Source organism: Callithrix jacchus, chromosome 8 (genome assembly GCF_049354715.1).
Source record: "Callithrix jacchus isolate 240 chromosome 8, calJac240_pri, whole genome shotgun sequence".
Taxonomy (NCBI): Eukaryota; Metazoa; Chordata; class Mammalia; order Primates; family Cebidae; genus Callithrix; species Callithrix jacchus.
This window is the reverse complement of record NC_133509.1, coordinates 119,492,196-119,636,374: the sequence shown is the minus strand read 5'-3', so window position 1 is coordinate 119,636,374 and position 144,179 is coordinate 119,492,196. Positions and strand designations below refer to the sequence as shown.

Sequence of the window (144,179 nt, the reverse complement as noted above, 5' to 3'; positions counted from 1 at the left end):
ATGACTCACCTTCAGATTTGCATCAAAACTTAAAACCATATGTCTTAAAGCTGAAAGGCTTTAGTGTTTTAAATAGTGTGACCACTGTGGGAACTAAATTTCTAATTGGTGACTGACTTACATTTGTGATTATAGGAATTTCCTCTATAGGTCATTTAGTAGTTGAGGTTCATGACATTTCTTTTGCTTTTCTTAGAACATTTTCTTAATAGGACATATTTATTACTAATTTATCCAAAGTAAAATTAAGTTTCAGAGTCCCACCATGTTATAGCCAAACACCCCTTAAGAATAAATAATGAATGAAGATTCAGAAGAACAAAACAAGCCATCATTATAAGTTCTGAAAGTTAATTAGAGCACAAATTAGCAATGGTTCCTGTAATGATGGCCAAATGTCTGATTGTTCCCAGCAGTCAGAGAAGCCAATTCTTATACAGGTTTTCAGATTCTTTGGAGTTAAATTGTCAGACTTAGCAAAATAGTATTCATGTGTAGGACAATATCCATCTACCAGATCAATGTCAGTGGCCTGCAGATTAAAGCATAAAAACATGGATAGTTCACTGGGGGCAACTGTGGACCAATAATGATTTTGGCGTATTGCAATGAGAGCTTTTGAATCATTTCCACTCAGTTTAAATGAAATGTGTAAGTTTAAATTGTTAATGATAGATGAAGGTATTAAAGTATTTCTCTAAGACTACCAGACTCACATACTTTTAAACCAATACCTTAAATTACATGAGATCTTTGATATCCTTTGTCAAAAAGTATCAATTTTATTATACATACTTCCTGGAATTCCTTTGCATGTTAAAACAGGAAGACATTTTCCAACCTACCTAAGTTGTCTTTTAGTCTAGTTTAATAAAAAAGCACATAATCTTTATCTGTGCAGAGAAGAAGTTTAAACTTCCCTCTGAAGGTTTGATTAATGAAGTTTGCTGAAATAAACTGATAATAAATAGATTAAAAAGAGAAAAGACATACAAATTTATTGATATGCACATGTGCATGGGAGACACATCAAACATAAGGCTGGAAGAAGGGCCAGATGGCTGAAGCTTAAACAGCACCCTCTTCATAAGGGAAAGGAAGATGGGAAAAGATAGGCAATTTTGAGGTAATACATTATTTTTAGGAGAGTTGATTGGGCCCAAACAATAGTTTGTAAAGGATTATTTATAAAGCTAAATTAGATCTGAGGAATAGACAATAACTTGTGACAAAATCTGTCCATGTGCAATGACATTTCTTAGCCTTCCTTCCTGAGATATGAGTTTAATCCTCTCTGGTTAATGAAATTTCAGGGTGGGGAACAAAGGTAATTGTTTGCTTCTGGAGGAACTTCAGAGAAGAAAACCTCAGAGATAGAGTTCCATCCTGTGTTTGTTGGGTAGGAGAGGAAGAAACAAAAGAAGGTCAGAAAGTTCTTGGTTCTAAGCTAGCTTTTAAGGCCTTTTAATTTCCTTTAGATCAAAGTGCTGAACAGATCAAGCTCCATACTTTGGGGGATTGTCTGAGCCCTAATATCATTTACATATTTGAATGCAAATCACTGTCACATAACTCCCTCAACCATTGGCAAAATACTATACAAACCTGCATTATATACCTTTGTCTCCACTGGTTCATTGAAGCAGAAGTTGTCCTTCTGATAAGAAGCTTTGGCTTTTTTCTCTACATTGTCTAGCAGGTTTTTTTTAAATTTTTAATTAATTTATTCAACGAATATATACTGAGGGTCAACTCTATGCCAGGCATTGTGTTAGATGGTAAGAGTCAAAAAAAAAAACAAAAAAAAAACAAGAGACACTTTTATAACTCTCATGATATTTATTAAGATTAAGATGTTTTTATTATGACATATACTAAAGTAAATGCTGAAAATTCCCATTCCAACCAGGATAGAGTTGTCAGGATCGAACAAACCCATGCACCATGAATAACTAGAAAACCAGAAAAGATTTTTAGACAAATGAACATCAAGTAGTTCAAAAATATGATACTTAGAGGGAGGAAAACAAAGATGGTAATCTCTACAATCACTCTGGTTTTCTGCCTAGAAGCTTTTTCCAGACCACACCAGAGAGAAGGATATCCCAAGGAAAGCATATTATATTAGTCATGCTGATAAAGACTGGAGGTCAAGAAGGTGGAAATGGCCAGAATTTGTAGACCTGAGTACTGTAAAAGAAGGAGCTACAAAGAAAAGGGGCTTCAAACATCTACGTAGGAGTTTCCTTAAGAATTTGGCTATACAAATATGTGTAGAGTGAAAAAACATTTAGCAAAAAACCTAAAGTTCAATAAATCTGGAATGAAAGGTAGGAGACGCAGGGCAGGGGAGTGAATCAGATAAGAGAGAAGGAAGAAAGGTCAGAGAGGTAGAGCCAGGTCATATATGTATTCATTTGCTTCCTTTCTGTACTATTCTGTGAGCGAGATAAGGTTGCCTAAATTCGATTTGATGTATTAGTCCACTCTCACACTACCATAAAGAAATACCTGTGACTGGGTAATTTAGAAAAGAAAGAGATTTAATTGACCTACAGTTCTGCATGGCTGGGGAGGCCTCAGGAAACTTACAATCATGGTGGAAGGCAAAAAAGAAGCAAAAACCTTCTTCACATGGTGGCAGGAGAAAGAAGAAAAAGAGGGAGAAAGTGCCAGAGACTTATCAAACAATCAGATCTCCTGAGAACTCATTCTCTTTATCTGCGAACAGCATCGGGGAGCTGCACTCATGATCCAGTCACCTCCCACCAGGTCCCTCCTTTGACATGTGGGGATTACCATTCAGAGGTTATTTGAATGGGGACACAGAAGCAAACCATATCAGATGTGCATTGAAAAAAAAATAAGAAATTTCAAGCAGTATTAGCCAAACAGAGGTTTCTGGACACCATTGATACCATGGAATATTAATATTTATGTTTTTAAAATCTGAACTCTTTGTTGAAGAAAGCTGTATATGACTGTATCACAACTTCACCTAAGAGCATAAAAGAGCATAGTACTCAATTTTTCCTGGATTAATTCGAGAAAGAAATCTTTTGTTTTAAATACCTTTGAACATTATCTTGGGCAATGTTGTTATCACAACTGGAATGAACTACAACAGTCTGGAGATAGGCATAACTTTTAGAAAACATTGAAATATTTCAAGCAATGTTGTTAGGGGTTATAAAGAGGAATAATAGCGTGCTTGAATAGGCTGAGATGTATCCAGAAGGGCAAAATAGACAAAACTTGATGTTGGATATGATTAGTTGGAAAATGGCAGAGTAAAATTATTCTTGACTTCTAGCTATGTTGTTTCTCTTTATCATTTATCATTGCGTAACAATCTACTATTAAAGTTATTGGCTTGAAACAACATGGATTTGTTATCTCACATCTTCTTTAAAATAGGAATCCATGAACAACTTAGATGGGTCCACTGGTTTCAGGTTTTCTCAAGCCTACTACCATCAAAGTGTTAGCTGAAGCTGCAATGTCGTCTGAAGGGTCAACAGAGGAAAGATCTGCTTTCAAGCCGACCTACATCTTTATTTTTGGAATTCAGTTCTTTGTAGGCTGCTGGAGTAAAGGTCTAATTACTCCCTGGCTATGCTACAGAGGCCACTCTCAGTTATTTTTTCACCTTGAGTTCTCCACAGGACAACTTGCTTCATCAGAACGATCAAGCAGAAAGAACAAGCAAAAGAAAGATTGCTAACAGGACAGAAGTCACCATCTGGTATTACTTAATTTTGGAAGTGATATCCAATCACATTTATTATATTCAATTTGTTGAAAGCAAGTCACTAGGTCCAGCCCACACTGAAGAGGGGGAATGCAAACTTTCTGTTAGACAGGAGGAAGAAATTCAAGAGATCCACTGTGCATCACAATGACTATTGTTAATAACAATACATTGTATACTTGACAAGGTATAAGACAGTAGATTTTAAGTGTTCTTGCCACAAAAAAAGTGATATGTATGCCAGGTGGTACATATTTTAAGTATCTTTAGCACTTCCACAATGTCTACATATATATCAAAACATCATGTCAAATGCCATAAATTCAAAAAAGTTTTACTTCTAAATTTAAAAGCAAATTTAACTTTTCAATTAAAAAATTAAAAAGTGAAAGGAATTACAGGGGCACAAATTATAGTAGATGTAAATTGTTACAGGCCATTTTAGAAGGCTGTCATATTATCTTATGGTAAGTATGAAAATAAATTTCTGAAACTTTTCTCTTAGACAGGGATGATGGTTAATTAAAAATAACAACAAATAAGAACCCCCACCCAACCAAAAAACCTCTCTATCTTTAAAGTGTATGAAACTTTACTTTATTTTATTTAAAAAAATCTAAAGATTATTAGGGGCTGGGCGCAGTGGCTCATACCTGTAATCCTAGCAGTTTGGAAGGCTGAAGCAGGCAGATTACTTGAGGTCAGCAGTTTGAGACCAGCCTGGCCAACATGGTGAAAGCCCGTCTCCACTAAAAATACAAAACTTAGCCAGGCATGGCGGTGGGCGCCTGTAATCATAGCTACTCAGGAGGCTGAGGCTCGAGAATGGCTTGAATCCAGGAGACAGAAGTCAGTGAGCCAAAATTGTGCCACTGCATTCCAGCCTGGGTGATAAAGCAGCTCAGTCTTGGGAAAAAAAAAAAAAAAAAGATTATTAGAGAGCGTCCTTGTTAAACTACATGATGCATCAAAGCATTTTTGTAACTTGAGGCATCTAGGAGCTAAACTGCAAAGTGATCTGTGCATTCAAATGTGAATGTTTTACAAAGTATTTAACTCACACAACGCAAAATACATCTAGAAATAAATACAATTAAAAATTAAACTGTTTATTCCAAAAACAGCTTTTATTTTTACTAAAAGTATTATTGAAGCATAACTTAGACTATTGTGTGTTTTTTTCCAGGATTGTAACACAATACCCAATATCATTCTTTTTGTCCTCTCTCCTTCTGATGTTTTACACATGGTGTGGGAAATCATGTGTTCCTGATTATGGACTTATTGTTTGCTAAATTGTTGTGGCCTTTCAAATTCTTCACACCCCTTTATCTTCTTATCCCCACCTCTTAATGTTACAAATACACACATAAACGCATTTTTCAGCTAGAAGATTACTCAGTCCCCTATGAGATCACACACAAAGCAGTTTAAAAATATGTAAACACACCTATGTGGAGTTTGGTCTACATTTCAACTTTATAACTCTATCCGCAGTAATATTAGGTGGGCTTAGTGATTTAACCTAAGAATTTGAGAGTTACCTAACTTAAGACTGAAAGACTGGTATATGGAAATCAGAATTATTGATTATATCTTGAACAAAGGTTGACTGATTCTCTTACTTACAAAAATATAAAGATGCATTACATGGAGCACTGTACTTCTTGAAATAAAACAGGCTTGGCTAGATCTAGTTGAGTGAAATAAAATAACTAATTTTCGGTGTGTTTGTGTGAGAGAAAGAGATAAAGAGAGAGAGGGAGAGAGAGAGAGAGAGAAACAGAAGAGGGACAGAGAGAGAGGAAGAGAGAGATACATAATTTGGGAGTCAAAGTAGCACATTGCAATAATAATAATTTGGAAAACCAAGAGCACTGCTGTTCAATATCAGTTTTAGATAATTTATTCAACAAACCTGAAGTACAATTTCAACATCTATATAAAGACAGTCATAATAATATTTATAATATTTATCTAATGAAGTTCTTGAGAGCTTTAAATGTGATGGTATCAGATAGTAGCGACTACTAGATTGAAAAAGCAGAGGGATATGATGGTCAGAACAAGGGAAGAGGCTTATTTACTCTGAAATGTCAGGGAAAAACTCTATGAGGCAGTAACATTACAGTTTAGACTTGAATTGGAAAGGAGACAGACTAGCAAAGATATGAAAAAGAATATTCTAAGAGAAAGTCATCAAGAAATTGCAAAGGACCTCAGGTAGGAACAAACTTCATGTGTTCAGCTAAAAGAAAAAGACCTGTGTGGCTGCAGCTTTCCAAAATGATGATTAGAAATATTAGGGGAGGATATCTAGTCAATCCAGGGAGTAGTCACATAAAGTCCTTATTGGTCATACAAGATGCTTAAATTTTATTCTATGGGTGACTGGAAGCAATTATGGGTTGTTAGTAGGGCAAGCATGTGGCATAACTTATGTTCTAAAAGAGAGAGAGAGCAAGCTTACTCTGGATACTCTACATAAAATAGATTATACAGGAGTTAAAAATAAATCAGGAAGTATTGAGATGATATAGGTAGTTCAGGCTAGAGATGATAAGTGTTTTATAACAGGGACAAAAAAGGCAATGGAATGATATGGAGAAATTCAGAATACATTTTTGAGATCAATCCAAGGAAACTCTTTATAGACTTATATTCACAGGAGAGAGAAAAAGAAATCAAATATGAATCTTAGTTCATTGGATTAAGCATCTGGATATATGAAAAAGAATGGCAAAGGGTATAATTGTGGATAGGGTCTTGGCAATGTCAAAATTTTAAGAAAGCGATTAAATATCCTATATAGATGGCAGTGTGAGTGGAATTTATTATACTGGACTTCAGTGAACCATGGCAAGAGATATCATGGGAATTACTGAAATATAGATTAAATGAGTGTGTTCCTATTTATAAAGGACTGACAATGTCTAACAAATAGGACACATTACCTAATTGTGGAAGTTGCTCTGCTGTTATTGATGACATATAAAATGTGGAAAGAAAGGAGGACTGAAGACCAGTTATAAATGATTCCAATTTTAATATGATATTGGTTAAAGTCCTGTATTCAGAATTGAAACAGAAAAGAAAGCACTAACTTTAAAAGGCTTACAAAGAAAACAAAGTAAATTAAGGGGAAAAATTAAAGCATACGCTGTCTTTAAATGTAAGAGGGATCATGGCCTAAGAAGCAGAAAGCAGGTCTCTATGTCGAATGCTGTGCATACAGAAAGCGTGATGATAAAAATTGGCTTTTAGATGTGGCAGCCTGAAGGTTGCTGAGAACCTCCACCAATAAGAATGTTTTAAATGGAAACTTGCTTGGATCAAGAGGAAGAGAAATGGGAAAGAAAAGCAGAATAGCAATAATAAACAATGGTCTGAAAGATTTTATTAGGAGAGAGATAAGAGATAATGGAATTGATGGGTATATACATAGACGTTTTGTCACTGTTTGTTTATTTATTCATTTATTTATTTATTTGAGATGGAGTTTTGCTCTTGTTACCCAGGCTGGAGTGCAATGGCGTGATTTCGGCTCACCACAACCTCCACCTCCTGGGTTCAGGCAATTCTTCTGCCTCAGCCTCCTGAGTAGCTGAGATTACAGGCATGCGCCACCATGCCCAGCTAATTTTTTGTATTTTTAGTAGAGACGGGGTTTCACCGTGTTGACCAGAATGGTCTCGATCTCTGGACCTCGTGATCCACCCGCCTCGGCCTCCCAAAGTGCTGGGATTACAGGCTTGAGCCACCGTACCCAGCCCTGTTTATTTTTAAAATGGTAAATTGTAAGCATATTTATGTACCACTGGGAATGAACCAAGGGAAATGGAGAAAATCATTATTTAGGTGAGAGGTGAAATAACAGTAATAAGACCTTGAGAAAACTAAAAGTAATGGAATCTAGAGTTCCAATGGAAAGTTTGGACATTGATCTAATTGTTGAAATATCATTTCCTGTAATAGAGAGAAATCATTTCTTCCCCATTTTCCCATTCTAGAAATGGGAGATGAATACAGGTAAGATTGTAGGGTAGAAAAAAGGTAAAAGTGATTTCTTCCAATTCCTTCTAATTGTGGGGAGGACAGATGGGTACTTCAGACTTTAGGAGAGATTGAAAGTTATAAAATATTATTTGGTATGAACCTGAGAAAGTAGTGGAATGAGATTGCCCAGCAATGTCGATTGCTCATTTGATATTTGAGGTGTTGAGTTTGAACTGTAATTGGTAAGCTCCATTTGATGGTCTCTTTAGTCCTTGGTAGTTGCTTGTGTACAGGTATGGAGAAGGTGATACTTAACTTGAAGTAGATTGTTTCTGGGTATGTGCAACAGAGGTAGAAAAAGATGAACCCAGTGGCTCACGTCTACAATCCCAGCACTTTGGGAGGCCAAAGAGGGAGGATTGCTTGAGGCCAGGAGTTTGAGACTAGCCTGGACAAAAAGTAAGATTGTGTTTCTACAAAAATAAAAAATAAAATTAGCTAAGCACAGTGGTATGAGGCTCTAGTCCTAGCTACTGGGAAGACTGAGGCAGGAGGATCCCTGGAGCCCAAGAGTTTAAGGTTACTGTAAGCTACAACTGCATTCCATCCACTGCACTCCAGCCTGGATGACAAAGTGAAACACACTGTCTGTGGGAAAAAGAAAAAAAGAAAAAGGAATTTAAGAATATTATAAAAGTCATTTTTACTGAACATAACACACCACAAAATCTAAAATGAGTACACAACAGATTAATGACTTTAAGATGAATCTGGAGAACGTCATCCTGAGCAAACTGACACAAGAACAGAAAATGAAACACCGCATATTCTCACTCATAGGCGGGTGATGAAAAATGAGAACACATGGACACAGAAAGGGGAGTACTAAACACTGGGGTCTATTGGGGGGAAAAGGGGAGGGCCAGTGGGAGAGGGAGGTGGGGAGGGATAGCCTGGGGAGAAATGCCAAATGTGGGTGAACGGGAGAAGGAAAGAAAAGCACACTGCCATGTGCGTACCTACGCAACTGTCTTGCATGCTCTGCTCATGTACCCCAAAACCTATAATCCAATAAAAAATTAAAAAAAAAAAAGATGATATTTTTTGAAAACACTAGCACAGACCAATGGAGAGAATTTCTCAATGAGACAGAAAGATTGTTGAAGCAGATAGCAAAGTGGAAGAAAAGAGTGTTGTCAGAAAGTTCAATATTTAGACCTGATATTTCAGAAGTAATATAGTGATGACAAGATCAGTGTTATGACCCTGAGAATGGTCACATTAAGGTGGAGTAACAGAACATTGGACATGATGAGGTTTAGAATATTTAGGAACTGGATGTTATGTGGATTATTCAGAGCATCCGATAATTTAAGTCACCAAGAATGGAGATGGTCATAAACATGGAGTGTAAATCATGTGCTCAGTGTTAAAATCCTCAACAAGTAACAAGCTGCATCAAGAATGATAATAAAATAGTAAATATAATATAAGTAAACATTTAGCACAATAGTTTAAGAAACAGCTGACATAAATAAATAATATTAAGAATAAAAAAAGGAACAGAAACTCTAAGGAGCTTCTTTCATCCACACACCTCTGTAAAGTATTGTCCATTAATTATTATTGGTGAATTGAATCTCTGTACTTCAGTGAAATTCTGCCTTTCATTTGATAACTAGGTTAGATATTCCTACTAGCTTATTTCCCAATCACTTTGTTATATTACATTATAATTTCCTACTTATCCCTATTTTAAACTAGACCATAAGAGGTAAAATCAAACTATTGTGGTTTTTTCTTTTTTTTTTGAGACGGAGTCTTGCTCTGTTGGCTTAACATTGGCAAACAGGGAGGATACTGAAATCTTTCTTCTCTGTGCAGCAATGCATTCTATTGCATCTATAAACACATCTACATTAACAGTCATCTGTTTAGTAAATGACACTTTATACAATGACATTTACTTGGTGAGCTGTATGATGCTACACAATTCTAAGCTTTTGAGACTTTGGAATCATCTGTTTTCAAATTGCCACAATTCTGTGATTCAAAACCATACAGAAGACTACCTTTTATTTTTTATTAAGAGAGTATATTTGAGCTTTACATATTGGAGAAAGAGAGTGGCTAATCTTCTATCCAGATAAACAGTGCAAAACAACTCTGGAGATTTTTCTGAAAAATCAAAAAAGCAATTATCTAATTTCCTGAAATATTATGAGCAGATTTGTCAGTAAAAACCTTTTAACCAGTCTCAAGAGTAGAACTCATGAAAGGCTATTCTTGTGCCCTGCATATGGTTGTAATATTGCAAGATGCACTAGTCATAGAGTGAACTTATTACTTTTGAAATTATTTTTGCTGTTTTGTAATTTTGCTAAATCCAAAGATGGCCAATTTTCATATTTGTTATATAATTTATAAATTTATTATAACAATTTTCTAGCAGATGGAGTTTTTAAAAGATAGATACATTAAGACTCTTCTCCACAAAACAGCAAATTGTATACTATTGAGATAGTATACAATTGTGTGTAGGTATTCCTTAGGGATTGGTTTCAGGAACCCCAATGGATACCAAAATGAACAGAAGCTCAAGTCCTCTTGTAAAATGCTGCACTATTTGCATATAGTCTACAATATCCTCCAATATACTTTAAATCATCTCTAGATTAATTACAATACCTAATTCAATGTAAATGCTATAAATAGTTATAACCATATTGTTTAAGGAATAGGGAAAAGACAAGAAGTCTGTCTATGTTTAGTATAGATACAACTATTCTTTTTTAAAAATATTTTTCACATATGGCTAGTTGAATCCACAGACTGAGAACACATACTACAAAGGGCCAATTGTATATTGTTTTGCCTCTATTTGTAAATGAGGAATGAGCTGAATAATAGAAATACCAGAAAATCTGCATTTTTAAACAATTATTTTAAATTACAAAAAAATGATTCTTTGATGTACCTATTAATGAGTATCTTTAAATTGTGTTTGTGCATTGGCCAAAAATTGATTCACATTGCAATCATATAGTCACATGCAGTCACATTTTTTAGTGTATAAGAATTATATTGACAAGCTCTTTATGTAAATCTACAATTTTTACTGTAATATTAATTACTGTGCTATAACTAATTCTCACTTAATAAATCATAAAGTATTATAAGTAATAAGTTCAAAATTAAACACACAACAATCCTCTAATTATATTATAGCAAGGTTTTTAGTGGATTAAATAGTTTCATTAGTATGTAATTACTATAATAATTTTTCATGAAAGCAGATATTATTTCAAATTTTTTTATATTTTATCTTAGTATAATAAACATTATTTCTGAAATAATCATCCAAGACAAAAAAATAGAAAGCTGTTAAAGATAAAAATAAAATGTTTTGAATTGGTGAATAAAGTTTTTGAGGAAACAGGCAAAATGCAAGAAAATAGAAAAGGACTTTAGGGCTACTAATTTGGACATTCTATAGAACAAGATACTTCACTGAGAAAGCAAAATAGAATATAAACATACTCTCTAAATTTTCATGTGAATCATAATAAAGGAAATTTTAAAACAAAGAAAAGAAAATATTGCAAAGAATTCATTAAATAAAAACTTTGTTTCTGATTCAGATAAATTCACATAATATTTGAAATATGAATATTTAATTATTGATCACTTTTATTGAAAATTATTCACATCAGCTAGGTGCAGTGGCTCACATTGTAATTCCAGCACTTTGGGAGGCCAAGACTGGCAGATCACTTGAGGCCAGGAGTTCAAGACCAGCCTGACCAACATGGCAAAACACTGTCTCTACTAAAAATATAAAAAATTAGCTGGGCATAGGGGCAGGCACCTGTAATCCCAGCTAACTTGGGAAGCTGAGGCACATGAGTGGCTTGAACTTGGGAGACAGGGGTTGGATTAAGCAAAGATCTGCCACTGCACTCCAGCCTGAGCAATAGAGCAAGACTCTGCTTTGAAAAAAGAAAAGAAGAAAAAGAAAAGAAAAAAGAAAATAATCTACCTCAATAATAATATTTTAATTGTCTGAAACTTGATGTACATAGACAACCCATATTTCTCACATATGTAAAAAAAAATCAAATCCTAGCTACTTTGTTCTATTTCAAATAATTTTTGTTAAAGTGAACATGTTTCAGGAATAGAGTGGAGTTAATGAAAAAAGTAGAATGGATGCAAAGTTTAGCCAATTTATCACATTTATTATAAATCAAATTAAATTAAGTATATATCAATACATGTAAGTAAATTAAAATGTATATCATAGATACATTTACATATTTGAAATTGAGTATTATCATTTTAAATACTAATTTAATACCTGTGCTTTAAAACAAAAAGTATATAAAAATAAGAAAAATTATTATTTTTTAAGCATAACACTTTGCTTGCATTTTAATTTTTTTCCCAGTTTTACAAATGAGAAACTGAAAGATCTAAGAAGTATAATGACTTGTCTAAAATTACCTGTATGTTTAAGGGGTCGATCCTTGATTAGAGCTCAAGTTTCTGAGACTTAGTTCGGTATTCTTTCTCTATTACATCACTCTTCTTGTTTGTAAGTACATACCTAAGGATAGTCATGAAGAAGAAGTAAGGTTTATTTTAAAATGAAATTTAAATGTCTATTAAAACATTAGTAAAGATATTTAAATGTTTTCATTGGTTGCTTAATAAATACAGAATGTTTTGGGGGAACATGTGAAAATAGTTATATTTTTATACTACTGATTTTTTTAACTTTTTTTTTTAAGTTCAGGCTGTTTTTAATGCATAATCTACATGATTCTGTTTTTCGCAGAGTCATGTCCAATATGAGACAATAATTCCAGAAAGAATATGAATACAATTTTTTCATTTGTAAGAAACCATAACATTATAATTTGATAATATTCTTACAGAATTTTATGCAGAAAATAAACATGATAATAGAAAGTACGTCTATTATTTAGGGCACTGACATACAACTCCTGACATACAAAATTAAATTATCAAAATAAGGACTGTTGCAATGAAATAAATCATATTGAATTAAATAAGAAATTCACAATATTAATCACAACAATCCTTGGTATGAATCATACAGAACAGATCATTAATTTGCACATTATATATGTGAACATATTGGGGAAATTTTTATTTAGCTTTCTTGAAGAAGACATAAACTGTTAGTATACTATTTACACAGACATAGAATACAAACCTAAATTCAAATAAGTTATCTTTCCCAAACTCATTTAGTAAATCAGTAAAATTTTGTTAACCAAACCTAACAAAACAAACTTTAACAGGAGAAAAAAAAAAAGGTAAACCAAGCACATTCATGAGATTAATACTAAAAAAAATTGGCAGAACAAATTCAGAAATGTATATATAATATGATATATTGTGAACAAGTTAGTTTTGTACAAGTACAATGGTTTCTGTAAGGTTTATTGCCGAGTTTAAAATGAGGAAACTGAGGCCAGTATAAGAAAATGAAAATTCAATTTATTCAGCTCCCAGGCGAGGTTCCATGGTCCCAGGGAAAAGGGCCAGGGAAGTCACGCCAGCTTCCTGGGGCATGGGGTTTTTATGGCTAGAAGGAACGAGCAACAGCTGGGTGCTCTGATTAACTCCAGGGGAGCAGGATTAAGACCGGCAGGCCACTATTGGTTAGTGGGTTGTTGGGTGGGTTTTCCAGTGGGAGAGCCAGGCAGGAGCCTTGCATCAGCTGCAGCCTTCCAGGGCTGAGCTAGGTGCCAAGTGCAAAGCCTGGTGCCGGGTGCAGAGGTGGGTGCGTCCAACCTCCTGGTGAGGCAACTGGCCTTACAGTTTCTCTCTGTTGTACTTATTACTCTGCAACATAATTCAATTTAAAATATGTATTTCTAGTCTTTTCCTACAGTTACATTATGAATTCTGTTAAAACATATCTGTCTTGTTTACAGCTTAAGTCCCATATCTACACAGGACTTTATATAGTAGTTTATCAGTACGTTGAATAAATTAATTCCATAAATGAATGTAAATTAACTTTAGAAAAGTCTACAAATAGAGTTGGCTAAATTGTGATTAAAGGGAAAAAAACACATAAGAATCTAAATACAGAAATAACCTCCAGATGGATTAAAGATTTAAACATAAGAAATAACACCATAAAAACTCTAGAAGAAAACCTAGGCAACATGATTCAGTACATAGGCATAGGCAGGGACGTCATGACTAAATCACCAAAAGCAACAGCAGCAATAGCCAAAATAGACAAATGGGATCTAATTAAACTTAAAAGCTTCTGCACAGCAAAAGAAACAATCACTAGAGTGAACTGGCAATCAACAGAATGGGAAAAATTTTTTGTAATCTTCCCATCTGACAAAGGGCTAATGTCCAGAATCTACAAAGAACTAAAGCAGATTTACGAGAAAAAAAACAAACAAATCCATTCAAAAGTGGACAAAGGATATGAACAAACACGTCTCAAAAGAAGACGTATATGAGGCCAACAAACATATGGAAAAGTGCTCATCACCACTGGTCATTAGAGAAATGCAAATCGAAACTACATTGAGATACCATCTCACGCCACTTAGAATGGCCATCATTAAAAAATCTAGAGACAACAGATGCTGGAGAGGATGTAGAAAAATAGCAACACTTTTACACTGTTAGTGGGAATATAAATTAGTTCAACCGTTGTGGAAAACAGTGTGGTAATTCCTCAAGGACCTAGAAATAGAAATTCCATTTGACCCAGCAATTCCATTACTGGGTATATATCCAAAGGATTATAAATCGTTCTATTATAAAGACACATGCACACATATGTTCACTGTGGCACTGTTTACAATAGCAAAGACCTGGAATCAACCCAAATGCCCATCAATCATAGACTGGACAAAGAAAATGTGGCACATATGCACCATGGAATACTATGCAGCATGATGAGTTCGTGTCCTTTGTAGAGACATGGATGAATCTAGAAACCATTATTCTCAGCAAACTGACGCAGGAACAGAAAACCAAACACCACATGTTCTCACTGATAGGTGGGTGATGAACAGTGAGAACACTTGGGCACAGGGAAGGGAACAACACTCACTGGGCTAGGTTAGGGAGTAGAGGAGAGGGGAGGGGAGGAGAGGGACAGAGAGGGGAGGGGGATGGGGAGGATGGGGAGGAATAACACCTGGTGAAATGCCTGATGTAGGCAACCTGGGGTGGGGGGGTGATGGAGACAGCAAACCACCATGGCATGTATGTACCTATGAAATAATCCTGCACAATGCAGGATGTGCACATGTACCCCAGAGCCCAAAGTACAATAAAAAATCAATTAATTAATTAATTGATTAAATTCATTGACATCATCAAAAATAATAAATGATCTAGTTTATAAAATTCTATACTTATTTGTGCTAAAAACAAACCAAAATAAAGATGGAGAATGTTTTTAAACAGATTAAGGGCATCTACCAAAAGACAAATATCGCACATAGTGGTAAAATAATAGACTTTTTCTTTAGAATAGGAAATTAGAAAAATGTGTTCACTACTTATGCCTATTCAGTATTTTATTCAACATTCTAAACATTGCAAGGGGTATTATTACTGTCTACACAAAACCAAAGAGGATATTCACATAATTTTATTGAGAATAACAGAGTTGATTAAACATCTATAGAGAAGCAACACAAGGAAAACCTAATTTCAGAAATTACCTTTTACATTTGCTGCCTATATTTTTAGGTTCTTCTCTAAAAAATTAATGCCCAGACCAATGTTGTGGGGAGCTTTTTCCCTATCTCTTCTTTTATTAGTTTTGTAGTTTCCAGTCCTATGTTTAAGTCTTTCATTCAGTTTGAATTGATTCTTGTATATGATGTGAGTAAAGGGTCCAATTTCATTCATTTTCATGTGAATATTCAGTTTTCTCAATGCCGTTTATTGAAGAGATTGTACTTTTCCCATTGTGTGTTCTTGGCACCTTCATTGAAAATAAATTGACTGCACATGCATGAATTCATTTTTGGGTCCTCCATTCTGATTCATTTGTCTACGTGTCTGTCTTTCTGTGAGTACTGTGTTCTTTTCATTACAATGGTTTTATAATGTATTTTGAGGTCAGGTATTGTGATGCCTCCAGCTTCATTCTTTTTGTTTTAAGACTGTCTTAGTTAATCAGTATCTTTTGTGGTTCCATAAGACTTTGAGAATTGTTTTCTCTATTTCTATACAAAAAATCAAATTTTAATAGTGATTTTATTGAATATGTAAATTGCTTTGACTATTATAAACATTTAACAGTATTAATGTTTCCAATACATAAACAAAAATTATTATATCTTTCCATTTTTTTTGTGTCTTCTTCAATTTCTGGAATTACATCTAACTAAAAGCTTCTACACAGCCAAGCAAACAAGCAACAGAGTGAAAAAGACAACTACAAAATGGGGAAAACTATTTGCTAACCATACATCTGATAAGGAGGTTAATATACAAAATATCAAAAATTTCAAGAAACAAAGAACTCAGTAGCAAGAAAACAAATAGCCCTATTCAAAACAGGCAGAGAATCTAAATAGACATTTCTCAAAAGAAGCAAGCAAATGGCTAACAGGTATATGATAGAATGTTCAACATCACTAATCATCAGAAAAAGGGAAATGAAATCCACAAATATCAACTCATACCTGTTAGAAAGTCTATTACCAAAAAGATGAAAGATAACATATGTTGGAAATAATGTGCAGAAAAGGGAATATTTGCACATCATTGCTGGGAATGTGAATTATTATGAGATACCATGGAAAACAGTATAAAAGTGTCTCAAAAAATTAAAAATAAAACTACAGTTTGAACATATCTAATATAAAAATTCAATATTTAAAATCTTTCAAAATTGAAAAGTTTTTGAGGATAGACATGACACCACAAGTGGAAAATTCCACTCCTGATCTCAGGTGACAGGTCACGATCAAAGAGAAAATGAACAACACACAGTTTATTCAGCATCCCCAAGAAGGAAAAAAAAACACCCTCACTTCCATTGACCTTCAGTATATATTTTTTTCCATGCATTTCCAGATTTCACACCATGAGCACACCCACAAACGGTAATAAAATGGCACATGTATGGCCCAAACAGGTCAACAGCAGGCTTCCATTGATGTCCCAAATGGAACCAAGACCTATCTGCATTACTCACTTTTTTTTTCCTCATTCTCTGCTTTGTGGTGTAAAGATAGTGTTGAAAAAATAAAGATGGCCTGTCACACTATGGATAACAGTGATAATAAAAAGAGGAACCATTTATGTTTACCTATAGAAAAGTCTGTTGAAGAAACTTGAGTGGTGTAAGAGTAAAATGTCTTCTAGATGGGGTATGGGGTTAAAAAAACCTGAAGAAACAAGATAAACTATAGAAGTTCTATGCTGAAAGTAATGAACAAAAATTGATGAAAAATAGGAAAACTCTACATAAGGCTAATAATGAAGATCTCAGTGATGTTTTGAAAAGATAGATCAGTCAGCATTGCAGTGAACATGTGTTACCTAATGGTAGGTGGATTGTGAAATAAGGAAATCTTCATTACAATGAACTGAAAATTGAAGGGAACTATGAATATTCAATAGGCTGGTTGCAGAAGTTTAAAAAAAATACATAGCATTAAATTTTTAGAAATTGGTGGTGATAAAGCATCTGCTGATCATGAAGCAGTGGATAAATTCATTCATAAGTTTACCAAGGTCATCACTGATGAAAATCTGATGTATATTAGCCCATTTTCATGCTACTGATAAAGATAAACCCAAGAGTGGGCCATTTACAAAAGAAAGAGGTTTAATTGAACTTACAGTTTCACAAGGCTGGGAAGACCTCAGAATCATGGCAGGAGGTGAAAGGCACATGTCAGTGGCAAGAGAAAATGAGCAAGATGCAAAAGCAGAAACCCCTGATAAGCCATCAGATCTTGTGTGAATTATTCACTACCATGAGAACAATGTGGTAAACTGCCCCCATGATTCAAATTATCTCCCACTGGGTTCTTCCACAACACATGGGAATTATGGGAGTATAATTCAAGATAAAATTTAGGTGGGGACACAGAGGCAAGCCATATCATGATGCCAAAACAAGTAAATAATGTCAGCAAAAAGTCACTATTTTGGTATTATTGTTCCAGAAGGACACTGGCTACAGGTGATGAGGCAGTCCCTACAGAAATTAGGATACACAGGACAGAATAACTGTGTTGAGATATGCTAATGTAGTAGGCATGTAAGTATAAAATCACTGTGATAGACAAAAGCTTGTATCCTCACTGTTTCCAAGGAGGGAATTTTGTATCAGTTCATTATTATGCAAACAAAAAGACGTGCATCATCAGAAACATTTTTTATGATTGATTTCACATTTTGCACTAGTGACTCAATTGATTTCACGAGTGCAAACGCTAGTGGCTCATGCTCACTGAAGGAAAGGAGGACTGGATGACGACTCCAAGATTTTATTATTCATTGACAACTGTTCTCAACTTCCAGCTGAAATCCTCCTTCAAAATAATGTTTATCATTGAATACACATAGACATAAAGGTGGAAAAAAGACACTGTGGACTACTAGACCAGGGAGGGAAGAAGGGAAATATGGGCTGAAAATCTACCTATTTGGTCTTATGCTCACTACTTGGAGGATAGGATCATTTGCAACCCAAACCTCACTATCACATTATATACCTGAGAAACAAAACGTCACATGTACCCCTTACTCCAAAATAAAAGTTGAAGTCATAAAAAAATTTATATTTATGCCACGTACTGTCCTCTAAATTTGACTTCATTGATTCAGCAATGTTACCAGGGTATCATTAGATTAATAAAGAGTAAATACAAAAGCACTTTCTGGAACAGCACACTAGCAACATTGAACAGAGGGATGAGTGTGAAAGATTTTCAAAAGATTTTAGTGTGAATATGTTGTTGCTGACACTTGGAACACAGTAACTAAAGACAAAATTGTGCATGCCTGACACAACCTCTAGCCTGTGACTATGTTCAGTAATCACGACAAAGAAGGTGGTAACTTTGAAAAACTCTGTTTGTCGAGTGAGAAAAATAATGATGTTTAATTTCCTTACACATGCAAAAAAAGAAAAAGTCTAACTTCGGAGCCTTTCAGTAAGTTAGAAGTGGCTATCAAAAGTGGCATTTACATTAATAATGAGGCTCCCATTGTTCATTCAGCGACAGTGGTGAAACAGTATATTAGTCGGTTTTCATACTATTATAAAGAAATAGCTGAGACTCAGTAATTTAGAGAGAAAAGAAGTTTGATTTACTCACAGTTTCACATGGCTGGGGAGGCCTCAGGAAATTTATAATCATGGCAGAAGGGGCAGCAAACATGTCCTTCTTCACAAGGCGGCAGAAAAGAGAAATGCAGAGTGAAAGGGAAAGAGCCCTTTACAAAATTATCAGATCCTGTGAGAACTCACTCACTATCATAAGAATAGCATGGGGGAACAACCCCATGATCCAATAACCTCCCATGAGGTCTCTCTCTTAACACATGGAGATTACAATTTGGATTACAATTCAAGATTTGAGTGTGGACACAGAGCCAGACCATGTCAAACAGCCAAAATGGCTCTGAAACTAGGTGATCATAAAGTGACTATAAAGGTGACATTAACATTGCAGAGCAATTGTGCCTAGACCACATGGTGAAAATGTTCTGTGGACTTATTGAAGAACCAGCACAGTGTACATTCATAACAAAACAACAAACTATCTGAGTTTATAATATCAAAGAGACTTCCAAGACAAGAAGTGTTGTTAAGGAGGCAGATGTCTCTGGAAGAAACATTTTTAAAAGCCATTCATCAGAATGTCTCCTTAATCCTAGAGGACCTACTTCTTGGTCTTTCAACTGCTTCTGATGTTTCTTCTTACCTATAATAGTAAATACAGTGTACATTAACTTTTTAAACAAAATGCAGCATCATAGGTGGAAACTGAAAATATATATTAATAGTTGTTTGTTGATGCTTTTGTTTAAAAATGGACACAGGTTTTCTAGTGATGCAACTGTGCTGCTTTGTTACCCTAAACACATTGTTTTTTTTTTTATTTTTTTATTTTTTGAGACAGGGTTTTGCTTTTGTTACCCAGGCTGGAGTGCAATGGCGCGATCTTGGCTCACCACAACCTCCGCCCCCTGGGTTCAGGCAATTCTCCTGCCTCAGCCTCCAGAGTAGCTGGGATTACAGGCACGCGCCACCGTGCCCAGCTAATTTTTTGTAATTTTAGTAGAGATGGGGTTTCACCATGTTGACCAGAGTGGTCTCGATCTCTTGACCTCGTGATCCACCCGCCTCAGCCTCCCAAAGTGCTGGGATTACAGGCTTGAGCCACCGCGCCTGGCCCAACACATTGTTTTTTAACTGTATTAATGCTATTCTATATATTTTACTGTTAAGTATTTACGTGTAAATAAGTGTAAGAAAATTATTGCATATCAGTAGTGCAGTCATCCCTTGATATACCTGAAGAACTGGTTTCAGGAGCCCCCATGTATATAAAAATTCACACAAACACCAGATCTGCTTTTGGTCTTGTGGAGCCTACAAATACAAGAAATTTGTCCTCATCCTCAGAAACACTATTTTCACATCCATCAAATACTCTATTTTCAATCTCCCATTGGTTGAAAAATATCTGACATACAAAATCATCTTTAGGCTATGCATACAAGATGTGTGTATATATATATGACATGTCATATATGACATATATTTATGTGACATGAATTTAGTGTCTAGACTTGTGTCCCACTCTGAAGATACATCATTATATATGAAAAAATATTCAAAAATCCAAAAAAATCTGAAGTCCACAATACTTCTGGTTTCAAGAAATTCAAATAAGGTATTCTCAACCTGTACCATATGATTCAGAAATTCCACTGTTGGGTATATCATCAAAGGAAATAATATATGTATGTTAAAGACATATCTGCACTCTCATATTCATCACAACATTATTCACAGTTGCCCAAATACAGAATCAACCTAAATATTCATCAGAAAATAAAAGAATAAACAAAATGTGGGGTATACACACACACCCCACACACACACACACATATATATATGCACACACAACACACACACACACACACACACACACACACACATATACACATAGCTGGGAAGACCTCAGAATCATGGCAGGAGGTGAAAGGCACATGTCAGTGGCAAGAGAAAATGAGCAAGATGCAAAATGCAAAAGCAGCATGATGCAGAAGCAGAAACCCCTGATAAGCCAGCCATATCATGATGGCTTATCACTGGGTCCCTCCACTACATATAGGAATTATGGGAGTAGAATTCAAGATGAAATTTGGTTGGGGACACAGAGCCAAGCCATATCATGAGGTATCACACACACATATATATATATATGTGTGTGTGTGTGTGTGTGTGTGTACGTGTGTATATATGTGAATGTATATATACACATACATATATGCATATGTGTGTATGCATGTATATGTATAAATAGCTGTATATATATGTGTGTGTAAGTATCTACTTATAGATCTATATAAAATGAAATACTAGTCAGCCTTAAAAAAAAGGGAAATCCATCATTTGCAACAACCTGGATAAACCTGAAGGATATTATTTATGGTAAGTAAAAGAAGCCAGAGACAGAAGGACCAATACTGCATAATTTCACTGATAAGTGGCATCAAAAAAAGTTGAATCCTAAAAGTAGAAACTAGACTAGTGTTTACCAAGGGCTGGTGGAATGAGAGGATTGTGAAGATGTTGATCAAAAGAAACAAAAAATGTAAGTAGGAGTAATAATTTTAAGAAATCTATTATATAAGGTGGTAACTACTGTTAATAACAATGTATTGTATCCTTAACAAGTGCTGAGAGAGAAGAGTCTGAGTGTTCTCCCTACAAAAAGTATGTGAGGTAATACATATGCTAATTAACTTGATTTAGCTAGTCTGCATTGTATACATGTTTTAAAACAATATTTTGTACATGATAAATATATACAATTTTCATTTGTTAATTTCAAGGAAATGGTGAAGGAAAAAGAGAAAACAAAATTAGGTTTCTGAGTACTATGGCTGAAGAACCAGGAATGTTCAACCTGTTCCTTGGTATAGTCACTGCTTCAATCTGTGAGTTTGTCCTGGCAGTCCGACACACCAAATATAAAACTCAGAAAGCACTACTAATTGTTGCTGTGATAATGCTCTATAACCAAGGCAACTGTATAATGTATTATCCAAAGTGGGACATCCAAACTGAGAGTAAAACAGAGTGCTAAAATAATAAAAACTATATACCTTGAAGTGTTTGAATTTTTAAAAAATATGTATCCATGTACCTTAGAGTAAATTTTAAAAAGTTTTCTTGGAGTAGTATATGAATATTAAACACGCAAGGGGAATTATTATTCTTGTTACATATCCATTTAATTAAACAATTCTTGACTCTTATCTACACTAATACTATTCATTTGTATTTTCATACAATATTATTTTTGAAACTCCCCCAAAAATTTACCTTTAGCAAAATAAATAAATGGATAGAATAAATCTAACATGTATAAAATGACTCATAAAAATATGCAAAAGTATTGTTGAAAGTGATACTAGAATATGTATATGCAAAATATATTTAACAAACAGAAAAAAATTATGCTTATGAGAAAGAGAGTATCAAAATTCAAAAGATGTTAATGCTTCCAAACTGATTTAAGACTCTAACATTCAATAGAAATTCCAAAAGGGAGCTTCACAGAACTTGACACAAGGAAATTCCACACCATGTATTTGTAAGAGTAAATGGACCATTAAGAACCACTAGGCTCTTTTTCTTTTCTTGTCTTGTCTTTTCTTTCTTTTCTCTTCTCTTCTCTTTTCCCTCCTTCCTTCCTTCTCTCCCTCCCTCCCTCCCTCCCTCCTTCCTTCCTTCCTTCTTTCCTTCCTTCCTTCCTCTCTCTCTCTCTCTCTCTCTCTCTCTCTCTCTGTTTCCTTCTTTTATTATTTTTGCTCTATTGCCCAGGCCAGAGTGCAGTGATACAATCTCTGCTCCCTGCAATCTCCACCTCCCCGGTCCAAGCAATTTACCAGCCTCAGCCTCCCAAGTAGCTGGGATTACAGGCTCCTGCCACCATGCCTGGCTAATTTTTTTGTTTGCATTTTTAATAAAGATGGGGTTTCACCTTGTTGGCCAGGCTGGTTTCGATCTCCTGACCTCAAGTGATCTGCCCACCTCAGCCTCCCAAAGTGCTCAGATCACAAATTTAAGCCATGGCACCTGACCCCAATACGCGCCTGGCCCCAAATAGCATTATGTTTGTTACAAACAAACAAAGATGAGAGGACTTCACAATTACCTGCAAAGCACCTTATAAAACCGTGATAATACAGTGTCTTTGTTTAATTACTTGCTCTCTTCAGGCCTGTGCCTATGCCTGAAAACAGCGGACAACTCACAGAAAAAGGAGTCTAGGGACAGAACCTAGATGGATGGAAATTCATAACAACTGCAGCAGCACAGCCAAATGATGGCGATGAACTCAATGATTCATAGTGATTGGATAACTAGTGTTTCATGAGAGAAAATGATGCTATATCCTATTTCAACAAAAAGATCACAAACTTAATGATTAAAGCCAAGTTTTACAGAGCACCTACCATGAGCCAGGAGTTGTGCTAATCCATTTCTCTATTTTAATTTTCAAGTTTATTCTTTGATTTAGCTACTATTTTAGCTTCCATTTAAAAAACTGTAACAGTACCCAAAGAAAGCTCAGGTGTGTCAGAACCAGGATCAAAACATTGTCTCCCTCTTTCAAACCCAATCGTTCAAACTCCTGACTGGTTTTAATATTTTTTTTCATCAGGTAATATTAATAAGAACCAGACCAAACCAACCAGATCAAAGCAATAAATACATTATAAGGATATTTCTAATTATATAAATTATTATAATTATATTTCAAAATAAATATAAACTTGAAAGTCAGCATGTCCAGAGTTTAAATTAAATGTGAACAATAGTGAATATTATAAGGTGAAGTAAATGGGAAACCAATAAGATAAGGAATATTTTATTATTTTAGATCTAATTTTTAAAAGATCTCATAAACACCTGAGTCACATTAAAAGGATATGTAATAATATATCATTAAATGTTTTCATTTTATTAAGAGCTATATAGCCTTTTATTAATAGATGGATAAAGTCTAAATGTACATATTTTAATACTGGGAAACTTGCAAAAAGAAACTAGCAATATACAAACAACCTAAAATTAAATACCATTTTATTATAATGGAAAATTGGCTAAATTTTGGCTTTTTATCTTATAAGCAAACTTTTCTCAGATAAATTTTATAAAGCTTGTTTGTTGTAAGAAACTATTAGCAAAACCTGGAAAATGTTACCTATTATTAGCTCAAACTGTTGTATTTACCTGTTATCCTTATATCACTGCCAGAATATTCTGTCAGTGTTTCCATTTTATTTAGAAACCCGCCACAGCACTTTGCTTTGGGCTAAAGCCTGGCATGTGAGTCTAAAGTCAATTTTCTTTTTCCTTAAATAAATTTTGAAATACTTTCAGCTAAGCCATTTTAGTTAGAATAGAACATAAATAAATGTAACTGACTCCAGATGCTTTTGGTGCCCACTAAGAAACAACAGAAAATATATATTTTCTGAAAAAGTAGAAAGTAAATCTGAAAGCCATAACCAATGTGTGCCCTTACTCCATATGAACCGAATGTCTTAATTTAAATTTGTGCTCTCCTTCAAATTATTCAGAAACTACATGAAATTCAGCTCTCTCTGTACATTTTTAGCAACCCAAAATTTTTGGATACTATATATAACATTTATTTAATTCACGATTTTGAATAAAATCTATATACCAATCATACTTGAATTTGAGTAATGCAGCATTATATATGCATAAAATTGGAAGACCCAAAAGCCATCCTTTGCCCAATAAATCTGGTAAAGATTAGTCCCATCCTCCGCACTTTCAAATCTATCATAGAACCATTGCTCTGCGTTGACTCAGCCTTGGAGAAAGGCGCCCAGCAGGTTGGCAGGATAAAAGCTTTCCTGTTAATTCAACAATGTGCCTCCGTAGGGTGTTTAGTGGTAATCAGACTGGCAGTCCTTAAATGGTGCATAAATATTTCATTTTCCAAATCCACCAAACACGGCTGGCAAAATGGAAAAAGTGAGACGGACCACCAGCAGATCTCAGGCTCACCCTGAAATATGTGAGCGGTAACTGAGACAGCCTGTTTAGGTGTCATCTGGAACATTTACTTGTATGTTTTCTTGGCACTGTGGCAGCCCTCAGTATTCTGGAAGCATTACTCTAATCAAAGCATTTAGTAGTTGCTAAATGGTTTAGTAGTGTCACAGCATTTAGTGGTTGGATATACACAGAGGAGCGCCCCAAGATTTCATCAGTGTAGAGGTTCTGGGATAGGAGGATCTCCAAGCCTTCTGGAAATACTTATCTTTAATGTCCTGTTCAGCATTCCATAGAAGTCACAGACAGAAGCAACACATTATTTGATACTCAAAGCATTGACCCAGCTTCCAAAACATTTTTTTGTTGTTGTTGTTCATTCCCAATCAGGTAGCTTTACCAGGGAAAGAAAGAAAATAAGTTTAATGTGGAACTAGACCTATAAGAACATTAAATTCAGAGTTAAATAACCTAAGCATGTTCTCCCTCCTTCCCTTTCTTGGGAAACCCAGCTTCTAAACTCAACTTCCACAGCTGTAAAATATAAATAACAACAATATCTTATTTCCTTTATAGAATTTTGAACTTCAAGTAAGAGATTGTAGCTAAAATACATGATAGAATTGTAAGACATCCCACAAGTAAAAAAGTTATTTTTAACAGCAAATAAAATTAGGTAATAGATATTAAGAAAACTACTAATATTACTCATATTAATTTGATAAGATGGTATAATGAAACAAGAAGATACAAATATCATCCCTACTATGAACTACCTATATGGTCCCAAGAAAGACACGAGCTCTGTGAGTCTGAAATTTCTTATCTGGAAAAGTGGATAACATCCCTCACCCCAACAGGGTTGTTGTGTGAAATAGTAAATGAGATGAGTGCTCAGAGAAGAATGGCAGTGAATGGTAGAATAATTTATTAGGACTAAAGCCAATATCCATGTATTAATTTTAAGAAGAAATTTTTCAGATAGGCTTGAATGCAGCTGTCTAAAGCTTAACCCAATGGACACACGTTTTGTCACGTAACAGGAAGTCCAAAAATAGGCAGACCAGAGGCGTGATGTGGCCGCTTGATGGTATTAGCATAATAGATTTTTCCATCGTTTCATCAGGCCTCGTTGTGGTGTGTGGCTTTTATTCTCCTAGTCATGTGACGATTTTCCCATTTTCAGGTGTTGCATCCACATTTTAGGCAGAAAGAAGATAAAGAGCAAATGGCAAAAAGCTGCTGCCAACTGAATCTGTTCCTGTTCATCATTGAAACAATGACATTTTCGAATATTCATGGGAGATGCTTTTGTTTGTACCCCAATGGCTAGAACTGAGCCAACTGGGTACTTTCAGTTTCTAGGTCATCTGAGAAGGTGAGTATTTCATCAGGGCACATTGTTACCAAGATAATATTAAGTTTTTTTAAAAAGGAAGTAGGAGAGATTGGTTATTGAATAGACTTTCATCAGAGTCAACCACATGCTCAAAAGTTAGAGAAATGCCTTTGTTATCTTGAATTTTTCAACTTTCCAAATGGCAGATTCCCTAAATAAGTGGTAGCCTCCCCAAAGACAGACACTATCTTTGTCACTGTTCTTCCCAGTACCAGAGCATACTACATAAGTTGGTATGTGCTATAGCAACAAAATAAACATTATTTTTTAAATAGTCTGAATTTAAAGGATAAAATATCTGTAAATTAAATTTTTAGTGAATTGCCCAAATTCAAAATAATTTCTTCTATCTCCCCAGCTCCATGAAAATCTCCATAAGTTGTTAAACTGTTCTCAGAGATATCACAGGTGAGGCAAGCCACTTGTATTTTATCAGAAACTTCTCTATGGAAAGGTCTTGTGACTGAGTAATTCTACAAACAGAAAATGATATTACAGAGGCACTTCTATAACTATAGACCTTATTAGGCATCAAAGTGTTTCTTTATAGCTCTCCAAAGTATAATTATTTGTGGATTTATTTTTGGCCTTTATAAATGTCTACGAGAACATAGCCCTATTAAACTTCTTTCTTTCCCTTACAACTTAGCCCAATGAACCAGAAAAATACTTCACCTAGAGGATTATTTATCAGAAATGCTCTTGCTTCTAGGCTGTTTCTATGACTGATGGCATTTGTGTGATATACAGTTAAGAGGATCATAAAGATGTTCATAATCAGACTTCTAATGGTTAGAAGCCCAGATAATAGGAAGGCATTGAAGAAAGGCTTATTAATTGGACTGTTTACAAAATGATGTCTTTAAGTAGGAATTTGAAAAGTGTATGCAGACATGCTTATATAATTTATCTCTAATGAATAATATAATTTTCCCTGCCTGTATCTAGTGACACTCATATAAACTCAGCCTTTTGGAAATGGGGTCACAAGATTTAAGTCTTTTTCTCCTTTTGAAGATTTTAGAAAATAATCTTATTTTATGACTTTGAATTTCTGTCAGTCTTTTTTTTTTTTTTGAGACAGAGTTTCACTCTTGTCACCCAGGCTGGAGTGCAATGGCACGATCTCAGCTCACCACAACTTCCGCCTCCTGGGTTCAGGCAATTCTCCTGCCTCAGCCTCCTGAGTAGCTGGCATTACAGGCACATGCCACCATGCCCAGCTAATTTTTTGTATTTTTAGTAGAGATGGGGTTTCACCATGCTGACCAGGATGGTCTCGATCTCTTGACCTCATGATCCACCCGCCTCGGCCTCCCAAAGTGCTGGGATTACAGGCATAATCTGTCAGTCTTTTGCTGTAAAACTTACTTCTAGGGAAATCATTCAAGTTAACATTCTTTAACATGTTGTTTTTTGAGTACGTATATGAGTATATGTATATGAGATTGTGTAACTTTGGCCCTGGTGATTCAATTCAGCTGAGGCCAACTTTACATCCTCAACATAATTCTTTTCAATTTAGGAATTTGCTACCCACTCCATCCATTAGCATCTCAGATTTTAGACACATTTCACACGATTTCTACCCTTGGTAAATTTATTCACGAGGCTTACAAGACATCTTGGCTTATTATACATCCAGACTGATTAAATAGGTTCACAAAAATGAGATGATTGAAGAAAAGGACCTTATAATTACAGAGCACTGTGCTTAAACCCAACTCAGAGGTTACTTTGCAGATTTATTCATTTAGCCTCTTATCATTCCCCCAAAGAGCATGTAGCATTTTTTCCCAATAATTTAACAATATAGTACCATGAAGATGTTATATAATCACATCCAATTCATGCATGTTTCATTTGTATGTAAGATGATTCCAAAATTTACATTTCTGTCTGTGACATCACATTTGAATTAACTTTGTAAGTTCTCTAAACCACTCTTTAACACCCATTAAATTCAACTCACTAAATGCCAGTGGCATACTGAGTGCAGAAAAAAAAAAACTAGCAGTTTATGTTTCATTTTTTTCCCTTATTGCCCCTATGTCCAATGCATTGGCCGGTTCTGTTCACCCTTCCCATAAAGCCTTTCTGAAGCCATTCACTGTTTACCATTTCACAGCCACTGTGATCATCTCCAAATGGGGCTTCCCACTTTTTTCTTGCTTTCCTTAATTTCATTTCCTACATAGACTCCAGGGTAATCTTTTAAATATACTAATCGAATAGAGTTCAAAAGTGTCCGTTGATTTTTGTGTTCTATTTTAATATTTTTTTTGTAAACAGTAGCAACCTATTTCAAAACTAATACAGAATGTCCAAAGTCATCTTTAAAAAGAACAAAGTTGAAGGATGTATATACTTATTATAAGTTCAAGACTTATTAGGAAGGTAGATTGATTAAGGCAATGTAGACAAACAGGTGGATTAATTCAACAGAAAAATAGTTCAAAGATAGATTTACTTAACTGTTTGGTTTTCTGACATTTTTTTCAAGAGAATTTTTCCTTCCTCTAGCTGTATTTGTAGACTTTGTTTATTCTCTGGTGTTTCCCAGTTTCATTATCTGCCTAGGTATTAATTCCTTTTTTTTTTTTTTTTTTTTGAGACGGAGTCTTGCTCTGTCGTTCAGGCTGGATTGCAGCAGCAGGATCTCAGCCTCCCTGCAACCTCCGCCTGAGTTCAAGCAATTCTCCTGTCTCCGCTTCACAAGTAGCTGGGACTACAGGCAAATGCCACCACACCTGGCTGATTTTTTTTCTATTTTTAGTAGACATGGGGTCTCACTGTGTTAGCCAGGATGGTCTCGAACTCCTGACCTTGTGACCTGCCTAGCTCAGCCTCCCAAAATGCTGGGATTACAGGCATTAGCCACCATGCCTGGCCCCATTTGTTTTTCTTTTTCATAATAGAGGCACTGTCTATAAAGTCTGCGTGAATCCTTCCATTAGCTATAAAGCGTTTTCTGCATTTTTATCTTTAAAAGTTACTTCTATTATTTTTATTTTCTCTTCTTAAAATTCCAATTAAATATACATGTGTGAGTGGTTAACATCAGGCTAATGGAGCCCTTTTGAAAATTTACTTCTGGTCCGACAGCACTGCTACTTTGCAAAGAGTTAAAACAGTGATGAATGTGGATCCTACACAAGGATTGTGGGAGTCCCCCAATTGGCATGCAGGCCGGGGACTGGGTAGCTAGAATAACATTCAAGGTTGATGGGAAATAGAGGCTGCAGCTACTATGTAGCTCCCATATACCTTAGGACTTGGATAGCTTTGGTGTCTTTTGATTAGCTGAAATTTTTCTACTTACTGCATCTTCTGTCTGTTATTCTTCTATAAAGTTAAGTAACCATAATACTAGATTACAGCCTATTTTATTTTCTTTGGTATAATTGCTACTTCCACCTGAAAGGTACATGGATGTGCTTTGGTTGAGAATGAGGCCAAGGCAGACATCCAGGCCTACACAACTCAGTGGGATAGGTGCACAGGGGCACGCCTCCACTTGTCATATAACCTGTTCGGGTAAGCTCATACTTGGCTCAATGCCACTATTGTTTGGAAAGGTATAACTGCCCTGCTGATGTTGTACAGGTGCTCTTGTGCAGATGCTTGTGCCCAGAAAGAGAGAGAGAAGAGAGAGCCAAAGCTACCCATCTTGCCAGTGGACAAGAGGGAGCCAGGACACAGCTCTGCTCGCTCGTGCCCAGAGTGAGAAAGAGGTAAGCTCAAGGATAGCTGACCCCACAGCTATGTGTTAGGGATCAGCCGGAGCAAGCAGCCCAGACAGAGCAGACAGTGTTGATGAGAGAGCTGCTGAATAAAGCTACATTTCACCTACCTATGGCCCCCCAGGTGTTCTTTTAGCTATTGGCCCATCCGCCCACTCCCCTCAAACCTCAGCATGGGCTGGAACCTAACTGTGAACCTGACAGTTGGCATAGTCATGAACCTAACACCAACCTGATAAAGCAACTGTATACTTAAAGTGTGTTTTACAACTTTTAGTTCTACTCTCTCTAATACTCCTTAACTCTTTAAAGTCTTTTTTTCAAACACACACACACACACACACACACACACACACACACACGTAGAGAGAGAGAGGTAGGAGGGTGGGGGATCTTTCTCTGTTCCCCAGGCTGGAGTACAGTGGCATGATCATGGAGAGGGAGAGAGAGAGAGAAAAAGAGAGAGAGAGAGAGGGGTGGGAGGGTAGGGGGTGGGGTCTTTCTCTGTTCCCCAGGCTGGACTACAGTGGTGTGATCATGGCTCACTGCAGCTTTGACCTCTCAGCTCAAGTGATCCTCCCATCCTGAGCCTCACAAGTAGCTGAGACCACAGGTCAACACCTCTACATCTGGGTAATTTTAAAATTTTTTTGTAGAGACAAGTTCTCTCTGAGTTGTCCAGGCTGGTATCAAACTCTTAGCTACAAGAAATCCTCTCACCCGTCTCCCAAAGTGCTAGGAGTACAGGAGTAAACCACTGCTCCCAGCCCATCTTTCTCATATTTTTATGTTCTGTATTCTTATCCCTCTCCTGCATTTTGAAGAGTTTCCTATCCAGAAATTTTCTCTTCAGCTGAATCTGATTTTAATGCATTTTTTAAAGGTTTTTGTCTTTACATTTATCATTTTCATTTCAAAATGTTGTTCGGTTCTTTTGCATAATTGCTTGGTCACTTGTACAGTTATATCTTCACTTCAATAAATAATTCATGTATAATTATGTTGTAGTTTGATCATTTCAATATTTGAAATCCCCGAATCTCAAATTGACTTTGTATTCTTGCTCCTGTTATGGCAGCGAAATCCCTGAGGGTTTGGTGATCTTCATTTATGAGCTCATATTTGTTAGATTTTAATCTTTGATACTCCTCAGGCCCTAGATTATGGAGATTTTCTTCAAGTTATGTTTTGCTTTTTTGTGGGGGAAGGTGGTAATGTTACTGAATCGGGATCACCTGATTATCATTAGAGGGTCCCCAGATAAATGCAGCAATCTCAGGTTCATCTCACAGACTTTGAGACTGATCCAAGGCTTAACTTCCAGGATTGAAATCTTCATCTTTTCTATTTGTTCATCACTCGTAGCTATTGCAGGTGAGGGGCAGCCGGGAAGACTGAGATTTATGTATTATGAGTCTAGCAATAAGGCTTTTAAAAATCTGAGATTTCATTTTTGGTAAGGGCACAGGCTTTCAGAGGATTTCTTCCATATACTAGTAAGAGCCGAGGACACTATCTACTATTCTCCTATTCACTGTAATTTATCCTCACCACTGAAATGTAAGTTATATAAAAGTAGGGGATCTTGTAGGGTGTTCTATTTTTGTTCTAATAATGTGTACCCAGCACCTAGTACACTCTGCCCAATTGCAAATGAAATGTTTTCTGAATTTCATCCTAATTGTTCCCCAAATTGAGCATTCGTCTCTTCCGATTTTCACACAACATTTTCTAATGTAACTTCAACTTTTATTTTAGATTCAGAGGGTACATAAGCAGGTTCATTACACGAGTATATCGTGTGATGCTAAGATTTGGGGTATAATTAATCTTGTAACCCAGGTGTTGAGCATAGTACTCAGTAGTTTTTCAACCTTTGTCCACCTTTTCCCTCCTCCTTCTAGTAGTTTCCAGTATCTATTGTTGCCATTTTTATGCCCATGAGTATTCAGTGTTTAGCTCCCACTTAGAAGTGAGAACATGCAGTTTTGATTTTTTGTTCCTGTGTAAGTTTGCTTAGGACAATGGCCTCCAGCTGCATCTATATTGCTGAGAAGTAAAACTTTTGTTCTTTTTTATGGCTATGTACTATATCATGGTGTATATTTATCATATTTTCTTTATAAAATCCACCACTGACGGGCAACTAGGTTGATTTCATTGCTCTGCTATTGCAAATAGGGCTGTAATAAACATACGAGTGCATGTTTCTTTTTAGTAAAATGATGTGTTTTCCTTTGGATATACATCCACTAATGGAATTGCTGGGTTCAATAGTAATTCTAAGTTATTTGAGAAATCTCCAAATTGCTTTCCACAGTGGCTAAACTAATTTACATTCTCATGAAAGTGTATAAAGTTTCCGTTTTCTTCACAACCTGACCAGAATGCTACATATTGACTTTTTAGCAACAGCCATCTGACTGGCATGAAATGGTATTTCATTGTAGTTTTGATTCATATTTCTCTGATGATTAGTGATGTTGTCCATTTTTTTCTATGTTTGTTAGCTGCATGTACGTCTTCTTTTGTGAAGTGTCTGTTTATTTATTTATTTTTTTGCCCACTTTGTAATGGGCTTATGTGTTTCTTACTTGTTCAATTATTTAAGTTCCTTATAGATTCTGCATATTAGACCATAGCTTGCAAATATTTTTTTCCCATTCTGTAGGTTGTCTGTTTACTCTGTTTACAGTTTCTTTTGTTATGCAGACGCTCTTTGGCTTAATTCAGTTCCACTTGTCAACTTTTGTTTTTGTTGTAATCACTATTGAGGACTCAGCCATAAATTATCTGCTGAGGCTAATGTCCACAATGGTGTTTTCTAGGTTTTCTTCTAGGATTCTTGTAGTTTGAGGTCTTATATTTAAATCTCTAGTCCATCTTGAGTTAATTTTTGCATATGGCAACAAGTACAGGTTCAGTTTCATTCTTCTCATGTGGCTAGCCAGGTATCTCAGTACCATTTACTGAATAGGAAGTCCTTTTCCCTTTGTGTATTTTTATCAACTTTCTCAAACAACAGATGGTTGCAGGTGTGTAGCTTTATTTCTGGGTTCTCTATTCTGTTCCATTTGTCTATCTGTCTGTTTTCGTACCGGTTCCACGCTGTTTTGGTTACTATAGCCTAATAGTAGAGTTTGAAGTCAGGTAACATGATACCTTCAGCTTTGTTTTTTGTTTTTGTTTTTTGATTAGGATAGATTTGGCTATTTAGACTCTTTTGATTCCATATGAATTTTGGAGTATTTTTTTCTAATTCTGTGAAAAATGATGTTGGTAGTTTGATAGGAATAGTACTGAATCTGTAGGTTGCTGTGAGTAGTGTGACGATTTAACAATATTTAACTAACTTTACTCTACTCTGCAGTAAAGATGGAAAATACCAGTTAAATTGGAGAATTTTATGCCCTTAATAGATTGAATTTCAAAGTCCCTTTGTTAGTTTTTCAGAATTGGGAATGCTTTATACCTAATATCAACATTATTAGTAGTGATAAAATGTCCAGAATATACTGTACAAATTCATTTAATATATTATGCTTTAGGGAGAGAGATCCAAGATGGCCGATTACTAGCAGCTCAGGATTGTAGCTCCCAGTGAAAGCTGAGAATGAGAGGACACCACACTTTCAGATGAATTTTTGTTGCTCATGGACCAGAAGATGCACAGCAGAGGAGCCCCACGGGTCGGTCGCCAGCGCTACTCTTGTGGCCCACACGGTGGTTCTTGGTGCAGAGTAAATGGGACTGGGTCCCCTCCTGGTCGACGTTTGGAGCTCTGGGAAGGCAGAGTCACCCATTCAGCTGATTGAAAAAGGGACTCAAGAGGGAAGCCAGACTGGAGATTCCTGGGCAGAAAAGGACCACGAATCTTAATGCTGCTGTTTCAGCCAGTGCAGTGGGTTGCTCAGATTCTGGCACTGGGAATCAACAGGTTTGACATCCACTCAGAGACCTAATTTGAAAGTCAGTAATTACAAAAACGACAGGTCAACAAATTTACAATGATGGGAAGAAACCAGAGTAAAAAGGCTGAGAATACCCAAAATCAGAATGCCTCTCCCTCTACGGGGGATCACAGTTCCTCATCAGCAGAGGAACAAGGCCTGATGGAGAATGAGTGCGTTCCATTAACAGAATTAGGCTTCAGAAGGTGGATAATAAGAAAATGCTGTGAGTTAAAAGAACATCTTCTAGCCCAATATAAAGAAACTAAGAACCTTGAAAAAAGGTTTGAAGAAATCCTAACAAGAATAGACAATTTAGAGAGGAATATAAGTGAATTAATGGAACTGAAGAATACAATACGAGAACACTGTGAAGTATGCACAGATTTTAACAGTTGAATTGACTGAGCAGAAGAAAGGATATCAGAAGTTGAAGACCAACTTAATGAAATGAAACGAGAAGACAAGATTAGAGAAGAAAGAGTAAAAAGGAATGAGCAAAGTCTCCAAGAAATATGGGACTATGTGAAAAGACCTAATAAATGTTTGATAGGTGTACCTGAATGTCATGAAGAGAATGAATCCAAGCTGGAAAATATTCTTTAGGATATTATTCAGGAAAACTTTCCTAACCTAGTAAAGCAGGACAATACTCAACTTCAGGTAATACAGAGAACACCACAAAGATATTCCTCAAGTAGAGCAACCCCAAGACACATAATCATTGGATTCACCAGGGTTGAAATAAAGGAGAAAATTCTAAGGGCAACTAGAGAGAAAGGTCAGGTTACCCATAAAGGGAAGCCTATCAGACTCACAGCAGATCTCTCAGCTGAAACCCTACAAACTAGAAGAGAGTGGGAGTCAATATTCAATATCCTCAAAGAAAATAATTTTGAACCCAGAATCTCATATCCAGCCAAATTAAGCTACATAAATGAAGAAAAAATAAATTTTTTTGTGAACAAGCAAGCACTCAGAGATTTCATCACCACCAGGCCTGCTTTACAAGAGCTTCTGAAAGAAGCATTCCACACAGAAAGGAACAACCAGTATCAGTCATCCCAAAAACTTACCAAAAGGTAAAGAGTATCTCCATAATGAAGAATCTATATCAACTAATGGGCAAAATAGCCAGATAGCATTAAATGACAATGTTATACTCACAAATATCAATATTAATCCTAAATTTAAATGGATTAAATGCCCTAATCAAAGACACAGACAGGCAAATTGAATAAAAAGTCAAAACCCATCAGTACGCTATATCCAGATCCATCTCATAAGCAAGGACACACAAAGACTCAAAGACTCAAACTAAAGTATTGGAGGGAGACTCACCAATCAAATGGAAAGCAAAAAAATAAAAAAGAGGAGTTGTAACTTTCATCTGTAACAAAATAGACTTTAATAGTAACAAAGACTAAAAGAAACAAGGACATTACATAATGGTAAAAGGATCAATGCAACAACAGGAGTCAATGATCATAAATATATATGCACCCAATATAGGAACACCCAGATACATAAGACAAGTTCTTAATGACTTATGAAGAGACTTGGACTTCTGCAGAATAATAGCAGGAGACTTTGATGCCACATTGTTAATATTCGACGTATCAATGAGATAGAAAATTAACAGGGACATCTATGATTAGAACTCAGACCTGGAACAAGTAAACTCAGTGAATATTTATAGAATATTTACCCCAGGTCCACAGAACATACATTTTTCTCAGTATCACATTATACCTATTTTGAAAGTGACCACATAATTGGAAGTAAATCACTCTTCAGCATTTGCATAGCATTTCACAGACTTAAATGAAATGTTGGTTGGCTGTTTGTTATTTTCTTCCCTTATTCCTTCCTGTCTCTGCTGTTAAGCAAAATTATCAGCATAAAAGAGGTTTTTGATACCTATTTTTAGATTGCATTCCAGCCTAGGCAATAGAGCAAGACTCCTGTTCTCTCTCCCCCTTTCTCTTTCTTTCTTTCATTAAAAAAAATTACTCTTTATAAATACAAATAATTTGTAGTCATATAAAATGTAGTAAAATAATTCTCTCACATGCACTAGCAAAGCAGAAATGTTTAAAACAATTATCATTTATTGAGCACCTACTCTATGCCAGGTGACGTATTAAGCAGTGGAGATTTTGTACTGAACATGAGCAGTTCTTCCATCACAGGGTTGATGGCTTATTTTTGGCAAATATGTTATATTTCATAGTCAGTGATGGGCCATGATGAAAAAGAAGGTTTAAGGAATAGAGTGCTAAAGTAGATAACAACTTGAGAAACAATCTGTGTTTTTAAAGAGGATACAGTATTTTGATACTTTATTTCTACATATTTCATTTTCAATCATTCTGATTTCCTTATTTTATGGAAATCAGTAGTAGAACTCTTATGATGATGAACTTTATTTCAAACACATATTGGCAGATACACATTATGGAACTGAATATTAGAGTTCAGTATTTTTGTCTTTATTACACTAATTTTATTCATACTTAGCCTCCCTGAGATCCTTTTAATTGTTTGGCAAGAAATTGTATTGGTCCTGATAAATAATAGTTGATCATGAATTATGTTATGATAAACATAAACGTACACAATGCACACCAATGTAACAAGCAGTAATATTTTTGCATATATTCCTAATGTGCTTCATTAATTGTCTCCAGTTAGTATTTTTAAGCATTGGGTTGCTCTGAATATTTAAACCACATTCTACATAGAAATGGTCTACTGCTGATATAAAGTGAGGTGGGCAATACATACTAAGTATCAGTCTTTTATTGAATTGTTAACCAAAGCCAGCTGGTTAGAATCTCAGAATTCTGTACCTTAGTTAAAATACTTTATATGTGACTTGAACTGGTTTGGGTATTTGTCAATATAGATACTACTTGGCTTTTTTTTTGTTCTGTTTTCTCTTTTCATTTCTTGCCTTCTGCCTCCCTCCCTTCCTTCTTGCTTTCCTTCCTTCCTTCCTTCCTTCCTTCCTTCCTTCCTTCCTTCCTCCCTCCCTCCCTTCCTTCCTTCCTTTCTCTCTTTTCTCTCTCATTATCTTCTTTTCTTCTCTATAGATTACAGTACTTGCCAATGGCTGGTTTCTGTTAGCTTTTTCTCACAACCTCACTACAGAAGAACCTGACCAAATTTTGCTTCACATGGCAATTTTTATTAGACAAACAGGCAAAGTAACCATGCAAGTATTCAGTAAGGTTAAATTATCTCTAGGGCTATGATATTCAGTTTGGGGCACCCATTTTGCATAAGAAGTTCTTTTGAGATATTTCTAGAGAGAGGACTTAGTCAACCCTACAGCATTCAAAGCTCTTCACTTTCTGACTGAATATGTGAACTCCTTAAGAGTTCGCCTCAGCCACCATACTGACAAGTGAAAAGTGAAGGGCTTAATCCATTTTAATTTTCTGTTCATGCAAGACTTTCCTAAAATATGCTATGCTTCCTAACATAGGCCAAAATATGCTGTACTCTCTAGTATCTCCAGTAAACAATGCATACAAATATAGAATATTGGGGCTGGGTGAAGTAACTCATGCCTGTAATCCCAGCACTTCGGGAGGCCAAGGCAGTCGCATCCTCTGAAGTCAGGAGTTCGTGACCAGCCTGGCCAACGTAGTGAAACATCATCTCTACTGAAAATACAAAAAGAAAAAATTAGTCAGACGTGGTGGTGGGCACCTGTAGTCCAGCTACTCAGGAGGCTGATGCTGGACAATCACTTGAACCCAGGAGAAAGAGGATTCAGTGAGCTGGGATTGTGCTATTGCACTCCAGCCTGGGCAATAAGAGCAAAACTCCATCAGAAAAAAAAAAGGACTACCTAAACATATTATCAAATACTAGGATTTCCATATCAACTTTAGTATTTTCTACATTAAATATATGCTAGAAATTCATTCTCTATTAGAAAAATCATATTAGACAATACATAAATGATATGACCAAAAATTAGACATCTAAAAACTACTTATTAGTCAGGATCTAGCAAGAAAATGGAAAATACTTGGATATCAGGACTAGAATAGAGAGAATCGGTTAGCCATGTGATAGAATTGCTGAAGTATCTACAGAAGATAGTGTGGCAACAGCAGGACACCATTCCTGGGCTGGGGAGATGAGAAAGCATTTCTGGAACCTGGACATGGAGACCACCTCTGGCCTTTTAAATGGAAGCTGGAACCATGGAGGAGATATAACCCTGGTGGAATAGCTACCTGAGGAGAACAGTAAAGGGAGAAATACTCTTTAATATCTAATTTCGAATCTGACTATTGCCCTGTCAATTTTAGCACTAGTGCTGTGAACACAGGTTCCTGTCCTTTCTGATTGGTAAAGTATTGTGTACAATGTCTATCACCACCCACCTTGTAACACTAATCAAACAGACTTGATCTTCCTTTGAAAAATGTCAAATCTCCTTTAAAAGTTTTCATATTTCTACTGCATTTTCTCTTAAAATTTAACTCACATTGGTTAAGAATCCAGAGTGATTCATCTCTCTCTTAATTAAAAATGAAGTATTTCAGTTGATAAAAATATGCAATTTTCTAAATTATAATTTGTATTTTTAAACCAGGGTGTTCAAGAGCAACACTTGGCACTTATGAAATGCTTAACTCTGTGCTGAAAAGAACTTGAAATAACACTTAAATATAGAAGAGACACATTTTCAGGGCTCTCAAGTCACTTTATTAACATTGACATCATGTACTTGTCATCACATAGATGTAAATGGAAATACACAAACAAGCTAAGAGTCTGAGACTCAGCTTTAAAGGATTGGTCTTCCAATAAAAAGATATAATTTTGGCTTAAAAAGTCAGATATTTAGAAAATAAATGGAAAAGAGAAGAAAATTGTTGATTGTTTCTATTATTAATCTCTAGATTTAAGATAATCCTGACAAGTATATATTACTAAACTCTGCTTCAATTAGTCATAGAAATGATTTTAAATATAAAAGGAAAAAAATTTATAACTGAGGACGCAATCATAATCCTTAGCCACGACAAAAGTTTCACATGCTGATTTATATAAATTGAGACAAATTCACATTCATAATACTGGAGTCTTAAAACACTTCTAAAAACACCACAATTTGATTTACTAGAAGTTTTGTATTAATGAAATCTTGTACCTTAGTGATATTTTTATTGCCAAGCAACTCACTAGGTTTTGAACAGTAAATAGGTCAGTTTAGAAAAATGCTATGGAGATTTTTCCTCTCATGATTGATCACTGTATAATACATTTATTTTGTGTTTGAAGACAGGAAGATGTGTTATTTTTAATTCTAAACACAGTAGAAATGCTACTGTGTCCTTATCATTTGTGGCTCCGTTGATCTTACCATTATTGGTTATAATTACTTTTAAATGCTTGAGCTTGAGAGTTTTTATGTTAGAGATGCAATAAATCTGGTTCAACCTTTCTGTAGATGTTACCCCTTGGATTCTTCAGTGCATGTAAAGGTTAGCTCTAGTAAAACTGGGTTTATTGTCTGTCTACACCTCTGCTGTATTATTCAGTGAGTCCCAATTTATGAGACGTTTAAGATACATAATGAATCCGGATTCAAATAAAGCAGGAAAAAAGTGAAGAATATCTAAACTTTATTATGGAAGCAGTCAGGAAAGTAAGAATTGAAACTCTGGGTGGTCTCTTAGAACACATCAAGTATTTTCAATACAGAGGACCACACAGAGGATGAGAAAATCTAAAGGATTTTATTATATTGTTAACAATTTTTTTCAACAAAATGTTTCCAATTGTTAAAATTTTATTACCGTGTGTGTGTGCGTGCATGTGTGTGTGTGTGTGTGTGTGTGTGTGTGTGTGTGTGTGTCTTAGAACTTCTGTGTTGGGAAGTCCCTGGGATTCTTATCAGCAGAAACAAATAAAATACAAAGGGAAAAAAAAGTTTAAACTTCTTGGAAAATTTGAGGTTAGGGAGGATAATTGCATCTGTAACAAATATTCTCCTAGCTTTCTATTTTCATTAGATACTCAAGTTTAAACAAATGCTTATTTTCTTCTTTTGATCTCCCTTTTCTTCACCCTCTACAGGAAGACACTACTGTCGGGGACCGTATCCTTTACAGTATGTGTTCCACCTACTGCTTCTGTGGATTCTCTCCAAAACCAGTTCACAGCCACTTGAAAGGTAATTTAATAAAGCCCATCTTGCCAATAATGTTCAGATTTTCTTCAACACAATTTAATAATCATCCAGAAATTTGCGTTCAATGCTCTCTATAATATTGACTCATGTACTTTACCACATGCTCTTCCACCATTTCCTCACCATCTTGTTGTGGCTTTTGTAGTTCAGTGAGTGGAAGGAAATGGAGCTCAGCAGCTTTTTCCTGTGACCTTTGCCAGAGCTTTGTTTGGGGCTGCCAGGCTCCCTCCTCACTCAGCCCAGCAGGCTGCACTTAACTCACACTACTGGTCTGAATCCCATGCCTGCCATGGCTCCATGTTAAGCCCGTGGCTGGACTGGGTATGCCACAAGTGACTCCCATGTTGGGCACCAGCAACCAGACAAAAGGGACATGGTGTTGCCCAAAAACTTGAAGATGCCAGAAACCACGAAGCCTGAAGGGATGTTACAGCTTTTGCTAGGGGAGACCCAAGGTGTGAAGCCCCAGGAAATGTTACAGCTCTCTCTTGTTCCTGCCACTGACATCTCAACAAATTGTGGCATGTTATAGCTCACTTGTTCCTGCCACCCACAGCTTAGTGAGTTCCAGGTTCTTGTCCTGCAACCCAGAGGAATAAGGTATGCGGATACTGGAGCTTGAATAGGGTGGGGAAGAATTTTATTGAGCAACAGAAGGAAACCTTTCAGCAGAGAGGGGACCTGAGAGTGGGTAGCCCTCTGTGTGGCTGAGGCTGGTGTTCTTATGGACTCAGAATGGGGGAGGGCATGCTGATTGGTCCATGGATGGGCTTTGGAAAAAGCACCATTCAGTTAGTTAAAAGGCATCATCCAGAAGGAACCAATCAAGAGAGAGAAGGTAAGATTGGGAAAGTTCTCACTCTGATCATGAGCTCTCTCCAGATCTAGCAGGTTGGTTTTCAGGCTTTACCATTCTTTGTCTTGAAGGTCAGGTTTCACTGAGGACCAGTCCCTGTCTGCCTAGGAATTTGTCTGTCTCCTGTCACTATCAATCTCAGGTACACTATCACTGCTCTCCATTCCCACAGGGTAATTTCTTTGATGAAAACAGTGTGGCTTCACATCAGGTTTATACAATGACACACAGTTTTACAGCTTAAAATGTGATTTTTCACATCACATATTTAATTCTCACAGTAAGTCTCCATACAATAATAATATGGCTGTAATTATTTTCCATTTTGAATACAAGAAATCTTGCACTCAATAAGACTAAGCAGTATGCCAAAAGTTTACCTATTAATAGAAAAATACATATTTGATTTTTTTCAGGGACCTGAAAGCTTTTTAATCCAATAAGATACAAAAATATTCAAGTGAAAGCATACAACAAATCCCTTCAACTTGCTAGAAGGACTCAAAGATTATGATCTTCTTTTAATTAACACCTCATCCCAAATATTTAAAGTAAGTACTTATATTTTATAGGCCCCTAAATAAGTGACGATAAAATGAAAGAAACAATAACAAAGATTTCGTAAGTAGAATTGTTCATTCTAGTTCACTCTAACCTAAAAACAAGCAAGTAAAAAGATAAATGGTTTGTTTATATATTAACTCATTATATATTATGTTGTAGTCTATTTCTGTTCCTTTCACTTAAGCTACAGGAGTCAGAAAACTGTGATGGAGGATTTTTTTTTTCTTCTTTTCTTTTTCTTTCTGACCACCTGTTTTGGTCCTCATTGCATTGTATGACACACATATTTTTCGTTAGCTATTACCCTGTGATCAGAAAGGTTGCTAATGAAATATGCCAGAAGCAGCCTAAGGCCTGTTTCTCATCTGAAATGTGCTGGATTGCAGACTCTTATTTATCCTGATGAATTGACAGCAGAACTCCAGAGAGGTAGTTCAGTTTTCTGCCCTAGACAGATACTGTGAATATTAACCCCTCAAAATTGTTTTCCTGAAGGATGGCACATATCATGGCTTTACAAGATAAACACACTCACCCTCCCCTCTCTTTTTTAGGCTTTTAATTTTGTTGTTGTTGTTGCTTTTTTCAATGAAAGAAAAATATTTTAAATCTGCCTTTCACTTTGCAATTATAAAGAGGTGATGCATTCAGAATGAAGTGCTGTATCAAGAATTAGTTCTTGTCATCTTGTCATTCAAATATGATAACACAATACCAGTCCATAAAGAACTGTAGAAGGACCTAGGTCGGGGAATGATTGTGGGCATTTGTTAATATTTTCTTTTTAAATTATCAGTAGGGAAAGTTCCTTGACTAAGCAGCTCCAAGTTACTCTTTTAATATGCTATGCTAGGGTCTCCCAGTGACCTCCAAGCACATGATGGTGCTGTGTTGACACCAAACGAGAAAGCACTGACTTAAGCCACAGGAGTGCCACATTCAGTGCTCTCAGATGGCCTATTGCCAACTGCCTTTCACAAAATTTGATCCCCGTCACAAAATGCCTACAGTAGAAACATTACGCACTGCAGAGTGAGATTATAACTAAGCAATAAATGCAGATAGTATTTTCTTTACAAGTCCCCAGACTTTAATCCTATTGAGTTAGAACAGCATCATGGAAAATGCCACAGGCCTAAAAAGTTAAAGAGGAAGAGCTGATTGTTCATAAAAATTATACAGAAGTAAGGATCTTCCTTTATCCAGCCCTTTTAAACTGTATATTATTCCTGTATTAAATGTTGCTTTACGGAGGGAAAGAAAAGCAGGAAGATGTTTATATACAAAGATTCATGGTAATTGGGGCTGAACTAAGACATAAGGACACATTGGGCATATGAATAATTTAGTATTATGGAAAAGCTACTGATGTATCTATGCTTTAAAATTATATTAACTATTTGGTTAACATTTATTTAAACAACTGAATGTTTGGGGAAGTTTTGCTGAAAGTGGTATGGCGAAACTCACTCTATTAGGTTAAATTCAGTTCTGGCCTGAAAATCATCTGCCCATTAGCCAGACCCTTCCACCCTCAGGTCTTCTCTGGCATAAATTTTGGGGATCTCATTTCCTTTTCAAAGGATCTGTCAGTATTTCATCCTTAAATGCATAAAATTTTCTCCATAGGATTTCTGGTAAATATAATTTTGCATTTGTATTTAGTATTTTTCCAATAATATTTTAGTATTGAAGTGATATACTTAGGTCCTCACCTAGTGGGACCTGGAAAGTAGCTTGATGCTTCTACCATCACTTCCACAACTACCACCCAAATCACCACAATTACCACAATACCATGAGGGCAACACAGTCACTGACATCCCCATCACCATCAGAAACACTGCCATGCTAGCACCATATGAATTGTTAATTTAAGTTCAGCCTAAAGCTGCCTCTTTACAATTTTTTTTTTAGTCTTGCTCTTTTGCCCAGGCTGGATTGCAGTGGTGCAATGTCAGCTCACTGCAACCTCCACCTCCTGGGTTCAAGCAATTCTCCTTTCTTAGCCTCCTGAATAGCTGGGATTACAGGTGCATACCACCACGCTGGATAATTTTTTGTGTATTTTTAGTAGAGACAGAGTCTTACCATGTTGGTCAAGCTGGTGTCGAACTCTTGACCTTGTGATCCACCTGCCTTGGCCTCCCAAAGTGCTGGGACTACATGCATGAGCCACTGTGCCTGGCCCTCTTTACGTATTTTAAGTTTAGGTTAAAGGTTTCTCTTGACACAGTGAACTGTAAGCTAACTGTATGTACAAACAGATTGCAGTGTAGTTTTCTGGCAGCCACCAAGTTTCAGTCAATCAAGGGTGGCCAACTGTTTAAACTATGTTCACATAGACAAACGCTGAGAAATAGCCAATCCAGCTGTTTTTGTGCCTTGCTTCCCTTTTTCTGTTCATAAACATTCTTCCACCAGACAGCTGTGCTAGAGTGTCTTTGAATCTATTCTGGTTCAGGGGCTGCCAGATTCATGAATCATTTTTGCTCAATTAAACTGTTAAATTTAATTTGTCTAAGGTGCTTTTTTTTTTTGAACAGTATCTATAAAACAAGTTACAAACAAAATTGTTTAGGTAAGTGCTTCTCGAATTTCAATGAGCAATGATTATCAGAGTATCTTATTAAGACACAAATTCTGATTTAATAGATTCAGATCAAGAGTCTGCATTTATAACATGCTTCCAGAGAATGCCAGTGCTGTTATACAGACCAATCTTTGAAGGGCAAGGCTTGTGACTGATTCAATACAAAGATAATCACAAAGACTGTGATTATCTAAGAGTAACCAACAACTGTATTAGAAATCTCTCTTAAACATACCTAGTGTGTATCAATGTTAACTTACACACAAGATCAATTAGAGGTAACAAATCCTATAAAAACTTTACTGTAATACTCCTTTAAATAGCAAATGAATTAATGTTTAAAATATGAGTCTCTTAAAAATATGTTAACCTAAAATCATTCATGGACACAGCTTTTTACTTAAGGTGGTATACTTAAATAAAACAAGAACACGTACCAATAAAGACAACCATGTATAAGGGGTATAGACATACGAATAACATAAAAATATTAAATTAATGTAGGAATCTATCATCAGACAAATATATTTCACAAATAAATAGAAATTATGCACATTACATTTGGAGAGGTCTCAGGAAGACTAGCTTGAGGTTTTACCGGTTCATTTAAGTTCTAGCGTCTTTGAATTTTGAGTCCCTAAACAGTGTTTCATAACTTCTCTTTGAGACAAGTAATTTTACATAGAAGTAAGTCTAGGAGAGAGCTTGACATAGATTTGAGATTTTGGCTGCTGTATGTCTGCGATGCATCATTCTATGTTTTTTGTTTTTTTTTTTTTTGAGATGGAGTCTTGCTCTGTTGCCCAGGCTGAAGTGCAATGCTCTTATACTCTACTTTTTCCCTCCTGCCCTGTCAGACATACAAAACTCAACAATATTCCTCAATGAATATGTGAGTTAGAACTAAAAGCTTCTAGCTATTTCATTGATCTAATTGTGATATAGACGAGGATGAGCAAATGTTTGTAATTCTTATAGTAGGACATCTTATTCTTATTAGACCCCTAAGGTTCCTATTCATTTTCATCCCCTACCATGGTGATCTATAATTTCCTTTTACCTAATTATTTCAATTTCTACACCTACTGGCAAAGTTCATTTATGCAATTATGAAGATATATTCTCTCCATCCTGTTTCTAGTTCTTATTTGTGAATGGACATCTCTCAGATGTAGTGACTAAGCCTTTAGACCTCTGTGTTTCACATATTGTTCACTATTTGCAGCATGAACCTGAATTACAATTTCTGAATGGTCGGTAGCCTTCACTTCCTAGCTGCAGGCAGAACAAATGTGCTTGTTCCCCAAAGAGGTAATCAGAAGTTATCCTCCTCCTGGGACAAAAGAAAATCAAGCAAGATTATTTAGTTCTGTTTTAAGTGCCAGTGAGCTGGTTCAGAAAAGAGAAGCATGCTGCGAGGTTCCCATCTAACTCTTCCAACAGATGTGTTCAATCCCAGTACATTTCAGTACATTTAGACGTAAAAATAGAGACTAATTTTTTTTACATAAACAGTACTTTGTATGCCATGAATAATCATTTGCATACAATTGTACATTTCAAGTGTATTGTGTGTTTTTAATAAAGAAAGAACACAAAGATCGCATGATTCAAATGGAAATTATTTTTCATCTAATCGTATCTAATGTGTTGCTGGCAATCTTATAGCAAATGAATACTTGTCAAATCTAAGCAAGGTTGCAAGAATTTCCCTGGCATCTTTGTAAATATGATAACTGCCTCAATTATTAAATGAGAGGATGCTCTGGCATTAGTGATTATAGCTGTGCATCAGGTGGAAGATTAATAAAAAGTGAGTTTATCATTATTGGGTAATAATAATAAGGTGGGCCTGTTTGTTTCATTTTCATATACATAATGATCTTATTATGAAGATTGTGTCTCTCATATCTACGTTTTATGAAAAAATCCTGTTCTTTATATCAGGTGTTATTTGCATTAAATTGCTATGTCGTATATGCAAGTAGTATTTGTAGTCAGTTTCTGTAGCTTGAATAAAAAGATAATTTCTAGCCCCTTGAATACTTTATAGATGACATAATTTTTAAATAATGTTTTGATCTTTTTTGTTAATTATAAAAAACACTGAGTTCCAGGGGCTCCTTAAGTAACAAGAGGAAAAGAAAGATTTGCACACTCAGAATACATGCTAAAACAAGCCAAGCCAACAATCAGACCGTTATTTCATTTCTACTCCACACTGTGCACTTAGCCCATGCTACTACAACCAGATGCTTCATAGTGTTTCTATGGCAAGGAATGTGTCAAGATTTGGGAATGAAAAAGTCACAATTCCAAATAAATAAAAATCACAGTTTTAATTTATTTACTGATTTATGGTTTTGTTTATTGTTGCAGTAAGGTTCAAGCATGAAACCTTTCCACTGATTTGCTGTCATGTTCTTCCCAACTCTGCTTAAGCCTGATTTAAGATGTCTACATACAGTGTTTGCTTATCTCTCTATGGTAAGATCGTGGTTATCTTTCAGTTGTTATTGAAAAGCATTATACAATTTTAATATTTACTTGACTGTCTCTATCCATACCCACATTGTATATCTATGTTTATCTACATATATGTCTATATAGTCAATGCATTGTTTACTTCTTATCTTTTTTTCATGATCACGAATTGCCTCTAAGAAATATAAATAAAACACTACTGTTGGTGAATGTATTTTCAGATAAAATTTGGTACTCACAGTATCTTTGACAAAAAAAAAATCTTTGCACTGTTCCCTATTTACTCATCTTCAATGTACTCCATTTGTTTTTATGAACAAATACGTGGCTTCTCTTGATTTAAAATTTGCCTGCTTTTTTGATTTTGTAATAGCCTATCCACATCTCAACCACTGTTTTCCCCTTTACAGAAAAAAAAAATTGTTATTATTAGCATTTACAAACAGCTGTCACAATATTACGTATTTATTTGTGAACTTGCTTTTCGTCCTTCTCACAACTGAGTTCTACAAGTCCAGAGACTTTGCCCAGCATGTTCACTACTTTTGAACCAGGGCATATATATCTATGGAATGATTTATTAACAGAATAAATACCTACATGCATCCATTCAACAAATATTTTTGAGCAATTGCTACCTAGCAGCTTTGTCTTAGACCCTACAGATAAAAAGGTAAGGGGAGAAAAGTCATGTTAGTCCCCTTCAACTCTAATGGGGGAAACAGATGACTGCACAGGCAGTTTGAAATGCAGTGTCATAAGTGGTTTAACGGAGGAAGAACAAAGTAAAAAAATTTATAGGAGGGACTCTTTACCTATTAAGGGTGGATTGATATTGATGCTCTGGTGGAAGATAGACCTTAAAGAGACCTGAAAAATAAGGAGGAAAGAGAGTGATGGAAATGGGATTTTCCAGACAGAGGAAACAAACTTTAAAGACTCATGAAGATGGGAGTTGCATGATGATAATATAAGCAAGTGCCCAGTGTATAAGGGAAGTGGAAATTTGTCCAGACTGATGGGACCATTGTGATGTCTGCAGCAGTTAAAAGCTCTTGAAGGGGCATTCAATGCTCTTCTTGGAGTTCAAGCCTTTTCATATGTCGTAAAAGGCCTCCAGGATGCTTTATGCAGATGTTTTCCAGATCATGGGAACAGGATGATTTTAGACAACTTGAAAGGCCATTAAATGTACAACAAACAGAAATAAACATTGTTTCAGAGTGAATTTAGCCTACCTCTTGAAATTTCCTACATTAGAAGGTCACAGAATCAAATTTGATGCCTGGACAATTTAAAGATCTGAGTAGTTTATTTCATTACTCATTAATAATGTTTGCATTTCTGTCTTAAGAGTAATCATTTATCATATTTCAGTGAAATAAACCAATTGCCACTAAAATGAAGAGTTCCCTGCCCTCGGCTCATGATGCAATTGATATTAAAGGTTAGAAAATAATTGAAGAAATGATGTTGGCAATAGAAAACCTAACAATCTGTGGCTTCTACTCTCAACTAAAACAAGTTCTGGTGAAGATGTTTCTGGGTTTTGTTGTTGTTGTTAATTTTGTTTTTCTTAGCAACAAGAAAATGTACCTTTTTCTGGTGCACAATAAGTAATTCTCTTAAGATGTGTTTGCTTATCTGAGTACTGTATCTGCCTTTCCTCCTGCTCAGATCTCACTCATCTTTTCAGATAACATTGACGTTGACTAAGGACCCATTAGATACCAGACAAAGAATGAAGCAGTGAAAGGGTAGCCAGTTAGTAAGACACAATTCCAAATAGAAAGATGTTTCAAAATTATATTATACTATGTTCCTTTTACAAAGATTTACAATGCACGTTATTTTAATAATAATTCTGAGTTTATAGTAATGTACTGTTTTTAACTGTGTTTAACCACCATACTTTATTAAATTGCAGAATTATTTCTCATGTGACACCTGTTTAATTTCTATGGAATGCTAGAATTTGGAAACCAAATTAAGAAAAAACCTATTTTGATGGGATAGTATACCAGCCTTCATTATTTTTTAGAGAATTTATCAGTGTCTTGAGGATAGAGATAGAGGACCTCTATCTGTATATTGTTGTTTCTCATTTGAAATGAAGAGAAACGTTCTTTACGTTATTCTTGATGGTATTTTCAATTGCATACGGCTTGTGCGTGACAGATTGAAGAAATAAAAAGAAGTTTATTTAAATACATTTAAATGAGGGTAGTGTGACAAATTACTGTTTTCTATTTTCATAGCAATGACATTAGTATAATTTCTTGAACTCATGTAGCCATTTACTTCTTAATATTTGTGAAACAACCTTTTTTTGCCATTCATAGACAAAATATTCTTAGTAAGATGCCATTCATAGACAAAATATTCTTAGTAAGATGCAGAATGATGATTCCCCTTAATGTAGCATCTTTTACTCCCTAACAAGCTAGTTATTCCAACCTTGGTAATCACCTTGGCTCTTGAACCATAACTTAGCGAGGCCACTTAGGTTTCAGTACTTTTATTTTTGCTTCTCTGTCATTAAAATGTAGGTCCTGTTTATTTTTTTTTTATTAAAAAAAACCTAATTTAAAACATGCAAAAGACTTGCAAAGACGTTTTTCTAAAGATGTACAAATGACCAATAAGCATATAAAAGGATCCTCAACATCATTAATCATTAGGGAAATGCAAATCAAAATCACAATGAGATACTACTTTACACCAATTAGGGTGGCTATTAGCAAACAAAAACAGAAAATCACATGTTGGTGGAGAAATTGCAACCAGTACTCATTACTGATAGAAATGTAAGATGATGCATCCGCTATGGAAAACAGTATTGTACATCCTTAAAAAGTAAATACAGAATTAGCATATAATCCAGCATATCCACTTCTAAGCATATGTCAAAAAATTTGAAAGTAAGAACATTCAAAACGTTACTTGAATACTCACATTTGTAGCACCATTATTCACACTAACCAAAAGGCAGGAGCAACATAAGTATCCATAGATGGTTGAATAGATAAATAAAATGTGTTATATACATGTCATAAAATGATATTCAGTCTTACAGAAAAGGAAGTTCTGACACATGCTATTATATGGATGAAACATGAAGGCATTATGCTAAGTGAAAAGGATTAAAAATTAACTTAAAAATGATTAAAATAGTAATTTTTATTTCACATTTTTTCCACAATAAAGAATGAATGAAGTAATGACCGAATTAATTAATTAATAATTTAGGCTTTGTGTTGCCCATTTCGCTTTTAAGGGACATGGAAATTATCTATAAAAGAAGAGGAAAAAAGAAACTGCAATGCTATTGTTGTCAGGCAGCAGGAAATAAAATAGCACGAAATATGCCCTCAGAAATTTTATTAAATGATAATGGATTATCTAAAACTAATGATAACTGGCTGGTCATGGTGGCTCACACCTGTGGTCCCAGCACTTTGGAAGACCAAGGTGGACAGATCACTTGACGTCAGGAGTTCAAGACCAGCCTGAGCCTGGCCAACATGGTGAAACCCCATCATTACTAAAAATAAAAAAATCAGACAGGCACGGTGGCAGACACCTGTAGCTCCAGCTACTGGGGAGACTGAGGCAGGAGAATCACTTGCATCCAGGAAGTGGAGGTTGCAGTGAGCCAAGATCGTGCCACTACACTCCAGCCCTGGAAACTTGGTGAGATACTGTCTCAAAAATAAAATAAAATAAAAATCATTAAAATAATTGCAACAACAAATAAAAAAGACAGTGTTGCTTAATTATATTTATATATTCTTCCTAAGAGAGCTCTGAACCTGAAATGTGCTTTCTCTTTTGGGGAATTTCCAATACCCAGCTGAGATATTTTGTGAGTGGTCATCAAAACATTAAGAGTCATCTTGATCATTTGATGATCCAGATTTTTTAGTGCAATTTGATGCTTGTTCATGCACCATTCCTCTCACTCCAGTGACAACTGGCTCACTTATACAAAAACTGATTTTGTCTAGCTTTCTCCTTTTATAAATATTGATTATATGCATTAATAAAACAGAAAACTGTAGCCGAGAAACTTTAGTAAATAAGTACCTTAAAGTTGTCTGGCCAGAAATGGCAAAACCTGAGATCACATTCTGGTTTTCCTGATTAATAATGTCATTTTTTGACCATATCAGTTGACTCGGGCCTTAAGTAAGCCATTGTTTTTGGCTATAAAGCTGTCCTGCTTGTCCTACAGTATCTGTGACTCAAAGTACAAATTGAAGCAGTTTAAATAAATTAACTGATGTTACTTTAGGGAGGTAGCATGTGTCTCAACTACTTGCTTTTAAATATTTTAAAAGAAGTCTTTGAAATCTTTCATATTGTGAGACAAAGAATACTGCCAACACCTTGTCTCTTTGTTCCTATAAAGAGATTTTCACAATGTGCCTATTCGTCTAGCTAAAATGAATCATTCAGTTCAGAGTAACTATACATATGAAGAAACTAAAAGACATTTAGTAGTGCTTTATTAAATCTACTGAAAACATTGTCATTTTTAATGACAAAGTTGAGAAGACAGTATTTAAAGTACAGTACCATTCTTTTACATGCTCGGGATTTCAAGAGAGTTGTAAAAGTCGTTGATAATGTATCTCAGGGGTGAATTACTAGTATCTCATGCCAGTTCAGCAGAGTAACACTTTGGAAATGTCCCATTCAGTTGGGTTTCTCTCTCTTCTGCGTTTTTAATAGCTTGCTTTGTCTGAGTCCCTTCTTTTTCCATAGGTTTCACCTAGTAGTCTGTGGGCTTGTCTGGGATTCATCAGAAGAACTCATCATTCTTCACTTTTCTTTCCGAGGCTTCTTGTCCTTAGATGTTTCTCTGAAGGCAGACAAAGAAGCGAACCTCTGATTAGCTAGTTAAGAGCAAACGGAGCAGATACAGAGAGCAGGGTGCTGGGGGGGGACCCTGCCACCCCCCCCCCCGTCCCCTGTGACTCTTGTGTGTAGGGAATCTTGGCTTTGTTTCTCTTCGTGGCATTCTAGCTGTTGGATGGGTTGGAATAAGGTTCCAGGGCAACTGAAGGCATCTGACCAAGGCCACACCTTAGCCTTGCCTGAAGGCTCCTTGACTGGTTCCAGTCCGTGACCACCCACTAGGGTTTCAGCCAAGACCCCTGGACTTTTCTATGCCATTTCCCTCCTTCTTTCATGGATTGTAGTGGCTCCTATCTCTTCTTTTATAATGTTAAGAGTGTTGCTGCAGACTACAAAGATATTACTGGGTAGGATGAGCACTTGGCCCAGTCATCACAAATGTAATTTATAACGATGTGGTTTTCATCTATTCTGAGAAACAGGGAGTATGCAGCAGTTAAAAGACTTTATTCCCCCTGTCGAAAAAACAATGTGCATAGAGCAAGAGTCTTTTTCCCCTAGGCACCATTCCCTCCCTACACTAAAGCAGTTTTTTTTTCTTTTTTCCACCATGTCAGGATTTCACATAGCCCTGCAAATACTGGGGGCTTTTCAATGTGAGAAGTGTTTTTTTTTCTTCTAGGAAGCATCTCACTAGGCTAGGTCTCCAATTCATGGGACTTCTTTTGCCTCCTTTGTTTGAGAAGGGCCTGGTTTCACAACTTCACTTTAGCACCCTGTAGGGAAGCAATGGAGGAGCAGCCCCATAAGCAGCTGGCTGTAAATTTGGCGAGGGCTCTCTGAGACTTAATTTAAATGAACTCATGAACAACCCTGACATACCATTTACCACAAACTCAATTTCAAGATTTGGTTGAAACCCTAGAAAGGAAAACTAGATCTGAGTTATCCAAAGGCAGGCAACAATGGAAGTCAAAAGGCACAGCATAGGTAGGCAGGACTAATCCTGCTTATTAGGCCCCTCTTCATGGAAGGAGGCCATATTTATATTCATGGCATAGGCAAGGTCTACAGACTTCAAAGGTTACTGACAGCAGAGGTAATAGGGAGCAGGTAGGGGAGTATGAATGAATCCTACCATCTAGGCCCCACTGCTTCATGGGTGAAGGTCACACTGGAATCCATGAGCAGTACCTGAGTAGTTGCTGGGACTTGGGGATAAAATGATGGAAGATGAAAAGGGGATTCCCTTTCTTTCTGTCCCTCATACATCCTGTGTTTTCACTGAAAGAGAGAAAGGAACTAAGAGACACATCTTTTCCTCACTTTCAGATGGGTAACCAACTATCCTCAGTCTAGATTCCTCTGGAGTGTTTACTGAATCATTGGGACTGCTTTGACCCTCAGACTCTGGAGAAAAAAACAACACCTCATAGCTCTTTGCACATGAGTTTGGCCAAATTGTAATTTGTGGAAATAACTGGCTTGGCCTCAGGAAGCCATCTGACACTATCCTGCAGCTGGACGTTTGCTGCAAATTGAAGAGCAGATGGTAGATCACATATGTTCAGGCTTTGTTTGCCTTGCAGAGTAACTCAGACCTTTGCCGACACTGTGGGATTAATCCAGCCCTCGCATTGGCCATCTCAGGAGAGGCTGCAAGGGGCAATGCCAGGGAACTAGAGAAACTCCAGAGCCACCTCCAGCAGGAGAGCCAACTCCCATTGCGTCTGCTACTCCAAGTCCACCCCATCCTTCCTATCCAGTTTCTCTCTCTCACTTTCCCTCTTCTAAAAGTCCTCATTTTAGACAGATCCCAGTCTCACTCCTGCCCCTAAAACAGATGTCTGGTGAATATGCCCCCAGTAAGGTGCAGGCCCCCTTCATTTACTGGACTTAAGCCAAATTATGGGCACCTTGGCAAATTTTCACATGACCCTGACAGGTATAGAGAGGCTTTCCAGAATTTATCTCAAGTATTTGAACTTTCCTGGAAAGACGTTATGTTACCTTTGAATCAAAGTCTGACTGACACTGATAATCAGGCTACTCTGCAAGTGGCAGAGAGATTTGGGGATGAGCTTTGTGTCTCATATAGCATCAGGGAAGAAGATGAGCCTTATCCGATTGGAAGAGTAGCAGTACCATTAGAAGACCCTAAATGGGATCCTAATGATGAAATGGAATGGAATAGGAAATACATTCAGCTGTGTATAATGGAACACTTACAAAGGCCTAGAAATAAGCATCTCAACTACTCCAAACTATGCATGATAGCCCTGGGATTTAATGAAAATCCCTCTGCCTTCCTGGAAAGACTAAGAGGGGCCTTGGTAAAGCACACTTCTCAATCTCCTGATCCAGTTGAGGGACAACTAATCCTAAAGGATAAATTTATTACTCAGGCAGCCCTTGATATCAGGAGGAAGATGCAGAAACAGGTCATGAGACAAGATAGTATGTATTAGTCTGTTCTAACTCTGCTATGAAGAAACAATCAAGACTGGGTAATTTATAAAGTAAAGAGTTTTCATTGACTCACAGCTCTGCATGGCCAGGGAGGCCTCAGAAAACGTACAATCATGGTGGAAGGCACATCTTCACAGAGTGCCAGGAGAGAGAATGAGTGCCCAGGGAAGAGAGAAGCCCCTTATAAAAACCATCAGATCTCATGAATACTCAGTCACTGTCACAAGTATGGGATGGGGGAAACTGCCTCATGATTCAATTATCTCCACCTGGTCCCTCCCATGATATTTGTATATTATGGATTCAAGAGGAGATTTGGGTGGGACCACAGCCAAATCATATTATTCTGCCCCTGGTCCCTCCCAGATCTCATGTTATTTCAATTCAAAACACAATCATGCCCTTCCAACAGTCCCCCAATGTCTTACCTCATTCTAGCATTAACTCAACATTCAAATCCAAAGATTATTCTAAGAAAAGGCAAGTCCCTTCTACCTGTGAGCCTATAAAATCAAAAGTAAAATAGCTACTTCTTAGATACAATGAAGACACAGGATTGGGTAAATATAGCCATTTAAAATGGGAGAAATTAGCCAAAACAAAGAGGCTACAGGTGCCATGCAAGTCTGAAATACAATAGGGCAGTCAATAAAACTTAAAGTTTCAAAATGATCTTCTTGGCCTCCATATCTCACATCCAGGGCATGCTGATGCAAGAGATAAGCCCCCATGGTCTTGGAAAGTTCTGGCCCTGTGACTTTGTGGGATACAGCCTTCTCCTGGTTGCTTTCATAAGCTGGCACTAAGTATCTGTAACTGTTCTAGGTCTACAGTGCAAGCTGTCAGTGGATCTATCATTCTGGGGTCTGGAGGATTGTGGCTCTCTTCTTACAGCCCCACTAAGCAGTGCCCCAGTGGGGACATTGTGTGGGGGCTCTAACCCCACATTTTCCTTCTGCACTGCCCTAGCAGAGGTCCTACATGAGGGCTCTGCCTCTGCAGCAAACTTATGTCTGTGCATCCAGGAATTTCCATAAATCCTCTGAAATCTGGGCAGAAGATCCCAAACCTCAATTCTTGACTTTTTTGCACTCGAAGGCCCAACACCACATGTAAGCACAAGGCTTAGGGCTTGCAGCTTGTGAAGCAACAGCCTGAGTTGACTGTTGACCCCTTTTAGCCACAGCTGGAGCTGAAGAAGCTGGGATGCAGGGCACCAGGTTTTGAGGCTACACTAGGCTGGCCCACAAAACCATTTTTGCCTCCTAGACCTCAAGACCTGTGATAGGAGGTGCTGCTGCAAAGGTCTCTGTCATGTCCTGGAGAAGTTTCCTCATTGTCTTGGTGATTAATATTTGGCTCATTGTTACTTTTGTGAATTTCTGTAGCAGGCTTGAATTTCTCCCTAGAAAATGGGTTTTTATTTTCTATCTCACTGTCAGGCTACATTATTTTCCAAGCTTTTATGCTATGCTTCCTCTTGAATGCTTTGAAACTTTGAAATTTCTTCCACCAGATATCCTAAGTCATCTCTCTCAAGTTCAAAGTTTCACAAATCTCTAGGGCAGGGGCAAAATATTGCAGTCTCCTTGCATAGCAAGAGTCACTTTTACTCCTGTTGCCAACAATGTCTCCATCTGAGACCACCTCAGCCTGAGCTTCATTGTTCAAACCATTCAATAAATATTCAGGGAGTTTCAAACTTTTCCACATGTTTCTGTCTTTTTCTGAGCCCTACAGACTATTCCAACCTCCACCTATTATTTAGTTCCAAAGTCGCTTTCACGTTTTTAGTATCTTTACAGCAATGCCCCACTCTTTGAGTTACCAATTTACTACTGTATTAATCTATTCTCATGCTGCTATGAAGAAATACCTGCGACTGGGTAATTTATAAAGGAAACAGGTTTAATTGACTCACAGTTTTACATGGCCAGGGAGGCCTCAGGAAACTTACAATCATGGTAGAAGGCATCTCTTCACAGGGTGGCAGGGGAAAGAATGAGTTCCTAGCAAAGGAAGAAGTCCCTTATAAAACCATCAGATTTTGTGGTATAGTTCTCACAAGAAGAGAATGGTGTAAACGACCCCCATGATTCAATTATTTTGACCTGGTCTCTTCCATGACGTGGGGATTATGGAAACTACAATTCAAGATGAAATTTGGGTGCGAACTCAACAAAACCATATCATAGTACTTTAGAGAGCCTCCTGAAAGTGGCCACTTTGGCATTTTACAACAGAGATAGGGAGGAGGCCCAGGAGAGAAAGAAGTACACTAGAAAAAGGTGGAGGCATTATGGTTACCTTTCAGGCCTACAAACCCCAGAATCTCCAGGATGTACATGTTAACTGCTATGAATGTGGCAAGTCAGGACATTTTACAAAGGACTGTCCAGACAGCATGAGGAAGCCACCTCTGCCCTGTCTAATCTGCAATGGGGGCCACCAGAGAGTGGACTGTCTGTGGAGCTGCAGGTCACAAATTCCATCTCCCAAATGGTCCAGCAGGACTGATGGGTCCCAGGCCCCTCTTCCCCGCTTTGGTGGTCCAGACCACCATTACCATACAGGAGCTCTGGGTGAGTCTGAATATCAGAGGTAGGAAAGTGAACCTCTTTCTGGACACTGAAGTAGGACTTTCAGTTATCCTCTCCTCGTCCTCTCTTATCATGACTGTGAGTGGTGTCTCAGGAAGGCCTTTAACCTGATATTTTCCCTAATTTCTTAGTTGTAACTCGGGAGACCTCTTGTTTACCCACAGCTTTATAATCATGCCTGAAAGCCCAAATTCTCTGCTGGGTAGGGATACTCTGGTCCATATGGGAACCACCAACCTGATGGCTCCAGGACGAATTCTTTGTCTCCCCCTAGTGGACACAAATATTAACCCAGTGGTTTGGAAAACTCAAGGGAAAATTGGCTGAACCACAACTGCCAAGCCAATCTGGATCCACCTTTACCAGAGACATAACCAGAGACAATATCCCCTGAAACCAGAAGTTAGGAAAGGACTAACTTCTTTTCATAACCAGAGACAATCTCCCTGAAACAAGAAGTTAGAAAAGGACTAGAAAGGACTAGAAGTTAGGAAAGGACTTGATAACTTGAGTATTCAAGGCCTCCTCAAACCCTGCAACAGCCCTTTTAATACCCCAGTATTGGGGGTATGAGAACCCGATGGGGAATAGAAACTGGTCCAGGATTTCTGCTTTGTTAATGCAGCTGTGGTTTCAATTCACCTGGTGATTTCCAATCTCTATAACCTGCTCTTATGGTTTGGCTGGGTCCCCATCCAAATCTCATCTTGAATTTGACCCCTCAATTCCCATGTGTCATGGGAGGAACCTGGTGGGAAGTGATTGAATTACAGCAGCAAGTCTTTCTTGCATGGTTCTCATGATAGCGAACAAGTCTCATGAGACCTGATACTTTTACAAAACAGGAGTTTGCCTACACAAGATCTCACTTTGCCTGCTGCCATCCATGTAAGATGTGACTTGCTCTTCCTTGCCTTCCACCATGATTGTGAGGCTTCCACAGCCATGTGGAACTGTAAGTCCAGTTAAACCTTTTTCTTTTGTAAATTGACCAGTATTGGGTATTTCTTTATCAGCAGTGTGAAAACAAATATACCTGCTAAGTCAAATTCCTGAGGAAACTAAATAGTGCATAGTCCTGGACCTAAAGAATGCGTTTTTCTACATACTGTTGCACCCTGAGTTCTAATATTCATTTGCATTTGAGGATCCATCCAAACATACCACCTAGCTAACCTGGAAGGTGTTACTGCAGAGATTCCGAAGTAGCCCCCGCCTGTTTGGGCAGACATTGTCCAAAGACCTCTCTGAGTTTCTTTATTCTCAGGTTAAAGTTTTACAATATGTAGATGACATTCTCCTCTGTGCCACAATTGAGGAAATATTTCAGGAAGGCAGTAAGGCTCTTCTTAATGTTCTGGCTAACAGAATATATAAGGTCTCAAAATCTAAGGCTCAGCTCTGTCAGACTTCGGTGAAATATCTAGATCTAGTCTTGTCAGACAGGACCAGGACTTTGGATAAATAAAAGATTAGACCAATTTTCTCCTTTCCCCTCCCCAAAGCCTTCAAGCAACTAAGGGGATTCTTGAGCATTAGAGGATTCTGCAGACTATGGATACCTGGGTATGGTAAAATAGCTCATCCCTTATATCACCTAATAAAGAAGACTCAGGCAGCTAAAACTCGCTTCCTTATTTCAGAACCAGAGGGTAAAAACACATTGGACCAAGTAAAACAAGCCTTGCTTGAGTCACCAGCCCTTAGTCTTCCCACAGGGAAAACGTTTAATCTTTATGTGTCAGAAAGGAAGGGAATGACCCTGGGAGTTCTAACCCAGGCCCAAGGTCCAGCCCTGCAACCTGTAGGCACCTAAGCAAGGAACTTGATTTAGTAGCTAAAGGATGGCTGGCCTGCCTCCAGGAAGTTGGAGCGGTAGCCTTGCTGGTACCAGAGGCTACTAAATTAATTGTGGGAAATAACCATTTATACCCCACATAATGTGTCAGGACTGCTGTGTTATAAGGGGAGCCTCTAGTTAATGAGCAACCACTTTCTCAAATATCAAGCTCTGCTATTAGAGGGATCTTCAGTCCAGTTAAGAACCTGTTCTTCAAATCCAGCCACCTTCCTCCCAGAGGAAGCTGGAGAGCTTGAACATGACTACAAACAGATAATAAGGTAAACCTATGTGGCCATAGATGACCTCAGGGAAACCGCCTAAGAGAACCTAGACTAGATTCTCTTTACAGATGGACATTTCTGTGTAGAACAAGGGATCTATAAAGCATGGTATGCAATAGTTACCCTAAATGATGTGGTTGAGAATGCATCTCTCTCCTTGGGGGCAAAGCCTCAACTAACTGAGCTAATTGCCCTTGTGAAGGCCCTTGAATTAAAAAGGTAAAGCAGTTAACATTTACACTTATTCAAAGTATGCTTTCCTGGTCCTCCATGCCCATGCCACTATCTGGAAAGAGAGGAGCTTCTTCAGAGCTAATTGGTCTCCCATTAAATACCATCAGGAAATTAATAGACTGTTAACCTCAGTTTTCCCCCCATGGGAAGTGGCAGTACTGCATTGTAAAGGCTACCAAAAGGAATGGATGAAATGGCTCAAGGAAATAGGTTGGCACACCAAGCAGCTAAGTCAGCAGTGAGAAGACCCCAGATTTCTGACCCACTTGATATCCCTCTACTCAGGGAGGGCTCCATAAGATAAATAAAACCTCAGTGGTCTCCTGCAGAAATAGAATAGGCCACTTCTTGGAGATACATCTTTCAGTCCTCAGGATGGTACCAGTTGGAGGATGGCAAGCTTCATTTACCAGCTGCCAGACAATGGAAAGTTCTTGAAATCTTTTACCATGCCTTCCACCTAAGTAAGGATAAAACCTATCAATTTGCCCAGAGGTTATTCTTAGGTAAAAATCCGCTACAGGTGATCAAACAGGTTGATAATGCTTGAAAGACTTGCATTAAGAGTAATCACCTCAATCAATGGCTTCTCCTCACTGGCATCCAATGAATGGGAGGCTACCTGGGGGAAAACTGGCTAACAGATTCCACCCATTTTCCAAAGACAGGGGACATCCAGTATCTACTGGTAGGGGCAGCTACGTTCACTAACTGGGCAGAAGCATTTCCATGTCCGACAGAGAAACCCCCTGAGGTGATAAAAGTACTAATTAAGAAGTTGATTCATCACTTTGGACTCTCAGTACCTGCAAAGGAATGATGGCCCCTTGTTCAAAGTGGCTGTCACCAAGGGGTTTCAAAGGCACTCGGCATACAGTACCATTTTCATTGTGCCTAGAGACCACAATCCTCAGGAAAGGTAGATAAGACAAATGATTATGTCAAAAACACCTGAGAAAACTGTCTCAAGGAACTCATTTCTCCTGAATTACTCTTCTTCCCTCAGCCCTACTACATTTTAGAAATACTCCTACAGAGCTGAGTTTAAGTCCCTCTGAAATGATGTAAGAATAACCCTTTCTCACCAATGATTTCTTGCTAAACCAAGAGACCTCGGACTTAATTAAACATATAACTTATTTGGTCTGCTTCCAACAGGAACTGAAACAACTGTCAGAGGCCCATTCCCATGAACCAGGGCCACCTCTATTCAACCCAGAGGATCTAGTTCTGATAAAAGCACTCTCTTCTTTCTCCCTCTCTAGGTCCAAATTGAGGGGGCCCTTACACTGTACTTCTTCCTACTTCTATAGCAGTAAAGGTTACTAGAATTGGTTATTAAATTCATTATTCTTGAGTAAAGGCCTGGGAAGCTGATATGGTTACCACCATCAACCTAGAAGAGCATCCGAAGTACCAATGTGAAGAAATTGGGGAACTCGAGCTACAAATCACAAAAGATAAGTGTTAATAATTAATCTTCCACAGATAGCCTCTTTATAGTCTTGCCTCTGCTTGCTGTTCTTACCTTCATTCTGTTTCTCACCATGAAGCATCTTTGCCAAGGACTGCTTAATCCTGTGTACCAATAGGAATATCTATTCCCCTAAACAGTTCTCTCTCCTAAAGTTTAATTGCTCCGATACAGGATTCAATTTCTTTCACCAGGGTGAAACAGCTGTGCCCACAATACTGTTTTCAAAATGATTAGTATATTTTACTTCTTATTTCTGTTATGTTCAGCACTAGATTATTTCCCTTGTAATTCCCTTTTGTCCACATAACATATATGTCCAGATAATTCCACACATTTGGTCCCTTTATACTTTACTTTGTAAATTTTTTTTTTTCTAACCTAGAGGTCATTAAACTTCAAACCGTCATGCAAGTGGAGCCTCAGAAGAGGACTCTGTTTCAATGGGGATCCTTAGATAGGTCTTAGAGGGAAATCTGACTGCCGTTTTCCCCAAAACTGCCGTTTTCCCTGTCAGCAGGAAGCAGTTAAGGTTGGATATCATTCCTATCCTAATGACAATTAGATGTATCTCTAGAGGGGGAATTGATAGCGGCAGGAGGCCGAGACATGCCTGGACAGATGGGGGCAGGTCCCCAGTAAAACCTCATCTTCAAGCCAAAGACAGTTTAAAGCCCAAAGGCCAAGCTACAAGTCAAATCCACAAATTGGATTGAGGATCCGTCTTCCAGTTTGGTGTGCTTTCCTTTGACTGATTCCCCACCTTCACCGATTTTATGTATACGTACTGATATGGTTTCACTCTGCCTCCACCCAAATATTATTTTGAATTGTAGCTCCCATAATTTCCCCATGATGCGAGAGACACCTGGGGGAGAAAATACAATCATGAGGGCAGTTTCCCCATACAGTTCTCTGGTAAGTGAATAAGTCTCATGAGATCTGATAGGTTTATGAGGGGTTTTACCTTTTGCTTGTTTCTCATTCTCTCTTGCCTGCTGCCATATAAGGTGTGCCTTTTACTTTCTGCCATGATTGTGAGGCCTCCCTAGTCACATGGAACTGTGAGTTCATTAAACCTCTTTTTTGTTATAAATTACCCAGTCTCAAGTATCCTTATCAGCAGTGTAAGAATGGACTGATATGCCTACATTTCCCTAACTGTCTTTACACCACCATGCCCACCTTTGACTGGTGCCTTTGTTTTAACCTTTTTTTCATATGCGCAAACCAATCAGCATGCACTCCCCCATCCTGTACCTATAAAAACCCCGGGCTCAGCCACACTGTGGGGAGATTAACTGACTTTGGGAGAGAGACAACCTGATATTCCCATCCCTTCTCTGCTGAGAGCTGTTTCATCACCCAATACTATTCTCCACCTTCATCACCCTTCAATTGTCAGTGTGACCTTATTTTTCTTGGACTTGGGACAGGAGCTCAGGACCCACCAAATGTGGGTACCTAGAAAGGCTGTAACCTTGCCCTCTGTTCTCACTGGGCCAGAGTGTAGTAAGGAGCTGATTGAGCTGTTAGCATGCCACCATTGATCCAGCTGTGGATGGTGAACTAAAAGAGCTAATTAGCACACTGTAACACCCACTGTGGGGCTTTGGGATCACGGGCATCCTTGCATGGGTGCTGCCACATTCTCCATGGGACATGTCTGGTCTGGCTGTGAGCCCCACCAGAACCTACTCCTTTGTCAGTACTTGGAGAGGCTGGCTGGAGCCTGCATTCACTTGTGAGCCCCATCAGAACCTACTCCTCTGTCAGTGCTTGGAGTGGCTGGCTGGAGCCTGCACTCACTTGCTCACTTGTTCCCTCCCACCAGGGGCTAAGCACACAGTTGTTGATGACCATGAAAGCCATGGGCCAGAGCACGAGCCAGACAAATGCTGAGTAGACTTGGTGTCCCCTGTTTTGAGCCAAGTAAAGTGGCTGAGAAAAATCCTGCATCAGTAGTTTAGTCTCATCAAGAGCTAATTTAGAATCTAATATAGTGCCTGGACCACCATAAGCATTCATTTCACATTGATTGAAAACAAATAATTTCCCTTTTTCCAGAGCAATATTTGGGCTACCCTTTCATGGTCAATGGGTTCTTTTGAAGGGCCAGTAGCATTATTATGCTGGCAAATGTTTAACAGGAACTCCAGGACTAAAAAATACTTACAATTTGTGGTGTTGGTTGTTCCCTTGATTGCAGTAAGTACTCCCACCCTGACAGATTACAAGCTACCAAAAGTCTGTCAATCAGCTCATAATACTGAAAATTTAACAGTTGGCAACCTGGTGTGTGCCAGCTCCATTACAAGCCAGCTCCAGCACAGTATGGGAAAAGGCACTGCTATTTTAAAACTCAGAAAGCTGGAAAAGGTGGATGGAAAATCACTTGTTTCTGACATTGAGACTCAAAGTTATGCTCATTTATCTTCTCTTCTGGAAATTTTAAATTCCCTGAATTCAAGAAGCTTTAATTTTTACTTAGTTCTGCCTCCTTTTTTGTTAGCTAGTACAGTCCCTAGGAAAACGCCACACTTAGAAATAAATATGCTTTGGTATTTTTCTGTTTTCTTTTCTCTTTATTATTAATTTTATGATCACTGACCGGATGTATGCCAGGAGTACAAAAAATAATCACTAGCATTTAGTGAGTACTTATCATATTCAAGGTGTTGTATGTGAGCTGTGTATACATTGTTTCATTCCATTCTGCCAATAATCTCATAAGGTTGGTACCTGCATCTCTCTTTTCCAAATTAGATACTGAGACTCAACGGTTTTGAGAAAATAAAGATTTAAACTGAGTTAGGCACTTGAGGCCACATATTTCAACCCCTACATTCCACTTCCTTATGGCAGTTTGTGTCTTGGACAGTAAAACTACGATTTTGCATTTGCAGTGTTTGTAGTCCACAGCATGCTTCTGCGTGCTATATTTTCACAGAAACTCATTAAGGTGTGGTAATGCAGACAGGGTATTGTTTTCATTGAGTGGCGAAAATAGAGCACACCACATTAAAAAATGGTTCTCCTAGCCTCCAAATAATATAATAAAAAAAAGAACAACACACCTAACAGTCATTGTAGGTCCCAAGAGCTACAAGAACATCCAGAAATCATCTAGTCCATTGCTCTTATTTCAGAGAGAAGTTCTTTACTCTCATGCAAAGAACAAACAGTATGCTTTACTTCTAAGACCCCACTTCCTCAGAATCTGTTTCTTTTAGCTATCTATAATTTATCAGTTCATCTCACTGGAGGTTTTATTACAAATAAAATTCTAAAGCAGACATTTTAAAATCTAAAGGCTGTGTTTTTGAAGATTATGTAAATAGAAATGAGAAAACATTGTCATGGCAGCATAAAGTAGGGCTTGATATTTGTAGATCTTATGATTACATTTTATTATTTTGCCTATATAGCTTTTAGATTTAGCTTTAGCTTTTGATAATGAAATGAATGCATTCTAGGACTATCAAATCAATCTTTGTGTATACTTGTTTATGAGAAATTGTGAAACAAACACATTTAAGTTGGTGTCAATACCCAGAAATTGAAAATAAATAAATAAAAACTATTTGGATGACAATAATCAAACAAACAGGAGGGACGGTTTGCAATTATCTATGGGATTTAGAGAATCAAAGTGTATTTGGATGAGGAGACCAGTAGCCTCATGAATATCCTTGCTGTAGAGACTTCAAATTTGACTTAACGCATTATATGAATGATTTTTAAAAACATACTCAGGCCTACTGGTTGACTGGAAAGTTACAGCACAATGTAAAAACTCAATTTTTTTGTTTGATTTTTTGAGAAATTCACTTGTTTTAGTTTGCTTGCTTTTTTGTTATATTGAGTCGCTTTTCGTGCTTGTGGCAATATTTCCCAGGATAAAATGTAATCACCTTCTCTATGCTCTTGGAAGGAGACACCAGCCTAGGTTATTTCCAAAGTCGGACTCTCAGCCTCCTTCTCCTGTGTAAAAGGGAACAGCAGTTTTATGTTTCTTTTGGCTCCATATAGTTTTGCTTTATTTTGTTGCTGTTATATGTGTTTTATTATGAGCGAACAGCCTCTTCCTCATGAGCATTCATGTGAATTGCAATAGTTACTGTTACCACTACTAAAAATAATAATTGTTGAGTAGAAAGGAAAAGAGAAAATATGAGAAGGAAGCTGAATGAGATTGGAAAAGGAAGAAAAGGTAGAGGATTCTATTTAAGTTAGTATTTAAAGGCCAAAGCTATTCCTCTTCTTATATCCATTTGTGGGGGGGAATCTTAGTTTTTAGACGTTGCCAGCTGGGTTGCAGGTACTTTCTTTTTTAGGCTAGCATGAGGACTTTCCACTAACCCTTTGGGGCATAATGCTGCCAGGCACTCAGAACCAAAACTATGACTTATTATGCTCAGTCTGCCCGTATGTCCCCAATGTCCTTCAGTGTCTTCCATAATCCTATACACCAAAGAAAAAAGAACTGGCAATTTTGACAGCTGTGTTATTTTTTAAAACCAAACATAATATTTTTAAGGATGAGGAATAATATATTTGGACAAATTATATGATTCAGTTCCACACCTTGAAATCTCCAAATTCCAAATAGGAGGAGAACCACCTTTCATGTTTCCAAAGACTAGTCTTAGATAAACCATGTTAAATAATAATGAATAATGCACATTTATTTGACAATGAAGACAAAATTAATCCAAGGGAGGTAAATAAGTAATTAGCAACAGCAACTATCAGGAACCCCAAAATATACTGAATTGCAAATCACAATAGAAGGAATTACCATAAAAATTGACTTCAAAGAATAGTAAGATTCCCCCACACACACACTAATGAATATTAGAGGAGTAGCTTTAGCCTTAAAATATTAACTTAATGGCTGACTGTTGATTCCTAAAGTGAATAGATAAGGAACTCCTTGGAAATTTGTCTAATAATATTCTTTGAAGTCAATTTTTAAGGCAATTCCTTCTACTGTGATTTGAAATTCAGTATATTTTGTCAAATAAATGTGCATTATCCATAATTATTTATTATGGTTTATCTAAGACTAACCTTTAGAAACTTGAAAGGTGATTCTCCTCCTATTTGGAACTTGGAGATTTCAAGGTGTGGAACTGAATCATATAATTGATCCAAGTATGTGTTATGAAAATTTCTGTATTCATCAAAAGTAATTAGTGTAACTATTGATACTGCATGCTATTTTGGGATGCTCTTTGTCAAAACTTTGTCCAGGAAGTGAATGTATTTCAGTGTTACAATATTGAGGGCATAAAATACAGACTATACTCACAAATTAAAGAAAGAGGATTTACTGTATCAACTACTCCTGAACACATCTTTCATACACATCTTACTTTTGACATGATCAAAGGAAAATTGCTATCATATGGTGGTATTGCTTTTATTTCTTACTCTTCTGTAAGTGAAAACTGCAAGCTTAAACGGCGCATGAAACTGTGTATGCATAACTTCAAAAAGTATATTGATCAAATTATTAAATTAAATCAGATGTTTGACATCATGTACAGAAATAATTTTTTGACTGACAGAATATTCTATTTTCAACTTGCTGTGGGGCATTATATGCTTTAAACTTGAAGAAAAAGTAAAAAGGATTTTTAAACGTTGATAACTCACTGTATTTTCACAGCATTCACCAAAAGACTTCTGAAAATTAGAATAAAAATTAGGTTTCGCTTTTTTAATTACCTTTAATAATAATGATGATGATGAAGATAATATCTTTTATTTTTTGAGTATCTACTATTTGTCTTATTCTACACAATTTATTTACATTTAAATAATTTGGGTGTAGTAAGTAGAAAAATTAGAATAAAGAACTATAGAGACAATAATCTTTTATAAAAAATAAAAAACTTTTAATAAAAGAATTGAATAAGCAAGCATTAAGCCAAATCTACAAATTCTCAAATCTCCACCCAAAGCAACTTCAGTAGAAAGAGAAAGAAAAAGGAGAGGAAAGAAGTGAAAGCAAACATTAGGTTGGTACTAGCTTTGATCTCTTTATGAGTAGTCAGAGTAGGAAGGCAAGACAGCCTCCGAATGGTAGACGAGGACCTACAGTACAAGCTGTAGATGACAGTAGGGACTTTTGCAGCAGGAGAGAGAGTTAAAAGGGGCAGACAATTATTTGGCTAATGTTAGAGTAATGTCTTCAAAAGGATAAGTACAGGGAAGCATAGTTATGGTGTCACCCTCTGCTGAGCCTGCATGTCTCCTGGGGTCTCTGGGAGATAGAGATAGAAAAAACAATCAGATGAAACACAGGGTGGCCAAGACAGAAGACATTTGGGAGTGTCTACAGGTAGTACTATTGGCAGAGGGCCTGCAATCAGCAGTGTAAGAAATCCTCAAGACACATAGAAATGATACAGGTAGACACCAATTTAAATAACCCTTGGAGAAGTGCAGAAATGAGTAGACAGCACTTCCTGAAATACAGAGGTCCTCCTTTTTTGTGCTATTGTTTTCACAGTTCTGTTGTGAACTGGGGAAAATAAATGCTATATTAATATATTTTTGTGTGTCCCTGTTATAATGCAGGCTGGTGACCTGGGTACACTTTTGATATTAGAATTTGAAGATAATTCATTAATTGGGTGCTGTTGATTGACTAGCTGATTTATTTTTGCATTCCTTTCTTTCAACAGCTGTTTATTGAGAAACCATTATGTACCAAACACTGACTTAGACCCTGGAGATAGAGATAAATAAGACAGATAGGGTCTTTCTGCTCTCATGAAACTTATATATTAGTGAGATGCAATAAAAAAGGCACAGACAAATGTGCTGATCATTGCACAAAGAATTCTAATTGGCTATAGTAGGAAGGCACTGAGTAATTTATGATAAGAATTTAAATGACAAGAATAAGTTACCAAACTGATGGGGTGAAGCAACATTTTATTCGGAGACTTCAAAGCCCATTGTGAAGGCTTTAAGGTAAAAGTGAGTTTGACTAACTAAAATCTAAAATAAAACCACAATATTGGATCATTTAATCAACGCCACAGAAAGTGGTGGGAATGACATCTGAGATACAGGCTCCATGAGACGAAATAAGAATTTGGGGTTTATTTGACCCCAAATTTGCAGTAGTAAGACACTGGCATATTTTTAGGTAGAAAACCTACTGGTTTCCTTTTCAAAAATTGTTTTTATTTTTTTATTTAAGAGACAAAATCTCTATGTTGCCCAGGCTTGAGTTTAGTGGCATGATTATAGCTCACTGTAACCTCAAGCTCCTGGGCTAAAGCAATCTTCCCACCTTGGCCTCCTGAGCAAATGGAACTACAGGTGCATGCTATCATTCCTGGCTCTAGTTTGTGGTTCTAAAAGAATACTCTAGAAAATAAATGCAGAAAAATTTATAGAGAGTAGAGGTAAGAGTGAGATCAAGGAAATTTATTAAGAGACCATTATAGTACTTAAGAGTATGAAAATAAGTAATAGCAGTGATGATGGAGAGAAGTAAATGAATATAAGATGTGATTCTCAGACAGGAACAAGAGGATTTGTTGAGGTCTGTTGGATATGGAGGGAGAAGAAAGAAAGATTTTTGGCTTGTACATTTGGTTAATAGAGTAACCTAGAGAGAAGCAGAAGTGTGGTCTCCAGAGAATACAACTGCAGAGAATGTATAAGGAGTGATGTTTCAATCATTTAAGTGTGAGGCATTGTTTTAAAATACAAGTACAGAAGTCAACTAGACATTTGGGATATTCAAATTTGAACTTTCAGGAAAAGCTTAAGTTCATATATATATATATATATATATATATATATATATATGCAATAAAAATTATAATACCAAATGTAGCCTTTAAAATGCTTATTACAATGAAATCGCCAAGCAACTAGCATATCACCTTGCACATAGTAGGGGCTCAGAAAGCATTTCTTAAATGTATTGCTATATGGAAGGTATAATGCTAACGGCAGGAGATACAGCAAACAATACGATATAGATTGAGCCAAGCATGGTGGTGCACACATGTAGTCCTAGTTACTCAGGAGGCTGAGGCAGGAGGATCAGCCAGAGGAGTTCCAAACTGTTGTGAGCTGTGATTGCACACTAAATAAACTCCAGCCTGGACAACATAGTAAGACCCTATCTCAAATAAATGAATATTGAATAAATGAGACATGGTGAGTTCATTTTCTATGGCCACTGTAACACAGTATGACAAATTATGGGGATTTCAACAACAGAAATTTATTCTCTCCTACTTCTGGAGACCAGAAGTCTGAGGTTAGTATCACTGGCTGAAATCAAGTTGTCAGGCTATATTCTCTCTGGAGACTTTGAAAATAATGATTTTCTTCCTCTTTCAGATTCTGGTGGCTGCTGTCATTCCATGGCTTATAGCTTCATCACTCCAATCTTCAAAGGAGACAGTATTTTTGAATCTTTGATCTATCTACATGTCACCTTTTTCTCTGTGTCTGTATCAAATCTCCCTCTGCCTTCCTTGTATTAACAATACATGTGATTGCATTTAGAGCTCACCTGGATAATACTCTTAACTCAAGATCTTTAATCAAATCTGCAATGACATACTCCCTTACCCACTTGGCTTAGGAGATGGATACTGGGGACTACTTTTTAGTCTACTATAGATGGTATTGAATTTGACAATTTTATAAACTTCAAAATAAGGAAATGTAATTACAGTTAAAATAGAATACTGTGTAAAGTATCATAGAAGCATGAAAGTAAAACAAATCAATTCTGGATATTACCAAGAAAAAATACTTCTTGCCCTGAGTTTTAAAGGAGGACTAAGAATTTCCAAGTTTAATAGTGGGAGAATGGAACTCCAGGCGTAGAGAAATGCATGAAGAGAGATAAGGAGCAGTGAGTGTTTGGTGTAAGCAGCAGAATAATAAATGTGTGAATACTTTAACCATGACTCTGAAGCAAGGCATTTTTTGTTGAATCTCTGTTATTGTTCTGTCTTCAGAGGATATAAATTAATTTAAGATATAATATTTGTAAAAGTCAAAACTTAGGTCATACAAGTTGGGCATACAAACAAGATGGGCATACCTGGAACAAAGAGAGTACAATTACAATATAATCAATATGTAATTATTTGCTAACTTTTGTAATGTTTGCTTAACCTTCAGGAATAGAACAGAATAATCAGGAAACAGATTTATTCTGGGGGGAGGTGAATATGGATATTAAACATGGGTGGATCTTGAGTATACGGAGAAGGTAGACAGTGCAGGCAATTTAAGTAGAAGAAAGAAAATGAGTTAACACAGAAATGAGAACTGTGAGGGAAAATGAGACCAACAGCATATTAAAGTTCACCGAAGGGTAATAAGAAATTAGAGGGAGCAGCAGTGGCTCAGGCCAGTTGTCTTGGTGCTTGAGGAGGCAAGGCTATGCGTTCGAGGCCAACCTGAGCAGCATAAGAACCTCTCATTAATTAAGAAAAAAAGAAATCAGATAAACTAAGATGCAGTCCTACTATTGAAGGATTTAAGAACATAGAGAAGGTGCTTCCTCAAATAGAATAGACCATATTGACACTTGTATTTCCCCTGTGCAGTTTAGACTATGTATTGTCATGCAAAAAGGAGCAATGACCAAAACAAGTTTTGGCAGCCCGTCAAATGGTGAATTCTCTGAGAGCACAGTACATGCTTTATACTTTTTAGTTTTTCCCCATTCTAGAGGCAGAAAGTACTGTAGAAAACCATCATTGAAAAGAGAGAGATCGACACAAAGATTTAGTGGAAGACAGAGAGAAATTTCTCTGTTGACTAGTCTCTAGCATTGCACAGAATGAACACAGTGTGTGAAAAGCTAGTAGGAGCATAATTTAAATAATTGGTTCACATTATAGCCCGATCATCTTGTCTGTGGTGATCTTTACTGACAAGCAATGAGCTGAGACAGACTGGGGAGACTCTAGCATAGTGAGGCTGATTTTTACCTAACACACACGCACACACACACATACATACACATACATTTGCTCGCACACATGCTCACATACACTCTTCTCTTGGCCTCTGTCATCTGGAGCATAAGTGTAATATTTTCAGCCTGTCTGCCCTAGTAGATTTGATTAGGTAATATTTACAAATTGCTTTGAGAAACATGAAAATTATCCTACTAATAAAAAATAAATTTCCTGACATGACATTTGATTTGAAATGCTTCAACCTTTTCTATGTACACTTGAGGGGTTATCGTAAGCAAATGGTACAATTTCAGTACTCGGGAAAGAAAAGGTAGAGCTGACCTTGTGTATCCCTCTGCATATTGTCTTTGTTGATTTTACAAATATTTTAACATTGATTACAAAACAAGCAATGTGCAAGGATATGGCTTTTAATTTTGTTCTGCTTTCAATTATGGATGGAAATAGCCTATAACCTCCGTGCACGCATTCATTCATTTATGAAAACGTACACAATTTTTCCTGCCTGACTTTGTTCTAAACACATTTTCCCCGAGGGTATGCCATGCTTCAGATACTGTATAAGACTCTGGGAATACATGATTCAGAAGGAAGGGTCTCTTCTTTTGACATCACAATATCATATGAAAATGGGTGCAAAATCCCAGAAATATCTGTGTAATAAAAATACGATGCAGCAAAATAGATAATAGAAGTCATTTAGAGAATTTTGAGTTGCCTAGTTCTATACAGGGAGACAGGACAGCCCTCATTAAGGAAATATGAGTAACTACAGAATGAGAAAGGAGATTTTTCCAGGAGAATGAAATAATTAAGAGATTTCTAATCAAATAATGAGAATGACAAAAAGCTCAGATGCCAGAGAGAATAAGGCATGTTTGAAAATCTCTGTCTTTGAGATGGTAGGGGAGTAGAATACTAAGTGAAAAGGCCATAGGAAATAAAAGAACGTGTAGAAAATTGGGATGTTTAGAACTTTGTGAACGTGGCTTTATGAGGAATCAACAACATATTTTAAGCAGGGGAGAGTAATAGGGTCAGATTTACATTTCAAAGTAACTTTGCTGAACAAGATGAATAAGCATCAGTGAAAAGGGATTTTTATAAATATGGGTTAATAATGATAAAATATTTCCAGAACGCCTATTCTATGCCATGGCAATTAGAATTCGGAAGCGCGCTTGTCCTTGGTCTAATACTGATTACTTCCACACCCAAGTATCAGCAGCTGGTGGATAGAATTGGGTTTAGGACGTCTTCTGTATTTTTGATTCTGGAAAGAGTCTGGTCACTCTGGGTCTTGATTTGTTACTAGGTAGTGTGACTGTTCTATTACTCTTTTTTTTGAGACAGAGGTTTGCTCTTGTTACCCAGGCTGGAATACAATGGCGCGATCTTGGCTCACCGCAACCTCCACCTCCTGAGTTCAGGCAATTCTCCTGCCTCAGCCTCCTGAGTAGCTGGGATTACAGGCATGCACCACCATGTCCAGCTAATTTTTTGTATTTTTAGTAGAGACGGGGTTTCACCATGTTGACCAGGATGGTCTTGATCTCTTGACCTTGTGATTCCAAAGTGCTGGGATTACAGGCATGAGCCACCGCGCCCGGCCATGTTCTATTACTCTTAATATGGTAACTCAGGAACCAGCAGGCTTGGGTGGTCAGGTTAAGACTCAGTAGAGAATAGTACTTACAGGAGGAGAGACCAAGGGAAAGTAATTACTGTGATATAACGTGTCCAGAGAGGGAGCTTGACCTTTCAAAACACCATAAGTAGCAGTGGATGCTCCAGTTGTTGTCTGAACTAGTAGCAAGCTACCTGTCCCCTACCAGGCTAAATACCCATTTGGAGAGAACACTTACCAAGGAGGAAAGTGAGGGATTTATGTCTGCTGAGTTAATGCAGGACGCACAGTTGTTTAGAAGTCCAGGATTCAATGTCAAAGAAGAGAAAAATAACGTATAATCCTAAAAGAAACTAACGTATATTAATAAGTATAAGATTGGTTAACACTTAAGTTGTTAAAACTGAAATGCTCTGGGTAAGGAGAAATGACAAGTGTCTTCCTGAATACAGCTCTGGACACACTTTAATAACACAGCTTCATTCACACCCCTGTCCAGGTCAATTTTCTCATGATCATAAGGCCTCATTCAAGATCTTCAGGGCACTCTTGTCAACCTTCAATTAGACTTTTATTTGTGAGATTCAAGTCTGTTTCTCCTACCACAAGACCAATGGTATATGTTAGTTTCTGTTTTCTGTTATGTCCACAGGGCATCCTGGAAATAGTAGACAGTCAATAAATGAATAAAATTACCACTTAGAGAAGACCTGTTGTATTACATATCAGTGATTGTCAAATTTTAACAGTCATTCAAATCACCTGATGACTTTGTTAAGAGGCAGGTTTTGATTCAGTGGTTTGGGGGTGGGCTGGGGTAAGATTCTACAGTTCTCCAACAAACTCCTGAGTAATGTCGATGCTGCTGGACCACAGGCCACAGTTTGAGAAGGAAGGGGTTGACATTTACGGGAAAACATTGGAAAGCTGGGAAGCTTAGTGACTTATCCAGTTCACCCAACAGGTTAGGAGGAAACCCTGGATTCTAAGCCCAACGGTGAGACTCAGGCTTGCCCTGAGTTCTCAATTGTGCTGTTTGTTATTGTCAACAACAGTCATTCTTAAAAGTGATCACACAATTGCCCTGTTTTTCAGAATTGTGCCTGCTCTTCTTGACTCACGAAAATACTGCAAAAGAAACTTGCTTTGTCTGCCCTGACTCAGGAGAAATGCAAGGTATCATGAACAGATGGTTATTACCTTTTTAGAGATAGTACATTACAGGATGGCTTTAATTGTTCTAGACGTTAAATAAATTAAATAGCTCCATCAGTCATAAATTCAAGTTGGAATTCTCTGAGCACAATGTAGATCCTTGGACTGTGATGAAAGGCAAAGTCACTTCCTTTACCCATCATAGCAAAAGATACCTCAGCAACAGCACCCAGAAGCAAGAAGAAGGAGGAATGGTGAGACCAGAGATAAGAGTTTGGAAATGAGGGCAAATTGCTCAGGACTGATACTTTCAAATGTGAAGATTTTAATGGATACAAATCAGTAATAAACACTGGAAGAAAATATAACAATTTAACCTCATCAGAAGTCCCTCTAGCCTTCTTGCAGCAGTTTGTGTGAGTGTACATATGTGTGTGTGCGTGTGTCTGTGTGACTCATACTAGAACATGGCTGTCATAATCTACCATATGTCTTTTGGTTTCTACCGAGTGGGTTTTACAAGAAAGAATAGGCAGGGTTTCATTTCTCCCAGCTGTAAAGATGCAAAAACTTTAAATTAAAAATAACCTTTCAGCTGATTCCTTGCATAATTGCTATCTTGTTTTGCTAATACTGTGGCTGAATTGTAACTTGCTGAAGCCTTAGGGATTTGCATGCTGGTTATCCTCTGAATTTGCATTGACATGGTTTTCAGTCAAGTGCATAACTAAATCCTGTGGCCATGAGCAATGCTGGCAGTATTTGCATTGAAAATCAGTAGGAGATTAGAGGAAGAATGGCTCTGTGCAGCCTCTCTAAATAGATTCAATGATGAAAATTTTGGGTCTCTCAAAATGCCGTTCACTTCCATTAAGTGACTGTGGCTGCTGAGCCTCGACTCACTTCAAAAGACCAAAACAAGAGACAGTGAGGGGAAAACAGAAGAGAGCTTCCACAATATAACACGTATTCTGAAACGACCATTTGCCAGCATTTTTTTTAAAATGTATATTTTGGAGGAAGTTTAAGGACATACTTGCTGAAAATAAATTTTCTGATGCAAAAACAAAAAACATTATTTTGTTTTCTTGTCAGGAGCAAAATGTGCAAAGGCCAGGATGAGCTTAGCTTCTTCCATGATATCCCCAACCAGCTTAGGAAATATTTTAAAGGCAGCCAATGAGATATTGTGTAAAGTAAAAGTAACTGAAGTTTTTCATAGGCTGGGACTTGTTCTTTTTATACATTGCTTCTATTTTGCGATTTGCATCTAGTGAGCTTATACTCAGTGCTAAACAAGAACAAAAACTTTGACCTCAAACCAAATGAGTTGTTAAACTCAGACTGTGATTGTTAACAACTGCTTTTACTTGGCACCACAGACCCTTCCCATTTGAGAGCTCCTCCAGTTGAAAGTGAAAACATTTCGGATTGTATTCAGATTAATCCATTGAAGGAAGCTAAGTTCGTAAGAAGTTTAGGGACATTTCCAAAGCTACATATTAGCCACTAGCTAGCATTTCTAAATCAACTTGCTGCCAACGAGAACATGGAAGAGATGATAATTTTTTAATGAAAGGATTATATGAAAATGATGGCATGACATTGATGAGAATTCCTATTTTCTTGTGTTTACTTTCCTCATGATTGTTAACACGTTGTGAGAACTGGGTTAGGAGTTCAGGGTTCCAGAAAATTACTCTATTGTTGGGATGGAGCCTGAGTTCAGGTGCAGTTAGAGAGTAAACACACAAAAAAACAGGCAGCTCTTGCTCTCACTTAGAGAAACACATTTAAATTGGTTTGTGGATGAGGTATGAAAGCAAGTTCTTGTTACCCATGCATGCTGCCTTTGGTTGCTGTTCTAGGTCATAAAGCAGCAAGAATGCCTAAGCCCACAGAGTCAAAGCAACTGTGGGCAGTTCCTGGAGATCCCAGATGTAAGGCCAATTGCCTTGCTAAGAGCCGTATGAAAAACACCCACCCCTCTCTATGCCTGATAACAGTTTATCAGGCAGAACACATTACTCAGCATCTGGCTTCTCCATGTGGGCTGCCCTCACCCAGTTCTGCATTCTGCCCCAAGGTCTATATTCAGCACTAGACTATACACTCTCAGCACCAAGCAATGCATTTGAACCTCAGCACTAAACTGTGCACTCTCAGCACTAAATTATACATCTGAACCCATGAGAATTGAAGAAATCCTGCCAAGCCTTACCCAATGGCAGCCCACCCCATGCATCCTAGGCCAGCCCCCCTCTAACCCCCATAAAACCCCCTGCCCTGAGAAGTCAAGCACCACTTCTCTGGCCCCTTTTCCTTAGGACCACAGAACCTCGCCCGGGAGATAAATAAATTGGCATTTGATTGTTCTTATACTGGCCTCAGTTTCCTCATTTTAAGCTCAGCAGTAACCATTACACCAGATATGATTAAACAGGAAAAGTCACAACCCTTAAGGTCTATGTAAATTTGTAATATAAACAGTTTAGAGAGCTTGGGATATCTCAATAACTCTAGACAAATAATGTTTGCATGAAGAAAGAAAGGGTTTTTGCAAAAAGTAATGTCACTACAATAATGCATATTGTGATAATAAAGCTTATTCTGTTATGGAGTCATGGTACAAAAAATACACACAATTGAAAAGGATAAAATAACAATATAAAATACCATAAAGCAGCACCTTAGTAAGCTACAGAAAAAGAATAAAATAATGCCTTAAGACTTCAGAAGGCCGAGGAAGATTTAGAACATTCTTTTGCAGCAAAGTTCAAACTGCTATAATAGAGTTCAATTGCCTATTCATGCTTCCTCTTTCAATTTTCTGGTTCTTCTTTGGTTTCTAGACAAGTCCGAAGAAGAAAAAAACATACCACCATTTTTTAAAGAGAAGAAAGCACATTCTCCTTTCTTTATGATTGACTTGCCTCATCATTTCACATTTTTGTTTTCACTAGTGGCCACGGATTTGCTCTGGAGGACTAAGTTGATAGTATAAACCTGTGGTTCTCATAAGTATCCCCAGGCTGCACTATCAGCATCACATGGAAACATCTCTCAAAAAGGCATGTCAGAAACTGTGAGGACAGAACCCAGGAGTCTGCTTCATAAAGCCTTTCAGGTGATTCAGGTGTGTTCTAAAGTTTGAGAGCTATGGTTATAAACTAAGGCTCCTCAAGGTTTTATAATCATGGGAGTTTTCAGTTTATGTTTTTCTTTTTTTTAAAAAAAAACACCACCAACAAGCTATATCAAATTCATTAAAGTAAATGATAGTGGATATTCTAAAACTGAAGCTAGGAGGTGTTTCCTTAAGAAGAAGAAAAAGCATGCCATTTAAATAGTTTAAAATAATTATTTTGCTATAAATTAAATAACTTCTAAGCTAGGCTAATAGTTGTTCTTTATAAATATTTGAAAATGTTTGCCCTGATTTTTATGGAACTAGATATTTTTCATAAAATGCTTTTATTACATAAAGAATATATTCAATAAAAATAAATTTAATAAAATGAAAATTGATTTAGAAGTTAGTCTCCCAAGTTTCAGTTTATTTAAAATATACCAGCCTTTCCTCACTCTCTTCATAAGTTTTGGTTGTCTGGAAGCAAAGGTGCATTGTCGTTAACTATTGAAGGAATGTCATAAAGTATTGAGCACGCTAAAGTTTCAGTATGAAAGTACTCAACAAAAATAATGTTTTCACTTTGTTTTACCAGTGTTTCTCTCCATGTTTTATTCTTTCCTGAGCAGATATATGCATAGATGTATGAATGATACATACATATTTACCTGTTTTTTTTAATATACAAAATGCTCAACACATGTGGAAATATTTTAACTTAATTTTGATGTAAGCATCATTCAAACATAAAATATAGCTGATGGAGTAAAAGTCTCCAAACAAGTATCTACAGAATAAAATAGTTTTCTAATATCATCCACAATTTTTGAAGTGAATAGGTTGAAGTAATAACTTCTCCCTTTCCTTATTTAGATTTTAGCTGCCAGAGTGAGATCTTGTATGAGAGCGGGTAACGGAGGCATTGTGGGAAAGAAGTATTCATTAGGAGACATTCAGTTCATCAGGTATTTTCAGTAAATATTCTTTTGTTATAAAATTCCCCATACTGTTTAACAAACTTAACAGGTTAAAGTGATTTAGATCTGCATTGTTTTAGTTTCCTCTATGTTCATTTAACACAACGATCCATTGATGTCATAAATATGTAGTCAAAAGTTCATGTTGGATATAGATAAAAGCCTATATATCCATTCAAGTGGGATTGCAGGCAAAACAACAATGAAACTTTATTCTTGGAAAATATAAATATTTTGCTATGTGTGAGTGTGTATGTGTCAAATATATGGTATGTATATAACATATATATTTACATGATTTTTTACAATTAAGTTGCTTTTGATTTTCAAGAGCTTCTGAAAGACTTTTCTATTAAAAGCTAAAGCAGATGGGTTTTATTAAACTACTCAGACTCTACTTTCTCTAATCATCTGCCTTGCCCAATCTGAGGGGAAAAGGGCAGACATATGAGGAATCTATTCCTCTCTAACCCTCTCTGCTAGGCATCTGCTAAGACCTCATTCATCACTGTGAAATCTGTGAATGGATAGCTGTGCAATACCCCAAGGTCTCATTGGGAGTGGTGCTGTAAAGCCTAACCTCTCCCCTGGTAAAGCAAAAGCAGCATGTCCTTTTGTCAAACTGTCAGCAAACACTTCACTCTTGATACAGTTTGCTCAACCCAACCTTCTGCTATGTCAACTGGCCACAAATGTTTCATTCTCAAGAAAACCCCCAATGGTTGTGTTGATGTGGTTCTCACAAATGGGTACTTTTGCCTCTGTGGTAGCTAAGAGTGTGTAGGAGTTGTTTGCCTACAGAGGGGGTCACATTATTTAGCAAACAAAATGACTTTCAAATTTGGTTGTCAAATTATACTATCAGGCCATGTGGGGTACATGGCTGCTTAATAAAATCAGTCCCAAATATCTTCCTTATTTACCTTATTAAAAATGATAGACAATTATTCAATCATTTACAGTATCCTAGAACTGCTACTCTCCTGGCATACTTGAGGAGTAATGATTGTAATATAAGCAACCAGACAGTAGTCCCTCTCTCCCACTTCACTCCTCAAGTGGGACTGAATGCTTATCTACTGTTAACTATATGGCCCATACTTACTTTCAATAATGAACACCATAACTTTTCAATCAAATGAAATTAAGGCTGGAATTATCATCCACTTGTCAATTCATTCTGAAATATCTCAGTCACTTTGTTTTTAGAGGTGGCATGAAAATTGTGAAAGACAGACAATGGCGTTTGTTATGCAGGGTGCAAAGTGGTCCATTAAGCCAGGGTAACTTTTTCCAAGCAACTGTATTCAACCTGACTCCCTTCATAATTCCAGCTCCTAGTTGTTTAAAGATTAAGATGCTTGAAAAATTATCATGCACAGAGACACATGAAATCCATAAGGAATGATGTCACGTGTCAGTTGTCTATAATCTCACACACTTTTATCTCTGTCATGATTACTTAATGCACATGTCCTGATTCTGTTCAATGGCTTTGATTGCTGGCCATCCACACACAATGAAATGACTGTCCTATATGGAATTAATGAAAGACTGCTATGCTTTAATCACTAAATCAAATCCTGTCTCATCTGTGAGCTTTTTCTCCATTATTTCACTGAGATGGTACTGTAGATGTTATGTTCCTAGAATTTATAGGATGGTTCCTAAGCCATGCTGTTCAGAACTCTATGTCATTCTATCTTCTGGGTAATAGAAACAGGGACAACAAGCAATTGGAGGCCTAAATCTTGCTCACCTTCTTCAACTGGCATGACAACACTTTATTTATTTATTTTTCTTTGTTTAGATGAAGCTTATGTCTATATACTACAGGTTTCAGAAAATTATAAATCTAAAATAAAATGAATCAAAACAAACATTTCTCCCCCTTGCTACATTATCAATGCCAAAAAGTGATATTTTTCAAAAGTCCTTTTATTCCCCAAAACTACTTTGTCTATGATCCGGTGAATGGATAAATAACATGCTGTTATGTGGCTTCATATTATGCTTGGTGTAAGAAAGAATAAACTTTAAAAAAAAATTGATACTGTGGGACAACAGAAAGAGAGTAAAGCTAAAAATCAGGAAAGCTAGCTCAAACCTGTAACAAATTTGCTGTGCTAGTTCTAGATATGGGGCGAGATAATCCTATTGATGGTGAAGTTCTAATTAAATCGGTAATAATTATGGTAATGCCAACGTCAAGCACTGCTTCATGAAGGCAGTAATATTATGGTTAAGAACTTGGGCTTTAAAGCTAGACTGCTCAAGTTAAAATCCTGGCTATGATTTACACGTTTGATCTTGGAAAAATTACATAATTTTCCTAAGCCTCAGCATCCCTATGGGTAAAATGAAAATAAAAATTGGACGTCTCTTGTGGCATTGTTGTTAGGTGGATTAATTCATGTATAACCTGCAGAATCACCAGAAGAATTAAATAAGGAAATTCTCTAAACAACATATAGCACTAGGCAGGAAAGATGTAACTCAAGTTCTCTTAATGTTTATAATTTTCTGCACCAAGAAAATACAGATAAAGAAAACTCAGTGCAACTTTTTCAGCTACACAGCATTTCAGAATTCTTAGCAGAGTACCGTAATTATCATACTATAAATGGTTTTGCATTAAAACAAAAAGTCAAAATCATGATTATTATTATCAATATTAACAAAAATGGCTGTAGGAGGATCTACCCTGACTGCTTACCCAGAAGTAATGTATACCTATTTGTATTTCTGGGCCATTCAGTAAAAGTTAATATTATGACATATATTCTTCATTACTATATTGTCTTTTTCTCCTTGAGTTAAGTGTCCTCAGCATAGGTTTTCAGGGAAAAAATCCATCCAGGTTTGGCTGGAATTTTCTGTTTTAGCACTCACAGTTCTATGCCCATGTATCCATGAGGTCTGAGCAAACCAGAAAAGTTGATTGGTTCCTTTTAGGTCTCTTTCTCTATCCCCAAAATGTCTGGGATAGTTTCTTACATGTAAACAATGTTCAAATAACATCTATTAAATTAAAATAAATTTAGTTGGACTCAATCAAATCCACCTATCAGTTCACTGTGCACCAGGTGTTTTCCTTGACTGCATAATGAAGGAAAATGTCCTGTGCTTATGGCATTGAAAAATTGCCAAGTGAATTGATATAGGTTTAGGAAAGTCGAAGATTAAAAGAGAAAGTAAATCCTATAGTACAATAAAAGTAAACTGTCCTGAAAATTTTAATATTCAGTAATTAAATTTCTTACTCATCTATTGGAACACATGGGAGAGGTTGATATTAACTAGCCAAATAGTAGTATATTAAATTAAGAATCTCTAATTGGCATTAACTTTTATTTTAATATGGCAGTAATTGTATGTTTAATAAATACTAACAGCTTATTAAAATGTAGTGATGGGCCATAGGATAAAGATTTATAAAATATCTTTCTTATTTAAAGATTAAAAATGTTTTAATAAATGATACTTGTTGAAAATCATACATGATTAAAGGAAGACATTAAATATTTCTGTCTTAAGAAAAGCATGGGTAATGACCTCTACTAATTATTAGTGCTACTGCATACTAAGAGAGTTTGCTTCGTTATTCATCTTTTGAAATTACGTCAATGACTGCTTGGTCTTGGCAATCCCTTGAGAACTAATGTAACTTGAGACTTTCACACTTCTCACTCTGAGCTGTAGTGATAGCGCATCAAAGGGGTAGAGGTTCATAAGTCATAGTTTTTGCTCCAGTCCCTATTAGAAATATCAACAGAACATACTTTCTGAAGAGTTTTAAGTACTTCTAATCACTGTTGGAAACAGGAAGGGCAAAGGTATTGTGGGGAAAAAAAAGTAAAGAAAAGACATCAAACTTCAAAATAAAAAGAAGAAGAAAGAAAAGTGCTTGTTTTGCATTTCACTAAGGTTAGGATTTCTTTTTTCCTCCTGCTTACTCATTTAACGACTCCATGATCCTTGTGAGGACACACAGTCAGATAGACTTGTCCTTGTGCACTTCTGTACTCTGGGTGACTTTTCTAGGATCAGAGTTCCCACTGACTTCAAAGACGGGAAAGGCTGTGGAAGAAATCCACAGGGTGCTGAGGGGAAAAGGCTGAGTACAAAGCATGCAGTTTAATCATCTGAAATGTTGCATTGTTTCTTCATCATCATCTGATGGCTCAATTAAGTTCTATCTTTAGTATTATATAGCAGATCTATTGTTTTCTCTAGGTGAAATGGAAACATCTGTATATACTCAAACATCTAAACCTCCACTAAAAATAATGGTTCTGAATATTTTGTTTATATTAATGGCAAACCAGAAAGACATTAGGGATATGGCCCCCTTTCTGCTTTATGGGTCCAAATAATACTGAAAATACCTGGGCAGGATTCTTAACTTTGATGGAAACTAATTAGGTTTAATGAGAAGCCTACAACACGTTCACATTCATTTGACCAGCACTTATTTGATACAGAGATCTGATTGGCTGAAAAAGAGAAGGAGGCCATAGAAATGGAGAAAGTCAGGATAAGGTTTGGTGAAGCATCAAGAGACTGCCATTGAGTAATAATTTTATCCCATTAACATTCTTTCATGTGTAAATTTGTTTGCAATCGTTATCCTATCTCCCCTACCTTCCTATCTCCAATTACTTTATACTTGGCCTACATTTAAAGGTGGAAAAGACTAAATATATGCATTTTTTCTTAAAGTGCCTCATTCAAAGTGAATTACTCAAAATATCTATGTATTTTACATCACATTTTTTTCATTAAAAAACAGTTGTCATCTTAACTTGCTGTTTTCAGGTCCCACATCTTATTTCAACTTTTATTGTTGTTTCTCCACTGGCTACATGTTGACCATTTAAAAACCCTACTGTCAAACACCATTTCACAATATAATTTCTAATATTTCCACTAACAGTTCTACATCTCCATGTGAATTCTTTACCTGAACTTTACATTTATGTTCTCCTTCCTTCCAAAAATCTAATAATGAGCCTTGCAACTGTGTGACTAATTTCTTCCAGAACTTGTCATTACCCAGCACTCACACTAAATGTTATACTATTAGTACCTGAGAAACTCTACATTTGCCATCTAGTAACTGATACTTATCTTCCTCACCAGAGACTTAGTTGTCATGGTCTGACCTCTGATGATTGTAACACAGATCCCATAAGAAGCCCTTATTCTTGATACAACATGTTAATAAGTACTAATTGGGAGACTATAACATAAAGTAAGCAGTAAGCCTATAATCATGACTTTTCTCCTGCACCTGCCCCTGTATTCTGATTACAGAAACCAGGAGTCCTATAAATGCATTATATTGTATGCTGTACCCAAAGGGTAAGCCAACTTAGCTACTGGGAGCCACTGTGGGTTAAATCTGGCCACATCCATTTCTTTCCTCTTGTTTATGACTGCTTTCACCTAAAACAGCACAACTGAGTAGTTCCAAAAGAGACTATATCATGATCCACAAGCGTTAAAATATGTACTATATGGCTTAAGAAAAAGTTGCCAACATCTTCTCTAGCTAAAAAGCAATGATAAATCCTAAGATCAAGTTTCTATCTCAGTTTACTATTTCCTGTCCTTTCCTTTCCCTGTAAAATATGGTGGTCAATCCAGAAGAAATCTCAAGGTCTCCTTTAACTTTCTCTTTAATTTAGAGCAGGTTTCTGAATTTGGGGTTCATGACTGAGATTTTCTTGTGAGGCTACCTTTTCTTTTTGACTCTTGTATGTGTACCTGTTTTCTGGAGCAGCACAGATTGAGTGGTTAAGAATATCATTTAGATTCAGATGGTTCCGGTATTTGAATTCAAGCTTTCATATTTTGGTGTGTGAAATGTTATGCAGGTTACTAAGACTTTCTAAATTTCAATTTTTGCATCTGAAAAAGAAAATGAAGCTGTTGACATCAACTTGAAAAGACTGTGAAGATAAAAATAAATATGATATTGTATATAAATTTCATAATGCACATAAAATGTACTCACTAACAGCTCCTTGTCGTTAGGTGAGAAATCTGTTAAATACATAATAACAGAACAAGCTTACTTGCCACTCTTGTCCCTGAATCAAACTCAAGCTAAGAAAATCTAGCCATTGTAATGAGACCAAATAAAGTCTTACTAACTCATTTAAGAATGAAATGAACACTGTCTTTACTTTCATGTACACTAGAATAATGAGGTTCAGTAGAATGAGTTGAATAAAATGTAGCTTCAAAGAACGTATATCAACTCAAATGTCTGGCTTTTTTCTGAGTAGCCACAAGTAAATTCTGGTAATTTCTGTAACCATATAAACCAGTATCAGAGCATTAACATTTAAAAAAAATTATTTGTATATGGCTATGATGATTTCACTTTGACAGGAAGTAGACAAAACAGAATAGTCTGTTGGTTCAATGGTGATTCAAAGAAAATAAATCAATCAAATAAATTTTCTAGAAATCAGCTGAATTATCTTAAGCATTATAAAGCATATATATGTGTATTTATATATATATAAAGATTGAAAACATATGAATTTAAATAGCATTTTTTTGACCAGAGATTAAAACTGAAATGATAAATTTAGTTTTAGAAAACATATCTGCTTATTTTACATCATTTCCAATCTGAAGTGGTACCAGCAGTGTTGAGAATGACAGTACATATGTTATGACTATTTGAATTTCAGAAAACCTTTGGTTAAATTCTGCATAATTGGTTCCTGCTTAAGATAGACCCTGCAAGAATCCAGGAGGAGACGTGGGAGTAGATAAAGAATGAGTGGAAGAAACAAAAAACAGACACTCCTGGTAAGAGAAACCATGTCCATTCTGGGGGGAAGTATTAAGAGGGTCCCACATGGAGCAGGGCTTAGATCTTGGCTGCCTTTTATCTGAATAACTGATTCAGACAGGGGGATCAGATTTAAGTGGTTACATTTGCAGATGCTGATTGGAAGACAGTGAATGCAGAGACAGTTGCCAGAGAAATTCGGAAGGCACGGATGTACTTTATTATAGCACAGGGGACCAGCACATGGCATTTAATAGTCATAAACACATTACAGAATTTATTTACATAAAAATGCAAGGGAAAGGAACATGAGGTAGATTCTTAAAATATGGACACATATGACACAGCATCAAATAAATATCTATAGAAGCCTGGATTTGAGGTTTTTCATACTTAACACTCCAGGGTCTTAAAACAAGAACCAATTATGTTAAGCTATTTATGTTAAAATGATATTACTTTGAGGGTAAGTGGAAAATTACTTACATTTTAGACTCTTTTACATCTTATATGTAAGTTCAAAGTGCTATAAACAAAGCAGCAATGCCATTCTGATTTGACTATCCCTCTACAAGTCAATATGAAAAATAAAATAAGAGAGAAAGCACACATTCAATGCAGTGCCATAGTCACAAGTCTGTAAATATAAATATTGGGGAATAATATGGGTCTGAAAAGTTTGAAAACATGATTGACAACTGAATGAATGAATCCTGAGCTGCTGCTAGAATGTTCTTTGTCTTCACTTGGTCAATTTAGAAGTAAGCTAACACAAATTAGCCATTCTTCTAAAATAGTCACACATACAAGTGTCATCACTATAATTTCAATTTAGAGAAAGCAAGTTCATCATTTCCATTACCAGCTTTCAAAATCAATGGGAAAATGCAAGTAACAGGAAGTAAATGATTTTCTTAAAATACACAATTATAGTATATGAACAATCAGATGATTCACAATGATTTTAAAAAGAAAATGCACATATTGTAGCACACAATGCTATTTATGCTTTTGCTTAAGTGATTGTTTAAAATACTCCAGGGTAATGACACAATTCTTGCTTGTCACTGTGATTGATTATCTAAGTATGAAAAACAGAATGAAGAAAGTCATTAGACATACATGTTCAAATCAAGACCTTGAAACAGAGAGTTGAATTTTTAAACTGTTCAGCTGATGCTCATAAAAATAACCAGAAATGATAAGAGAATAAAAACTTGAGATCAGATTAGAGGTCTGGAATTATTTTCACAAACATTGATTCACTTCAGAAATGGTCCTATATATTTCAGCTTGTTAAACATATATTCTCCTTAATTTTGAGCGAACAATATTACAGGCAACAATCAAATTCCCTAGATTCTCTACATGGAGCAATAAGACCAGACCTAGATAGCAAATAGGTTTTATCTTTCTTGCTGTTTCTCAGGAATGTGTTAGAAACATTTCAAGGTTATTTTTAGGCTCCTTAGTAAAATAACGTCTTGGATAATTATCACTGTTCCTTGGAGGGAATGTTGGTAGGCTCTTTGTTATCTTGGAGTTAAGTGTACAACTTTTATATTTTCAAATTCTCCTTTTATTACTATTTGTTAGAGAAGAACTGGAGTAAGGGTTATTTCTCTGTAGGACTATTGGCTTGTATCTACTCAAAAATTTAACTGTCCCAGCTCCTCCTAGTCTCATGTATTTTCAGAAATACCACTTTTCATTGGAAAACTAGAGTTCTGTGAATTTTTAATGTTCTCAGGTGATATTTATCTTTTCTCTTTATGTTTCTCTTATTTCAAGAAAAGCAAATGTTGATCTGTTTCTGATATTAACTATAACACATGGGATGGGAGATATAAAATTAAAAACATACAGTAATAAGAGTTAACACTTACTGATGACTTGGTTGTTTCTCAGGTACTGTGGAACTGTCTTATGTCCTTTAACTTACTTATATGCAACAGGTCTTGAAAGACAACAATTATTGTCACCATTTTACTGGTGAGGAAATAGAATCTTAGTGAAGTTATGTCACTCGTCTAAGGCAATATCTGGTCTAGGACTTAATCCCAAGTGGCATGATTTTTTTCAGAGTCCACATTAAGATAGACAATAAAAATCAAGTATACCTGAATTAAAGGATATTTACTAAGTGCTTATTTTGTGATAGGCATTATTTTCAGCACTGGGAAAAACATAGTGAATATAAGATTTACTATAATGTGCAACATATTTTTCAACTTACAATAATACAGTGTTTGCAAATCTGAGCAGATAGACTGCAGTGGATGGTCAAAATCATTTGCCAAGGAGAATGAGAATGGCTATCACATGGTTTCTTTTGTTATATGGAATTTTCTGAAATGAAGCCAAAGTATATCAAGGCATACTGTACTAGGTATGAGTCCTCCCAAAACTTACAATTTTTATGAGGCTTCAGAAAATTAAACAGATATAGAATGAGCACTATGCTACCAGAAATGTCCTTGACCTACAATTTCCTAGAGAAGGTTTCCTTATCTCCAACCTGAAGTCTAAGAAGCCTATGCACCCTGAGGATGCTAGAACTGTTAGAGCAGATTATAGAGGCTCTGAGGTCCTGTGTGATTTTCTCTGGCTTTAAATGATGTCACTATTACATCATGAAGAAACTAAAGTACAAATACCTGGATCAATACCCCACCCCATAAAACTGTTGGATTCTTGAGTAGACTGAAATGTATTAGAGATCACACAACCCTAGGGTTTAAAGTTGCTTACATGAGCTTTCCTCTTTCCCATACTCTGAAAGGAAGATTTTACAACAGAAAGTCTAAATAAGAGAGAAATCCAGATGTTAAGTAACATTTCATACATCTTTCACTAAAAGAGGGGTAAGCCCTTTATAAGGCAACATTGCTTTTATTTCAGCTTTTAAAATTTTGTTTAGCCTAATACAGCTCCACATAAAATCCCAGTATCTGTATGCAATCTATAAACAGGACAGGATATTTTATCCTGTATTGTCTTAAAAGTCCTGCTAGCTTTTATTTATTGTTATTTCACATGGCTATTTTGCATTTAGAATTCTTTTTCTCATGTGGCTATAGGTCTGATGTATTAAAATAGCACTTGATGTATTACTGTGAGATCTAAGAGCGTTTGCGTGTCTACCCTGTCCTTGCTTCCTTCCTTGGAATTTCTCTTGTGGTTTCTACAGTGATAAAATGGAGAACATTTGTAAAAATTTTCAGAAAGACAATCGATTTGCAAAAAGATCCAGTTATTTGTTTTAGACAATGCAACCTTTGTAGATTTTTTTTTTAACGAGAAAGCTTTGAGCCATTTCTTTTCACTGAATCTACAGCAGAAGTTATCCTAATGATGTTTTTCTTTCTAGTTCTTCTCCATTGGAAGCTCCAGTTGCCTTAATTTGGCATCAGACCTTTCCAATTTGCCCAATAAAATTTATACATTGCTGACAAATGCAAGCGGGGGTTGCTTTTTATTTGTTGGTTTTTTGCTTCCTATTTAGTTCAATAAATTTTAGCCTGTTCGGCTCTCTACACAGGCCATGCTGGTAATCTAAATCTAGGTAAATAAATTATATACCTATATTATTTAATAAAATCTCAATAAGAATGCTATAGGTAATCTTCTCAAGCCCCACAACCAATGAGTGGCAGAGCACATTTCAAGCAAAGATCTCTCTGATTTCAAAAATCTCTCTCCTGACTACACCACTGCTCAAATTCTACCAGTTGATGAAATTTCATCCTGCAGAACTCACTCTTTCTACTCAGCTAAGTGCAAACATGGGAATAGAGGGAGGTTTATAAAGGCATGAATATTAAAGAGATATAGTTTGTATTCTCACTGATACACAAATAATACATCAGTATTGCTTACAAATGACCGTAAGGTAGGACAGAGAAAGTGGTAAACAACGAGTAATGTATTTCTCTTTTTTTTTTTTAAAGGAGAGAAGGAAAGAAAAAAAAAAGGAGTGAAGGAGAGGAAGAAAAGGAGAGAGAACAGGAATGTTGCTTTATTCTAAAAATGGGTATTCATAATGGCAGATCAATATTTTGTGTATTTAAAGTGGAGAATGTATATTTTGTGTATTTAAAGTGGAGAGCTACATAAATGTTTATTAAGTTTACTTGTTCTGGATCTGAGTTCAAGTCCTGGATGTCCTTATAATTTTCTGTCTCGTTGAGTCTAAGTCTCTTTATGGGTCTTATGTATCTGGGTGTTAGGATCGTTAGCTCTTATTGTTGCATTGATCCTTTTACCACTATATCTTTGTTGCTTTGAAATCTATTTTATCAGATGCGAGAATTGCAACTCCTGCTTTTTATTTATTTATTTATTTTTACTCTCCATTTGGTTGGTAAATCTTTCTCCATCCCTTTGTTTTGAGTCTTTGTATATCTTTGGATGTGAAATGGGTCTGGATGTAGCATACCGTTGGGTTTTGGCTGTATCTTTTGATTGGGGGATTTAGTCGACTTAAATTTAGGGTTATTGCCATTTGATGTTAACTGGCTATTTTATCCATTCGTTGATGTAAATTCTTCTTTATGTTGATGCTCTTTACTTTTTGGTATATTTTTAGAAGGGCTAATACTGGTTGTTTCTTTCTATGTGTAATACTTCTTTCAGAAGCTCTTGTAAAGCAGGCCTGGTGGTAATAAAATCTCTGAGTACTTGCTTGTTCATAAAAGATTTTATTTTTCCTTCAATTGTGAAGCTTAGTTTGGCAGGATATGAAATTCTGGGCTGAAAGTTCTGTTCTTTAAGGATGTTGAATATTGGCCCCCTCTCTCTTCTGGCTTGTAGGGTTTCTGCTGAGAGATCTGCTGTAAGTCTAATAGGCTTCCTTTTGTGGGTAACCTGACCTTTCTCTCTGGCTGCCCTTAGTATTTTCTCCTTCATTTCAACCCTGGTGAATCTCATGATTATATGCCTTGGGGTTGCTCTTCTTGAGGAATATTTTTGTGGTGTTATCCGTATTAACAGGTGTTGAATATTGTCCTGCTTTGCTAGATTGGGAAAGTTTTTCTGAATAATATCCTGAAGAGTATTTTCCAGCTTGGATTCATTCTCTCTGTCGCATTCAGGTACACCTATCAAACGTAAATTAGGTCTTTTCACATAATCCCATATTTCTTAGAGACTTTGCTCATTCCTTTTTATCCTTTTTTCTCTATTCTTGTCTTCTTGTTTTATTTCATTAAGTTGGTCTTCGACCTCTGATATCCTTTCTTCTGCTTGATCAATTCGGCTATTCAAACTTGTGCATATTTCACTAAGTTCTCATGTTGTGTTTTTCAACTCCATTAGTTCATTTATATTCCTCTCTATATTGTCTATTCTTGTTAGCATTTCATCAAACCTTTTTTCAAAGTTCTTAGTTTCTTTACATTGGGTTAGAACAAGTTCTTTTAACTCGCAGAAGTTTCTTATCATCCACCTTCTGAAGCCTTCTTCTGATAATGGAACACAGTCCTTCTCCCTCAGGGCTTGTTCCGTTGCTGATGAGGAACTGTAATCCCCTGTAGAGGAAAAGGGGTTCTTATTTTGGGTATTCTCAGCCTTTTTAGGCTGGTTTCTTCCCTTTGTTATAAATTTATCCATCTGTTGTCTTTAAAATTACTGCCTTTCTAATTAAGTTTCTGAGTGGACATCCAGTATATTGATTCCCAGTGCTGGAATCCGAGCAACCCACTGCGCCGGCCAAAACAGCAGCGATAAGACTGACGATGCTCTTCTGCCCGGGAATCTCTGGTCTGGCTTCCTTCTTGAGTCCGTAATAAGCGGCTCTGCCTTCCCGGAGCTCCAAACATTGGTCAGAAGGGGAACCAGTCCCGTTTACTCTGCGCAAAGAGCTGCCTTGCCGAGGCGCCAGCAAAACCACTGCGCTGACCACAAGAGTCGCACTGGCGACCCGTAGGGCTCCTCCACTGGGAATCTTCTGGTCCGTGAGTGACGAAAATTCATCTGAAACTGTGGAGGCCTCTCGTTCTCTGCTCTTTCACTGGGAGCTACAATCCCAAGCTGTTAGTGATCAGCCATCTTGGATCCTCAAGTAATGTATTTCTAACAAGCATAGTTTACTCAAGTCCCACAATCTGAATCATGTTAGAGACGTATGATTCATATGTTACAGGAAAATACAGTTGACCCTTGAACAATGCAGGAGTTAGATAGAGGTAGCAACTCCTAATAGTTGGAATCCTTGTATAACTTTTGACCCTCCCCCAAAACTTAGCTACTAACAGCCTACTCTTAACTGGAAGCCTTACCAACAACATAAACAGTTGAATTTTATATGTTATTATATAGTGGATTCTTACAATGCAGTAAGCTAGATCAAAGAAAATGTTATTAAAATATAATCAGGAATAGAAAATATATTTCCTAGTCATCAAGTGGAAGTGGATCATCAGAAATGCCTTCATTTTCGTTATCTTCATGTTGAGTATGCTAAGGTGAAGGAGGAAGAAGAGAGGCTGGTCTTGCTGCTTTAGGGGTGGCAGAAACAGAAGAAAATCTGTATAAATGTGGACACATGCAGTTCAACCCTAAGTTATTTAAGGGTCAACTTACTAGAAGGTCAGCCATGAAAATTGTTAGTGAGTGAAACAGTTTAAAGTAGAATCTACTGTGTGTCCACATGTTAGGCTTATAAAATTTCAGAATTAAAATCCATAATAGATTTTCTCTGTTCCAATTCCTTCATTGTAATGTTGGAGGGGCTGTGACTAGAAGAGGCCCAAAGCTGAAGAATGGTAAAATATTGTTATCTATAACCACAGGACAGGCTATTCACTCTTAATAAAATGTGCTTTTTATTGACCAAACTTCCCTTCTCCATCCCTGACACACTCACACACACAAGGGCACACACACATCCACACACACATTAATGTCACACTTTTCTTCATATTCACACATCATGAAAACACTCCCTGACATGACAGATTTGAAGATTTAAATAAGCAATATTTTCCTATTTTTTTTTTTTTTTGCAGATAGAGTCTTGCTCTATCACCCAGGCTGGAGTGAAGTGGTGCAATCTCAGCTCAATACAACCTCTGCCTCCTGGGTTCAAGCCATTCTCCTGCCTCAGCCTCCCTAGTAGCTGGGACTACAGGTATGTGCCCCCATGGCCAGTTAATTTTTGTATTTTTACTAGAGATGGGGTTTCACTGTGTTGGCCAGGGTGGGCTCGATCTCCTGACCTCGTGATCCACCCACCTTGGCCTCCCAAAGTTCTGGTATCACAGGCGTGAGCCACCACACCCAGCCTAAATAAACAATATTTTCTAAATGACTTAGAAAGAGCAAGGAAATTTTATTAGATCAACGCAGAAAAAAAAAAAAAAAAAAAACACAGCAAAGAGCTAAAAGCTCTGCCAGAGAAAAGAAACATACTCCTGTGAGGGTTTCAGTAGAACTCTCCTGCTTCCTTCAGATTAATTCCTTTGACACAACTTCCATAAAAATATGGGTCTATGAGTATCTCTGTTAGCCTAGAGGTTTGCAGATTTAGAACTCAGCTGTGGATTTCTGGTATCTACTCCAAGCAGCCTAATGACCTTGTTCTCATTTAGGTCATTGCTAATCAATTGGAAAGATAGGGTGGCACTCAGTTAGTGTGGGGACAGTATGGTTGTAAAAAAAAGGAATAAAGAGCTGCCATAGTCTATTTGGTGTTGCCATAAACAAATACCTGAGGTTGGGTAATTTATACAGAAGAGAGATTTATCTGGTTCATGGATCTGCAGGCTGTACAAGAAGCATGACATTGGCATCTGCATCTGGTGAAGGCTTCAGGTCATCTCTACTCATGGCAGAAGCTAAAGAGGGGCCACCATGTTCAAAGATCACATGGCAAGAGAGAAAGTGGGAATGGGGGTTATATCAGGCTGTTTTCAACTACCAGCTTTCATGAGAACATAACAGAGCAAGAATTCAGTCATCCTTAATGGATGACATTAATCTATTCATGAGAAATCCTCTCCCATGAAACAAACTGTTCCTATTGGACCCCATGTCCAACACTGTGATCAAATTCCAACATGACACTTGGAGAGGACGAAGAAACCATAGCGGCAACATTTGGTAAGTACAAGAAACCAGAAAATGCATTTGTATCAACTCACTGACAAAATGTTTTACCCTTCTCAGTACTCGTAGGTAGGTGTTGGTGTCCAGCACTCCATGGTGTCACATACCAGATGCCCCGTTCTGTTTAAATTCAAAATAAACGCAATCTTTGGTTCATAGATTTCTAATTTTTACATGTAAAAATAGGACAATGATAAATGAATGACAGCAATAGAAGCAAAGATGCTTTCTGTCTTTTGGAAGCTAATCAAAAGAGAAAGACATTTCAGATATTGTTTATTGCTCTATGTGATGTGATATGTATGCCAAGATCTCTGTCCAATAAAATAAAATTCTTGTTCTTTGTAAAAAGAATTCATATTATGCTCAATCTGAGATCTACTTAATACCTAGTAGATATGCAAAGTCTGGTTAGAGGAATAAAATAACTTCCTCCTTAAGAAGTCATAAACGTGAACATGCAATTCAGAGAGGCTGTCACTGCGAGGCTGTCCTCAAAGAGGCCAGAATAAAAATTTTCTCCTAATAGGATAGGATGTCTTTTTCTTTTCTTTTCTTTCCTTTCCTTTCCTTTCCTTTCCTTTCCTTTCCTTTCCTTTCCTTTCCTTTCCTTTCCTTTCCTTTCCCTTCCCTTCCCTTCCCTTCCCTTCCCTTCCCTTCCCCTTTCCCTTTCCCTTTCCCTTTCCCTTTCCCTTTCCCTTTCCCTTTCCCTTTCCCTTTCCCTTTCCCTTTCCCTTTCCCTTTCCCTTTCCCTTTCCCTTTCCCTTTCCCTTTCCTTTCCTTTCCTTCCTTTTCCTTTTCCTTTTCCTTTTCCTTTTCCTTTTCCTTTTCCTTTTCCTTTTCCTTCCTTCCTTCCTTCCTTCCTTCCTTCCTTCCTTCCTTCCTTCTTCTTTTTTTTTTTTTTGAGACAGAGTCTCACTCTGTTGCCAGGGGCCAGGCTGGAGTGCAGTGGCGCAATCTTGGCTCACTGCAACCTCCGCCTTCTAGGTTCAAGCAATTCTCCTGCCTCAGCCTCCAAGTAGCTGGGACTACAGGTACGTGCCACCATGCACAGCTAATTTTTGTATTTTTTTAGTAGAGATGGAGTATATCTCCATGTTGGCCAGGATGGTCTTGATCTCCTGACCTCGTGATCCGCCTGCCTCAGCCTCCCAAAGTACTGGGATTACAGGCAAGGATGTCTTTTTCTTAAAGCACACATACATAAATGAGCTGCTACTGAGAGGGATGTAGGATTAAGAAATATTTTCCATATGATATATTGGTATTCATTGATTTAATAATTTATTTAATATATATTTAATATATGCCAAGCATGGAGATAATATGTACTTTCATAAGAAATAGGAAATTCTGCTACCTACTCTTAGGGAAATGACGATCAAAATAAAAAACATATCAATAAACAAATAGTACGTTGTGACTTTACCTTAGGAATGTGCAGAAAATTACACGGAAGAACATAAATTGTTAACAAAATTTCAAAAACTCTCTTGTTTCTTTTCTTCTCACTACACAAGATGTATATGTGAAAATATTTCTATCTACATATTTCACATCTTAAATGAACTGTATAAAGATGCTAAATATAGTAGTCACATTATCATATACACTCCAAGAAGTCATTATTATCTCTTGAGATTTTGCTTCTTTCTCCAAATAATTATTTTAGTTTTTCTTTCTCTTCTTTTATATGGACTATCCTTTTTCAGCAGAGTTACAGTGTTAAATATGCTTTTCCTTTGGGAGACAGCTAAGCAAAATTTAACATGTTTTGTATACTCGTGATATTCTGAATTTTTACTTTATAATGGCTTTTAAACAGTAAAGTACTAATGAATTTGTATTTTACTTATTTAGACTTTAGTTATCCATGATTTTTTTACTTCCTAGAGAGTCATATTCCAAAAGAAATATGTTTTTCAAAAATTTAGAGGAATATGAGAAGATGACAGGATTTTAGGAGGTTGTTATATCCTGAATTTATGTATCAGTGTCTGCAGAAGGAAGTGAGACTTGTTAGAATGATGATATTCTATAATTACTGAAGTCTGAGTTTGTTAACCTTTGTTTTATAAACTGTTGGGTTAAAGCAGAAATATATGTACATATGCATATATACATATATTCATTCCTGTGTACATAAATTTTTCAGCAACAAAGTCTGAAACAAAATGAGATTTAGAAAAGATGTTACTTGCCCTGTAGATCTGGAAATTTCTATGTAAGAAACTTAACTTCAGAATTTGCCTACCTATCTACCTATCTTACCTACTTACCTATCTATCTATCTAATCTACCTATCTGCCTACTTATTTGCCTATCTACCTACCTGCCTAACTACTTACCTGACAACCTATCTACCTACCTTACCTACCTATCTACCTATCTATCTAACTACCTATCTACCTAGCTAGTCTACCTACCTTTCTACCTATCTACCTATTTACCTATCTAATCTACCTAGATATCTACCTATCTAATCTACCTATCAACCTACAACCTACCTACCTATCTACCTACCTATCCACCTATCTACCTGCCTATCTACCTACTTATCTACCTAACTGCCTACTTATCTGCCTAACTGGCTACTTATCTACCTACCTGCCTGCCTATCTACCTGCACACCTACCTACATATCTACTTATCTAATCTACCTACCTATCTATCTTCCTAACTATATACCTCCCTATCTGCCTACCAGTCTGTCTATCTATCTATCTATCTATCTATCTATCTATCTATCTATCTATCTATCTATCATCTATTTACCTAATCGACCTTCCTATCTACCTATTTACCTACCTACCTATCTATTAATCTACCTACCTATCTGCCCATCTGTCTACCTACTTAACTACCTATCTATCTACGTACCTATCAACCTATCTACCAATCTATCTACTTTGTCTCTATTATTCTTCTACCTCCAATTATGATTTGAGGATGTGTCTTCCAATCTTTACCTCTGAAATAGAAAGAAAATGCTTCTTTGTTTTGAATTAAGAATCAAAAGACTATCTGATGGGATTTGATTGTCTTCTTTGCATTGAAAGTGTCATCTTTACCTCAAAGGTTCTACAAAATTTGAATATATGCCTTGCATATTATTTAGAGAATCAAAATTTTAATAAGGCCCCGAAGCAGAAGGGTAAGTATCAGACTGCAGCTCCCAAATGAGTTAGTTCTCCATATGGTAGTGGCTTCTCATAGCATTGAAAGTCAGTTAGAAAATAAACTTTGTCTCATATAAAAAGGGGGGTCTGGGCTGGACTGCATGTGTGTATGTGCACACATGAGTGTGTGTGTGTGTGTGTGTGTGTGTGCATGTGTGTATTTGATGAAAACCAATATTGATTATTATCACTCTCAGGCACATAGGCAAACACTTAGCAGAAAATAGTCAATGAGTTCTTATTTTAAGATAATATGAGAATTTTGATTTCAAACATCACTTTATTGAGTTTCTCTTAAGTCATCCAGTTTACATATAGAAGAGCCAGAATTTGAATTTATGCTTGTTTTTATCATTGTATCCACTTTCATTTACAGTATTTGTTGTAAAAATATATTGATTTCTTTTTATGAAACCTAAAAAAACTAACTGCCAAATGCACAGAACACTCATAATATTTTAAATATGTAAAAGGAAAAAGGTACAATTACTTTTCAAATACTTCATATATAAATATGTGCTTGTGCTTAGATTGCTGTTTAGTTTGCTTTTCTATTATGTATGTTCTTTTTCCTTTGATTTAAAACTTCATGGAAAGATTTAAAGAGCAAAACTCACTCTAAAAATCCTAAAACCACTATATAGAATCTGACCATGAGGTAATTGCCTAGGGTGGAGATAAAAGTAACTTAAAATAGGTAGGGGTGGATGGCATAAAGAAAATGTATTTTCTAGGATATACAATTTTCTAGGATAGTATTTATATATGCTAATGAGAAATTAGAGCATATGGCATAGAAGTAATAATACAGCATGTGGCTAAGGGTAATTTATAAAAATTAAATAATAGAGAAGCTAATTTACAGAGTTCACTATAATTTCATACTATCACAGTGAAAAGAGACACTCAACTAGGACCCATTTTGGAAAACATGTAGGATTTAACAAGTCAATGAAAAATCTGCCTGAGAATTCAGCTAGATAAAAATGTAATAATGTATATAATGTAGTCAGGCTGATTACAGTCTTGTCTCTGCAGTGGTGGATTCCAGAAGACAATAGGAAAGGCCTACAATGTTTAAATGGGGAAAGTGACCCCTTATTTACAGGAAAAGAGTAACCATCGTGTTATACTTTTTTGAATGAAAAGATTCAACAGAAAAATATCATGGAAACCTAAGGAAGTTACACATTTCCAAATTGGATATATGTCTAGAACTAAGAAAATGGCGTACTTAATTCTCCTGGATGCATATCAGCTGTTTTCTTCCTTTTCTGTACCAGGAGGCTTCTATTTCACAGTTATAGTTTTGGTTTTCAAGAACTTTGGAGGGGCTGTCACCATGCTTTGGCATGGTTCTGACATGAGATTCTGCTCTTATGTCACCTTTTGTGGCAGCTAACACCAATAGCTTCCTGTGTTCTTTTTTTCTTGGAGTCCTGGAAAGAAAATATGCTTGGTCACTGGCCAGGTGATGGCAACCGTTCACCTTGGTCTAATTACCAAAGGAGTAAAGAAGAAGACAGAGGGGCCTGACCATTCGGATTCTCCCTACAGAGTTGGGAGGTAAGATACATTAAAATATATATATATATATATACTTAGCATATAAATATTATTATGAGCTTAGTTTACATTCTGCAGAACTGCAGCACTAGTCTTTGCTGGATGATAAAGGTTTCAGAAAATATGTCTGAGATCCCTTTAAATGTGAATTCTCTAGGTCACTAAGTGAGGAGTATGTATAACAACACTGAAATGTTAAAATTGTGACATAAGAAGATTATTTTTAGGCATTTAAATCAGTTAATGACCGAGATAAGTATTAAAAAATATAGCAGTATAAATCTCATTGGTTGTATCTATGATAATTCTTTAATAACAAGATATGTTACATAATTAGTATATTAATAGAATAGTATTACTTATAAAATAATATTCAGTGTTTCAAATAATTGATTTTAATAATAAAGATAAAAACAGGTTAAAGGGAAATATTATACTTCATGCAAGTTAAATGTTTCCATTCTATTTTTATGTTTTTTAATTTTAAATTATTGTAAACACATAAAAGTTGGACATATTTTGAGAATATGTGATATTTTGAGAATATGTGATATTTTGAAATAAGCCTTTTTTTTTTTTTTTTTGAGATGGAGTTTTGCTCTTGTTGTCCAGGCTGGAATGCAATGGCATGATCTTAGCTCACTGCAACCTCCACCTCCTGGGTTCAAGCAATTCTCTTGTCTCAGCTTCCTGAGTAGCTGGGATTATAGGCATGCACCAACACACCCGGCTAATTTTGTATTTTTAGGAGAGACAGGATTTCTCCATCTTGGTCTGGCTGGTCTGGAACTCCCAACCTCAGGTGATCTGCCACCTCAGCCTCCCAAAGTTCTGGGATTACAGGCGTGAGCCACTGCGCCCCGCCAGAAAGAAGCCAATTTTTAAAATTATTTTTATGACAGAGAACATATATATTAAAAAATTATGAACATCTATTATTTTTGCTTACCTCTTTTACTTGTGAGAGCAAATGGGATTTATTTCCTCTAATATCTTTTTACTGTCTCACAGATCTCGTATTCTTACATCTTGAAAAAGACAGAGGACCCATATTAATTCAGTGAAACTCAATCTTTCACGTTTTTTTTTTCTGTCTGTTAAAGAGAAGCTCTCTGTGTTTTGGACTTCAGGTTGGTAGGATGTGTGATCAACATATTGTCAGTTTGATCTGATCAACATGTAGTGATGTTACCTAGAAATTATGCTAACATTTCAAGTTAGAGATGAAAAGACATTGATTCCTGTTGACAAATATTAAGCCTCTGAACTTAACCATGCTTGTGAATAAAATGGTTGAGAAGTAAGAATTAGAATTTTTTGAAGCCAATTTGATTTGTATTTCTAGCATATACAGCAATATGCATTCTAATATTTATAACAATGTTTCTCAAAATAATACCAAAATTCTTATGGATAATTTTCTCTTTTTTTCACATTAGTTCTGCCTAGGTAGGTCATCCTTGTTCCCATTATTTAGCTTAATTTAATTCCCTTATTTTCCTTTCAATAAGTTGTGAGGTTCTTTCATAATAAATTTTTGTTTGACACAGTAATTTTTCCGAGTGTCTTTCTTTTCAGAAATAAATCATATTGGTGAGATTTCTGTAACAAAATTAAAGTGGCTGGTTTTCATGAAGTTATGGCACTTTAATGCTGACAGGAAAAATTTTAGAAGACCAGAATCATGCAGATGAGGTGTGCAAGTTTCTCTCACTTTGTCATCAGTTCTCTCCCAGTGCAAAACATAAGGGGATCTATCCCTTTTATTCAAATAAGATGGGAGCAATTTGCCAATCAACACTGCCTTCTTTCAGAAACCCTTCGGGTAGCAGGTTGGGTCTTTCTTGGAGGATAGCTTACAACAAATAATCGAGAAAAATTCAATCCTGCATTTCTTAGGTAGCAGTATCTGGTACATGTCAATTTCAAATTGAGAAAAATTCAATCCTGCATTTCTTAGGTAGCAGTATCTGGTACATCTGCTGCAGTCTGCCCGGGGGAAAAGTATGCAAGCAATATATAATAAAAACAGGGTGGGCGTGGTGACTCATGCCCTTAATACCAGCACTTTGGGAGGTTGAGGTGTATGAATCATCTGAGGTCAGGAGTTGGAGACCAGCTTGGCCAACATGGTGAAACACTGTCTCTACTATAAATACAAAAATTAGCCAGGCGTGGTGGTGCATGGCTGTAGACCCAGCTACTCAGGAGGCTGAGGCAGGAGAATCACTTGAACCCAGGAGGCGGAGGTTGCAGTTAGCCGAGATTGTGCCACTACACACCGGCCTGGGCGAAAGACTGAGACTCTGTGTCAAAAAATAAAAATATAAAATAAATAAAAATAATACAATACAATAAAATAAAGTTTCAGCAGATATTGCAAAGCCTGAGAAACACATGAAATTCCCCTTATTCTACACCTGTAAACTTATGTTGATGAATGGGTAATACACAGGGAAATGAGAGGAAAAATTAGGGTCAGTAATTTCCTTTCAAAACTTATTTTCTTATTCTTATTTATAGGATTGATCTGAGTTTGCATTCTTTCTGTGTCCTAAGATATTAACAACAAAGAGAACATATTACATAAATCAGGCTGTAGAAACAAATAAAGCAAAGACACAAATGACACAATTCATAAAGCATTCAGTATGACCAAAAAAAAGGATAAGGACTGGCATCCCTCTTAACATACAACTGCTTTTTCAATTGAAAACCAAATTCAATTATATGCTTCTAACAAAAAAAAAATGCCTAACACAATATCACAAAAAATAAAAAGGGTGGAATGTAGGGGAGGAGATAGAATAGGATTGCCGAATGGAAGCCTCCAGCAATTGTCCTTCCCTGCGCGAACATCGAACTGAACAACTATCTACACCAAAGAAAGAGCACCTTTGTAAGAACCAGAACTCAGGGGAGTAATCCCAATGTCTTATTTTTAAATAAGGAAAGAGGCACTGAAGAGGGTAAAAAAGACAGTCTTGAGTTATTGACACCCCTCTTCCTTATTCCTGTGCAGTGATCATGTGGCATGAAGAGACAGACTGTGTGCTTGAAGGAGGGACAGCTCAGCGATTGTGGAACTTTGCATTGGAACGCACTGCTACCCTGTCACAGAGGAAAGCAATATAGGGCAGATCTCAGCCAGTGCCCACAGAGGGAGCATTTAGACCACTATTAGCCAGAGGCAAATCCTCCATTCCAGTGGCTGGAACCTGAGTTCCAGCAAGCCCTGCTACTGTAGGCCAAAAGTGCTCTGGGGTCCTAGATAAACTTTAAGGCAGTCTAGGCCACAGGAGTGCAACTCCTGGTCAAACCCTGCTGCTATACTGGGCTTATAGCCAGTGGACTTGGGGTACGTGCAACCTAGTGAGACACCAGTCAAGGTAGCCAAGTGAATGCAGTATAGCTTAAAGGTCCAGGAGAGAATCTTTCCCAGTGGTTGTGGAGAGGAGAGAGAAGAGTAAAGAGAATTTTATCTTGCAACTTGGATGCCAGCTCAGCCATAGCAAAATAGAGCACCCAGTAGAGTCCTGAGGCCCCCGTGCCAGGCTCTAGCTCACAGACATTTCTAAACACACCATGGGCCAGAAAGAATCCCACTGCCTTGAAGGAAAGCACCCAGACCTGGCAGGATCCATCACCTGCTGGCTGAAGCAGAGTCCTTGTGCCTGAAGGTTTAGTAGTAGCACAATGGTAGCTAGGCAACACTCACCATGTACCTTGAGTGAGACTCAGAACCATGCTGGATTCAGGTATAATCCAACGCATCCATAGCTATGGTGGCTATGGGGGAAGAACACTTCTGCTTGAGAAAAGGGAAGGGAAAATAAAGGGGACTTTGTCTTACAGTTTAGGTACCCGTTCAGCCACAGAGGGCAGAGCACCAAGCAGGCTCCTGGGGTACTTAATTCTAGGTCTTGGCTCTTGGATGCCATTTCTAGACCTATCCTAGGCAGATTGGAGCCCACTGCCATGAAAGGAGATTATCGACATGCTCCGTAAGCTGACTGAAGAGAGCCCCCCCAAGGGGGCTTGAGTGAATATCAGTGATAGCCAGGCAGTACTTGCTGCAGGACTGGGACAGTGGTGGCAATAGGGACAGAATTCTCTGATAAAGCAAAGTGGAGGCGAGAGTAGTAAGGACTTTGTCTTGCAGCTTGGTTACTAGCTCAGCCGCAGCAGAATAGAGTACCAGATAGATTACTAAGGTTCTCATCTTAGATAGTATCTCCAGACCTTACCATCCTGAGGGGAAAGATACAAGCCTGGCGAGACCACCTGCTGATTGTAGATGCTTTAGGACTTAGGAAAGATAGGTGGTAGCCAGGCAGTGGTCACTATGGGCCTTGAGCAAGATGCACAGCTGTGCTGACTTCGGTTCTGATCCAGGGCTGTCCCAGTGGTGGCAGCCTCATGGGTGCTTGTGTCACTTTTCTCCCAGCTTGAGGCAGCTGTGAGAGAGAGAGAGAGAGAGAGAGAGAGAGAGAGAGAGAGAGAGAGAGAGAGAGAGAGGGAGAGATTCTATTTCTCTAGGAGAAAGTAAGGAACGAGAACAAGAATTTCAGCCTGGTAATCAAGGGAATTCTCCCAGATTTTAGCCAACACCACCAAGGCAGTACTCCTACAAATCTGCAATAGCCACAAAGCATCATTACTGCTCCTAAGGTGCCCCCTAAAGTTGATACAGCTGCAGTCACCAGAGACTTAGATACCTACACCCAAGTCCCTTCAAATACCTGGAAAGCCTTCCCAAGAAGGGTGGGTACAAACAAGCTGAGACTGAAAAGACTACAAGAAATACCTAAGCCTTCAAGGCCCAGACACTGACACACATCCACAGACATCAAGACCATCCCGGAAAACATGACCTCAAACAAATGACCTAAGTCATGTACCAGTGACCAATCTCAGAGAGACAGAGCTATTTGAACTTCCAGAGTATTCAAAATAACTGTATTGAGGAAGCTCAACTAAATCCAATATAACACAGAAAAGGAGTTAAGAATCCTATCAGATAAATTTAACAAAGAAATTAAAATAATTAAAAAGAACCGGGAGAAAATTCTAGAGCTGAAAATGCAATTAACATACTGAAAAATTTCAACAGAGTCTCTTAGCAGAACTGATCGAGCAGAAGAAGGTATTACTGAGTTTGGAGACAGGCTACTAAAAACACACAGTCAGAGGAGACAATAGTAAAAAGAATAGAGAAGAAAGAGGTACGACAACAAGTCATGGAAATTAGCCTCGAAAAGACAAATCTAACAGTTTTCTTAAATAGAAAATAGAAAAGGATTGGGGTACAAAGTTTATTCAAAGGGATAATAATAGAGACCTTCCCAGACCTAGAGAAAGATATCAATATTCATGTGGAAGACGGATATAGAACACCAAGCAGATTTAACCCAAAGACTACCACCTTAGGGCATGTGATTATCAAACTCCCAAAAGTCAAGGACAAAAAAAAAATGGATTCTAAAAGTAGCAAGGGAATATAAATAACATACAAAATATGCTATGTTATAAAATATGGTTTGTTACAAAATATGGCAGCTGAGTGGAAACCTTCTCAGTGGAAACCTTAAAGGCAAAGAGAGAGTGGCATGACATATTCAAAATACTTCAGGAAAACAACTTTTACCCTGGACTAGTACATCCAGAGGAAATATTTTTTAAACATGAAGGTAAAATAAAAACCTCACCAGATAAACAAAAGCTGAGATACTTCAACATCACACCTGTCCTACAAGAAATGTTACAATGAGTTATTCAATCTGCAAGAAATGGCACATGGCATTAACAGGCAATAAGAAATCATCTGAACGTACAAAACTTATTGGTAATAGTAAGTAAACAGAGGATCACAGAATATTATAACACTGTACTTACGGTGTGTAACCACTAACAATTTAAGTAAAAAGATGAACTTGTCAAAAATAATAACTGTAAAATATTTTTAAGAAATAGTGTAATAAGATATAAATGTAAACAACAAAATTAAAAAATGGAGGAATGAAGTTAAAGTGTAGAATTTTTCTTCCTGTTTCCTTGTTTGCTTCTGCAATCAGTTGTTTCAGTTAAAAATAATGCATTATTAGACATTATTTGCAAGTCTCATGTTAACATTAAATGAAAAAAGGTACAAAAGATACACAAAAACTAAAATTCAAGAAATAAAGTAATACCACCTGAGAAAATTATCTTCACTTAAACTTTTGGAAGACAAGAGGGAAAGAAAGAAGAAAAAAACAAAAACAACCAGAAAACAAATAATATAGTGGGAGTGAGTCCTCATCAATAATAACATTGAATGTAAATGAACTAAACTCTCCAATCAAAAGACAAAGTGGCTGATTGGACAAAAAATAAGACCCCATGCTCTGTTACTACAGGAAACACACTTCCCTATAAAGATACAAATAGACTGAAAATAAAATTATGGAAAAAGGTATTTCATGCAAATGGAAACCAGAAAATAGCAGGAGTAGCATTACTTATATCAAAGTAGGCTTCAAGACAAAAACCATAAAAAGAGATAAAGAAGGTCATTATATAATGATAAAGCAGTCAATTCAGCAAGAGAATATAATCCTAATGAATACATATGCACATAACACTGAACACGGGTGCATCCAGATGTATGATGCAAATATATTAGAAAAAACAAGAGAGAGACTCCAATACAATAATAGCTGGAACCTTCAATACCTTACTTTCAGCATTTACTAAATCATGCAAACAGAAAATCAACAAACAAACATCTAACTTAATACATGCTATAGACTAAACGGACCTAATAGATATTTACATAACATTTCATCCCGTGGTTGCATAATACACATTCTACTCCTCAGCATATGGATCATTCCCAAGGACAGACCATATGTTAGGCCACAAAATAACTCTTAAAAAATTCTAAAGAATTGAAATCATATCAAGTATCTTCTTTGAACACAATGAAATAAAACTCAAAGTCAATAATGAAAGGAACTTTGGAAACTGTACAAACATATGGAAATTCAACAATGTGCTCCTGAATGTCCAGAGAGTCAAGGAAGAAGTTAAGAAAAAAAATTAAAAATTATTTTGAGGCCGGGAGTGGTGGCTCACACCTATAATCCCAGAACTTTGGGAGGCTGAGGAGGGTGGATCACAAGGTCAAGAGATCGAGACCATCCTGGTCAACAGGGTGAAACCCCGTCTCTACTACAAATACAAAAATTAGCTGTGCATGGTGGCGCGTGCCTGTAGTCCCAACTACTCAGGAGGCTGAGGTAGTAGAATTGCTTGAACCCAGGAGGCTGAGGTTGCGGTGAGCCAAGATCACGCCATTGCACTCCAGCCTGGGTAACAAGAGCGAAACTCCATCTCAAAAAAAAAAAAAAAAAAATTTGAAACATATAGAAATAAGCACCTACATCAAAAAGGTAGAAAAACTTCAAATATACAACCTAATAATGCATCTTAAAGAACTAGAAAAGGAAGAGCAAACCAAACCCAAAATTAGTAGAAGAAAAGAAATAATAAAGAGCAGGGCAGAAATAGATGAAATTTAAACAAAATAGAGCAATAGAAAGATCAACAAAATGAAAAGTTGCTTTTTCAAAAAAAGATAAATTTAAACAACTCAATAGGAAAAAAACTGAATTATCTAATTAAAAACGGACAAAAGATCTGAACAGACATTTCCTAAAAGAAGACTTACAAATGGCAAAGAGGTATATGCATTTCAGGGAAATGCATTTCAGAACTAAAATGAGATGTCATCTTACTACAGTTAAAATGGCTTGTATCCAAAAGACAGGCAATAAGGAATGCTGGCGAAGATGTGGGAAAAAGGGCTTTTCTACACTGTTGGTGGGAATGTAAATTAGTACAATTACTATGGTGAACAGTTTGGAGGTTTCTTTAAAAACTGAAAACAGAGCTACCATATGATTCAGCAATCCAACTGCTAGGGTATATATCCAAAAGAGAGGAAATCAATAGATCGAAGAGATTTTTATTACAGCACTCTTCACAATAGTCAAGATTTTGAATCAATCACCATGTACATCAACAGACAAATGAACAAAGAAAATGTGGTATATACACAATGGAGTAATATTCAGCCACAAAAATATAAGATCGTGTCATTTGCTAAAACATGGATGGAACTGGAAGACATTGTGTTAAGTGTAATAAGACAGGCGCAGAAAGGCAAACTTCCCATGTTCTTATTTATGGGAGCTAAAACATTAAAACAATTGAATTCATGAAGATAGTCAAATAAATGATATTCCGCAGAGGCTTGGGGAGTAATTTGGTATGAGTGGGAATGGTTAAGGGGTAAAAAATATAGAGTTAAACAGAATGGAAAAGATAGTGTTTGGTAGCACAACAGAATGAGTGCAGTCAGCAATAATTTATTGTATATTTTAAAATAAGAATTTGTAACACAAACGCTTCATAACACAAAGAAAGGAAAAATGCTTGAAGTGTTGAATACCCCATTTACCTTGATGTGATTATTATACATTGTATTCCTGTTTAAAAATATCTCACGTACCCCATAAATATATTCATCTAGTTTGTACCCACAAAAATTTAAAATATAATAATCAAATAAAAAGAATGGTCGAAGTCATATTAGGCAAAAGCAAGCAAGGTAAGGATGGTTATGGTAGGAGTAATAAGTCTGTTTAAAGTAGAAATCAAGGCGGAAATTGTTAAACAAACAGAGAGCTTTTCGCAATTTCATAATGCATAATTCATCATTAATATGTAACTGTCAAAACCTTTATGAATCAAATATTATAGCACCAACATGTTATGATTTAGTTTTAAAGCCAAAAATGAAATAAAATCAAGATAGAAAAGATAAAAGTAGCAGACATAATACACATCTTTTTTTTTATTTTTAATCAATATGATGTTGGATGCTGGTTTAAAAGTGTACATATAAAGGTTTTTTAAACACAAATAATACATGAATTTTAAACAATATTCAGAGAAGTACTATTTATATAATAATAGAATAAGCATGGAGTTAACCCCAGTGCCCATTAATGATGGATTGGATAAAGAAAATGCGTTACACATACACTATAAAATACTATGCAGACACAAAAAAGAATGAAATTACATCTTTTGCAACAAGGATGCAGCTGAAGACCATTATCCTAAGTGAACCAAGGGAATCAGAAAACCAAATACCAAATTAACAGAAATAACATTATTTAGATCCAAAATTAAAATGTGATAATATGCATTTTGACAGAATTTCCAGAAATCAAGGTTAAAAATGAGGGAGTAATTTTGCTACCAACATTGTTGGTAGTAAAATAAAAACCTCCAAGATGGAGAAATGGGGAAGCCATAATTTCAAATAACTTAGAACCATGTATATAGTAATTTATATAATATATAAATAATTGAGGTAAATTGTAAAAAAAATTTTTTTTCCACTCAGGCTGGAGTGCAGTGGCCTGATCACAGCTCAGCTCACCGCAGCCTTGACCTCCCAGGCTCAATCAGTCTTCCCACCTCAGACTCCCAAGTAGCCAGGACTAAAGGCCCAATTAACTTTTTTAGGAGTTTCATGGAAATAGGATTCCACCATGTTGCCCAGGCTGGTCTCAAACGCCTGGGCTCAAGTGATCCTCCTGCTACCTCTACCTCCCAAAGTTCTGGAATTGCAAGCATGAGCCACCACACCTGACCTAAATTGTAAATTTATAGTATGTTTTCTGTTATCAGATTAAACTTATATTTGCAACCTCTTGAGTTTGTAAAATGCTTTCATTTATATTTGCCATTAAAACCAACACAATAAAATGGTAATTATGTCTCTCTCTTCACCGTCCACAGATGAGAAAAAACAAATTCCTAGAGTTTCACTGATTGTCTTGTGTTCACACAGTTCACAAATCATAGATCTGAGGCTTGAATCATTTGTCTTGTAGTTTAACAAGGGTTGTTAAATTACATCATCGTCATCTCATTTTTATTTTTATAATAAATAAATATATATATTTATTATATATAATGTAGATGAATTAACACAGATCAACATAAATTCAATATATACAAATTAAACCAGAGTATGAAGGGAAATTAAAATCTGCTTAGGAAGCAAAGGGTGTCTCTAACCTTAAAGTGTGTGTGTGTGTGTGTGTGTGTGTGTGTGTGTGTGTATCAGCCTTGCCAGAGGTTTCTAAGCCTGTTTAGTTTCATTTTTCTAATTTATTTATTTTCTTTTCGAAACCAAACTTTGACTTTGATACTTTTCTATTGTGTGTGTGTGTGTGAGTGTGTGTGTGTGTGTGTGTGTGTGTGTGTTTGCCAGCCTTGCCAGAGGTTTCTGAGCCTGTTTAGTTTTATTTTTCTATTTTATTTCTTTTCTTTTTGAAACCGAACTTTGACTTTGATACTTTTCTATTGTGCCTTTTTCCCTGTTTTCTGTTGATTTGTGTTTTGCAATAAGAGATGGATGTTTAAATATCTGGTACTTGTGAATAGGACCTTATTTGGTTATAGGCCCTTTGTGGATGTAATTAGATTTAAGATGACACATGCTGGAGTGGAGTGTGCTTTTAATCCAAAATGGGAGGTGTCCTAATAAGAGCGGGAAAGACCCAGAGATGGTTGCAGAGGGAGGACCATCATGTGATGATAGAGGGAGATTAGAATTAATGTGACTGAAAAATGAGGAATGGCCAAGGATGACCAGCAATAACCAGAAGCAATAGGAAAGAGAGCATGAAAAAGATTCTCCCTCTGAGCCCCGACAAAGGGACAAATTCTGCCAGCACTGTGATTCTGGACTTCTTCCTAAAACAACATCCTGTTGTTTTAAGCTACACATTTTGTAATGATTTGTTATGGCAATGCTAGAAAACTAACACACCCTCATTCTTTCTTTGGGTTTAATTTGCTACTCTATTTTCATTTTTTGAGGTGGATTCTTAGATTATGGATATATCGCTTTTCTTCTATGTTAAAATACCTGCTAGGCTGGGTACAGTGGCTCACGCCTGTAATCCCAACACTTTGGGAGGCTGACGTGGTCAAATCACTTCAGGTGAGGAGTTCAAAACCAACCTGGCCAACATGATGAAACCCCTTCTCTACCAAAAACTACAACAAATTAGCCAGGCATTGTGGTGCACTCCTGTAGTCCCAGCTACTTGGGAGGCTGAGGTGGGAGAATCACTTGATCCTGGGAGGCAGAGGTTGCAGTGAGCCAAAATCAGGCCACTGCACTCCGAAGTTGGGTGACAGAGTGAGAGCCTGTTTCAATAAAAAAAGGCCTTTTAGGTTACACATTTCTTGACAAACATGGGGTTAGTTGCATGTTCATTGCTATTCAGTTTAATATTTGCTACTTTCCTTTTGTCCCAGGTGTTATGTAGACTTGTGCTGTGATGTGAATGCTTTCTATTTATCTTGTTTTATTGAGTTCTGGTTTAATTACTTCATGGTCAGAGATGTTCTAAATTTTATTTATGTATTTATTTATTTGTTTATTTTTTGAGGCAGGGTCTCACTCTGTCACCCAAGCTGGAGTGCAATGGCATGATCACAGTGCACTGCAGCCTTGAACTCCTGGGCTCAGGTGATCCTCCCACCTCAGCCTGCCAAGTAGCTGGGACTACAGGCATGATCCATCACACCTGGTTAATGTTTTGTATTTTTGTAGAAGTGGGCATCTCCCTGTGTTGCTCAGGCTGATCTTGAACCCCTGGGCTCAAGTGATCTTCCAGCCTGGGGCCTCCCAAAGTGCTAGGGTTACAAGTGTGAGCCACCACACCTGGCTATTTTTAATTTTTTGGAGTTTCTTTGAGAACTGTTTTATGGCTCAGCATGTGATCAACATTAGTGAAGTTTTAGGGATATTTGAAATAATATGTAATCTGTTTATTTAGGACATAGTAGTTTTAGTTAAAATATGTTAATCAGATTATTTATATCTTCATTCTTACCATTTTCTTTCTGTTTTATCAACTCATACATTACATTTATCAAAGTTCTGTTATTAGGTGCACGCACATAGGTTGATTGACACCTTAATTATTAGGAAAACTTTTTTTCCTAGCAATTATCTTGCCTTAAATTCTACATTCTTTGATATTGAATAGTATAGTTATTTAACTTCCTTTGGTTGTTATTTGCTTTGTAGTACATACTTTTTTTCCCTTTCCTTTTGACGTTTCCATATAATTATATGTAAAGTATGTCAGTATGTGCTACGGTTCAGATGTTCATTTTTTCTAAATCCAGTGTAACCACCTTTGTTTCCTTTTTTATTGTAATATTTATTCTAACCATAGCTATGTATGATGACTATGTATTTCATATTCAAAAAGTAATTAATTAAAAGCATAAAACTCTTCAAAAATTATAAATCTGAGGTGTTCTTCAGGTAATATTATTAATTTTCTGGGAAATGAATAATATGGCAAAGATTTTGATTTTATAAATGTTTGCAGGATTAAATACATTTAAATTTACCATTTCTTTGCAAAAAGTAAATTATATTTTATATCATAGTTAAAACAATAGGAGATTTGGAGGCTTCTTCCAATGATGCCAGCGTACTCATCCACATTTGTAAGGCAAGAAGAATGGTATGCATTTTCTTATTTGAATCCTTCAAATGTACTATTGGATTCTGTCTATTTAATTCTTCTTTGGTATATTGTGCTCACAGCAAGTTTGATGTTATAAAATATCATTTATTTTCAGCCTCTTTAACGTCAAGTAAAAAATTATTCTTTCAACTGTCTCTCTTATGTGGCAATAGAAGGAAACTAGAAGGCAGAAATTAGATAAGCAATGGATACAACATTGAAAGTGTGCTACTGAAAGAAGAACATATAATATTGCCAAAAAGGAAGAAATAAAGTATGTGTCAATAAATGTGAGCTCATTTTAAGGCTCTCAAAGCCCTATTTGACAAAATTAATCTATTCAGCCCTTAATTTTGGAAATATATTGTTGTGCTTTTTAAAACAAATTTACAGGTGATATTAATGTAATAATCTTTTCTAGCTTGTGATAAAGTTAATAAAAACAAAAATAATTGTATCTAGCAATCATCTACTGTAATAGAAGAACTGATATAGATAACTCACATATATACTATTTAATCTTCACAGCAATCTCATTGAAGTTGTTTAATTATACCTATTTTATGTGTATAGAGTAAGTTTACAGAGGCTAAATAAGTTGTCAAAGGTCCAGAATTGTAAAATGGGCAAGTCGTCATTTGAAATAATTGGTTTGTATGTTTTTCTTAAAAAAAAAATTCCTTTTTAAACTTCTGGTAGCTACTCCACAGGTCACAGGTGATCATCAAAGTTCTATTCAGACTTTGAGAAATACAGGAAACATAAGAGTTTTTTTGATTTTTGTTGTTAAGATACAGTCTTCCTCTACTGCACAGACTGGAGTGAAGTGTTGTGATCTCAGCTCACTGCAACCTCTGTCTCCTGGGTTCAAGAGATCCTCCCATCTCAGCCTCCTGAGTAACTGGGACTACAGGTGCACCACACCACCACACCTGGCTGATTTTTCTATTTTTTTTTAATAGAGATAAGGTTTCAGCATGTTGCCTAGGCTTGTCTTGACCTCTTGATCTCAAGTGATCCAACTGCCATGGCCTTCCAAAGTTCTGGGATTACAGGCATGAGCCACTGCACCTGACCACAAGACAGCATTGTTAGGGAAAGACGTGGGAGTAAGGAAAAGTAGAGTAGGTTAAGTAAGTGGTTCTGGAGAGTAGTAAAAAAAGAGGCAACACTAGGATAAAAAAAGAATAGTACAAAAAGAAAAATTCTCCTTTATTCTCAATTCTGCTTGTAAGTGAATCTAGCTAAGACTTGAGGATAGAAGCAGGAAGAATATATTTTCATGAAAGGAAGTTGTTAAAAGTCCATTGAAAGTACAAGTGTGTTTATTATGAAAAATAGTTGGCATTTCAAAGGAGATGAAAATCAGGTATTAATTTCTTTGTTTTTCATCAACTATTTGTTGAGCACTTACTAGATGCAGGGACTCATCTCAATAAATGGTAGGGATGCAATGGTGACCACTACAGTGAAGGAGCCTAGTTTCTCAAACTTAGGTACTAGCAGTGGATACCAGCATGCAAATGGCCAAGTCAGTCAGTGGACCAAATGATATTTAAATTTAAATTTAAATTCTTGATGGAGAATTTAAAGCTATTCAAAACCTAGCAACCAGTGAAGACCTTATGGGCAAAGTAATGACGCACAGAACATTTAAAAGATAAATAAGAATAAGGCTGATGGCCGGGCGTGGTGGCTCAAGCCTATAATCCCAGCACTTTGGGAGGCCGAGGCAGGTGGATCACGAGGTCAAGAGATCAAGACCATCCTGGTCAACATGGTGAAACCCCATCTCTACTAAAAATACAAAAATTAGCTGGGCATGGTGGTGCACGCCTGTAGTCCCAGCTATTCGGGAGGCCGAGGCAGGAGAATTACTTGAACCCAGGAGGCGGAGGTTGCCGTGAGCTGAGATCGCGCCATTGCACTCCAGCCTGGGTAACAAGAGCAAAATTTCGTCTCAAAAAAAAGAAAAGAAAAAGAAAAAGAAAAAAAAGAATAAGCCTGACACAGGACAAAAGAGAGGATAATTGAAGAAAACAGGCCAGAGGAGAGTATTCTGGGTAAAAGGAAGGGACTTTGTTACAGACCAAAAGGAAGAGAAAATGTGGAGTGCATTCACAGATCTAACTGTTCTTCCCAGTGATCAAGAGTTATCAGTATTCAATCAAAAGCAGAAAATTCAAGAAGAGTGTTTCTCCGAGGGCATATCAAATTTGAGTTATTTCATTCCCCCCCCGATTTTCTGCACTATTATATATATATAAATAACTTACTCCTCCACTTCCCATTCCCCAAATTTTTTGTAAATAAATAAGAACTCTGTTTCAAATATGCTTTTTATGTAACTTGAGAAGTTTTGATATTTTAGGCCAAATTTAGATTTTGCTAAATGGGGTAGGAAATTGGTTATAATAAAAGCATACAAGACATTTTACGATTATGTGTAAGCCAAAGCAGGTTTGTTTTAGGGAGTAGAATAAACAATCAGTGGTAAAAACTAGCAAAATTCATCCTTTTTATTTTTATTGTTCAAGGAGAATCATCTAGAAACGACCAAAGTAACCACTATAAACGCATATAAAAGTAGTTTTCATTAGCTAGTTTATTTCTAATCTATACAAGAATATTGTGAGGCCAAACTCTATGAATACTAGCCTACCTTTTCAGTACAATTGACCTAGTATCACCCACTTAATTTCATAATTACTTTTCACTTATATTGAAGCTGGTTAATCCATACATGATTTTAGCCCAGATTTTGGTAATATTACTAGCCTATATAAATCTTATATGAATCACACTTAAAAGTACCAAATAAAGTGTTAAGTTACAAGATGCTTGGTTTGGTTTGGTTTTCTCTGTGTAGAGTTGTGTGCATGTGTGTAAATAACAATTTTATTGTTTTGAGACTTTAAAGTGTTCACTTACATTTCATAATAGTATCAAATAGAAATAAACTATTTCATTCCGAATTTTTGATACTATTATGAAATGTAAAATAAAAGAAAAATAAAAATGTAAAATAAAATAAAATAAAAATCTCCTAAATATTTTATTTCAATCAAGAAAGTTTAAGTATGTCAGAAAGTAGATTTTTAGGAAAAAAATACAGATCCTTTGGGTTTTGGTTTTAAATTATATAAGTGTAACTTGTCATATTGAACTGTTAATTGTACATTAACTTTTTTACTTGCAAACTTTTATGTTTTACCTTCTTTACTCAAGTAGAATTACTTGCTATAAAGTGACTAAATAAAAATTTAAGATGCCAAATTCATCAGTTTCTCTTAATTGACATTAAGGACCATGTCTTGGTAATGCTTGAAATACCCACAGCACAGAGCTTAGTGATTTTAGTATAGTGGAAACTCTAGGAATATATGAATGGTTTCATTGATTCACCTATGACTTTTTCTTCTTATATTTTTCACAAATATAAGACATAACCGGTAGGAAAGGAAAAGGAACATGAAAAGTCACAGCCGCACAAAGAGAGAAACTGAGGCTAGAAAATATCACATTTCAGCTCCAACACCTCTCTATCCACATCCTCTATCCCTTATGTGACTTGGAGAAATGTCTAGAAGGTTCTCATAGCTCAGATGAATCTTAGAAGACTGATAAGATATAACCAGGAAAAGAAAATGGAGATGCCATCCCGGAAGAGGAAGATGAATGAAGTGAGGTAGATGTGGGTTTCTCCATAGACCAGATTGCTCATTGTTGAAAAATAAATAAGAGGGAGGAGTAATGCAAGTTAGCAGTGGTGAGATTGTCTAGGATATTCCTTACAGTGTTCAGGAGAAGCAGTCTTCTCTACATTCCACTCTCACACTCCTGTAAGACCTAGCCTCTTCTCCCCTCTCTAGTAGTTGTTTAGGTTTTAAATTCTAAACATTTCTCAGATTTATTTGTTGCTCTCAAGTCTCAGACCATCACCTTTGGTCAAAGTATATCAGATGATACTAGATCACACCACCATATATCCTCATAGTACCTTCCTCTTCCTTGAGCCATATCTGTCAATTAGTTTTGGAATCCCTGGTCAGCTTCACCAAGCCCTCCAACAGCCCAGCCTAGATCTGTCTTGACCACTGAAATATCCCTTTTGGCAAGCACTGCTCCTCACACAGAGTGGGTGATGAATAAAAATTGATGGAGTGAATGCAATCCTTACCTAAACCTTTGCAACAGTCTCCCATCTGCTCTCCTTGACTTCAGTTCTTCTGTTTCTTCCATCCACCTTTCTGCAACAACAGCATATAGGAGAAAGACTCCTGCCTTATAAATATTTTATATTCAAACAGAAATTTGAATGCGTATTCACAAATATTTACTTAAGAAAGATTTCTGAGTAGACGCCCACACAACAAGATATTCTGAAATGAGTGCTAAATTTTTAGGTTCTTTCAAGGAGTTGTATTTTTAATTTCTATATTTCTCTTTGTAAGGAGCTTTTGAAGTACGCCCCCAAAATTTTGAACTGAATTTGTCCCTAAATGTATTTTATTTTCTTTTTACGTGACTCATGGTGATTCGAATTAGGGAAATGTTATCCAGATATTGACTGCCCTCTTAACTGTACTTAACTTTCAGAGATTTCTGGTAATAGTAATTTTTTTCTTTTCTTTAGCTTGAAGGGAAAAAGCACACATACACATTCCTTCTGTCTCTGAAAAGACAGATGTCAACAAATAGATTACCTAATGAAAACAAAAGGATCTATTTCTCCTCTAGCATATTTATCCAAGGGCAAATTATTGGAAAATGTATGACTCAGGGGATCCTGCACCAAGTACATTTTGAATTCTAATCCTGACCACGTCACTGACTTAAATATGGGTCTTATTTCTCATGTGCCTTAATCTCTATGGCTGTGAAATTAGAACAACAATTTCGTCCTCACATTCAGTGCTTTGAAAGCTTAATGAAACATCAAAGAAGACACTTATAATTGTACAAAGTGTCAGAAGAGAAAAACAGTCTACACAATGAATAAAGTTTCGGGATCCTCATAAGGATTTCACTGACAAAAGAAGCACAAACAGCAGACATTCATCATGGTGTGCTGAGTGCAATGGCTGTGGTAGGTGGCTGTGTGAGCAGTAAATGACCCATCACCTCCCCATTTTCCTCTAAAAGGGACCCATTGTTTAGTTGAGAAAATGGACGTATACAGATTCCTCCTAGATTCGAGAAACATTTGTCGAGTACGCCCGATGTGCCAGACACTGCTCTAACCACTGGCCATGTGGCATTGAGACAAAACAGAAACAAGTAATCTCTGCTGTCGATGGAGCTTCAATTCTAATGAAACAAAAATGTGTGGAAATACAACAGAGTATGAAAATTATGGCCTCGTGGTTAGAGAAGGCCTCACTTAGATACCTTTTTTTAAATGATGTATTTATTTTTTCTTTTTCTGAGATACCTATTGTCAGGCTGGAGTTCAGTGGCACAATCACAGCTCATTCCAGCCTCAATATCCAAGGCTAAAGCAATCCTCCCACCTCAGCTTCCCAAGTAGCTGGGACTTCAGGCATGCACCACCATGCCCAACTACTTTTTTAAATTTTGTAGAGATGGGGTTTCACCATGTTGCGTAGGTTGGTCTTGAACTCCTGGGGGTCCAGCAATCTGCTCATGTCCACCTTTCAAAGTACTGGAATTACAGGCATGAACCACTACGCCCAGTTAGATGTCTTTTAAATAAATACTTGAAGGAAGTAAGGGAGTCAATGACACAGCTCTTTCTTTCTTTTTTTAAATTGGAGTTTTGCTTTTGTTGCCCAAGCTGGAGTGCAATGGTGTGATCTCGGCTCATTGCAACCTCTGCCCCCCCAGTTCAAGCGATTCTCGAGCCTCAGCCTCCTGAAGAACTGGGATTACAGGCATGTGCCACCTGTAATCACCACACCTGGCTAATTTTGTAGTTTTATTAGAGACAAGGTTTCTCCATGTTGGTCAGGCTGGTCTCGAACTCCCAACCTCAGGTGATCTGTCCATCTCGGCCTCTCAAAGTGCTGGGATTACAGGCATGAGCCACTGCACCCAGCGACACAGCTCTCTGATGGAAAGTTTAAGGCACAAATGACAGCACGTGCGAGAGCCTTGAGAGAACAAGGGTTTCTTGTCTGAGAACAGCGAGGAAGCTAATGTACCTAGAGTCTAGGACTAAAAACAGTAGCATATAAAAGGCATTTTGCAAAGACAGATTATGGTTGTGACAGGGAAGATTATCTATAATCCTTAAATGAGTGTCTTTATTTTCTAAATGCCCTTGTCTGACAAGTCTGTAATTACAAAATATGCCCCCATTTTGTGTTTATACCAAAGTAACATAGGACTTGTCACCTTTTTCTCTGTCAGAATATCCAGATGATGATCAGATACCCAATTCTTCTGGGTTGTAAGGTCATTTTTGACATCCTGAGAAATAGGTCTCACATCCCCTGACACTCTTCTGTTAGCTACAGTTGCACTGAAACATTTGCCCTGCCTTAGCTTGCTTTTCTAATCTTATCCCAGTCTCCATCTGGAATGTCACTATGTGAATATTTACCGCTGAACCTCACAATGGAGAACGTAAGTGCACACGTGGAGAGCAAGCTTGGGTGACATGTGGGCGAGGATGAAGAGCTATCTATTCTCTCTGGAACGTAAGATCAAAGCTGTGCATACACCAGTGGTGTTAGGCTGCTCTTGCACTGCTGTAATGAAATAATGAAATGCCTGAAATTGGATAATTTGTAATAAAGATTTAATTGGTCATGGTTGTGCAGCCTGTACAAGAAGCACAGCAAGCGTGGTGGCTCATGCCTGTATTCTCAGCATTTTGGGAGGCCAAGGTGGACGATTCACTTGAGCTCAGGAGCCCGAGACCAGCCTGGGCAACATAGTGAAACCCTGTCATCACTACAAAAAATATGAAAATTAGCCAGGTGTGGTGGTACACACCTATGGTCCCAGCTTGTGGGAGACTGAGATGGGAGGATTGCTTGAGCCCTAGAAATGGAGGTTGCTGTGAGAAAAGATTGCTCCACTACACTCCTCTAGCCTGAGTGTCAGAGGGAGACTCTATCTTTCAAAAAAAAAAAAAGAAGCAGCAGCAGCATAGCAGCATCTACTTCTGTGGAGGGCCCAGAAAGCTTCCAGTCACAGCAGAAGGCAAAGGGGAGAGCAGGCACATCACCTGGTGAGAATGGGAGCAGAAGAGAGTATGGTGGGGAGGTCCCACACAATTTCAAATGACCAGACCTCATGTAAGCTCGGAACAAGAGCTCACTTATCACCAAGGGGATGGACCAAGCCATTCATGAGGGACCTGCCCCATGATCCGAACGCCTCCCACCAGGCCCTACCTCCAAAACTGAAAGTTACATTTCAACAAGGGATTTGGGTGGGTACAGAAACCCATACTGTATTCTTTTTCCACCTTATCCCCCTCTCCAAATTTCATGTCATTCTCACATTGCAAAATCCAATCATGTCTTTCCAACATTTCTCCAAAGTCTTAAATCATTTCAGCATTAACCCAAAGTCTCATTTTAGACAAAGAAAGTCTTTCACATATAAACCTGTAAAATCAAAAGCAAATTATTTACTTCCAAGCTACACTGGGAGTTCAGGCATTGGGTAAACATTTCTGCTCCAAAAGGGAGAAATTGGCTATCAGAAAGGGGTTACAGATCCCACAAAGGTTTGAAATACAGCAGGACAGTCCTTAAATCTTAGAGCTCCAAAACAATCTCCTTCGACTTCAAGTCCAACATCTTGGGCACTCTGGTGTGAAGGATGGACTCCCACGGTCTTGGGCAGCTCCAACCCTGTGGCTTTGAGATTACAGCCCCCACAGTTGCTCTCCTCCATTGGAGCCCAGTGCCTGTGGCTTTTCCTGCCAGTGGTTCAAGATGCCTTTGAACCTACCATTCTCAGGTCTGGAGGATGGTGACCCCTTCTCACAGCTCTACTAGGAAGGCCTTAGTGGGGACTCTGTATGGGGCCTCTGATCCTCTCAACCCTGCCTCTGCACAATTCCCCTCCACCCTGCCTCTGCTCTCTGTGAGGGCTCTGCTTCCACAACAGCTCCCTTCTGGACACCTAGACTTTCCATACACCCTCTGAAATCTAGGTGCAAGACAAGTCCCCTTCACTCTAGCACCCTGTGCACCTGCAGGCTTAATACCACTTGGAAGCTACCAAGGCTTACGGCTTGCATTCTCCAAAGTGGTAGCTCACACTATACCTGGGCCCCTGTAAACCCATGCTGGAAGTGGAGAACCATGATGTAGGAAGCAGTGTTACAAGGCTGCACAGGGGTTCCTGGTCCTGGCTCAGGAAGCCATCCTTTCCCTCAAGGCTTCTAAGTCAGCAATGGGAGGTCCTGCCTGGGAGAGCTTTGAAATGCCTTTGCCTTTTTCTCATTGTCTTGGACAAATATCCCTAGCAAGTGGTTGCTGCACAGCCAGCTTGAACTCCTTTCCCTGAAAAGGCTTTTCCTTTCTTTGCCACATGGTCTGGTTGAAAATTGTTCAGTTTTACTCTGCTTCCTGGTTATATATAACTTCCAGTTTGAAGTCATTTCTTTGTTCTACATCTGACCATAGGCTGTTAAGGCAGCCACACCACTGTTGAACACTGCTGCTTAGAAATTTCTTCTGTTAGATATCCTAAATCTTAGCACTAAAGTTCAAACTTCCACAGAGCTCTGGGGCATAAACAGAATTCAGCCAAGCTCTTTGCTCTGACATAACACATGTGATCTTTGCTTTAGTTCACAGTAAGTTCCTCATCTCCATCTGAGACCTCATCACTGTCCATATTTCTATCAGCATTTTGGGCACAGTCATTTAACAGTTTCAAAAAAATTCCAAACTTTCCCTAATCTTTCTGTCTTCTTCTGAGCCCCCCAAACTCTTCCAGCCTCTGTCTTTACTTGGTTCCAAAACTGCCTCCAAACTTTCAGGTACCATTATTACATGCCCCACTCACTCCTTAGTACCAATGTTGTGCATTTGGCCATTCTTGTACTGCTATAAAGTAATACCTGTGTCAGAGGCATGCGAACCAGAGCAACTCCATCTTAATAGGAGCTGAGTAAAATGAAGCTGAAACGTACTGGGCTGCATTCCTAGATGGTTAAGGCATTCTAAGTCACAGGGTGAGATAGGAGGTCAGCACAAAGTACAGGTCATAAAGACCTTGCTTACAAAATAGGTTACAGTAAAGAAGCCAGCTAAAACCCACTAATACCAACATGTCCATGAATGTGACCTCTGATCATCCTCACTGCTACACTCCTACCAGTGCCATGACAGTTGTTTTTAAGTTTGTTTCTGCAATTAAGACCAACCCTGCTTATTTCTGTGAACCAACCAATAGACTCTGGCTGCTACCCAGAAGAAACAAGAGGGTTGGGTAATATAAAAATCTGGATCAATTTCTAATTCTAGGCGTGTTGGAATTAGCTGGCAACTTTGTATCGGCTTGGTTTCAGCAGATACTCCATTCATGGAAAATTTTTTAATTTAGTTTACTTGGGAAAATTTTACTTTATTTTTGTGAAATGTATTGTTGTTGTGCTCCTTGTGTAGGAGTGAGTGCAAGACAAATTCACTCAATGTTTTCTTGAACTAAATATTTGTTATCTTCCAGATATCACCTTTCATTGGAACTCAAGAATTATGAATGGGCCTCACCATACCAATGCTTCTTGACTGGGTTCCTCTCTACCCAGAATGTGACAGGCCCTAATAGTTAGTAGGAATATCATCACCCCTATTCAGCTTGAAGAGGTTACAGAAGATGGACCTTTGTCTCTCTGCAACCCTTAGGATTAAGGCTTTCTTAGAAAAGGCAAGAGGGGAAATGTAAGAGGTGTATAAACCAGAGCAGCTGCATCTTGAATAGGAGCTGGGTAAAATGAGGATGAAACCTACTGGGCTGCATTCCCAGATGACTAAGGCATTCTAAATCACACAGTGAGATAGGAGGTCAACACAACATACAGGTCATAAAGATCTTGCTGATAAAACAGGTTGCAGCAAAGAAGCCGGCTAAAACTCACCAAAACCACGATGGCCACGAGAGCGACTTCTGGTGGTCCTCACTGCTACACTCCCACCAGTGCCATGACAGTTTACAAATGCCATGGCAACATTAGGAAGTTACCCTATACAGTCTAGAAAGGGGAGTCATGAATAATCCACCCCTTGTTTAGCATACCATCAAGAAATAACCATAAAAATGAGCAACCAGTAGCACTTAGTGCTGCTCTGTCTATAGAGTAATCATTCTTCTTCTTTTTTTTTTTTTACTTTCTTAATAAACTGGCTTTCACTTTACTCTGCGGACTCTCCCTGAAGTCTTTCTTGCCTGAGATCCAAGAACCCTCTCTGGATCAGGACCCCTTTCCTGTAACACCTGAAACAGGGTAATTTGTAAGAGAAGAGATTTAATTGGCTCATGATTCTGTAGGTTCTGCAGGAAGCGTTGCGGCATCTGTTTCTGGGGAGGCCTCAGGAAGTCTCCAATCATGGCGGGAGCAAAGGGAGAGCAGGCACATCATATGGCAAGAATAGGAACAAGAAAGCAGGGGATGTGCCACACACAACTGGATCTTGTGTGAATGTAGAGCAAGGCTCACTTATCACCAAGGAGATGGCCCAAATCATTCATGAGGGATCCATCTCCATAATTCAAATATCTCCCATCAGGCCCACCTCCAACATTGAGGATCACATTTCAACACGAGATTTGGATGGGGACAAATATCCAAATTACATCACCAGTGTCTTACACATTTTCTCAGGAGTCATTCAAGCAAATATGATCCTAACATACCTTCTTTTCCATAGGAGTTCAAAACTAAGACATGGCAGTAGGGTGGGTAATTTTCCTTCCTGGCTTTGCTTTATTCAACCCACCTTCACCAGTTGTAAACAAAAGCTCCCAGGTGTATTAGAATTGTCATAGATGACATCATGGGCAGGGAGAAGGAGAAAGAGTAAGTTTTTTGTTTGCTTGTTTGTTTGTTTGTTTGCAATGGAGTCTCCCTCTGTCACCCAGGTGCCTCTGGGGTTCAAGCAATTCTCCTGCCTCAGCCTCCTGAGTAGCTGGGACTACAGGTGCATGCCGCCACACCCAGCTAATTTTTTGTATTTTTAGTAGAGATGGAGTTTCACCATGTTGACCAGGCTGGTGTCAATCTTTTGACCTTGTGATCTGCCCATTTCAGCCTCCCAAAATCCTGAGATTACAGGCATAAGCCACCTCACCCGGCCAAGAGTGAGTTTTTAATTGTTCTAATGCTATCAGTCAATCCCAAACTCTCTGCAAAACCAAAGTAATTAGAGGATAATTAGACTGCCTTCCAAACAGAGAAAAGAGTATGTGTAAAAACATTTTGGTATGAAGATATAGACATTATTTAAGAAATGGCATTTGGGCTGTGACCAAAATATAAGAAATGTAGAATGAATCACTAGAGAGAAAGCCATAAAGGGAGTCTGGAATCATAGTACAGAGACATTCAAGTGATTTGGATTCTTCTTGTAGGTAATAAATGGCTGTAACAAGGAACAGAAATGAACATATTTTGTTTTTTAGAAAAGTGCTGCTGCTGCACAATGTCCTCAGGTGGAAGGAACAGGAGACACTGAAATCAAAAGGAACAGACGGAAGTTTACTGCAAAAGTTTAGGTAAGATTTTCCTTCATTCAATCAATATTTATGCATCACTCACTCTGTGTGAGAAGCTGTGCTCGCCAACAGGGATAACATGGTGAGCAAGACAGATGCACAGAGAGCCCTGAAAAGGTTGGAAGAAACTGACCAGTAATCCCAGTAAGATGGGATAAACATTTTCAAGGAAAAGTAATATGCTATGAGGCCCTGCGGCAACATGATATAACATAGTCTGAGGATATCTTGACCAAAGGCATTGATCTCAGAATTGAGAGAAATATATTCAAGAGATGTTTAGAATGTAGATTCAACACAAATTCTAGAAAGGGGAGGGAAATGACAGTAATGAGTCACCCAATTCTGCTGCATCTGCTGCATCTCTTTTCACTTAATTACAAATTGCTCTCATTCTCGAATTTTTTAGATATTTTAGAGGACAAAGAGATGTCTGCTAAAATTAGAAATCTCTCTCCCATGGGTTTAGATACAACATGTGTTCAAACTTCTTTTATAACATATTTATCAGTAAAATCAGGTTCTACACAGAGAGTCTTAAGACTTGCGATGAATTTATATAAGCAACAAATATATTTTGAGCACTTATGTTCTAAGAATTGGCTCACAGGGAATCAGATAGATACACATCTTTGTTCTCATGGAAATTACTTTCTAGGAGGGAGGAAAGCACAATAACAATAAGAATTTATTTGTACTTTTTTTGTTATTTTAAATATGATGAGGAAAATAGAGAAGGATAATGGGAAATCTGGGACATGAAGGACTGTATTTTAAATAGAATGGTTGCCTTATTGAGAAATTGGAATTAAAGCAAAACCATAAAGGCGGTAGAGGAGGGTTTCACTGAGGTATATGAGGGACAGCTATCAGATGGATGGAAGGCTCATGGAGTCAGCCTTCTGGATTCAGGAAAAGAGGAGGAAGCCAGCAAACGAGCCATAAGACTGAGTGCAGTGTGTGCAGGATCGCTGATCTTGTAGGATTTGATAAGCCTAGTGCAGACTTTGGATTTAACTTTGACTGATACTGGGAGCCATTTGAGAATTTTTGGAAGAGGAGTGATGTGATGAGATTCAGTTTGAAAAGCATCGCTATGGCTGCTGGGTTGAATATACTCTGCAGGGGCAAGAGTGATAAAAGTCCGATTAATGAGGAGAAATTTTAATTACCTAAAGACACTGTTTTCTTAGACTTCACAGGTCTGGGATTCAGAAGTCTTAGCATTGTGGACTTTTAAGTAACTTGCCATTTGATATTAACATCAAACCTCTGAAGCCTGGAATTACTGCTATAATGATACGGAGAAGCAGATACTTCCTAAGCAACTAAGAATCTAGGAAAACACATCAGAGAACATAAACTAGATACCATTAAAACTGTATAAATGAGATGAAAAGTTATTTCCTGTTGCTCATCTGCTTCTACATCTATTTCCTACTCCAGTATATTATAGAATGATAAGAGAAAATATAACAATAACTTGGAGTCAACTGATCTGATTTTTTTTAGCCAGTGTTTGTTACTTCATCATTTAGGTACTATCTAAACCAAATTTTTTATTCTGTAGAAAATTAAGATTTTTTTTTTTCATTTTGAAGTGTCTGTGATTCTGGATTCATTAAATTTGTTACATAGCAATACGAATATTTGATTTTCGTATTACAATTTGTTAAGCATTTTGGGAATAGAAGTTGCAATTGCTTTTCAAACAGAAAGAATATAAAATATAGTTTATAGGTATAACACATAGTGGGTGATTAACAAATACCTGTTCTGTTTTCTTTCCTCCAATATAGAACTTTAAAAATTAGTTGTCATATCGAAATCTGCAAGGCTTTCTTACTATTCCCCAAGCCTCTATTTTGTTATGTCAGTTGTAATTTTTTCTTTTCCAAAATATTTTATGAATTCCTAAGTGCATTGTTTAGAATTAGGTCTGGATACAGATTATAAGACATCTCCAAAGAACAGCACCTAAACAAAATAGAAATTTACTTTTCTTTCACATTGATGAAATCAGCACGGTCATGTTGTTGATGAAATAAGAAGCTCAAACTTCTTTATTCTTGTTTCTTTGTCGTGTGTAGCTTCCATTTCCATTTTAACCTCATTGTACAAAACAGCTACTGGAGCTCCGGCCATTTCATCTAATTTCAAGCCATCAGGAAGTATGATGAAATAAAGAATAAGAGGCACATCAATTTTCTCATTAAAAAGGTCTCCACATGACACATTTTTTTAATAACCATTTGACTAGAACTTAGGTGACTTCATTTAACTGCAAAAGAAGCAAGCAAATGACCTAGTTTCTTAGCAGCTAGGTACCTAGTCATAAATCAGAAGTTGTACTAATTAATAAAAAAAAAGAATGGATACTGGGGCACAACCCAATGATCTGTGCCAAAATAAGTAATCCATATTTTAATTTTATCTCTCTTTGCTTTTTCCGTTGATTGCAGCAACTGGTCATCTGACAGATTTATCAGCCAGTGCGTAACTGGAAAGGTCCCTTAAATACCTACCTGAAATTTACAGGGAAACTTACTGAGCTCTGTGTAGGCTCCTTGTGGACCCTTTGCTGTAAGGTGAAAGCAGAGTAGTTCTTGCGGGAAAAGACACCACACAACAGAACCAAACGCACCAGGCCAAGCCCAGGCTAGAATGCAGAAGAGAAACTGTGACTGGACATATTAGTTGTTGAATTGCAAAGGAAATCTTGAAAAACAATTATATCTAGTGACACTAGAACTATGACACTAGAATTCTTGGATGCAGATATTGATAGTGTTAGCTAATTTACTAATTAATCATTTTTGACCATGTACTGGTGTTAGACACTTTGCAGACACAAAAATGAATGACAAACCCCTTGGTGAGGAAAAGATAAGTATACCAATCATTGACGTCACTCAGTGATCAATGCTGTGGGACAGAATAGAGTGTGGCATGACGGTGACATGGATAAGAAACACCTACCTCAGATGTGGGAGGATAGTGATGCATTCAGAGGATTTAACTTCCAGATAAGATGAGGATGGCAATTTACAGGGAATGAGCATCAGCTAGCCAGGCAGAGGATGGAGAAGCCACGGAGCAGCACATGGAAACATGTGAGAAGAAGAAAAGAGCACAGGGTATTTCTGGGGTTGAGAACAGTTAGGCGAGGCTGTGGGACTGGGAGCTTCAAGCAGAGGCAGGGAGAGGGAGAGGATCCAGTATAGAAGCAAAGATGCAGATACCATGAAGGTCCTTGCTTTTCACGTTAAGGAATCTGGACTTCGTCGATGCTATGGAGACATTTTAAGTGCAGACTCAATTGCATAAAGTTTAACCTGACAGTATTGAAAGAGTGGAATGAGAACGACGCCTGGGAGATATGGGCTGGGAACAGCTGCTTACGGGTAAAGAGGTCTCAGCACAAGCCAAGTAAAGGGTGATGAGATTTTGAGTCGTAGTGAGGATAGGGTTTATAGAGTAATGGACTACACAGGGTTTCCAGAAAATTTTCAATAAAATGGTTCTTCAATTGATCGTATGAATTTAAAAATGGTGACCAAAGCTTGAAATTAAGAAATATGTTTAATTTGATTAAAACAGTATTCTTCAAATTACCACAGACTGTTTCCCCCATCTCCTCCTTCTTCCCTTCTTTTTCCCTCCCCTCTTCCCTTCTGTTCCCACTTCCCTTTCCTCATCTTCTCCTTTTTCTTCTTCTCCTCCTTCACTTTTTAAATTTTTTTTTTCTAATTTTTCTTGAGACAGGGTTTCCCTTTATCTCCCGGGCTGGAATGCAATGGTGTGGCTACAGCTTACTGCAGACTTCACCTCTTGGGCTCAAGTCATTCTCTTGCCTCAGCCTCCTGCGTAGCTGGGACTACAAGTATATGTACCGTGCCTGGTAATTTTTTTTTTTTTTGGTAGAGACAAAGTCTCACTATGTTGCCCAGGCTGGTTTCAAACTCCTGGGCTCAAGCAATTCTCCCTCCTCAGCTTCCTGAGTAGCTGGGGCTACAGGCACATGCCACCACGCCTGGTTAATTTTTTAATGTTTTGCCGAGACAAGGTCTCACTTTGTGGCCCAGGCTGATTTTGAACACTTGACCTCAAACAATCCTCCTGCCTCCCAAAGTGCTGCAATCACAGGCATGAGCCACTGTGTTGGCCTTTTAAAATTTTAAGTAACACCTATTAGCAAAATTCATATTTCTTGGAATATAATAAGGTGAATGAACCTATGAATGAGGGTTATTTAGGAGTTAAAATCTTCAGGACTTGATGACTCTCCAGTATTGAGAACACTGTGATGAACAACAGTGATGCTTTTTAACAGAAAAATAAGAATACAAAAGGTAGATTTGGTTGTGATGCCTTAATTAGAACTCAATTTTTAACCTGCTGAATTTAAGATATGTGAACAATATATAACTGGATATACCTAAGTCCATTTGGGTGTTCAAAACATTTTATTTCAATTTCGAGGACTAGTTTCATGAAATCTATTTACCTCTGTCTACCTTACAAACATACATATGGATATATGTATTTATTTTAGGCATATTCCACATGTATGAACTAGAAATTATTTAACATGTATATGTAAAAGGCCAGCTTCTCCAAGAATTGTTTTCTGTTGTCTGCCTGTGTACACACACACACACACACACACACACACACAATTTTAATGAAAGTGATATTTTTTAAAATGTAAAGTTCAATAAAGAAAAACATTTTGTATCTTCAATAAGTTAAATTGGTAAAATTCAAGTAATAAACTTTAGGGAAATTTTTTGCACAGGTAAAAATTAAAAAACATACCATTTATTACAATTCACATCACTCAGAAGGAGCCAGTAATCTGTCAGTGTGATGTCAACCATGAGAACTTCCAATTCTGAAGAGTAATCTTTCGAGAAAGATAAAACTAATGGAAATATTGGCTCAAAATGGAAATGCCCCTAAAATGCTGAAACATTAATGAGATGTATATCATAGAAAAGAGGGTTTCAGCTGAGTAATCCCAAGTGAACAGGTCAAATTGCTTATGCCGACTAAATGCGACTTTACAGCTTTTCTTGGAAAAATAAATATACATATTTGTTTAGGAACCTACCTCACTCAGTACTATAACTCAGTGTAGAATCATCTATATTTTAAAGTCTTGAAGATAAGGAGGAATAAGAAAAGGTGAATAGCCACTGAGAATAAATTTACTTGGTAATCCAGAAAGAGAAACCCTTAATGATTTCAGGCTTGAAGTTGAAGTTTTAAGTATCTGATGCTCTTTAAAGCCCCTCCATTCCCCACTTCCTGCCTGTTCTTGGGTTCTTCTGGGATCATTCCATGTGGTCCAGCTAGAGGAAGAGTTAACTAGCTAAGAAAGAAAATCTTTGAAGACTGTTAGCACAGAAATGAGGCTTCCACACTGACATATTTGGAACAATTGAAAACAAATACTAAATAGGAGTTCTTTGGAGAGAAAGTGGGCAGTTGTGTGAAACGCTTTATTTTTGGATAAAGTTCTGAAGTATTTGTCTTTATTTTCTATTAACAGAGAACCTATACAATATTATAAAACCCAAAACATTAGGATAAATCTATTTTATTGGTTATTAAAGTCATATTAGCTATTCTATGATATTTTCTACATCTAAGTATAATTGAGTTTGTAAAATAGTAACTTTTATTTGCAGCACTAATAAAAATACATATTTTGGGAGGTAAATTCATAGACCTAATCATAGCTAAAGTGAAATACCAGAAAGCACCCTATGTCCACAGACGTAGACATGATTTCTAATCACAGCTTTGTCACTCACCAAACAGTCAAATGCACCATCATTTGTCAGCCAAATTATGAAATGTCCCTGAGATGTTTTTCTCATCTACAGAGTAGAGCATGTAGCCAGACAGAGATTTTCCAATCTGTGCAGAAGGAATACCTAAGATGGTTTAGAAAAATGCGCGTTTCCAGAAAACTCCCTTCACTAATTCAGATGAGCTTGGAAATCTTTTTTTTTTTTAATTGTGGCTTAATAAATAACCAAATTTAAAAGATACTAGAACAGTTGTCAAATTTCTCCTTTCCAAATTTCATAGTGTTACCAGAAAGGTGTTCCCATTCAAACATCAAGAGAGGGTTCTTAGACCTCATGCAAGAAAGAATCTGGGGCAAGTCAATAAAGTGAAACAAGTTTATTAGGAAAGGGAAGGAATAAAAGAATTGCTACTCCATAGGCAGAGCAGCAGCATATGCTTCTCAACTGAGTATACTTCCAGTTATTTGATTATATGTTGAAGAAGAAGTGGATTATTCATGAGATTTCCAGGAAAGAAGTGGGCAATTCCCCAAACCGAGAGTTCCTCCTCTTTTTAGACCATATAGGGTAACTTTCTGATGTTGTTGTGGCATTTGTAAACTGTTATGGCACTGGTGGGAGTGTCTTTTAGCATATAAATGCGTCGTAATTAGCACATGATGAGCAGTGAGGATGACCAGAGGTTACTTTCATCACCATCTTGGTTTCAATGGGTTTTGGCTGGCTTCTTTACTGTAAGCTGTTTTATCAGCAGGGTCTTTGTGATCTGTATCTTGTGCTGACCTCCTGTCTCATACTGTGACTAAGAATGTCTAACCTCCTGGGAATGCAGCCCAGTAGTTCTCAGCCTCATTTTACCCAGCCCTTATTCAAGAAGGAGTTGCTCTGATTCAAACACCTTTGACAATAGTGATGGTTTAAAATACTGTATAGCATTTGGAAGAGTGGAAGACAATAGTGATGGTTTAAAATATCATTTAGCATTTGGAAGAGTGGAATAGGTAAACAAGGAATTATTTTGTAGCTTACTGCTTAATACTTTTTACAAAATAGGTTGAAATTGCCTTAGAATTTATCTGCAAATGTTTACTGCTAGTTGTAGTGGTTAACACAGTACTGATTAGGAGGTGAAAGGTCTTTCTTGTCACTTGTTCTGGAAGCACTATGCCATCTACAAGGAGCACACACAAATGTCTTGCATCCAATCACTTTTGATCCTGACAGCCAGTATTGTACCATGCGCAGTTGTAAAGATATAAATTATTAGGGCCTTGACTGAGAATAGTTTGGCAATATGCTAAAAGATTTAAAATGCGCACATTCATTGAGCAAGTAATTCCACTTTGAATTTAAACTACGAAAATAATCAAGCAGGAACACAATGAATGGATATAATGAGTTGAAGTTATTTATTATAGCAAAAAATAGTTGGGATTAAACAAAATGTACAATACAAGATTTAAATCAGTGTTTTCTATATAACCTGGGGAGCTTGTTCAAAATAAAGATTCTTAAGACACATTGCTGGAGATCACCATATAGTAAATCCAGGATAGGGCTTACGATTGTATATTTTAAAACACTCCTCTAGGTGAATTTCGTGATCTGATAAATTTTGGAGTCATTACATTTCTTGAATGATGTTAAGAAATAAAATGCTCTATAACAATTACATGATGCTGTTTATTTTTATATTGTCATGAAAAGCTATCAAGATACATAAGAACTTTTCAAAAATGGTTAAATTACACCAGTGTATCCTGAGCACCTGTTTTTGTTAAATAAGGGATGTTTTTATTGGAAACGTCTGGAAAAGGTTAGTAGTGTCCTCTCATGGGGATGGGGGAGGCATTTTGATGTTTTTGTTTTGTTTTTCCCATTTGCCTCTCTCAATTGAATTTTTCAAGTAACTAACATTCATTGCTCATATCTTTTTAAAAATAAAAAGGAAGATTAGAACAAAAGAATGGGAGTGCTGAGCTGCAGTTCTGGGTTGGCTGTTGTGTTTGGAGGACAGGTGTTTATTTCGAGTCTCATTAAATGCAGGATAATGAGACCGTGAGCAGGGGTGCCGGAGACTTCACCTCTTTCCCGGGAGTTGGCTGCAGGCAGCTCCTGCTCTGATTCTTCCATTTACGTTGGCGAGTTCTCCTGTAAGGTCAGCTCTGGATTTATCTGAAAACGCTTTTCCAGAAGCAGTTGGAAAGTGGGGTTCACCTCTATCAAAATAATAAGGTTCAACTTGCTTTCCACTAAATTAGTACATTTTAGTAAGGATTTTAAGTTTAAGTCAATTTAATTCCTGTATGGCAGTATCTAAAAATATATTTACCTAGCCCTTTGCCATTTAAGCCTGTTTGCATTTGTTTGGACCAGAGCTGAGACACAGACTAGCGAGCCTCACTTAGCCCTACACAAAATGACCCTAATTACACAGATTCAAAAGAATTGGGTTTATAGTCAATTTCAACTGAACATTTCTTTCCTCAAGAAAGAATAGAAAGAAGCTTATTTGCATTAAAAAGAAAGGCTTTGGTGGATTTTACTTTCTACAGCCCATTTTTTTTTTAAACATACAGAGTGATGGCCAAGAAAACGTAAAGATGAGTGAAACTCTTCTTAAATGCATCTCTTATAAAACAAAATATTTTGGCAAGTTGCTTTTAGGGTGCAGAGATTAACTACATACTCTTTTGTGAAATGCTTTGAAGATAAAAGCATTTTCTAAAAGCTTAGCATTATTATTCTAATTATTATTATTTTTTAAGCATTCATTTAAAAAAAAACCCACTATACATATTAACCAGCTTAGTAGCAAGCTTTTATTTCCTTCTTCTTAATACAAAAATGCAGGTGACTCAGTCTTGAAACATGTCCTTGCTTTCCATATGGAATTCAGTTGTAGCTTAGTATTTTATGTAACTTGTGGGCTTGAGAACAAAACCGAGTGCAGCTTCTATGGTCAATTTATAGTGTGTTACTGCACAAGTTTGTTGAAATATCTCAACTCATATTCTCTGAAAGCTTAACACTTTTTAACCTTGTGGTTCATTTAGAATTGGAGTCAATATGCACATGAATAAGTTTATCTCTTCACATCAATTTTTAGATGAATAAAATAATTAAGGGTCAAGGGGCATTAGTTTTAATGGAAAGAAATAGAGTCGATATGAATCTAATCTGCTTTTCCTCTCTTGTAGTCAGACTAGCACACAGCTTTCTTCAAGCACATTTCTTCTCTCTGCAACTGAGATTGTTCCAAAAAATGATTTTCAGGCATGAAACAACTAGAAAAATGTACATTGCCATATTAACTACAATTCCTATCACAAATATAATCATTGGTCCTAAAATCACTACATGAATACTGTGACCGTTGCAGAAATTAATTATGGCTATAAATCAATGGGGGGAGAGGGCGTTGGTGAAATTAATCCATGCCAGGATATTTTCACAAAATACTGGAGTAGCGTCAACTATAGTAATCCCACCAAAGAACTGGGCTAGACTTTTGAAGAATTCATGACTTCACTTCTTAGGTGAAATTAGAAAGAATACATTGTTTTGCTCATAGTGGACACCTAAAGAAAGTCCATTTCCACAAGCTACGAACGATCAAAAAAACTAAATGATATTCCAGTGACCTGGCCTATAAAATGGTGATACAATGGGCCGGGCATGGTGGCTCATGCTTGTAATCCTAGCACTCTGGGAGGCCGAGGCCAGTGGATCACAATGTCAGGAGATCGAGACCATCCTGCCAAACATGGTGAAACCCCATCTCTACTAAAATACAAAAAATTAGCCAGGCACGGTGGTGCATGTCTCTAGTTCCAGCTACTCAGGAGGCTGAGGCAGGGGAATCACTTGAACACGGGAGGCTGAGGTTGCAGTAAGCCAAAATCATGCCACTGCAAGCCAGCCTGGTGACAGAGCAAGACTGTCTAAAAAAAAATTGTGGTGCACTGAAACATTATGTTTGCTCTACCAGCAGCTTTCATATCAAGAATTTTATAGGTTACCTCTGCTAGGATGCATTTCTGTGCCTATCTCATGTGATTAGAACTAGTTTTATGATATTAATTTAAAAAATCAGTTTTACTGGCAGTCAAATAGGAAAACAAAGGGAAAATGAAAATCTAGTATTTTCAAAGTCAGAAAGGATGGCCAGAGGTGAGATGCCAGGAGAAACAGACCATTGCCTAGGTAGAGCAGTACTAAACACAGAAATACCACATATTCTTTTTCAATATTTATTTAGTGAATGTTTACTGGTGCCAGCCTTATGCTAGGACAGCACCAGGAATTGAAAGTTCAAATCCTGTATATATAGTTAAGCTCATAAGAGGGACACACACACACACACACACACACACACACGTGTACGCATGTATAAATATACTATATGTCACATTTTAGAATTGTGACAGAATCACATTGCTTGGAGTGTACTAAAATAAGAGTTACTAACTCTTCAGGTGGTTGAGAAAGGCTTTAAGGAGTTAAAAATTTTAGATGACTTTTACAGTCTGCATAAGAGGTATTTTAAAACTTTCATTTGATGCCTTTTTTATGCATACAGAGAACAGCACAGATTACTTGATGAATTTATAGAAAATGTACCCAACTGTGTAAATACTACCATAATCAGAATAGTAAACATTACCAGCACTCCAGGGGCCTCAAGAGTTCCTGTATATAAATGTTCCATTTCTCCCAAAAGATAGCTCCTATTCTGACTTCAACATTTGACAGGTGGAGAAAAGAGACTGACGGACAGTAAAAGAATCTAGGCAGAGAAAATGCCTTGTTCCCATATCAATAGATAAGAAATGGAGATAGCACATACTGGAAATAGTGGCCATGTGATTCACATGGGGTGGGGTAGGATAATTTATGGGCCTAAGATGAGTTTGGAAAATATTAATGCTGTGCTTAGCATTTTATTTTCTTTATAGTTTATCATACAGTGAAATTGACTAATTCGTTTGGTGTACAGTTCTGTGAGATTTGGTACATGTATAGAGTCATATAACCACTGTTGCAGTTAGTATTTAAAGCAGTTTCATCACTTTCCTATACTTTCCTTACACTATCACTTTAGAGTCATGCCCTCCCCTGGTCTACAACTCTTATGTCAATGGTGAGTTCTTCACTACTGTATTTTGACCTTTTCAAGAATGATACATGAGAAGTGTTACAATATGCGGCCATTTGAGCACGATACATTTAAGATTTATCCAAGTTATTGGGGGTATCAGCGGTTTAGTCCCTTTATTGTTGAGTGGTATTTCACTTAACGGATGTACCACAGTTTCTTTAGCCATTCATTTAGCAGAGAACATTTGGGCTGTTTCCAGTTTTGGATGACTATGAATGGGGCTGATGTAAACATTCCTATACAGGTTTCCATGTGAGCATGAGTTTTTATTTCTCCAGGGTAAATAAGCAGGAATGAGATTGCTAGATGCTGAAGTGAATACTTATTTAGCTTGATGAGAAACAAATCGTTTTGTGAAGTAGATTCCTCAGATCTATTTCATGTATTTGAATCTCAGTTGCTAGGTACAGATACGTTTAATATATATTAATTCTTATGTCTTTTTGTGAAATGATTCTTTTATCATTTTGCAAAACCCCTCTGACACTAGCGATACTTCTTCCTTTGAATTTTACTTTGTCTGATATTAATTCAGCAGTATGAGCTTTCATTCAGGTTTGCGTGGTATATCATTTTCTGTACTTCCATCTTTATTCTAATTTTGTAGTTACATTAGAAGTGAGTTTCTTGTATACAGCATATAACGGAAGCTTTTTTATCCATCCTAAACTCTTTCAGTTGGTATGTTTAGATATTTAATGTGATTTTTGCAATGTTTACATTGAAGTCTACCATTTTATTATTCGTTTTCTGCTTGTACTCTAATTGTTAATTCTCATGCCTTTCTAGGGGTTATGTAAACATTTTTTGTCCTCCATTTAGATTTTCTAGCGCATTTTTTACTGGATCACTTTTAATAGTTACTTTCCTGGCTGCTTTAGGGACCATAATATAAAAATTTCTAACTTTTCACATTCAACTTAGAATCAATATTTTACCATTTCCAGTGGGAATGTAAAACCTTACCACAGTTTGGGTCCTTTTAACCCCTGCCCTTTATGTTACAGACATCTTACATATTATATACATGCACATTAAAAACTCCATGAAGAAATGTTTTAACTTTTACTTTCTTCAACTGTCAAATATATCTTAAGGAACTCAAGAAAAATAATCTACTAGACCTACCTAGTTACCATCTCTCCTGTTCTGCCTTCATGTCTGAGGTTTCAAGTATTATTCTGGAATCACTATCCTTCTGTTTGAATAACTTTCTTTAGCAATTTTTTTAGAGCAGATTTGATTTCCTTTACTGGGAGAACTTCAATTCACCTTTATGTCTGAAGGATATTTTTACAGAATAGTGAATTCTATGTTGACACTTTTTTATTTCAGTAGTTCATAAATGTCATGCAATTTCCTTCTGACTCACGGTTTCTGATAAGAAATTTGTGGCATTTATATCATTGCTCTCCTGTAGCTAATGCATTTTTTCCTCTGGTTGTTTTCAAGGTTTTTTTTTTTTAATTTGTCTTTATTCTTGAGCAGTTTGATTATGATATGGTAAAAAGGTTTCCTTATAATGTCCATTAAATGTTTCACACAGTTTACCTCTTATGTACTATCTTTTATTTTTCTACAATTTTTCCCTAGGTAGAAATATTATTTTTGTAGTAAGATTTCAATTATTTGAAAATGGGAACCAATATTTTGTTTCTTCTTTATTTATCACAGAACAATGTAGGTACTTGGTAAAGTCACATTAGTTAGAAATGAATTAATATAATACAGTAGCAGAATGTATCTTGGCAGACAGAAGAATGAGGCTCTGTCTTTAATTGAACCCAACATGGTCTGATTGAATAAAATTGCCAACATTAAGCCAGGCAGCAAAGTACAGGTGGCAGGGAGAGATTATAAAGTTTAAGTGTGAACCAAGCTCAAATACATGCAGAACATTCTTTTAGTAATAGAGTTTTTCTTTGGCTATTAGGATAGTTAGTCATTGCTTAGAAGATTCATAGAACCCAAGACTGTGGCCATAGATACTAAACAGACAATACACTGGCCACTTATGTTTTACTTTGTATAGCATATCAGGGGAAATCCATCTCCCTGTAGTTACTCTCAGACATTATAGTGGTACTATTAGTAGGGTCATCTTGGAAGATCAAAGAGAAAGGAAGTTGTGTGCCCAAATAGAAATTAAAGCTCTATGATTATACTTCTTTAAATGATATAGAAGTAAAGATTTGCATTCAGACTTCTGTGTATTTTCCCTAGCATTCTGAGTTACGCGTTTTAACATTTACTACATTGTCTTGAAATTAACTTTTATATTCTACATAGTCTACCTCAGATATTCTTTACCGTTAAGAACATCTCATTTATCTTTTTAATCTCAGCATATAACTTCATGCCTGGTATTAATTAATTAATGAATATATTTACTAAACAAATATTTATTGAGCACAAAAAATAATGCCCTAGCCCTGTGTTGGGTACTGGGATTTCAATAGTTAGCAAGGTACACAATGAGATTTGGTTGAACCAAAGTTCATTTCAGAATTTATCTATACATAAAGAAAAAAACAAATAACGTATCAAAATGCAGGTAAACAAAAATAATAATACAAATCAGAGTACTTTTCAAACGACTATGACATATCACTCATTAATTAAGTACAGAACAAAATAAAATTAATTATATCAAAAGACTTGCATCTTCATCATTAATATTTTTTAAAAATGTAACATTGAACTAAGCTAAAAACTGAAAAACAGGTTTTATCTTTATTTCTATCCTTTAAGAAGCAGCTATTATTTTTCAAAGCATGTACTCTGGAGTTAGGATGTGTAGGTTTAATTTCTGACTCCCATGTGTAATTTCTGTGACTTTGAAGAGTGCTGTACATTCCACATACCTTAGCTGTTTTCTCTGCAAAATGGTGATGATGGGGTGATGGAAATAAGACCTAGCTTGTAAAGCATGGTGTTGTGGGGATAGTTAAAATGGTTATACATGTAAAATGTCTACAATGATGACTTTTTATATACTAATTTATAATTTTTCATTTCTGAGTAAGTGGAAGTGGTAAAAGATTAAAAAACATTTATGTTTGTGTCATTTATATTTAGAAAGTTTCAATAGAAAGAATTGAAGCTGCAATGAAGGACAACATAAATATGAGATTTAAAAAATAATTTTGTGATGAGATAACAGGGATTGGCTATGTGATTCAGAGTTATTGCCATGCATGATGTACATTTAAATTAACCTAATATATACAGGGAGGCAATGGAGTCTCCCAGAAATGGAATTTGAATAGTGTAAATGATTGGGTTTCGTATATCTTCAGACACATCCTAGATCTGAAAATTAATTGATGGGGAAATTTCAGGAGAAAATTACAGGGTCCTCTAAAGAGAATTCTCTTTTAGGAGAAGAACTCAACACAGGCTGGAATTGTCTACAGAGATTGAAGTTCAGAGTTGGTTGATGGATCTGGGCATTGTGCACTCATCTTTACTTGAATCAAACTTAATATAGCCACAGAACATAGCATGCACACCCTAGAGGAAAATCAGTAAGAAAATGCAAAGTTGCGAGTTCTTAAACCTTGATATCTACGTGTTTGCCATTTAAAAGCTTTGTATAAAGAGAAGAAAACTTTTTCCTGTTTACAGGGAGGTTCAAAGAGAGAGTATGACCATTGGCCAAAAATAGCAGCAAAGAGAGGAAAGTTAGGAAAATATGCACAACAGCAAAAACTAGCGGGAGCTGTTGGAGCAGGCTCCAAAGCAGGGAGTCTTTAGCAGTGCAGGTGGTAGCTTCGGTGGAGCCACTAGAACATGGCCCCAAGGTGACAGATGGCAACCACGTGGAGGAGGGCCAAGGATATGTGGAGAGAGAATTTAAAGTTAGTTCAAGAGGAAGAAACAGAGTGAAGGAAGCCTGTCCTGGAACAACCTAATAACAAAATAGTGACCCCAAAGGATTGAAACATCAGCACAGAGGTCAACTCAGGCAATCTTGTAATCACCTGTAGGAGAAAGGAATATACTTGTTCATGAATGCACTATAATTTCCTTGAGAGCATCTCCAGTTACCACAAAGAGAAAGGAACCTGGAAGTGTGCGTGTGTGTGCATGATTATGTAGGGTACTGCATGATTACATTGGTAGTCCACAACCAACAAATGTTGGGCGTAATGTGAATATTACATTATTTATGTCCATAAGCTAGAAAGTAAATGATGGAGATATTTGGATTGTAGTTAATAGATGACTAGAACAATCAACGTAAAGCATAGAATGGATGGTATAATGCACATTTATCACATCTCAGCTCAGGCTTTGAATAACTCTCTGACTAGGGAGAAATCCTATGACACTTTCTGCCCCTACTACATAGACTGATGAAAATAATGGTGTTGGAAATACATAGTCCTCTACACCTCTGGCAACCAGAGAGTCATGTTATCCAAGCACAAATATTTAGATGCTCTTCCTGGGCTTCATTCAGACCTTGAGATGTTGTAGAAGATATAGCTTTGGTTGGAGAATGTTTGCATGGAGTATAAAGGGGAACAGCAATGTTCAGCCCTGGATGCTGCCTCAGAGTATTCAGGGATGACAGCACAAAAATCTGGGCTCAAACAGAGGATTCCTGTTGGCAATTACTTTAGCACGGCCTACCATCTTTGGTCCCTGGGAAGCTTTGTTCTCCAATCTTTCTATTGATTTGAGAGCAATTACCTAACCAAAAATAGCCTTTGACTTAATTTTGTCAAAGTTGTTTTATTTTGTTTACAATAAAGAATCCAAAGTGCAGATTTCTAAACCTTGTTAGTCACTTGTTTGAACCATTATAACAGGAATAAGAGCCTATGTCTTAGTTTTTTTGGCCATAATAATCGTATTAAAGGAAAATCCTAGACATATTCTTATTTGTTGAAAACAGCCTAGTATAAGGTAGACCTGGAGCCAGAAAACGTTTCTATATGTGAGGATTAGAGCAAAAGAGCAAATATTTTAGGCTTTTCCAGTCATATGGTCTATGTTGCAACTATGGAACTCTGCCATTGGGTGTGAAAACAGTCAGAGACCAATGTCAATGTACAAACATAATTGTGTTCCAATGAAACATTCTTTATGGAAATAGGTAGCAAGCAAAATTTGACCTGAATTTGGTTGAACCCTGATCTAGTGGAATAAACATGGGCCTTAAAAATTGATAGACTTCTGTGACCCTAAAATTTCCTCATTCATAAACAGGCATCATAGAACCTCATGTATTTCCTGAGGATTAAAATTAAGAGAACACACATTTTTAATGCACTTTGCTTTGGTTTACACATGTTGTTTCATAAAAAGTGTACCACATATTAGAAGCTCAATATGTAGTTATTATTAATTATAATATATCCTGGAAGGAAAAGTTAACATTAATATGTCCACAACACATGGACACACACACACTCACTCAAGTATTCACATTATTTTTCGAAGAATAGTGTTCTTCACTGGAAACAATTTCCAAATAATACTACATAGGCTGATGGAAATGGTATTGGACATACACCTCCTTCGTCCTAACCTTATACTAGGATACTCTTTATCCTAACCTTAACTGGAAAAGTCAACTGTATTTTTGTTGCATAAATAGTCCTCACAGCCTCAAAATACTACCACATATAGTATTTCAACTGTTGGCCATTCTAGCTATTCCAAAACTGATCCTCATATATATATATATATAAATTAGAGGTATGAAGAAAGATGTGAGCTCGATTTACCACACAGATGTGAATAAAAGGAAATGTTTAAAAGATGTTCACAGAAAGGGCCGTGCAAACAGCAACTAATTAAAAGACTGTGGCACCTTGAGAATTTTTTTTTGATTGGCTCTGATAGTGCCTATTTTATGCAAACTGCAGAACTGAAAAAAATGCAGGGAAGGGATCCGTGCTGTTGAATTTATTGGAAAATTTTTCCTGGCTAGTACTATCATTGTAATAGCAATTCATCAATTACATGCCCAATCCACAGTCAACAATGTCTTCTAAATGGCTTTTAAAATAAAATTCTAGTAACTGTCTGACACTCTCCTCCCCTGACCAGGGCACTAATGGCACAATGACTTAAAAGGATATCCAATATTTATTTAGTATGTGTGATGGCTAATTTTACGTCTCAATTTGGAGGATATTTTTGAATGAGATTAAAATTTAAATTAGTGAAGTTTGAGTAGGCAGATTGCCCTCCATAATACATGTGGGCCAATTAGTTAAGGGCCTGAGGAGAACAAAAAGGTCAGCTTCCCAGAACAAGAGAGGATTCTCTGGCAAACTACCTTCAGACTTCATCTGCATTATTGCCTCTCCTGCTCTCCTGGGTTCAGCTTTCCTGCCTGTATTGCAGGAAAGCTCTTCAACTTCTGTAATCACACGAGTGAATTCTTTACAATAAATCTCCTCCATGTATGCAGATATATGTATATATAAATACACATATATATGTGAATACGTATATATGTGAATAAGGTTATATGTGAATAAGGTTAGGATAAAGGTAGTATATATATATATACCTATACATATATATGTATATCTTGTATATACGTATTCACACATATGTATATATACATATATATGTATAGGTATATATATATATATACTACCTTTATCCTAACCTTATATTAGGATATATCCATATATATCCGTATATATACATATATATCCATATATACATATGGATATGGATACACACACACACACACACACACACACACACATATATATATATGAACTAGAACCAACCTTTGATTGGTTCTGTGTTCTATTTATCTGGAGAACCCTAATAAAATATCTAACAAAGAAGTTTCTTTCTGTGTAATGTACTTTATTTAATTTGCATGATAAACATGCACAATATAAAACAGTATTGTCATCCTAATTTTTTTTGTTTCCTTGTTTTTCATAGATGGATAAACTGATGCACTCTGCACTCATTGGATAAATATCTGGGACATGCAACTAATAAGATTTGGAGCTAGGATTTGAAGACACTCTTATTCCAAATATATCTATCCCACCAGGTAGATGTTATCGTTTTACAATTTAGAAAGTTGAGGATGAGGAAAGATAAGTGATGTGCCTGTCATCAAACAGTTAGTAACTAGAAAATCAATGCCTCCTTGATTTCAGATTTCATATTAACTACTGAAATAGATTGCTAATGACACACTTCTAAACGTAGAATCTGAACAAAGCAGATTTTATATGATATTAACATATGTTATATTTAGTGCTATAACATTACACACTTATAATTCAATTCTGATAGTAACATAAACAGCAAAATATAAATAAAATATTTCTATTGTTAGGTTTCAACTAGTTGTTTTTGCTGTAGGCCGGTAAACATCAGCAGCCTTTGCATTCTATTGGGACATCAGTATTGTGTCTGTATATAATTGCAGGCCTGTTGAGAAATACTGTGACGTAGATTTACATTAGGAAAGAAGCCAGTATCTATCAGCAAAATCTTCCCAATGTCTCAATTGTTACACACTTCTGACATTAAGGTGAAGGCAAATTGTTAAGAAAATGACTTTTCTTATAGCTTCCTAATATACTTAGTGGAAAGGTTTTCCTGCTTTTTGAGTTGATCTGATTTATGCTTGGAAACTTTATTATGTGATTTAGTGAGGGGTGCTCGGGAATAATACAGTTCCAACAATCTTCACATCCAAGTTCTTAAAGCTGGGGTGCTTAGACAAGATGATAAATGGTATCAGAGTATAAAATCTCCATTTCACAATGGAGATGGGTGGAGCTGTGTGTTGAATTTTATTTCACTCTCTCCCCACAAAGAGATATGCTGAAGTCCTGCCTTCTCATACTTCAAAATGTGGAGTTGCTTTGGAAATAGATTCTTTATATAGGTAATGAATCCAAAATGAGGATACCAGGGTGGGCTCTAATCCAATATGGCTGGTGTCTTTATGCCAAGGGGAAATTTGGACCAGACACAGACATACACAGAAGGAAGATGATGTGAAGAGCCAGAGAGAATCCTGGGTGAAGATGGAGGATTGAAGGGATCCATCTACAAGACGAGGATCACAAAAGATTGCCAGCAACCACCAAAAGCTAGAAGAGGGAGGGAGGATTCACCTACAGGTGGCAGAAGGAGCATGACCTTGCAAATACCTTGATTTTGGGCTCCAACCCTCCATACTATGAGATAACGCATTTCTGCTCTTTTAAGTAACAGTCTATGGTACTTTGTTATGGCAGCTGTAAGGAACTATTGCAGCAAGCAAATATATATTTTTCAGAAAAGAAGGTCATACTATTAATCATATTCCTTAGGGATAGTTGATCCAAAACTGATGAGAATTCATTGTCTTTTTTTTTCCTTTTTTTTTTTTTTTTGAGAGGGATCTTGCTCTTGTCACCCAGGCTGGAGTGTCTTGGCTCAATCTCAGCTCACTGCAACGTCCACTTCCCGGGTTCAAGTGATTCTCCTACCATAGCCTCTTGAATAGCTGGGATTACAGGTGCACAACACCATGCCTGGCTAATTTTTGTATTTTTAGCAGAGGCCAGGTTTCACCATGCTGTCAAGCCTGGTCTAGAACTCCTGACCTCATGATCCACCCACCCAGCCACCCAAAGTTCTGGGGTTACAGTCTTAAGCCACCACACCCGGCTGAGAAGTCATTGTCTTAGAGCAGTGTGGAGAAACATCTGGCCATATACTTAAATCATAACATTCTTGTTTTGCAAAATATTTGAGGCCTCACTTCAAGTATCAGAGTTTGTCTGAAAGGGCTTCATTGTTGTCTGATTTTACAAATTACAAATAATTAATCTTACACTAGATACTTTCACAAGTGAAAGAAAGAAGTGGGCTTCTGAAGAGGCTTGTAAGTAGTGAACAATTGAGCAAATACCAGTTTGATTTTAATTGTAAAGTCAACATATATCATTTGAAAACATTATAAAATATAGGAAATTAGAGAAAAAAGTAAAACCACTATGAATACAGCTCTTAAACAATGTTTGCTTGTTTTCATTTTAGGTTATTTCCTTAGTGGGGGGTCTGGTGGTTTCATTAAACATCGTTGTTTTGCTGAGTTTGATTTCTGCAGAAATGTTATCAGACTGGAAGGGTCTGGCTGTTTTGGGGGGTTCTAGGCAGGTGTTGCTCCTGCCTCTCCACTTGGTCAATGATGGAAGTAAAAAGAACCTGCCAGGTGCTCCAGACACTGTGTGGATAAGAAAAGGGGAAAAACTGTAGAAGCTGCTGGGTATGAGGAAGATGGGAAGATACAGAGAAATACCATAGAAAACCATTTATGGATTTTGTTCATGTGATGGACTGTGTGATCATTTATGACCCTTCCTGTGGGAACTGCCCTCATTTCATGTTGTTTACTTAATACAAGTTCCTGAAACAGGAATTACTGGGTCAAAGATATTAACATCCTTATATGATTGATACACGTTTTCATACTCACTTCCAGAAGGATTGTTCCATAATATATATTAGCATTGTGTAGAAGTGCTATTTTCAAAGTGGCTTAATCAGCATTGAGAATTCTTTTCCTTAATGTGCACAATTTAAGAAGTAATAAATAGAATTTTGTTGTCTATATTTGTATTATTAGTAACGCTTTGTCTTATTCTTGTTAGCCATTTTTGTTTACTTGTATAAGAAATGTTATTCATCTTCACTTTCCATTTTGCTTTCTTGATCAACACTTTTAATTTTTGCATTCATTTTCTTAAATTACAAAATTATGTGTTCATGAAACACTCAAACCATGCGAAAATGTGTAAAGATAATATCACTTCCTTTCAAACTTTTTCTTTGGAGTACCATTTCTTTTTTTTTTTTTTTTTTGAGACGGAGTTTTGCTGTTGTTACCCAGACTGGAGTGCAATGGCACTATCTTGGCTCACTGCAACCTCCGCCTCCTGCGTTCAAGCAATTCTCCTGCCTCAGCCTCCCGAGTAGCTGGGACTACAGGCATGCACCACCATGACCAGCTAATTTTTGCATTTTTAGTAGAGATGGGGTTTCACCTCGTTGACCAGGATGGTCTCGATCTCTTGACCTCGTGATCCACCCACCTCGGCCTCCCAAAGTGCTGGGATTACAGGCTTGAGCCACCGTGCCCGGCCGGAGTACCATTTCAATAGCATGTCCTTGCTCGTATCTATACTTGTACAAACATATACAGGCTGATAGAAGCGTGTGGATATTGTTACTTTATTTAGGACTGTTGGTACATACATCACTCTGCAACTTGCTTTTTGCACTTAATCTGTCAGATTGATCCTTCTTCTAGGTCAATTACTGCAGACATAACATTATATATATATATATTTTTAATAGCCATGCATTATTTTTGAAAATAATATACTAAAATGTTTAAATAATTTTTCTCAATATGGATAGTCGAAGTATTTTTAGTTAATTCATGATTTTGTTTCTTTGGATTATGATAAATGATGTCAAAAAAAAATACAACTTTATCTACCCAAATGTACATATAGCACAAACATGTAAACATTCTTGTAAGCACATGCATATTCTTATATATTATTACTTTTAGTTCTGTAACTTAAGCTCCTTCAAAGTTTAGGTGTAAATAAATGATGAGGACTCACCTCATTCAAAAGCCAGTAGTTTAGTGTGGTATTAGGGAACCTCACAGGATATATCCATTTCTGCAAACAAATGGCAATGTTCTTCAGAGATTTGAAGAAATTTGGGCATTTTGTATAATCTCTAAAACTCATTGATGTTCCACAGGAAAACCTTCAAAAGGCTCAATCCTTCAACGTAACAGTTTGTGGATTTTGATTTCTAATCTTGGAATCTAATAAGAAAAATGTTTTTTATCTTTGGAAATAAGAAAGTAAAAAAATTGGTAGGAAGTAGGACTGGACAGAGTACAATTTTCTTTGAGTTCACAAAGTCTGGATTTTTGGCTTTCCTTAGAACTTTGATGTACTGCAATGGGAAGAAAATAAATGAAGAGTATATCTAAGTCAATTCCATCTCCAGCTATTTACCATTTAAGTTACAGTGGTAGGCAAGCTTCCAAATTAGAAAAATGCACTTCTGATCAGAGGATAAAAGAAGTGCAATATCTAAACCTTGATTTTAAAATGCGTCAAAGTAGCTATGGTCTGCGTAGCCGAGACTTGAACAATTTTAAACACCAAATGTAATCATTCAAAGATAATACTGTTGAAGCTGCAGGGTAGATCCAAATAGAAAGAGGCTACCTTCACAGGACAGCTAAATCAATCACGCTTTAGTACATAAAATCTGTGATTTTTAACTAGAAGTGTGCTTCAACATCTACCTGGAGTTCCTGTGAAAAGCATGTTGGCTGAAATGGTACCCAGCATGTGTGTTTTGATACCCAAATGATTGTTATGAGCAATTCTGAATGAAGATCCACAGCCCCAAATAGTTCTAATAGTAACCCCAGATTATTTGAATCAGAATCATCCAAGGGACATGCTAAAATATTCTTTCCTAGGTCCACTTCAGATTTCGATTCAAAATGACAGGAATAAGTCCTGAGAATCCAGACTTTGTACCAAATGCCGCTGGTAATGACACTGAAGTTTCTGAAACACTAGACCTGCACAATCCAAGAATAGCATTAAAGGTACTTGGCTTCACTGTTCTGGAGCAATCTTAAATGAGTTGAGATGTAACCAAAAGGCCACCAGCAAGTG

The 144,179-nt window shown here is 36.8% G+C and overlaps 2 long non-coding RNA genes across 2 annotated transcripts; both read left to right on the top strand.

Annotated features, from left to right (window-relative positions):
* Positions 1-26,254: 26,254 nt before the first annotated feature.
* LOC144577516 (uncharacterized) lies at positions 26,255-40,359 on the top strand. Its single transcript, XR_013521657.1, has 3 exons — positions 26,255-26,442; positions 30,070-30,197; positions 40,262-40,359. It is a non-coding gene; the product is annotated as an uncharacterized LOC144577516 (long non-coding RNA).
* A 1,296-nt stretch (positions 40,360-41,655) lies between these two features.
* On the top strand, positions 41,656-88,417 carry LOC118145002 (uncharacterized). The gene is made up of 7 exons (XR_004730044.3): positions 41,656-41,783; positions 46,769-46,876; positions 73,340-73,420; positions 76,363-76,535; positions 77,403-77,494; positions 84,214-84,334; positions 88,268-88,417. It is a non-coding gene; the product is annotated as an uncharacterized LOC118145002 (long non-coding RNA).
* The last annotated feature ends 55,762 nt before the right edge of the window (positions 88,418-144,179 follow it).